We start from the raw sequence: 125,758 nt of genomic DNA, 5'->3' as shown, positions 1-125,758 counted from the left end.
CAACGAATATGCTCAGAGTGTCGTAGCACCGAATGAGTCTCAATACAAAATGTGTATGTGTCGTGATGACGACTAGGCGCCACACGAGGAACAAGATCCGATAACCTTTTCCTTGCACCCGGTAAATGTTACTCAGCTTTTAGTTTAAAAAAGGACTTTTTTTTTTGTAGACATGTCGCCATTGTTCGAGGGTTGTTTTTTTTTGCAATGGCTTTGTCGGTTCCTCTTCCAATTCTCAGAAAGTTCTATAATTTGATTATCACTTTGATATCTTTCGGCCGTCCGATCCATTATTCTAGCTCTGACCGAGAAGTCGATATTTGCTCTTCGGTTCGACCTAGTCGGCAATCGAAACGATGACCTTATGCACTTGAGGCCAGCACACTAACACGAGACCAACCGTTAGGGTATTTTGAATTGAATGTATTAACATCAGCTTTAGAAAATTATAGCTAAAAAATATGGATACATTTGTGTATTGGAAAATAACTAAAAGGAACATATTGTGAGCCTTTTGCTACTGGGTAGTGGATGATATACGTCAGTGGTTACTTACAATCCAAGATCAGTGGTACCGATACAGTGCCGGTTAAATCAAGGTGAAACAAATCGATTAGTTTGTGTTATGAGCTCTTTTATTGTATGTGTCTTTATCAGAAACGCAAGAATTAAAAAAAATAGGGAGGAAACAAAGAAGAACCCAAAAGGGGCAAAATGAATAAAAGTCAAATCCATTTAAAATAAATATTTTTCTCAACCAATAACAACCTAATATATGTGACATGATAAATAGCAGTCTCAAAATGTTTAAGAACAATGAGGGGACATTAGCTGTCGTGTAAACCGATTTGCAAATTCTTATATATGATTTTAAAACATACTAAAACGCAATTTAAATAAGAAAAAAAATAACAACTATGCATGGACTTCATATCAGCATTGCATGTGTATAAGCTTAGACGTCATCTAATCAAAACAATTAAGATGAATTCCGAAGACTGTCGACGGACATATATAACCCAATAGAACATTAATAAAATAGATATTGAGCACGTCCCATTGGATTTTTCTATATCTATTCGATTTCATTTTATAGATTAAAGAAATATGGATCGAATCTGTTATAACTCAACGGAATGGTTTACTCTTGTTTTACTTTCAATGTTCACGGAAATGCCTTTCCTTTAAATATATAAACACGTCTAGTACATGCGTAACTTGTCTCTACCTAAATGCACATACACATGCGATGTTTTCTCCACTTATTTTGACAAATTCGGACCAAATTCATTGCTATAACCGAAGTATTGTTTTAACAAATCCGTGTTTATCATTGAATACTTGCAAAACAAGAATCGTATTATATTGTGTGTCTAAACCTTAGCTAATACCCCTTTGAGTCATACACTTATAAATAATGGTTATAGATATACAGTTCTGGTAACTTGTTTACTTCATGCATCTAAATTCCATGCTTGGTTGGTAAACCGCCAACATATTTTGCATCAATAATAATTTCTCCTCGGTATGACACGTTTCATTTTTTATGTCTTTTCTTAAAATCCCTAAACTCTTTTTTCAATTCAATACGTTATGGATGTAAAACAACCTATTGAAAGTATGATATATACAAATCAATTTAAAAAAATGTCCAATTCATTTTCCATGATAGCTGCATGTTTTCTTTGTAAACAAATCATGTAAGGCATTACATAAATATAATTAAGAAAATTGAAAATATCAATGTTAAAACTCGCCTGTTATATAATTACTAAAGGTATGAGTGTATTCTACGCAGTCATAAAAGAAACATGAAATATTCCATATTGAAAAAGATGTTATCGTTATGGTATGCATTAGCTTTTGTTGTAAACTCATGCTTGGATGTCCCAATAGTGTAGCAGAATTATGGAAACACACATTTGTTTTGTGAATGTCTGAATCATATATTTGCAGATAAAAGGACTGTATATGTCTCTCGACGTAAGTACAAGAGTTTGTAAATTTCAAGTCTACAAAACTAAGATCAATCAAATGCATTAAAATCCACATTAGATAATTGAAACATTTTTCTTTATGGGCTAGCTGAAGCACACCTCCGGGTGTGGGATTTTCTCGCTGCATTGAAGACCCATTGGGGACCTTCGGTTGTTATCTGCTCTATGGTCGGGTTGTTGTCTCTTTGACACATTCCCCATTTCCATTCTCAATTTTATTAAAATGTATTTCTTTTTATACAATTTATAGAATTGGAAAAAAATATAGGAAAAAATAGTTATGACGCTTATCAGACAGATGCATACATTTTAAAGCACAAAAACAAATAAGGGGAAAAAACAAGAACATTTTGCATCTAACTTTTAAGATCATCTCTCGAGAGAAACACGTGCACTCATTAACAATAGAAAAAAATTAAGACAGTATATATCAAGAATTTGATGCTTTTATTCTTTTTAAAAAAAATATAGAGCTCAGACGTTTGTCTGTTTTAATATGACTTCCAAAAAAAGAACCGGATCAACTGCAAAATTTGAATATGCAGCAGCTACTGTTAAAGTTAAAATGTTCATATAAAATATCTAAATTTTGTTTGGACAATAGATATACCACAACTTGGTAATTTTGTGTCCTAAATTAAAAAAAACTTGAGGTAGAACTTTGAAATCTGATTGACAATCAAAATGTTTTAAATATAGGAATACCTTTTATTTATGTAAATGCATGATGATATTGCAAAAATCACCAAAAATTAAAAGAGGGATGTTGAGTGCTCATAAAGTCAGTCTGAACATAAATTTAAACAAAATGAACCTTTGTGAAGATTTTATACAGTAATGACGTGTCGTGCGCAGAGCAAGCGGACACGATCTAGTCACTGTGTATAGTATTGCTAATTATAAGAAATAATGTACAGTGATACAATATTGTAAAAGGAAAAGCTTCCAAGGGTAGTTCAAACGATACATAACCAAACTGATAACAATTAAAAATAATAATAAAAGAAGTTCCACCACAATGGGAAGTCATACGGTTTGATTTTCTCTCTAAGATAGGCTTCAGGACTTCTTAAGATTATTTAATTATTTCATTTAGTTCGCTGTGTGTGATTTCTCATCATAAACACAACATTTTTAAAATCATTAAAAAAGATATAACATCAAGAATATTGACATCATAAATGGATAGAAATATTATTGAGATCATCCTTCTATACCTTCTGGAATATCTGTTGGGTAAACATATGAAATAAAAGAGTTTACAACCATCAACAATGATCTTAAATCAACGAAAAACAAACCGTTTGCCAAATTCAATTATATTTATTTTTGTTGGTAGATAGATTGCTGGTTGCTTATGTCTAATGGAAAACATTTCAATCATGTTCGATAAATATTCAACTATACGTACAATATGTAGGTGCTGTAATGGGTGAGAAAGTGGTGATTCGGACTGCCACATGAAAATTAGTGTGTATTGAATAGGAACAAAAATTGAGCCTTTCAACTTGTAACACACAAACCCCTATTGAATGTGTACTTGCATGATTTTTCACTTGCTGGGAATTTTTAATAAGTAAAACAACTTTGACTTATCAATATGACCAAGTCGATTATATTATTGCCCTTAGATCCTGGAATTAAAGGTCCAAATCTTGCTAATACAATCCCTGTATTTTCATAACATTGGAGTTACGAACAACTGCTATACTGGTACATAACGAGTGTCTTGCTGTTGAAGTTTGACCAGGTGACCGTAACATGTATGTATGTCCTGCAAGGAACTGGCCAGGGAATTGTGTACTATAACTTGAGATATAATGATAGTCTAAGCGGATGGTTAAGGATATAACTTCTTGGTTCATTTCATTAGAGTGCAACCTGTAGATCCCAAGATTGACGGTTAGAATCCAGCTGGTGACATTCATGTATTTTCACAATACGAATGGTTTGTGTAACTTTCACCGTTCTCGAGTAAAGTCAATTTATAAATGAAAAAATTACCAAGTTTGCCATTTCTCCATTCTAAAGGAGTAGGTTCAGTAAGACCCCTTTTTGGCCCTAAAATATAGCAGTTTTACAAAATTGTGAAAATGTAATTGTTAAGCTATTTGTTGTAAAGTAGAATGATTCTGCTACATAAATATGGGCTGTTTTTTGACAATACAATGCACATTTATCCGGTACATGCTAAATTACTGAAATCTTCACAATTTTAGCTTTTTAGTTGAATTTTAGACGGTTTCCGTCTTAAATGAAACAGGCCGCATTCGTGTTCATTCATAATATTGAAATTGATGATAATACATAATATATATAAAGGTTGAGGATGAACACGGATGCGGCCACTTTCGTTTTTGACTAAAAACATCTGAAAAATGACAATTTTTGACATATTTGATAGATTTTTCACATTTTAGCTTGAATAGGGGCGTTTTTAATGACTTAAGCAGTTAAAATCTGTCACATAAACTAATTGAATCAATTGAAATACACACTTAAGTGTTTAAAAAGTGTCTAAAATATTTCGTTAGATGAACTTGATAATTGAGGCAAAAATCGGCCCTCACCGGACCTACTCCTTTACTTTGTATCAACCCAAGTTATGGAACGTATACACAATGCTTATACCAAAAACATACTGTGTCACAGTTCAAGTTAGAGTTTGGGTTGCGCCACTTCTACCTAGTCCGAGGTGACCCCAGGTTGTCTGGCAAAACAACCGTTGGACGTCCGAGTAATACCGGACTACTTCTACCGTTCTCGAGTTGTGTCCATTTATGAATGGAGTTTCCGAATTTGCTTTTTCCGCGCTCTTATTTTACTTCGACTCAACAGAATGTTATGAAACTTATACAGTATGATTATTAGCACCAATCACAGATCAAATAGAATTAATTAAGGTATTGTTGCTTTCAATGTTCTCGAATTGTGTCCTTGTTTTGACTTGACTGTGTTACAAACAGAGGCATCTGTGTCCAATGGAAACATTTTTTTCTTTTATTCAAGTTTACTATGCATACAATAATGGCAAATGAAATCTATTTAGAAACACCCAGCGTTCGATATCAAAATGCAATTAAGCAAGTATGATTTAATTATCAACAAAAGAATTACTTTTCGCTTGCTCACAAAACTAGTAGCATTGTGTTTGCACAGATGTAACATACTAAAATTTGAAAAACTATTTCAGTTAAAAATTAAAAATAAGTTGAAAAAGCTGTGCAAATTTATCAGGGTTATAACTTTTCAAGTGAGTCTTCCTGGTTAATCACCACTCTTCTTTACTATACTGTTTATATTTGATATTTTCATCTCATCTTGTCATGTGTGTTTGTGTTATGTTATATGACTTTTGATGGACTTCTTTGTACCATTGTATCTTTATGGTGTTTAAGAAATAAAGAATCTTGAATCTTGAATCTTGTGTTTGATACTATTTTTATTTATGCAGCTGCTAAATGATTTCATTAACGCAACAATTATCAAATCAGGCGCAAACAATTTATTTGGAATTACAGTTACATTTATCCTTTAAAAGAAAAACCATGAACATGTACTAAACTGTTCTATTTTATGCCATTTTAGTTTCACCCTGGCAGCCGCAATTGATGTTTGATACACGTAAAAGGAAACGAAGTCAGTATAGTTTATTTTTGGATTAAGCATATTTTAATTAACTTCAAAATATGTGGGGAAAACAATATTGTTTAAGGAATCAAAGTTTTAAAAAAAACATAACTTCTTTTCGACTTGCTCCTCTATTCGTATGATGCACACTTCATACATGGACTTTTGAATAAGAATACAAAAAAGAGCTATCATTATCATTCAATTTCATGTTCTGCTATATTTAATTGTAGATGAATTTATCTCAATTCAAAGTTTGTTGACTTTGTTGATCGCATCTATCCAATAGAAATTAAAATAAAGGATTTCACAGATACCACAGATACAGATAGTTCAACTTCTTATCTTCACTTATAAGTTCTAACTGTACGAGAGATTATTTCATTTTTCCCATGGTTAATTTTCTATCTTTATGTAGCACCATCCAATCATCACCAACGAAAAATCTCAGATCTCGTATTGGTGTCAAAACTAAATCTGAGACGATATATATATATCCTAAATCCTAATTACTACGATACTTTAGGGCATGTGTTTTGTGGGTGATATCTATAAGGAAGCTTTTGAATCGAAGGCTATTAATGTGTAAGATTGAATTCAATATTAGAAATGTTCAGTAATGCCACCATATTTTAGTTGTCGCCAAGGATAATCTATATCATAGATGTTTAAGAATAAGTTCAATTTGTATATACGAACAACACGGTAGATTCCAAATCCCCCCCCCCCCCCCCCCCCGGACACTTCAGCTCCAAGCCGCATGTTAAGATCTGTTAAGGTTGGGACTGTTGAGTAGAATTGTAACAATCCTAAGCGCCTGAGTTTACCTTTTGTTTTGTATGGTGTAAGTGTTCCTGAATGTTTATTATATTGTATATACTCTATACGGTGTCTTTTGTGCTGTTGTTTGCCAATTCGTCGTCTTTATTGTTTTCCCCACGTGTTGTTTTATCTTTACTTGATGCGTGATTTTTTTATTGTTCCTTGATACAATCTCTCCATTTCTTTCTTCTTTGGATAATTTCAATTTACTCTTCCAAATAATGATTAGCGGTTAAGGACAGGGTGCGAGTATTTTCATACAAATTGAAGCACAAGTCAAGAACTTCGTAATTGATCATGTTGCTGGTTTAAGATCTTTTAAGTGAATTTGTGAATAGTTTCACAGATTATATTGACTCTGTGGTTACCGTACATTGTTAGCGCTTTCGTCGCTGAAGTAAATGTGGCTATTATTGGAGAACTGCGGCCGTATTTTTACCGTATCAAAAGGTCTTAATTTACCACAGTTAATTGTTTCTGATATATTTTCAAACCAATATTGCAGGTATCATAGTGTAACACTGAGTATATATTTGGCTTACATATATATGTGTTATACATTATCAAAAAATAAACAAACAAATTTAAATGGAAATTTGATAATTGCACACAAGTCTTGAACATTTATTCAAAGGAAATGTGTAATGTAGTTCAAAGAGTTATTTGAAGTACTGCTGTGTCGAGTACTTTCAATAACACATTTTATTCAATAAACATTTCCTGTACCAATAAACAAAGTGGAATTGTTTGCTTTGGAAAACAATGATAATGACTTGTTCGATCCAAGCTTTTCAAATCAATTTAATTTGCAAAACGTTAAAACAACGGTGCGCTGTTTCTTTGAATCAAAAACAGCAATCATGCAATCTAGAATTAAACATTTATAAATATTTGCATTCTCTGTGTGAATTTACAATAAATGTGTAGTTGACAATGCATTTTTTGTTTCCATGACAACATTTAATCAATATCTTTGTAAGTAAGTTGTGTCCAAGTTTTAGCATTGATCGGGATTTGTGATATTAACAATTAAGGAGAATATTTGTATGCATGTTAATATGATTACTAGTATGTATATTGAGATATCTTCTAACATTCCCAAGTTATGCTAGTCCAATAATAGCATAATGAATATTTGATAGAACACTGATCGTTTATTCCACTGTTTCTTGTTGTCAGAGGGCGAGAAAGCGATAGTCGACAGTTAATTAAATAATTATTAATGCAGGTTTATTCAGAATGAAAGCATGTTGTATGTTTGCCTTGAATGCATTGATGAAACGACAATAATTTACTATTAATTATATCTTTTGTGCTCTCCAACATTTGGGTCAATACTATATAGCATTGACAGCTCGGCATCGTTTTAAACGTCTGTTAGTGTCGTCTGTGTGAGGAGATGTGAAACGGAATGTCGTACTACGGTTCATTGTAATGTGTAGATCTATTTATTTCTATATACTAAGTGTGTCCCTAAAAGGGAACCCATAGGAGGTATGCCTTGTTGGATTAAGGAAGGGATTATCAATGCTTTTGCCGTGGGTTTGCTGTCTGTCGAGAGAAGTGCGGAAAGCTGTAATGTTCTGTTGTGGTTCAGTAGAGGTGAGACTCGCACTATTTTTAATTGAATTTTAATTACATTAACGATTTCAACAATTTGAAATCAATATATATTTAATATAGAAAACATTTCATTATTCCCCAGAGAACAACGAATATGTTTTCGGGTTGACTTAAATAGCTCTACCATATGTATAATAAGGTTTTATACATGGTTTAACAACTGAATATATTTAAAATTTTGCAACCTAAACATTATATATGGAAGCGTTAATGACACATCATAATAGCAGAGACATATAATACAATATTATATGTCTCTGATAATAGCTAGTGTACATATTTATAAAAGTTAATAGAAAATGTGATCTGAAGTACATATTTTTTTCATAATTTGTGAATAAAAAATTGTTCTTGTTTTTTTGGCACGAAATTCTGTGTAAAACTGTATTTTGCATATTATTTTTTTTTAGTTTTGTTTGATGCTAAAAGGAAAATGTAGCATGTCTTTTCTTTTATAGAAATGTCTTAATCAATATACCTTTATCATGAAAACAACAGTAAAGAAGACATTTACTATTTTCAATTTTGTTTTTAATGGGAACAGTTTCATATGTATTTATGTTTTAAGTTCTTCAGTTGTGTTTGTTTCAGTAATCAGTTTTTGGTTCTTTGTTTATGTCGTATCATGACGCTGGATGTTCTTTCTTTGGTATGTAAATATTACCTTATTAATGGTATCAGCCATTTTATCCAGGAACAGAATGATCATGTAGACAATTTAAATACTGATATATACAGGTTCAAGGTATCAAATTTAGTATAACACACATAAAAACAAAATTATTAAATGATTTGATTCACTGGGTGGCACTTAGAACATTTACATGCTAAATTGAATACAAAATTTAACATCATTATAGAACAGCTTCAATAATTGCTATGTAATAATACTACCCTTTGTGAACGTCCAGCGAATTGATTATTTATTATCATGGCTATTGATCAGCGTCAACTAATTATCCCACAATCATCAGAGTGTGATTATTCTGAGAGTCATGGCAGGATTAACGTTAAATATTCACGAGAACAGTCTTGTACAACCATCAATGTGGATTAACAAGTAAATAATACCAGAGACTCCCCGATGATAACTATATTTCAGTTGCTAATTGACCTTTCTTTTTGCTTCTTAGTTCAATATGTATTTTTGTTTTAAATCAACATAGTTTTTGTTATTTACAATAAGCAGTAAAAAAACAAGATCACAAAACCAATACAGAAACAACCATACCCCCCCCCCCCCTCCATTATATTTCTTATTTGTCCACCCCGTTACTAAAAACTATACTGCTAATCGTTTGAGTTAAGACCTATTGCTACTGGTTTTTGTAGCTTTTTGTAATGCCGTATAACAACACCACTGTCCCAAGTTAGAGGAGGGTTGAGCGCTATCAAACATTGTCAATCCCGCTACCAGCTTTTTAAGCTATGTGCCTTATCAAGTCGGGAGCCAATTGTTCATATGGTGTTAATTGTTGGTTCCTGTCTATTATTTTTGTTTTTCGCGGTAAATTGTTGTGATATAAATTAGGATGTTTAATGAGAAAAGTAATCTCATTTTAATTGTTTCTCATTTTTTTCATGCCGATGCCTTTCATAGCCGACTCTACAGCATTGTCGAAGGCCGAACGTTTGTCTATTATTGCTTACATCCACATCCTTTGGTCTCTGGTAGATAGCTGTCTCAATAGCAATCATACCACATCCTTTGGTCTCTGGTAGATAGCTGTCTCAATGGCAATCATACAACATCCTTTGGTCTCTGGTAGATAGCTGTCTCAATGGCAATCATACCACATCCTTTGGTCTCTGGTAGATAGCTGTCTCAATGGCAATCATACCACATCCTTTGGTCTCTGGTAGATAGCTGTCTCAATGGCAGTCATACCACATCTCCTTATTTTCATATCATATAGTCCTATTTGAATGCTTGTCCATTAAGATTGTTGATTTCAGACAAATTTCTATTTTTTTTAACCGGAATCTTTCTTATTATAACTTTTAACATAACTACTTAGAAATAGAACATTTTATAGATATATCAGTTTATTAAAACAGGGACCATCTGCGTGCAATTAAATTTATCAATGAAATAGATAGAATCCGAATTGTATAAAGTACAAATCTGTTTGAAGCGACTGTAATATTTTCCTAAAAGACTAGGCTTATTTATCTTAAGATGTTTCCATATCGATTTTCTCTAATGACTTTGGCCAAAAACTAAGATCTTTAGAAATAGAAGAAAACTCATTATAACAACCTTCAGGCTATGGTGCAGGGACTTTGATTTGACAAATTAATGACACGCGACAACCAAGAGGATATTGGTATATAGAGATGGTTCTTCAGACGATCTATTGGGTTAATAGACAAACCAGTGGTTTGCCTCCTGTCATTATTTACAGGATAAAGACTCGATGTTTTCAAGGGAACCTTGCTAACAAAGGTTGCTGATGGTAAAATTGTTACTTGCAACATTTTGCAGTAAATCTCATGAAGTGGTTCATCGTTACGTGCACTTGTCACAGATGATCAGGGATATGCTTCGATTTTTGTTATTTAGGGTTGCATACAATTGAACTTTTCCCACTAGGACACCAGTAGGGTATGCCGCGTAGGTCACAAAGTCACATTTTAAAATAGCTGAGGTCACAAGGTCACGTTTTAAAATTGCTGAGGTCACAAGGTCAGCTTCAAGCTATCTTTGCAGTTTTAAACTGATCTGATTCTCAGTTTTGAACATTTGTAAAGGTCGCAAGTCATTTTAAGTCATTCTTCCATTAATGTAAGCGTTTGTAATTTGTATACTATATGACATTGATAGCTGTCAAAATCAAAGCAGAAAAAATAACCGTCATTTATAAACTTGAAGAAGATGCATGCAATACGTAATGTTGATTACTACACTGACATAATAAACGTGATTTTGTTATCTCTTCAGTAGCTACATAATGAGGAATAGCAGAATAAAGCGATCATCGCTTCAAACCGAGTTTTAAGTCTTATATACATAGGCACTTGTCTCAGAATGTTTTCCCTATATAGGATTTTTTTCTGAAACAAATTGCTGTGCCTATACACTCCATAAACGGCGCGATAAAAATATCAAAGATAATATGTTTTTACTTCGTTTTTGTTGAAGATTTTTATAGTAAAATTGGTACCAATTTCTGTACCTCGTATTCAATATGTAGTATTTTACCTTTTAAACTTTGTGTTGATGCTGCTGACTATGTGTTTTTCCCTTTATATGCTAACGACTTCTTATCCGGTAATCAGCAATTACGGGCAACATATAAACTTAAACCTTATATCTTAAACTATAAAATTGTTTTACTATATGTTATAACAAACTCATCATAGATATCAGGACTAAATTTTCTTTATACGTCAGACGCGCGTTTCGTCTCTAAAAGACTCATCAGTGATCGACGCTCAAATCCAAAAAAGTTAAAAAGGCCAAATAAAGTACAAAGTTGAAGAGCATTGAGGACCAAATTTCTAAAAGTTTTGCCAAAAACAGCTAAGGTAATCTATGCCTGAGGTAGAAAAGCCTTAGTATTTCAAAAATTCTAAATTTTGTAAACAGTTAATTTATAATTAAAACCATATCAATGATAATTCATGTCAGCAAAAAAGTGCTGACTACTGGGCTGGTGATACACTCGGGGAAATAAATATCCACCAGCAGTGGAATCGACCTAGTGGTTGTAAATAAACTATACATATGAATATTCGATGAAGCTTTGTTTGTTTCGTGTTCTTACGATAGAACTTTATAGTAATACTTACAGAGCGCAAAATTAACAACAACAACAAAATATATATCTTTTGAACAGACTACAAAACTAAAATGTCATCTTTTGATCTACCTGTTTGTCATGACATTCGCAGCTCTTTGAATCTATTATTAAATACCATTAAATGGTGTAACATTGCATGTAAAAAAGCTATTTGTATTTTAATACAACACTTGTTGTTTCGTGTTTAATTTTGTCATCGTCTAATTTATCATTGACAATATAACAAGATTAAATTAACCTATCCAATCGATAAAACCATAGCTGCTTCTATTTATTTTAGATTTCTCTTCAAAATTCGAGTACTTTAGAGCAAATTCATTTTCGTTTAATTGGGTCAAAATAATTTCATATTTCAATGTGTAAGCAGTCATAGTTTTCTCTTTGATCAAATACAATATTTATCTGGACGATCTCGAGTGTCAATCAATATGTTTCATCGATATGGTTGGCTTAAAAAAAATTTGTATCAGTAGTTAATGCATAGTTTGAAAAACAAATAGATAAATGTGTATGCGCTTGTTCAAAACAACTACAAGATACAGGTCCGTCGCTCCTAGGAAAGTCTTTCTCTCTCACTGTACCAAAATAGTCCCACTTAAAAAGCCGAAATCGATGTAAAAACTAACAACACAATGGCTAAGAGAAAACAGTTTAACAGAAAACTACGGTCAAAGATACACATAAGCAACACAAAACCCGAAAAAAACAGCGAGTCCTTCAAATCTGGTGTGCTCTGGAAGAATAAGCAGTTCCGATTACAATATCGTGAGCCGTTGTATTGACAATTTAAAGTACATTTTAGAGCGATCAGTCGCATTCGTTAAATAGAAGGGAAACCGACAGTATTGTGACTTCACTACCGCTGTCATCTATGACACAGTTACCCAATAACAGTCAAACTACTCAGAAGATGCATGTTACAGCTTCAAAGAGAGATCTTTGGTTCCTTATGTCTACTGTAAATGATAAACTCAAAAATATCATCATACGAAAAAATATTGTATAGTGGCGACCATGCTGATTTTGGATGAGCTAATACCACAGGTTGTATTTATCAAATATAAACAAGAGTGCTCACACTGAAATGTCTCACCTTCTTTACTTAAGATTGGTATTATGTTGATAGTCTTAAATATATAAATCTTTACTGCAACTATTACATAAACATAACATGTTCAAATAAAATGAGGTCAAGGTCATATAAACTAAACAAGAAATACATTTGCACCTTACAATTATTCAATACACTAATTATAGTTGACCTGTTACTAAGTTTCTAAGAAACAGATTTAACCAAGAAAACTAAACATTGACCAATGAACCATGGCAATGAGGTCAAGGTCAGATGAACCATGTCCGGCAGATATATACAGCTTACAATCCTTCCATACAACAAATATAGTCGACCTATTGCTTATAGTTTAAGAAAAATAGACCAAAACACTAACTTAACACTGAGCAATGAACTATGAAAATTAGATCAATGTCAAATAAAACCGGGAGACTGACATGTACATCATAAAACATTTCCATACACCAAATATAGTAGGCCTATTGCATAGAGTATTAGAAAAAAGATCAAAACTCAAAAACTTAACTTTGACCACTGTTCCATGAAATTGAGGTCAAGGTCAAATGACACCTGTCAGCTATACATGTACACTCAACAATCATTCCATACACCAAATACAGTAGGCCAATATCATTCAGTATAAGAAAAACAGACCAAAACACAAAAACTTAACTATAATCAATGAACCATGAAAATGAGGTCAAGGTCAGATGACACCTGCCAGTTGGACATGTACACCTTACAGTTCTCCCATATACTAAATAAAGGAGACATATTGCTTATACTAAAATGCAGTCAACTTTAGCATTTGATAGTTCATTGATAACATTCTGGCGTATCATAAACAAACAACTTGTTACGTCTCATTTCATTGGGCGAAAGATTTAAATACAACAACAATGTAGTCAGTGTGCACGTGAATTGACACAGGTGACCGACAATGGAATTTACTATGTTATTACGAACGTAAAAACAATGATTTGTATAGTTTACAAACCTTTGGTCAAAAGAATTAAATAAATGTTTTGTTAACTTCAAATAGTGGGGTCGAAATATTATACTGATATTTTGTTTTAAGTAATATTATAAGTTCTTAATGCATGCAGCAACTCAATTATCTTGTAACCGGCATGATAAGAAATATAAGGATAAAATAAAATACATGTGCCGCTTTTATACGACTTTTAATTTCTTTCATACTGACGATAGGTTATAATCCTAACAATGTCGTAGTCACTTACAAAAATATATAATAAGTATCTCATAATACTGATCCATTACAATAATTAATGAGGGGTTGCACTGACATTCCTCTTTTATTATTTTCATGCTATAAAACATACACACAGTACAAAAATGTAGCTATAAGCGTACCATAAACGGAGGAAATTGTCCCCCAAAGATAGAAACAAAATAACTTGTTTCGTATCATTTGTGCACCTGAATGAATTCAGTGACGACAGGTTGTTATAATAAATTGAAATATTACATCGGCCAAAATTATTTCTTTTGCATGTGTGGAACTAAATAATAAATTAATACTTGTTAGAAAGCGTAGTTTATAAGGAACAATTCTTGTTCGAATTCGGGGCCTTTTATAGCTGACTATGCGGTATGGGATTTGCTCATTATTGAAAGCCGTACGGTGACCTATAGTTGTTAATTTCTGTATCATTTTGGTCTCTTATGGAGAGTTGTCTTATTGGAAATCATACCACATCTTCTTTTTTTTAAATATTAATGTACTGTTTTCGATTTTAAATGGATGAACATTTATCTTTCAATTTTATACTGTAAGAATAGAGCTGCATAACATTGTTGAACTATCCGCTAAAGTATATATGTAGTATATGTATTCGTATTTAAAATGAAATACAAAACTGCCGAAACGTGTATGATAAACTGATAAACAAAATATCAAGAAATTAAGGATGACTAAATGCACGTGCAAGAAGAAACTCACCATTTTATCAATACATTTAATGAATAAACACTTTTTTATACATTTTTTTGTAAAAACTGATTGTTTCTATTAACATGTACATATTTACAATTATCGTTCGTTTTTCAACCGAGAATAGCAAAACATCACACAGTATTTCGTTGGAGTTTATAAACTACTTAATGGGCGTCAAGTTGGTTACCTATTCCCTATTCCCTATTCGTTACCTATTCCCTATTCCCTATTCGTTACCTATTCGTTACCTATTCCCTATTCCCTATTCGTTACCTATTCGTTACCTATTCCCTATTCCCTATTCGTTGCCTATTCGTTACCTATTCCCTATTCCCTATTCGTTGCCTATTCGTTACCTATTCCCTATTCCCTATCCGTAACCTATTCGTTACCTATTCCCTATTCCCTATTCGTTACCTATTCCCTATTCCCTATTCGTTACCTAATCGTTACCTTTTCGTTACTTATTTGATTTTTAATATCCTTCCCCCTTTTTAATTATGGCATGGAAAAGTTTAATATGGCTGCCATGGAAACGGCACAATAATTGTGAAAAAAATTCTGTTTTTGGTTTTTGGTGAACTGTTTGGATATGCGTCAACTCAGAATCATCATATTTTAAAACAATCTAGGTGCCCACTATATACAGGTGTTGGATGACTTTGGCGATCATTGGAACTACTATGTTGCCATGGAAACTACACCAAAATTCTCAAAATTCTCAAAATGCTCAAAACTTCATGAAACTTCACAGTAATGATGAGCAACAATGGTAGATGTGGCATTTGGAGTTGGAATTTCCAAAATAGGTCTTGTTACCATGGAAACAATGCAAAAAGGTCAAAAATTTCAAAAATAAGAATTTTGAGTAAACTGGATGAAACTTTACAGGAATGGTAACTGGCATAGGCAGAGTTAGATTTTAAAGTTGGAATTTTCAAAATGGCAGCCGTAACCATGGAAACAGCAAAAATATCAAACATTTCAAAATGTTCAAACTTAATGAAACTTTGCAAAAATGTTACTAGACATCTGTAGATGCTCTCTTTGACTTTGGAATTGCCAAAATGGCTGCCGCTCACCTGGTAATAGGGGAAGGGTGCCATCCGTTATTGCTAGCAATTACAAATCTAGTTGTAAATACTCTTACATATGGTAATAATTCTAAATTTGTTGAGGTAAAATGATCTTTTTATGACCTATGTATATGTGTTTGTGCTCAACCGATCCTTTTACTTCATGTTCGATACGCATTTGTTCCTTACTTGTTTTTTTTTTTTTATACGTTATACCTTTTAACTGCTTTATGTCCGTATGTTTGAAGATGGATCATGGTTCGACGGGATAAAATCATCGTGTTAGCGCTTGCATAAAAAGAAGATGTGGTATGATTACCAATGAGACAACACTCCACATTAGACCAAAATGACTTAGAAATTATCAACTATAGTTCACTGTACGACGTTCAATAATGAGCATAGCCCAAACCGTGTAGTCACCTATAAAAGGCCCAGGCATGACAACCTCATACAATTCAAACAACAAAATTGACCGCAGTATTTCATATACAAAAAAAAACGGAAATATGTAACACAAAAACAAACAATAACTACTTAATTTCAGGCTCTTGTCTAGGGACAGGCACATACTAACATAATGTGGTGGAGTTAAACATGTAAGCAGGGAGTACATCATTTCGGAGCATGCTATTACCTTGTTTAATTCGTTCGATCACTCACTTATAATTCGCTTACTAGTATAATACGAGTATCTTACGTTGCACCTTTTAAAACATCATTTTCAATTGTTTTGTTGTCTCTGGTGGAAGATTTGGGCTCTTAGAGGTGATATAACTCTATAAGTGCATTTGTATCCGTTCCAGCGCTCGGAAAATACCCTGTTACCTATTCGTAACTTATTCGCTTTTGAAAAGTTTGTTGTACGTTGCACCTTTTAGAAAATAATTTTCAATTAAGTTCATATCTCTAGTGGTAATAATGTGTTCTTATAGATGAAATACCCCTATTAGCACATATGTACTCGTTCTAGCGCTCGGATAATACCCTGTTACTTATTCGTTCCTTATTTGCTTTTAATGCATGAGGTATACGTTGCACCTTGAAATGTATCGTTTTTTAATTGTGTTCATGTCTCTGGTGGTAACAATGTGTTCTTAGAGATGAAATGACCCTATAAGAGTACATGAACCCGTTCCAGCGCTCGGTTAATACCCTGTTACCTATTCGTTACCTATTCGTTACCTATTCGTTCCCTATTCGTTACCTATTCGTTACCTATTCACTTATATTATGCTTGTTGTACGTTGCACCTTTTAGAAAAGGATTTTTAATTGTCTTCATATCTCTTGTGGTAACAATGTGTTCTTCGAGATGAAATTACCCTATTAGCGTGCATGTACCCGTTCCAACGCTCAGTAAATACCCTGTTACCTATTCGTTACCTATTCGTTACTTATTCGCTTTTAATACGTTTGTTGTACGTTGCACCTTTTAAAAAAGGCTTTTCAATTGTGCCCATGTATCTGGTGGTAACAATGTGTTCTTAGAGATGAAATGACCCTATTAGAGCACATTAACCCGTTCCAGCGCTCGGTTAATATTCTGTTACCTATTCGTTACATATTCGTTACCTATTCGCTACATATTCACTTACAATACGTTTGTTGTACGTTGCACCTTTAAGAAAAGGATTTTTAATTGTCTCCATGTCTCTTGTGGTAACAATGTGTTCTTAGAGATGAAATTACCCTATTAGCGCCCATGTACCCGTTCCAGCGCTCAGAAAATACCCTGTTACTTATTCGTTACCTATTCACTTATAATACGTTTGTTGTACGTTGCACCTTTAAGAAAAGGATTTTCAATTGTGTCCCTGTCTATGGTGGTAACATTGTGTTCTTAGAGATGACATGACCCTATTAGCGCGCATGTACCCGTTCAAACAACTCGGTTTATACCCTGTCACCTATTCGTTACTTATTCGCTTTGATGCGCGGGGTATACGGTGCACCTTCAAATACATCTTTTTATAATTGTGTTCATGTCTCTAATGATAACAATGTGTTCTTAGAGATGAAATGACCCTATCAGAGCGCATGAACCCGTTCCAGCGCTCGGTTAATACCTTGTTACTTATTCGTTACCTATTCACTTATAATACGTTTGCTGTCATTGCACCTTTTAGAAAAGGATTTTTAATTGTCTCCATGTCTCTTGTGGTAACAATGTGTTCTTAGAGATGAAATTACCCTATTAGCGTGCATGTACCCGTTCCAGCGCTCAGTAAATACCCTGTTACATATTCGTTACCTATTCGTTACCTATTCACTTACAATACGTTTGTTGTACGTTGCACCTTTTAGAAAAGGATTTTCAAATGTGTCCGGGTCTCTGGTGGAAAAAAATGTGTTCTTAGAGATGAAATGACCCTATTAGCGCGTATGTACCCGTTCAAGCGCTCGGTTTATACCCTGTTACCTATTCGTTACTTATTCGGTTTTAATACGTTTGTTGTACGTTGCATTTTTTTTAGAAAATAATTTTCAATTTAGTTCATATCTCTGGTGTAATCAATGTGTTCTAAGAGATGAAATTACTCTATTAGCGCGCATGCACCCGTTCCAGCGCTCGGATAATACCCTGTTACTTATTCGTTCCTTATTTGCTTTTTATGCACGAGGTATACGTTGTACCTTGAAATGTATCGTTTTTTAATTGTGTTCATGTCTCTGGTGGTAACAATGTGTTCTTAGAGATGAAATGACCCTATAAGAGTGCATAAACCCGTTCCAGCGCTCGGTTAATACCCTGTTACCTATTCGTTACCTATTCGTTACCTATTCGTTACCTATTCACTTATATTACGTTTGTTGTACGTTGCACCTTTTAGAAAAGGATTTTTAATTGCCTACATGTCTCTTGTGGTAACAATGTGTTCTTAGTGATGAAATTACTCTATTAGCGCGCATGTATTGTTCCAGCGCTCAGTAAATACCCTGTTACCTATTCGTTACCTATTCGTTACTTATTCGCTTTTAATACGTTTTTTGTACGTTGCACCTTTTAAAAAAGGATTTTCAATTGTGCCCATGTCTCTGGTGGTAACAATGTGTTCTTAGAGATGAAATGACCCTATTAGAGCACATGTACCCGTTCCAGCGCTTGGTAAATAACCTATTGCCCATTCGTTACTTATTCGCTTTTAATGCGCTGGGTATACGGTGCACCTTGAAATAAATCCTTTTTTAATTGTGTGCATGTCTCTGGTAGTAACAGTGTGTTCTTAGAGATGAAATGACCCTATAAGAGCACATGGACCCGTTCCAGCGCTCGGTTAATACCCTGTTACCTATTTGTTACCTATTCGTCACTTTTCACTTATAATTCGTTTGTTGTACGTTGCACCTTTTAGAAAAGGATTTTTAATTGTCTACATGTCTCTTGTGGTAACAATGTGTTCTTAGAGATGAAATTACCCTATAAGCGCCCATGTACCCGTTCCAGCGCTCAGTAAATACCCTGTTACCTATTCGTTACCTATTCACTTATAATACGTTTGTTGTACGTTGCACCTTTTAGAAAAGGATTTTCAATTGTGTCCGTGTCTCTGGTGGTAACAATGTGTTCTTAGAGATGACATGACCCTATTAGCGCGCATGTACCCGTTCAAGCGCTCGGTCAATACCCTGTTACCTATTCGTTACCTATTCGTTACCGATTCACTTATATTACGTTTGTTGTACGTTGCACCTTTTAGAAAAGGATTTTTAATTGTCTACATGTCTCTTGTGGTAACAATGTGTTCTTAGAGATGAAGTGACCCTATAAGAGTGCATGAACCCGTTCCAGCGCTCGGTTAATACCCTGTTACCTATTCGTTACCTATTCGTTACCTATTCACTTATATTACGTTTGTTGTACGTTGCACCTTTTAGAAAAAGATTTTTAATTGTCTACATGTCTCTTGTGGTAACAATATGTTCTTAGTGATGAAATTACCCTATTAGCGCGCATGTACCCGTTCCAGCGCTCAGTAAATACCCTGTTACCTATTCGTTACCTATTCGTTACTTATTCGCTTTTAATACGTTTGTTGTACGTTGCACCTTTTCAAACAAAGATTTTCAATTGTGCCCATGTCTCTGGTGGTAACAATGTGTTCTAAGAGATGAAATGACCCTATTAGAGCACATGTACCCGTTCCAGCGCTTGGTAAATAACATGTTACCCATTCGTTACTTATTCGCTTTTAATGCGCTGGGTATACGGTGCACCTTGAAATAAATCCTTTTTTAATTGTGTGCGTGTCTCTGGTGGTAACAGTGTGTTCTTAGAGATGAAATGACCCTAAATGAGCGCATGAACCCGTTCCAGCGCTCGGTTAATACCCTGTTACCTATTCGTTACCTATTCGTCACTTTTCACTTATAATTCGTTTGTTGTACGTTGCACCTTTTAGAAAAGGATTTTTAATTGTCTACATGTCTCTTGTGGTAACAATGTGTTCTTAGAGATGAAATTACCCTATTAGCGCCCATGTACCCGTTCCAGCGCTCAGTAAATACCCTGTTACCTATTCGTTACCTATTCATTTATAATACGTTTGTTGTACGTTGCACCTTTTAGAAAAGGTTTTTCAATTGTGTCCGTGTCTCTGGTGGTAACAATGTGTTCTTAGAGATGACATGACCCTATTAGCGCGCATGTACCCGTTCAAGCGCTCGGTCAATACCCTGTTACCTATTCGTTACCTATTCGTTACCTTTTCACTTATATTACGTTTGTTGTACGTTGCACCTTTTAGAAAAGGATTTTTAATTGTCTACATGTCTCTTGTGGTAACAATGTGTTCTTAGAGATGAAGTGACCCTATAAGAGTGCATGAACCCGTTCCAGCGCTCGGTTAATACCCTGTTACCTATTCGTTACCTATTCGTTACCTATTAACTTATATTACGTTTGTTGTACGTTGCACCTTTTAGAAAAAGATTTTTAATTGTCTACATGTCTCTTGTGGTAACAATATGTTCTTAGTGATGAAATTACCCTATTAGCGCGCATGTACCCGTTCCAGCGCTCAGTAAATACCCTGTTACCTATTCGTTACCTATTCGTTACTTATTCGCTTTTAATACGTTTGTTGTACGTTGCACCTTTTAAAAAAAGATTTTCAATTGTGCCCATGTCTCTGGTGGTAACAATGTGTTCTAAGAGATGAAATGACCCTATTAGAGCACATGTACCCATTCCAGCGCTTGGTAAATAACATGTTACCCATTCGTTACTTATTCGCTTTTAATGCGCTGGGTATACGGTGCACCTTGAAATAAATCCTTTTTTAATTGTGTGCGTGTCTCTGGTGGTAACAGTGTGTTCTTAGAGATGAAATGACCCTAAATGAGCGCATGAACCCGTTCCAGCGCTCGGTTAATACCCTGTTACCTATTTGTTACCTATTCGTTACCTATTCGTTACCTATTCGTCACTTTTCACTTATGATACGTTTGTTGTACGTTGCACCTTTTAGAAAATAATTTTTAATTGTCTACATGTCTCTTGTGGTAACAATGTGTTCTAAGAGATGAAATTACCCTATTAGCGCCCATGTACCCGTTCCAGCGCTCAGTAAATACCCTGTTACCTATTTGTTACCTATTCACTTATAATACGTTTGTTGTACGTTGCACCTTTTAGAAAAGGATTTTCAAGTGTGTCCGTGTCTCTGGTGGTAACAATGTGTTCTTAGAGATGACATGACCCTATTAGCGCGTATGTACCCGTTCCAGCGCTCAGTCAATACCCTGTTACCTATTCGTTACCTATTCACATATAATACGTTTGTTGTACGTTGCATCTTTTAGAAAGGGATTTTCAATTGTGCCCATGTCTCTGGTGGTAACAATGTGATCTTAGAGATTAAATGACCCTATCAGCGCGTATGTACCCGTTCCAGCGCTCGGTCAATACCCTGTTACCTATTCACTTATAATACGTTTGTTGTACATTGCACCTTTTAGAAAAGGATTTTCAATTAAGTCCATGTCTCAGGTGGTAACAATGTGTTCTTAGAGATGAAATAATCCTATTACCGCGTATGCACCTGTTCCAGCACTCGGTTAATACCCTGTTACCTATTCACTAATAATACGTTTGTTGTACGTTGCACCTTTTAGAAAAGGATTTTGAATTAAATTCATATCTCTGGTGGTAATACTGTGTTCTTTTAGATGGAATACCCCTATTAGCGCTAATGTACTCGTTCCAGCGCTCGGTTAATACCCTGTTACCTATTCGTTACTTAATCGCTTTTTAGAAGTTTGTTGTACGTTGCACCTTTGAGAAAAGGATTTTCAATTAAATTCATATCTCTGGTGGTAATAATGTCTTCTTATAGATGTAATACCCCTATTAGAGCGCATGTACCCATTCCAGCGCTCGGTTAATATCCTGTTACCTATTCGTAACCTATTCACTTATAGTACGTTTGTTGCATGTTGCACCTTTTAGAAAAGGATTTTTAACTAAATTCATATCTCTGGTGGTAATAATGTGTTCTTATAGATGAAATACCCCTATTCGCACGTATGTACCCGTTCCAGCGCACAGTTAATACCCTGCTTAAAGGTGCAACGTACAACAAACATATTAAAAGTGAATAGGTAACGAATAGGTAACAGGTTATTTACCGAGCGCTGGAACGGGTACATGCGCGCTTATATGGTCATTGCATCTCTAAGAACACATTGTTACAACATGAGACACGGACACAATTAAAAATCCTTTTCTAAAAGGTGCAACTAACAACAAACGTATTCAAGTGAATAAGTAACGAATAGGTAACGAATAGGTAACAGGGTATTAACCGAGCGCTTGAACGGGTACATACGCGCTAATAGGGTAATTTAATCTCTAAGAACACATTGTTACCACAAGAGACGTGAACTCAATTGAAAATCCTTTTCTAAAAGGTGCAATATACAACAAACGTATTATAAGTGAATAGGTAACGAATAGGTAACGAATAGGTAACGAATAGGTGACGAATAGGTAACGAATAAGTAACAGGGTCTTAACCGAATGTTGGAACGGGTTCATGCGCTCTAATAAGGTCATTTCATTTATAACAACACATTGTTACCACCAGAGACATGAACACATTTAAAAAACGATTTATTTCAAGGTGCAACATATACCTCGTGCATTAAAAGCAAATAAGGAACGAATAAGTAGCAGGGTATTAACTGAGCGCTGGAACGGGTACATACGCGCTAATAGGGGTATTTCATCTATAGGAACACATTATTACCACCAGAGATGTGAATTTATTTGAAAATCCTTTTCTAAAAGGTGCAACGTACAACAAACGTACTATAAGTGAATAGGTAACGAATAGGTAACGAATATGTACAGGGTATTAATCGAGCGCTGGAACGAGTACATGCGCTCTAACAGGGTCATTTCATCTCTAAGAAGACATTGTTACCACCAGAGACATGGACACAATTAAAAAACGATTTATTTCAAGATGCAACGTATAATACCTCGTACATTTAAAGCAAATAAGGAACGAATAAGTAACCGGGTATTATCCGAGCGCTGGAACGAGTACATATGCGCTTATAGGGGTATTTCATCTATAAGAACACATTGTTACCACCAGAGATATGAACTTAATTGAAAATTCTTTTCAAAAAGATGCAACGTACAACAAACGTATTTAAAGGGAATAATTAAAGAATATGTAACGAATAGGTAACAGGGTATTAACCGAGCGCTGGAACGGGTACATGCGCTCTAATAGGGTCATTTCATCTCTAAGAACACATTGTTACCACCAGAGACATGAACACAATTAAAAAAAGATTCATTTCAAGATGCAACGTATACATCGTACATTTAAAGCAAATATGGAACGAATAACTTACAGGGTATTATCCGAGCGTTGGAACGAGTACATATGCGCTAATTGGGGTATTTCATCTATAAGAACACATTATTGCCACCAGAGATATGAACTTAATTGATTTTTTTTGTCTAAAAGATGCAACGTACAACAAACGTATCAAAAGCGAATAGGTAACGAATAAGTAACGAATAGGTAACAGATTATTAACCGAGCGCTTGAATGGGTACATGCGCTCTAATAGGGTCATTTCATCTCTAAGAACACATTGTTACCACCAGAGACACGGACACAATTGAAAATCCTTTTCTAAAAGGTGCAACTTACAACAAACGTATTATATGTGAATAGGTAACGAACAGGTAACAGGATATTTACTGAGCGCTGGAACGGGTACATGCGCGCTAATAGGGTAATTTCATTTCTAAGAAAACATTGTTACCACAAGAGACATGGAGACAATTAAAACTCCTTTTCTAAAAGGTGCAACGTACAACAAACGTATTATAAGTGAATAGGTAACGAATAGGTAACGAATAGGTAACAGGGTATTAAGCGAGCGCTGGAACAGGTTCATGCGCTCAATAAGGTCATTTCATCTCTAAGAACACATTGTGACCACCAGAGACATGAACACAATTAAAAAATGATTTATTTTAAGGTGCAACGTATACCTCGTGCATTAAAAGCAAATAAGGAACGAATAAGAAGCAGGGTATTAACTGAGCGCTGGAACGGGTACATACGCGCTAATAGGGGTATTTCATCTATAGGAACACATTATTTCCACCAGAGATGTGAATTTAATTGAAAATCCTTTTCTAAAAGGTGCAACGTACAACAAACGTACTATAAGTGAATATGTAACGAATAGGTAACAGGGTATTAACCGAGCGCTGGAACGGGTTTATGCGCTCTAATGAGGTCATTTCATCTCTAAGAACACATTGTTACCACCAGAGATATGAACTTAATTGAAAATTCTTTTCTAAAAGATGCAACGTACAAAAAACGTATTAAAAGCGATTAAGTAACGAATAGGTAACAGGGTATTAACCGAGCGCTTGAACGGGTACATGCGCCCTTATAGGGTCATTTCATCTCTAAAAAAACACTTTGTTACCACCAGAGACACGGACACAATTGAAAATCCTTTTCTAAAAGGTGCAACGTACAACAAACATATTATAAGTGAATAGGTAACGAATAGGTAACGAATAGGTAACAGGGTATTTAACGAGTGCTGGAACGGGTACATGCGCGCTAATAGGATAATTTCATCTCTTAGAACACATTGTTACCACAAGAGACATGGAGACAATTAAAAATCCTTTTCTAAAAGGTGCAACGTACAACAACGTATTATAAGTGAATATGTAACGAATAGGTAACGAATAGGTAACAGGTTATTAACCGAGCGCTGGAACGGGTACATGCGCTCTAAAAGGGTCATTTTATCTTTTAGAACACATTGTACCACCAGAGATATGAACTTAATTGATTTTTTTTGTCTAAAAGATGCAACGTACAACAAACGTATCAAAAGCGAATAGGTAACGAATAAGTAACGAATAGGTAACAGATTATTAACCGAGCGCTTGAATGGGTACATGCGCTCTAATAGGGTCATTTCATCTCTAAGAACACATTGTTACCACCAGAGACACGGACACAATTGAAAATCCTTTTCTAAAAGGTGCAACTTACAACAAACGTATTATATGTGAATAGGTAACGAACAGGTAACAGGATATTTACTGAGCGCTGGAACGGGTACATGCGCGCTAATAGGGTAATTTCATTTCTAAGAACACATTGTTACCACAAGAGACATGGAGACAATTAAAACTCCTTTTCTAAAAGGTGCAACGTACAACAAACGTATTATAAGTGAATAGGTAACGAATAGGTAACGAATAGGTAACAGGGTATTAAGCGAGCGCTGGAACAGGTTCATGCGCTCAATAAGGTCATTTCATCTCTAAGAACACATTGTGACCACCAGAGACATGAACACAATTAAAAAATGATTTATTTTAAGGTGCAACGTATACCTCGTGCATTAAAAGCAAATAAGGAACGAATAAGAAGCAGGGTATTAACTGAGCGCTGGAACGGGTACATACGCGCTAATAGGGGTATTTCATCTATAGGAACACATTATTTCCACCAGAGATGTGAATTTAATTGAAAATCCTTTTCTAAAAGGTGCAACGTACAACAAACGTACTATAAGTGAATATGTAACGAATAGGTAACAGGGTATTAACCGAGCGCTGGAACGGGTTTATGCGCTCTAATGAGGTCATTTCATCTCTAAGAACACATTGTTACCACCAGAGATATGAACTTAATTGAAAATTCTTTTCTAAAAGATGCAACGTACAAAAAACGTATTAAAAGCGATTAAGTAACGAATAGGTAACAGGGTATTAACCGAGCGCTTGAACGGGTACATGCGCGCTAATAGGGTCATTTCATCTCTAAAAAACACTTTGTTACCACCAGAGACACGGACACAATTGAAAATCCTTTTCTAAAAGGTGCAACGTACAACAAACATATTATAAGTGAATAGGTAACGAATAGGTAACGAATAGGTAACAGGGTATTTAACGAGCGCTGGAACGGGTACATGCGCGCTAATAGGATAATTTCATCTCTTAGAACACATTGTTACCACAAGAGACATGGAGACAATTAAAAATCCTTTTCTAAAAGGTGCAACGTACAACAAACGTATTATAAGTGAATATGTAACGAATAGGTAACGAATAGGTAACAGGTTATTAACCGAGCGCTGGAACGGGTACATGCGCTCTAAAAGGGTCATTTTATCTTTTAGAACACATTGTACCACCAGAGACATGAACGCAATTAAAATACGATTTATTTCAAGGTGCAACGTATACCTAGTGCATTAAAAGCAAATAAGGAACGAATAAGTAACAGGGTATTATCCGAGCACTGGAACGAGTACAGTTGTATGCGCTAATAGGGGTATTACATCTATAAGAACACATTATTACCACGAGAGATATGAACTTAATTGAAAATTCTTTTCTAAAAGGTGCAACGTACAAAAAACTTTTTAAAAAGAATAAATTACGAATATTTAACAGGGTATTATCCGAGCGCTGGAACGTATACAAATGCAGTTATAGAGTTATTCACCTCTAAGAGCCCAAATCTTCCACCAGAGACAACAATATATTTGAAAATGATGTTTTAAAAGGTGCAACGTAAGATACTCGTATTATAAGCGAATTATAAGCGAGTGATGGAACGAATTAAACAAGGTATTAGCATGCTCCGAAACGATGTACACCCTGCTTACATGTTTAACTCCACCACAGTATGTTAGTATGTGCCTGTCCCTAGACAAGAGCCTGAAATTAAGTAGTTATCGTTTGTTTTTGTGTTACATATTTCCGTTTATTTTTTTGTATATGAAATACGGCCGTCAGTTTTGTTGTTTGAATTGTATGAGGTTTTCATGTCTGGGCCTTTTATAGGTGACTACACGGTTTGGGCTATGCTCATTGTTGAAGGCCGTACAGTGAAAATCACAAAAATACTGAACTCAGAGGAAAATCAATTTGGAAAGTCCATAATCACATGGCAAAATCAAAAAACAAAACGCATCAAAAACGAATGGACAAGAACTGTCATATTCCTGACTTGGTACAGGCATTTTCAAATGTAGAAAATGGTGGATTAAACCTGGTTCTATAGCGCTAACCCTCTCACTTTAATAACAGTCTCGTCAAATTCCGTTACATTTACATGATGCGTTAAATAAACAGTCACAATCAATAAAATAGTCAAAATATGGGAACATCAGTCATCATCGTATAACAATTTAACAGGACACAACAACATCTACTATCTACGAACACATGGATTGATTTGAACTATAGTTGATAATTTCTGTGTCATTTTGGTCTAATGTGGAGTGTTGTCTCATTGGCAATCATACCACATCTTCTTTTTATGCAAGCGCTAACACGGTGATTTCATCCCGTCGAACCAAGATCCCTCTTCAAACATACGGACATAAAGCAGTTAAAAGGTAAAACGTATAAAAAAACAAGTAAGGAACAAATGCGTATCGAACATGAAGTAAAAGGATCGGTTGAGCACAAACACATATAAATAGGTCATAAAAAGATCATTTTACCTCAACAAATTTAGAACTTTTACCATATGTAAGAGTATATTAACAACTAGATTTGTAATTGCTAGCAATAACAGATGGCACCCTTCCCCCTATAACCAGGTGAGCGGCAGCCATTTTGACAATTCCAAAGTCAAAGAGAGCATCTACAGATGTCTAGTAACAGTTTTGCAAAGTTTCATTAAGTTTGAACATTATTATTTATTTTTTTTATTTTTGCTGTTTCCATGGTTACGGCGGCCATTTTGAAAATTCTAACTTCAAAATCCAACTCTGCCTATGCCAGTTACCATTCCTGTAAAGTTTCATCCAGTTTACTCAAAATTCTTATTTTTGAAATTTTTGACCTTTTTGCATTGTTTCCATGGTAACAAGACCTATTTTGGAAATTCCAACTCCTAATACCACATCTACCAATGTTGCTCATCATTACTGTGAAGTTTCATGAAGTTTTGAGCATTTTGAGAATTTTGCAAATTTTGGTGTAGTTTCCATAGCAACATAGTAGTTCCAATGATCGCCAAAATCATCCAACACCTGTACATAGTAGGCTCCTTGTTTTAAAATATGATGATTCTGAGTTGAAGCATATCCAAACAGATCACCAAAAACCAAAAACTGATTTTTGTTCACAATTGTGCCGTTTCCATGGTAACGGCAGCCATATTAAACTATTACATGCCATAATTAAAAAGGGGGAAGGATATTAAAAATCAAATAAGTAACGAATAGGTAACGAATAGGGAATAAGGAATAGGTAACGAATAGGGAATAGGGAATAGGGAATAGGTAACGAATAGGCAACGAATAGGGAATAGGGAATAGGTAACGAATAGGGAATAGGGAATAGGTAACGAATAGGCAACGAATAGGGAATAGGGAATAGGTAACGAATAGGTAACGAATAGGGAATAGGGAATAGGTAACGAATAGGGAATAGGGAATAGGTAACCAACTTGACGCCCATAACTACTTATAATTCCCCTGTGCCATGGTTTGCCATCTCCGTTTTTTCTTAACAAAGCATGGTTGGTAACATGTGATGAATTTATTAACAATTTCGGGATTTTTTCTCTCAATAAAACGGAATCAGAAAAAAAATCACTATTCTAAGTCGAATACCTAAAACTCGGCAAATAATATGAAAAGTGTTTGTAGTAAAGTACGGTTTGGTTTTTCATCGAGTCCATTCAGTGAAAGAAAAGGCAGTCAGGACGAGTAACTTGGGGTGGGGAAGGGTGTAGTCAATGAAAAAAATAAGTGAGTGAATTAAGATTTTTTTTATCCTGCATTAAACTTTTGATGTCGTCCCTTGATCTAGAGGAGACATTTGAATGAAATATTTCAATGTGAAAACTGTTTAGATTTTTGTTATCAATTGCAGAAAATTATAAAACCAATGAATTTCACATGCACATTAATAAAAGCTAGAATTGTGATTGGATAATCAAGAACACAATCATGTACGGGAATACGACGATGGAAGCTTTAAACGACCTTGACCAGCTACGTGAATATTGATCAGTCCATTCAACGTTATAGTACGTGCGTTCTATTTTCGCAGGTGTGAGGTCGAAGGTTTGAATTGACCAATGGAAACGATCGTTCCTTAGAGAGTTAATCTAATAAAGTTTGTTTGACTGATTACGTCGCACTACCTTTCGCTAAGCTAAGCCGCATATGAGTATAAAGTATCTGAGATTTAGACTTGACCACCAAAACTTAACCTTGTTCACTGATCCATGATGTCGAGGTCAATTGAAAACTGTCTGACGGGCATGAAGACCTTGCAAAGTACGCACATATCAAATATAGTTATCCTACAAAACATTATAAAACAAATCTTTTTTCAATTCGTCAATGAACCATGAACATGTGACAGACGGAAACTTCGTAACACGAGGCATCTTCATACAAAGTATGAAGCATCCAGGTCTTCTATCTTTTTTAGAAATATAAAGCTTTTAAGAAGTTAGCTAACGCCACCGCCACCGCCGGATCACTATCCGCCTATGTCAAGCTTCCTGCGACTTTGTCGCATGCTCGACAAAAAGCAATTTTAGATGATTTATCGTGTGTTACAATCACATAGATAAATGCACAAAAAAAATTATTGTTGTGCAATACTCAACTGAACATGTGTAAGGCGACAGAAAGAGTGTATCTGTACTCCAAAAAGACATAGAATAACATCCGTTTTGAAAATTTATTTTAAAATGGACATATATACTTCTATGTCATTTGATCACTCGTGAAAAGTGGTCTCTTTAGCAATAATGCCACATGTTATTTGTATAGCTTAAAAGTAAGGCCACCGCATAAATACAGATCCTCTCCAAAACAATCCGCGGAACCTTTCATCAAAGATGTGTAAAGAGAAGAAAAAAAATACTACTGGCAATATTCAAAATCGACGAAAATTAAGAAAGAAAGTCTAAGGGCAACTGAATAATGTAAAAAGTTTGAAGCCTAATGCAGACATTTGTACTTTCTCCTAAGACTTTAAATATTTAATTTGGTCAAAGAGCGGTCTTAATAAAGTCTGTATACTGTTTTAATTTTGTCTATAAATAAATCCCTTGTTTGAACTTACTTTTTTTATTCTTTGAACCTCCTATTTTTTTTTTTTATTGTGAAGTAATAATTTTGTAAGCCTTGTTCAATATAGTTAACGTTTTTTATGATGGTTTTAATGATCTTGATAATTGTTTGCGGTAATCGATTGTTAGAAATAAAAGCAGACGTCATGTCAGATGCCATGTTTTATAACTCGTCTGCCATATTCATCATCGAACGTAGCTAGGAACACGAACATCCTCACTGGTACAACATAACTGAGGCGTGTATTACAAGCAAACTCCTTATTTAATTAACTCCGTTTTACAATTTGTATTTGAAGTGCCTCTCCATATAATAACTGGGTTTGAGATTATTGTCATTAAACAGTCATTTGTACAGCTTGGTAATATTTACACAGAATTGTAAGCTAGTAGTCTGTAGCACGTTAGAAGAGGATTAAGCTACAGATATGTTTGATTTATAATGTAAAATGATTAATTCTCTGTAGAGACTAACATCGCCTACTTCTGCAATTACTTTTCAATATTCAACGATAGTTTTATTTGTCTGTATCATTTTATTGAAAAATATCTAAAACAGCAAATTTACATGATACGTATACATGTGAGTTAATATAAAATATGGGCAAAAGATACCAGAGGGACAGTCAAACTCATAGATCGAAAATAAACTGACAACGTCATGGCTAGCAAAGAATAATAACAAACAGACAAATAATAGTACACAAGACACAACATAGAAAATTAAAGACTAGCGGCAACACGAACCCCACCAAAATTTCGGGGTGATCGCAGGTGCTCCGGAAGGGTAAGCAGATCATGCTCCACATTAATATATAAATAAATGTATGTAGTACGAACAATTGGAAAATATTCCCACAGTTGCATGCCATTTGTTCGCAGAGTAAATGCAAATATGGAAAAATCTAACAAAAAAATCTACAATCCTACAAAAAGGCTAATGTCCTATAGATCTATTTTGGATATCCTTTGAGACCCAACTGAAACGTTGCTTCTTGCATGTATCAAAACGCACACCTACGCTGTTAGGGTTTTTAAATATCATAAATGCAAAAGGCAAAGAATCTAAGAATAGGTATTTCAGATCACTGGAATACAGGTTCGAAAAAATCTCAAACACGAGTTTAACAGAAAAGACATAATAAGAAGTCATAAATTCATTTTACATTTCAGCAATTACTAAAATTGACAAGCATATATACCAATGAACACCTGTACACACAAGTTTTGGAATTATTACAATAGACGATCAAATGTCTTACAGCAACACAACAGTATCATATTCTATTTAATTAAAGAGCATCAGGAAACATATACACTTCTTTGAATACTAGCACACACATAGGTGGTTCAATAAATTTTATTTTCTAAATAGTTGACCTTCTCATGATGATCTCGACCAATTGAATAGAATAGAGAACATAAAAGGCACCGCAAATACTAAAGTTCAAAAGTATTTCAATAAAATAAGTGTATTATGCAGGCACATGCATATCTATATTTTCTAAATAGGAATTATTCCTAAAAGAGTTCTATATAAATCCATTTGGGAAAATAGGTTTCCCCCTAATTGTCGTCGAGTTTTTACTAAATCCGAAAAAGGCTGTTCAAACCACCGAACCCGCTATTTCTTTCTTATTTTTTATTTAATGTACTTTAAATACTTTATTGTTTTGTACATAAATCAGGCCGTTAGTTTATCTCGTTTGAATCTTCCTTCATTTGTCATTTTGTGCCTTTTACAACTAAGCCCTATGAGTTTTGCTCATTGTTAAAGGATATACGTTACCTGTAGACGTTAACTTCTATGTCATTTGGTTACTGGTGGAGAGTTGTCTCATTGGAAATCCTGCATCCTCTCTATTCTATTTGCGACAATAAATAAAAAGCTGCATCAAATGTTGTTCAAAGTAAGATTAGAAAGCTTAAGGGCATACGATACAGTTTTGATCCTGTATTTACAAGTTCGTGAACATTTACATATAGGCTATTTTTTACCTGATTAAATCAAATATGTAATAAAAAATATACCTTCATGTGCTACTTTTTGAGTAAAATGAGGTCCAAATTTTGTATATTTGCTCAAAATTCTGATTTGGGGCCGTTATTCCTTTTTCGAAAGAAAGACATAATGTTTTTGTGATAATAGATAAACACAAATTGTTTTTTGTTAAATAATCGATAATTTCTGTATTTTATAAGTATCCTTAAAAAAAATTATGCATTTTTTTATTCAGAAATAACTCATATTTATCAAATGTCCATGAATAGAGGAAAATACGTCATTTTTTGCTGCATGTTTATTAAAATTAAAAAAAATCCTCTATTTACAGTTTTATAAAATTTGGGTCACATCATCTCCCTGCAAAATGAAACAAATTGCTGTTTTGAAAAATTGGGGTCCATGAACTCGTTTTTAAATTAAATCAGTTTGAATGATAAAAATCAGTCGAAAAATGCATCTTTTCCCGATAAGTCACAGTTTGACGTCGCGAAAATAACATTTTACGTTAGCAACGTCATTACCTCCCCTGTAACTGTATCGTATGCCCTTAAAGTATATTGGCATATCCGTTAAATTATTTCTACAATTATGATATCATATCAGCAGATATACACAAAAAAACCATTGTGACTGGCGTTGTCAATGTGACCAGTCCGTCTGTTGCTTTGATTGTTTTTATACGCCCGTTTAAATTTTGACGGGGCGAATTATGGTATACAAATGTCCGGTGTCCGTCTGCCCGTCCGTCTGTCTGTCCGGCGTAAACATGTCGCATCGTAACTTGAGAACGACTTATCTAAATTACATGAAACTTTATAAAGTTGTTTCTTATGATGGTCAAATGATCTGTATACTCTTTGGTGAAAATAAGATTTAAACTTCTTGAGTTACGGCACTTTGTAACTAAAACAATGGTGTGTTTATTTTTCACATCACGGTCGCACCGTATCTCAAAAACGATTCTTGATTATTGCTTAAAACTTTACACATGTTCTTAGTTATATCAATCTCAATATCTGTATACTTTTTGGTGATGATTCAAAATTTCATTTTTGAGTTATTGAGTACTTTTTTAAAAAGGGGGAGGTTTTTTTACATGTCGCGCTGTATCTCAAAAACGATTTATGATTATTGCTTAAAACTTCACACACTTCTTTGTTATATTAATCTAAAGATCTGTATATTTTTTGGTGATGACTAAAAATTTAATTTTTGAGTTATTGGGTATTTTGTAAAAAAGGGGAGGGTTTTTTTTTTACATGTTGCACCGTTTCTCAAAAACAGTTTATGATTATTGCTTGAAACTGTACACACTTCTTTGTTATATTAATCTAAAGATCTGTATACTTTTTGTTTTGATTCAAACAAAATATTTTAGTGATATTTAGTTTTTTGTTAAAAATTAATTTAGAAGCGGCAGATTTTTTCCAAACGAACGTTTACAGGGAAGATAAATGACTCGCGATCTCGCCATGGCAACCATTTATATCAACATGTTTAAACTATATTTAATATAGAATTAACAAGAGTTTAGTAATGTAATTTAAATCCACAAAAGAAAATTATTTAAAAAAAAAAAAGAAATCGCTCGATCTTATGAGGCTATTTTGCATGACAAGTCATTTGGAATTTTAATGAAGGAACACAACTCTTGAGAAAGTTGACTCTTTAAGTTCAATTAAAAAATCCCCCATCCCCTATACAAAAATAGGTGCAAACAAGGATTACAATACAAAGTCTTGATGTAAACAAGCTATTAAACTAAAGTCAATATTTTTATTTCGGGTCAGTTGAAACCGACTTCCTGGTGTGGTATTTTCTCGCTAGGTATAACACCCATGGATGACCTTGGGCTGTTTTTGATCTCTGGTCGGGTTTTTTTTTGCTGTCTCAATAACACATTCCTCGTTTCGATTCTCAATTTTAAGTATTATGCATAAATAAAAGTATTTGTCCCAAATCTAATGACAATTGTTTCTGATAGACAATAAAATTGAGAATGAAAATAGGGAATGTATCAAAGAGACAACAACCAGACAAGTGATTATATATATACAAACCAGAGACTTTTTTGGGGGCGGCGCCAGGATCCTGTTATGGAGCTACATTTATGGATCCGCATCTACAAAGGGCATTAAAAAAAATTCCGCTTTCGCCACTTAGTTTGCTTATTTGTAGATCTATATATGATAGCCTGAAAAGTCCAACAAAATCGATAAAACAATCGGGCAGTGCAATCACACAGACAATCAGAATATGGAATTGATTGCCATGATCCCGTTTTAGTACAGGCATTCTCTTGATAAAATTGGATGGTTGAACAGGTTTTTCGGTACCAACTCGCAGATGCACAAACTAACCTGAAACTAAATAGGCTGTAAGCACGAAAGAACTTAATATAGTTTGTTTATTTTTACAGTGAAAAAATATAGAGTTAATCAAATTTATTCTGCTTATATATGAACACAATGAATATGGCAGCCATTGGATTTTGACTAAAATTGTCAAAATACAAATTGAAATAAGACATTCATGTTACAGGATCAATGCCGTTCAGTTGAGTACCGTTTACTAATCCTTAAATCAAAACTTCGTTTTTATTCATGTTTACTATAAATATATTCAAGCGACATTTACTTAAACAGATAACAATTAAAAGGCAAAATTCCTGCAAATGAAGTAAACATACTATGTAATTATAAATATTTCGCTAAATTTATTTCTCCAGTTCATAGACCATTGAAAAGATCACAAGACGTAAACTTCTAGCAAGCCATTTTTCAGATAGTGAAGACATGATGAACAGAACTAAATATTCACAACACTGAATCACAATTATGTATAATATAGTTGTACGTTGTTCTGATTTTTTTTTATTGAACTTCTGCAAAATGAAATATTATGGATGGTAGATGCTTTATTGGAAAAAAACTAAGAAGTTTTCCTGATAGTATCTCTCCTCTGCATCGGAATCAAAGCATTATCCGCTGTAAATTCTAGAAGAAGAAAAAAATATCAATTTATAACTGCAAAGCGCGAACCTGAGAGAAAGCACCATGCAATATGTAAGATCGGCGCGGACCTAGTTGAAAACACCCTTAATTGGGTTGCTAATTGAGACACTAATCTTTGAAGCGAGTATGTAACTAAATGAAAGCACAAATATCAATTTTAATGCAGACTTCTTGGACAACAACAGTATTTACAAAATTGACCAGAAAATAAATTAAAAATACAGAAAATCAAACAAATTTGAAAATTGATTATCGAACTGCAGTTTTGTAACAACACTTCCATGAATATGTAACATAGTAAATTGTCGCTTTTTACACTAAAATCGATTCCCCAGCAGTTAATAATTAATACCTTATTCGTGTTCAATGTAAAATCTAATATTGATTTACTTGGCGATGAATCATTCCTAACGGTGTTACCTCCTCTTGATTGGAATTCTTCAAGTCGGTGAAATCACATAATGCATCAACTGATGATCACTTCCTGTTATTGATTTCGTTAGATGTTATTAATTTAATCCATGTCGTTTCCCCGATGGATGATAATAGTAGTAAACTATTTACTTCGTATTTCAGGAGGAAGAAAATTCTATGGCACATGGATTTCTGACTACACAAGAAAAACGACCACTACACAGAAAAAAAGTAAAAACCACTCAAGATACCACAACAGACACATATGTCAAAGGTGATCAAGCAACGAATGAAGCAAGTAGTGAAAGTTCCCCCAGTAATGGTACAGGCTTTACCGGAGCACCTGATATGGGTATAAAAAACATAATGATGGAAAATTCACATTCTATACAAACTGTTGAAATAAAAAAGAGACCTGGTCAGTCTTTAGGGTTTTATATTAGGGAAGGAAATGGCACGGATAGGAATGGTGGTGTTTTTATTTCTCGTATTCAGACAGGAACAGTTGCAGATAGCAATGGATTATTACATATTGGCGATGAAATTCTGACAATAAACAAAAAGGATGTGTCAAATATGTCTCTTGACGATGTAGTTATTCTTATGTCAATTCCAAAGAAATTAACTTTAAAAATCAGAACTAGAAAGTGTCATAAGAAAAACAACTCTTGTCCTTCTCTAGCAGTCACAGAACAAGAAACAAAACCTATTGTAAATGTACTTCACAAAGTACGCTCATCATCTGAAACAGCGCTTGAAGAAACAGAACAAGCTGCAAATCTGGTGGACCCATTTACTCAAGAACACGAACATCAACAGTCCCGGAGACGACATGATAGGCCTACCTCATCACAATATGCCAGTATTTTTATTTCACCCCACAAAGCTGAGGCTAAATTACTTTCAGATGAAGCAGATAGTGAAAATTCTAGTGATGGATCCTTACCTAGAAGCATCGATTCTAACAGTAAACATTACTATGTAGGATACAGAGGATATGCATCTGATAGTGCATACGACCAAGCCAGTGCATATTACAGTCCAAACCTATCACCTAATCAACATGGGAGTGCCAGTGATCAGGAATATTTAAAATATATGTACTCAGACGGTGGTCTTCCTAGAAAATTAATTCCAAAGTCACCATCTAAATCTTTAAACAAAAGTGGATTAAATATAAATTCTGATTCTGAAATATATGTAGGAGGTCAGCTTCCTAACTATCATGAGGTTACTTCAAAAACATTAGAATCGGCAAGGAAATTTCAAGGGGGTTTGAAAGACATGATACACGTAAAAGGGAAATATGACAAATCACAACGCAGCAGGTCTCCAGAATATTATAACTCAGATTCAGAATTAGTTTTTACAACACCTCATAAAGGACAAACTGATATGAGAGGATTTGCTTCTGACTATGAAACTTATGCTGGCGGTGGTAGTGATGATGATCCGATTTATTGTGTTCCTAAATTACCATTTAGTCATAGTGGCAGTTCTGAATTAGAAGAATTACTGAGAAAATTTAACACTCTTTCGATGGAATTGCAGCAGGAAAAAAATAAACTGCAACGACAAGTGTCTGGCAAAGATGTAACAGGTAATGGTACTATATTGATTTTCCTTGACAAAGTATGAATCATCATACAGCTCCTGTAGTATAAAGTGAAAGGTTATTTTCAAATCAAATATTTCTTTACAACATTGATTTAATATGTGTTAGACAGACAATATCTAACATCACTACAGTATTCTATACAAATTGCATTTATTCAATCCAATAATTACATACATGTACATGACATAAATAGGCATGCTGCTAATGAAAGTAAACCAAATCTCTTAGTACCCAGTAGTTACAAAAAATGTATCTATAGAAGACATTTGAGCATCAGAACCTTACATATATATATGTCCCACACATGGACTTAAATGAAGTTTTAGGTTACCAGACGTACGTTTGTACAGTGATACTCATACTTCATGTACAAATGTATAATGAACATGATGAACACAAATGATGAACATGATGAATTGATTACTAATGTTTTGCATTGCATATAAATTAATTATGATAATTTTAAGCTTTTGACTGCAAATGCAAATGCTATTATAATATTAAGGCTAATATTGTAATTGCACAATGTACAAATACTTCCTTCAACTGGCATTTCAACAAAAAAAATATAAGGATTTTTGTGTTGAATGGAAACTGGAACAGCAGTCTTGTGTTAGCTTGCTAATCTTTTACACGACTAATGTACAAAAAAATGTACAGTATATAAACTTGGTAAAGCTACTTACAAAGTACATCATGTACTTTGTAAGTAGCTTCGTCAAGTTTATAAATTGTACATTTTTTTTGTACAGGTGCATGTAGTTCTAAAGATACATGTACATGTACAGTACGTAGGAAACAGATAAAAAAAAATGATGAAAAATTATGATTTCTTCATTTAGGGGTACATTTTTGTACAACAATGGAATGAATCCTGATAGGGCAAAACAAAAAAATATGTGTGTTTAGTGTACATGTATGTACTTGCTGAAAAAAATTTAGGGCAAGCTAGGTACATGTACTTGTATTTGTTGAACCTGATGTCTTAGTACATGTAACATAATTACTCTATAAAAAAGAAGTGGTATGATTGCCAATGAGACAACTATCCACAAAAGACCAAAATGACACAAACATTAACAACTATAGGTCATTGTACGGCCTTCAACAATGAGCAAAGCCCATACTGCATAGTCAGCAAAATGTATAAAAGGCCCCAATAAAACAATGTAAAACAATTAAAACGAGAAAACTAACGACCTTATTTATGTAAAAAAATGAACGAAAAACAAATATGTAACACATAAACACACGACAACCACTGAATTACAGGCTCCTGACTTGGGACAGGCACATACATAAATAATGTGGCGGGGTTAAACATGTTAGCGGGATACCAACCCTCCCCTAACCTGGGACAGTGGTATAACAGTGCAACATAAGAATGAACTATAAAAATCAGTTGAAAAAGTCTAGCTTTCTTTATTTGCTGTTAAAAGTACAGATGATATATCAGTCATGTTGACTCACACAATGTATAAATTGTACAATAGATATTATGTTGCTAATAATTTTTGCTATCTACTGCTACATAGATACAATGTATAAGAAGATGTGGTATGGGTGCCAATGAGACAACTCTCCATCCAAGTCACAATTTATAAAAGTAAACCATTATAGATCAAAGTACAGTCTTCAACATGCATGGAGCCGTGGCTTACACTGAAAAGCATGTGGCCCATTGGACATACATGTACATGTATAAACAACAGAACAAAATGAGGATCAAGTGCAGAAAAACTAAATTACATGTAAACCTACTTTACCCTAGAAATAGAATGTATCTGCTGGGTACTATAGTTTATGAAAATATGCAAAAAATGAATCAGTAAATCATCATTCATCATGTTCATACAAAACTCTTTTAAGGAGTCAGTTGACACTTTCCCCCTGATGATTGAGGAGTTTTATTAACCATGTTGCCTTGTTTATAGTAGGTCTAAGTGTGCTGATGTTGAACATACATGTACATGTACATGTATTTGCTATAAGTTATAACAGTTTCTACATGTATCTATTTATTGCTTTACTTTACTTAATCCACTTTGTCCCAAGGCACGACTACAGTTTCTTTCCATTTTGTCCTGTCCATGACTGTTCGTTTTGTTTCTTTCCAGGTCTCCCCAATTTTTCTCAGCTCAGTTGTTAGTCCCTTGTGCGTGGTGTTTTTTTGCCCCCCCCCCCCCCCCTTTTCAATGTCCTTGGGGGTTCCATTCTAGGGCTAAAGGCTTGCTTGGCAATGTTTGAGTCTTTTTTCTGAGGGTATCCCCGTTCCACTTCCTTGTTCTTATTATCTGAGTTGTAGGCTGTTGTTTGGTTCTTCTCCATAACTCATTGTTAGATTATAGATATTTTGTTTGGCCATCTGATGTTGAGGATATTTCTCAAACATTTGTCTGTTTATAATTAGTTTCTGCAAAAAATGTTGAAATGGATAAAAATGGTCTTTCAAAGCCAACAACTTCTTCATCATGTTTATAAAATTGAGAATGGAATTGGGGAATAGGTCAAAGAGACAACAACCCATCCATAGAACGAACAACAGCAGAAGGTCACCATTATGCATGGATTCAATTGAAGACATTTGCTAAGTGACTTATTTGTACATGTTGTAGATTATATTTTGCTAAATACCAATTTATCTCTTTCTATTTAAACTTCTGAAAAAATATGCAAAAATGGATACAAAAATATTTTTTTTATTTGTATTATATATATATCAGTGTATATACATGTATACAAACACACATGCTTAAATAAGTAAATGTTTTGATAAATTTGCACAACTTCTTTAACATGTCATCAAAAAATTTCTTCAAAGCATTGAAATCACAATTGTGAAGTTTAAGCAGGAAAATTAGCTGTTGCATGTAATTACGATGATTTACATAGATTACACAATGACCATGTCAATTTCTCAGTGAGGTCTTTTTTTACCGGAATTTACATTAATTCTTTATTTGAAAAGCACTTTACGCCCATATGGACCAATGGCTTAAAACATTATACATAATATACAGTTTACATAAAACAATGAAAATAAACAATGGACACACTTTGAACTATAATTTGTCTTTTTTTTTTAAATCAATATATATATATATATATGAGATTCAAATTATATCAAGGACTCCCTGCCCTCAGTCTTAGTGACTTTTTTAAAAAGGAGCCTAATTTGCAAGTGTCCTGTTTTGTTTCAGGATTGAGAATATGTTTTAATTTATCTATATCATTTAAGTTATTATATTTATTTTCATTTAAAAATTCTTTTCTTAATTGTTCATTTATTTTACATTTAAAAAAGAAATGAAACTCATCATCTAGTACATCACAATGTGTACATAGTCTTAAATCTCTGGGAATTTTCCTGTATCTTCCAGTTTCTATTAATAAGCAGTGGTCACTTATTCGAAATTTAGAAATTAGTTGTCTATATTCAAAGTTTTGAGAAAGTAGGTATGGTTCAAAGTTATAGCTTTTCTTTATTTTTTTAAAAAGTTGGAGTTTGCTATTCTCTTGTAAATTTAATATTTTATCATTATATAAATTTTCATAGGAGTTTTCTAGATTTTGTTTGTATATAAGCCTATTATTTTTATCCTTATTTTGGTTAACAATTTCTAAATCATTTTGACTTCTGACATGATTTACATAGGAGTACCAAGAATAAATACCTGCATTATGTAAAGTTTTTGCCAAATTTAGTGTCTCTTTTAGTAAGGGTCTAGTTTCTTCCCTAAATAGTCTATCATGAAAAAGAAGAGTTTGTCTTTTTATAAAGCAATCAATAGGGTAGCTGCCTAATTCAGATCGAGCAGCTATATTGCAAGAGCATTTTTTTACTCCTAAAGTTAACTTATTAAATTTATTTAGTACTTTATCAGGTGGACTTTTGTCAATGAAATTTAGAGTATCTACTTTTTTGTTATTTTTATCTCCTTTAATTGAAGCTTTATAAAAGGATGAGTATGCATCCATATACCATATTTCACTGTTATAAGTCAATATTGGTCTGACGAGAGAGTTAAATAAATGGTTTGACAAATTTACAGGAGTCTGATGATTTTTACCATGCAGACATGATGCTAGAGGACATTATATTACGATCTGTGTTTAATATTCAATGAAACTATGTACAGTTAATCATGTTAATAAAACATACATTTGAAAATGCCTGTACCAAGTCAGGAATATGACAGTTCTTGTCCATTCGTTTTTGATGCGTTTAGTTATTTGATTTTGCCATGTGATTAAGGACTTTCCGAATTGATTTTCCTCTAAGTTCAGTATTTTTGTGATTTTACTTTTTGAATATTTAGAAAATAATTATATATTACGACTTTTAAAAAACAAACAAGATATCAGAGACATGTTATTTCTTACAAGTCTCTGATGGATTATAAATTTTATTTTTTTGTTATTGTTACACTGAACTATATAAATATATGTACATTTAGTCTAGATCTAATGACAATGAAATATCTGAAAGTGGATTGGTTGTTATTCGATCACGATGTCACCATTAAAGATCGATGACAATAGAAACATATACATGTACTAATATTAATCATGTTAATACATCGAGAGTGTTTCACTACCGTTTAGTAGTCAGCCGGCAACCCGCTTTGTCTCCCACTGTCGGTACACCGGTTTGTGTCTGACATCAAATCACTACCTGTTAAATTATCACATTAAATTTTTTGGTTTCAACGATAACGTTTTGAACCTTTTCTAAACATATATGTGGTCTAACTATAGATTCTCCTCATTTTCTGCCTCGGATAAATTTCACAACGTAAAACAATATATCTCCTAGAGTTTCCTATAGATCAATATACTACGACACTAAGTCCTATACTTAATGGTTATTTCTTTATTGATACTATGACACATTTAATCTTCGATCTTTTCCTATAACGATGCCTAAAACATTAAGGAAACGGCGATGAACTGAAAGGTCACGTTTTTCTCGAAAGGTCATTTTAGAATGACTAACACCTGGGACCAATAGATCACGTATTAACCTAAGTTAAAATTTATTTGGTAATTGTAGAATTGCTTTAATGGCAGATAATACAACATGTACAACATATTGATAAACATTGCTTAGTTCTGCAAGTCTAACCAAATTTGCTTCTCATTTTTTTAATTATCAGTTTGAGGGTAGTTCGATACTGGTGCTATTGATATTAAATTTGACTCAAACTTAAATGTATTTTTGACGCTTTAGATATTAATCTCATTCAATGACACGCAAACCTCCACTAATTTGAGAAAATATCGATCACTTCTATAGAAGATGTCATTATTGAAATGCCTGGAATCTCCTTTAAGCCGTACAAGTGCTTTAGATCCATCATATCAACCGTCTCCCTGCATACTGCAAAGCTAGAAATAAGCTTACGGCATGATGGAAGCCGTTTTATTATAATTATATATACATTTTAAGCTTAATATTTTTGGGTTAAAAGAACAATAACACTTAAAGAAAACTGCATTTTCTATTTCTGTTGTTTCGGAACAAAATTTCTCTTGCATATTGTATTACATGTAATTATCTCTCATCAATACCCAATAAGTCTTGTACATTTCTGGTGCTAAACCACTTGTTGGACTACTGTAATATTATAGAAAACGTAACTGAAGATTCCAAAATGATCATTCAAAACTTTAAAGTCGAAGAGAAAATGACAATAAAAAGGCAAATAAACAGAGTCCTCAAAACACTATATACATGTATATATACCAAATAAAGCATAACCAACACGAACCCCACCAAATCCTAAGATTACTAATGTATACAAATTAAGAATTAATGACCCGAAGTTATATGGAAACCAATTACTCTTTTTTCCCACTATAACTAATTTAAGAGCAAGTATATCTATGATGCAGTCATTTGGACAATGTTGGATTAAAACTAGCATTGTGTTATCTTTTCCCGACAGCTAACATGCATATGGCATGTATGGCTAACATGCCAAACTATAAAAAGAGTTTAACCTGTTTTTCACACAGTAAAACACGCAAGAAGTTATAGCAGAAATGTTAACCTTGCACGTCGTTTTATGATACAAAACAGATTTATTGATGACGTGAAATCAATACATAAAAGCTCTGGATAGCTTTACAAGATTGTCTATAAAAACTGCTACAAACGAGTATGAGAATTGTCCGTTTAATGGCGGATATAGTCATCATCATCTATAATACCTGATCGTATAATCCGTCACATTTCCAGGATTCACATCTTCCGTCGTCTTGGCAGTAATGTTGTCGTAATTGATAAGAAAAGACTGGAATTTCTATACATACAGCCATTAAGATCAATAGCAGATACTCTCAACTTTAACACGAGTAAAGCCATTAAGAATCTCTTGTTTCAACAAAATAATTTTGTTAAAGTTTGCGGACATTTAAATTAACAATAAAGTAAATTGACTCTCTGAGTTTCAATTATTTGAAAATTAAACGAGTGCATGTATTACTCATGCACTTTAATATGGTCATAATATAATATGCTCTTCAACTACGGAACATAATATGCTCTTCAACTACGTACTTTAATTGGCCTTTTTAACTTTTTTGGATTCGAGCGTCACTGATGAGTCTTTTGTAGACGAAACGCGCGCCTGGCGTATATACTAAATTTAATCCTGGTATCTATGATGAGTTTATTTATATAGATATAGGAATATGTGCTGTGAATGCTAATGAGACAACTCTCCATCCAAATAATAATTTTAAAAAAAAAAGTAAACCATTATAGGTCAATGTACGGTCTTCAACACGGAGACTTGGCTCACAACGAACAACAAGCTATAAAGGGCCCAAAAAATACTAGTGTAAAACCATTCAAACGGGAAACCAACGGTCTAATCTATATAACAAAATACTTTATATCCATGTATATATATATATCACTACAATTATAAGGAGCGTGCTTCTTCAAAGTCTGAAAGGGGCCTCAGTGGCCAAGTAGTTCTACTACTATAATCACTAGCCATTCAACACAGGATGTGAGTTGGAACCACGCTCGTGTGGGTGCACTCGACTCTTAATCTTAATGACTAAGATTGTCAGTTTTCCTTTCGAATGTCGGTGTTTATCTCCGGGCACTCCGACTTCCTCCTCCAATAAAAACTGGCCGCCACGAAATAGCCTAAAGGGGGCGTTTAAAAGAGGCGTTAAAACACCAACAATCAATCAATCAAACTTTGAAGGATTAGCACCCCTTGTATTTCCAGCACCACTCTAACTTCTCTGCATTAATAACATATTTTGAGATAACACAGTTGTGTAAAGGTTTACAAAATCACACATTTCACTAATGCCAGGTCTCAAATTTAAAAAAAAAATGTGTTTGGTTCATAACATTTAGTCCATATTTATTGTGGAAAAATATTATTATATAAATACCACGTATTAGTGGAGCGGCGGAGTCGACAATTTTAGAAATTTAAATTACCTAAACACCTCATGGGATTTTAATAGCTCATTGGAAACCTGAAATCCTCTACTTTTTGAAAATATTTGTCGTCAATATCAAATATGGTACAATAATTTCGAAAATCAAGGTGAAAGGTCATCACTTAAAAAAATCCTACTTTCATCTAAAGAAACAATACCATTGATATTTTTCAAAATAAATAATCTATTCAATAAATTATACGAGTAGTATTATGTAGAAAAACGTTAGTTCATACAAAATCTTTTTCATATTTGCACATGACGTCAGAACAACGTTTTATTTAACTTTTTCTTTAAGGTAGTCCATGGTACATACAAATTGTAATGCCTAATGAAAAACAGGAACATATTAACATTGATAATTGACATCGAAGAATAGCGTTTCTTGAATACTTTAATAGTTAAAAAGTTTTCAAAGAGTATCTGAAATGCATAGCTAATAGATCAAACCAAATATGCAGCCATGACAAAATTCGTTTCAGTTTTCAAGGATTCGACGTGTCACTGAGTTTTCTTAAAATGAATTCAAACTATCTCAATACAAGATACCTTTTTATTTAATATAGTTATTGGAGTTTGATATATTACTCAATTAGTGCAAGCGTGTTGTAGAACAAATTCCTAAAATTGAGACATGACCGTTATGGTATCTATGTTGAGTTTATTTTCATACCAAATGAAACGTCGAAAACATTATAGCAAATTAAAATAAAGTTACCAAATATAACAATAACTATTTTCTTGGTATTTCATTACAACTACCTACATTTTGACAAAAAAACATAAATCAGTGCAAGGGAGACCATGCTCCTTGCAAACACGTGCTGCCTAGCATGTTTTCCCCCTTACATGAACTTATTGGATCTTGTAGATACATGTAGTCCGATGCCATTTGTCCCTCAAAGAAAACTGGCTCTAACTTGTCATGCGCAGTTTTTCCAACAAAGGCACATGGGGAGCCATTACTTCGGTTGGCTAGATTTGCCGACAACCAAACTTTGCTTTGCCACATTGTACGTAGTACGTGATGCTTATATACGAATTCACATACCGAAAGCTTTTTGTTTGAATTGTTTTACACTGTCTTATCGGGGCCTTTTATAGCTGACTGCGGTATGGCCATATGGGCTTTGCTCATTGTTGAAGGCCGTAAGGTGGCCTAAGGCTACAAGATTACCGAAAAGGCTTGGTTTTGTCCTAAAGAGGTTGGATACCGACTTTTAACCGATTCCAAAAAAATCGAAGATAATGCATTTGTCAACACAAACTTCCACTTTCCTTTTTTTTGGCATCTAGCGGGACCAGTTTTAACGAGATTGTTAAATTGTCCATGTGATTGAATAAAAAAAAAAAAAAATCAAACACACCTGAAAACCAAACGAACCCTAAAATGAAATTCACTTTCCCAGTTCAATTCAACAAAAACGAGTATACAACAATACCAAACAACATAAATTAATCACAAGAGTTTGGAAATTATAAAATGAACAAGAAATAAGCTTAAAAATGACTACAAATGACCTTCGCTAAATCGCTGAATGTGTGCTATAACTAGAAACCAAAACAATGTCGGTAAATCTGTGACAAATATTCGGACTTGAAATCTGGATAAAAAGCAGATATTTAGTCAAATATTTATATTATTAGGAATTAACTTCAAAAAGTAAATCGGGTCGATTGAAGTATTATACGGCGGCTTCATTGTTGTGCCTTTAAAATACACCTATACTGCACGTGCAAATAATGCTAGATGAAAAACGATGATATTTACAGTCTTATTTTCAACCATTTTCAGATGCATTAAGCATTAAATTTAGGGCTATTTGGAAATGCCCTTACATTGTATGAAGTTCACGAATAACTATATTTACCAATTTCATTCAAAAATTATTTTTTAGAACGGGTTTGTTGTGAAATTTGACTACCGAATCGGCAATGGGGTATTCGATGCAAGTTGGGTAACGTCATTAAAGGCTATTTTTAACGTCATTTGTACCACATTTGATATTGATGACAAATATTTTTCTAAAGCTGAATAATCGATAAACATTTTAGGACTTTAAAATTCCATGAGGTATTTAGGTAATTTAAAATCTAAGCGACTTTTTCAACATTCGCCGCTCCACTATATGTAACTATCAATAGATGCGTCATTCTATAGGCAACCAGGTTCACAGAGTTTGTCCAGACTAATGGTTTTTATAAAAGCATATACGGTTTAAGTTGCCTCGTTAGTTGAAAAGTGAATATTCGAATTGACATTCCCAAACTCTGTAATTAATTACCATGAGACTTTCTTATCGCATTTGCATTTATATTCTATATAGATATTGATATATATATACAATATTTACAAATCCCGAACAGCCGATACAATGGTATTGTTAAAAAGACGTGTTTTAACTACTATTGTGACATCCTTTTCTTTTTTTCCAATTACTTGTCTTGAAATTTTTTTCTTCACAATGCCTTAATGGCACGCAAAAAAAGTAAATTAATAATGCAACGAGAACAGGTAATCTAATAAAGTAGGATCTAGAAAAGTAACAAGAAAACGGTTATCGTCCCTTTAAATATATCTCCCTTCTCTATCTAAACCTGCCTCTAATTATCAATGCCCTATTATTTTAATTCTCATAATCCTGATTAGGGTTTCGGTCTAAACTTCTCAAATTATGGTTATTAATCTCAATGGTAGGCATTGTTCTATGTTTTATGGTCTCCTAAAAGGACCATACCAAACGAAAGGTCAGATTGTTCATATGATCCCTTCAAGTGTCATGTTCAATTAGCTAAATTTGTATATCTCCACTCGTTCACATTTCATTAAAAAATATCCAAATCCAATAGACACTGAAAATTTCATTGATCATGTTTTAACGTATGTAAGTAAATATACGGGACGGTAGAATCCTCTTGATCAAACAGTTTTTGTTAGATTTTTTTTTTTGCAGTAGTAATTTTTTTGCAATTCCCTCTGTAGTCTGTGAGCTACGCTTTAATAAAATTACACGTCGTATTATTTAAGAATTATCTTTACACAAGGTTTGGACATAATTTTCAAGAACTGCAATTTTCTTCTCAGGTTTGACAGCACCATCTCCACGGAACGTTGATTACTCATCAGACGAATATGCATACATAGGATCTTCAAGAATTTTAGGCGGGAAGCCATCATCCCCAATATCTATTCAAAAGGCAGCATCAACACAAACCCCGGGACAAATGAAAATGACCCGTAATAGAAGTGCAGATTCAGCTCAAAGGAGTAGAACATATCATTCCGATATGGGAAAAGAGCTTTCAACTTCATATCAAGAGTCAAAGTATGTCCCCCCTTCAATCCATACAATGTCTAGGGTAGGGATTCCTTCATCAGCATCTACCTCGTCTGCTTCTGATAGGACCAAGTTTATAGACACTGATGGTCAACATATATCTCGCTCAACGTCAAGGTTCAAAGATCTTCAACTTTCTAGGAAGCCATTACAAATCTCTTACAGTGAGTTCGAATTTTATCGTCCAGATTTAAGGAGGCGATTAGAATTGTCAAAGAAAACGGGTCAAGATGGTATTCTTAGTATTCATATTCTCTCAGGACAAGGGCTAAAATCAACAAAAATGACTCTTAGGGATTTATACTGTGTTGTATCTATTGATTCTGTGAATAAAGCACGAACAATGATCAGAACTGGTGCTGTAAATTTCGATTGGGATGAGGCTTTCGATGTCGAACTTGAAGATTCTAAAGAAGTGTCATTTCTAATTTACAATTGGGATCCTAATTTTAAACACAGACTTTGCTTTCATGGCACCGTTTTACTTCCATCAATTCTCGAAAATGGGAAGAAAAAATGTATAGCATTAAAAATGGAACCAAAGGGCCTGTTATATACCACCTTATTATATCATGAACCATCAGTTTCCTTGCAGCGACTACCGTCTATGCGGAAAAATGGTGTATTTGGGAAAGATTTAGAAACTGTGACCAAACAAGAGGGTCAGAATGTACCTATGGTAATTAGAAAGTGCATTGACGAAGTAGAGAAACGTGGACTTGATGTAGTGGGGATATACAGATTGTGTGCTTCAGCTAGAAGAAAAGCCCAATTAAGAGAAGTGTTTGAGAAGAATGCTCAAGCTGTTGATCTTTCTCCGGAAAATGTATCTGACATACATGTGGTTACAGGTAAGTTATGTAACTGTGAAATATTTATGTATTACAATTTAAAAGACAAAAACATCCGACACATGTCAACTTGTGTACATGTTCTGATGATTCAACCAGAAGAGGACCTCAAATGCAAGTTATCAACAATCAATCAAACAAAAGAAGAAGAATGCCTTATTTAGAAAATTCCGGATTCAATATCTAAATGTACATGTTAAATTCACCATTTACATGTTCAGTTCCTTATCTCTGTACTCTAACGTTCAGTCTTAATCAATTATCTTTTTTTTGTATTGAAAGCAGAAGTGCTCAAATTGGAAGACAAGACTCTCGATTTCTAAATAATTTTTTTCATCAAATATTTATAATGGTTTGTACTTATCTGACTATTTGTTTTACAGGTGTTTTGAAAGACTACCTCCGTGAATTGCCTGAACCACTTTTCACGAATGCTTTATATCAGATGTTACTTGATGCTCTCAGCGTCCGGTTGCCAAGCGACCCAGATGGAAGTGCCAAATTAATGCTTAGCATTTTAGAGTGCCTTCCAAAAGCCAACCAGGTATTGAGATGACGTTTCAAATTTGAACTTATAATTTATTTAACCATGTATGCCTGAAAGATGTTATCCTTCCAATTTTTGGTGGTGATGTTTTCTATTTCTTATGTTTACTGAATCAGGTACCTATGTCTACATAGAAGTTAAGAAGTAAATAAAGAAAATATCCTATCGAAAACGTTATTGTGGCATCATGCAAATAAACTCATCATAGATACCAGGACTAAATTTAGTATATACCCCAGACACGCGTTTTGTCTACAAAAGACTCATCAGTGACACTCGAATCCAAAAAAGTTAAAAAGTCCTTTTAACAATCATTTTAGCAAAGTTAGATAAATGACTTTTAAATAATCATGTGCAGAACGTAAGTTTTTATTTTAAAAGTCACTCAGCACTATTTCTTGCAAGTATATAATTATGTAAAATCAAGTTTTTGTTATTTTATGATTTTTATACGACCGCAAATTTTGAAAAAAATTTCGTCGTATATTGCTATCACGTTGGCGTCGTCGTCTGCGTCGTCGTCGTTGTCGTCGTCGTCGTCCGAATACTTTTAGTTTTCGCACTCTAACTTTAGTAAAAGTGAATAGAAATCTATGAAATTTTAACACAAGGTTCATGACCATAAAAGGAAGGTTGGTATTGATTTTGGGAGTTTTGGTCCCAACATTTTAGGAATTAGGGGCCAAAAAGGGCCCAAATAAGCATTTTCTTGGTTTTCGCACTATAACTTTAGTTTAAGTTAATAGAAATCTATGAAATTTTGACACAAGGTTGATGACCACAAAAGAAAGGTTGGGATTGATTTTGGGAGTTTTGGTTTTAACAATTTAGGAATTAGGGGCCAAAAAAGGGCCCAAATAAGCATTATTCTGGGTTTCCGCACAATAACTTTAGTTTAAGTAAATAGAAATCAATGAAATTTAAACATAATGTTAATGACCACAAAAGGAAGATTGGTATTGATTTTGGGAGTTTAGGTCCCAACAGTTTAGGAATTAGGGGCCAAAAAGGGACCCAAATAAGCATTTTTCTTGGTTTTTGCACCATAACGTTAGTATAAGTAAATAGAAATCTATGAAATTTAAACACAAGGTTGATGACCATAAAAGGAAAGTTGGTATTGATTTTGGGAGTTTTGGTCCCAACAGTTTAGGAAAAAGGGGCCCAAAGGGTCCAAAATTGGTCTACATTAAGGTCCAAAGGGTCCAAAATTAAACTTAGTTTGATTTTAACAAAAATTGAATCCTTGGGGTTCTTTGATATGCTGAATCTAAAAATGAACTTAGATTTTTTATTATTGGCCCAGTTTTCAAGTTGGCCCAAATCGGGGTCCAAAATTAAACTTTTTTGATTTCATCAAAAATTGAATAAATGGGGTTCTTTGATATGCCAAATCTAACTGTGTATGTAGATTCTTCATTTTTGGTCCCGTTTTCAAATTGGCCTACATTAAGGTCCAAAGAGTCCAAAATTAAACTAAGTTTGATTTTATCAAAAATTAAATTCTTGGGCCTCTTTGATATGCTGAATCTAAACATGTACTTAGATTTTTGATTATGGGCCCAGTTTTCAAGTTGGTCCAAATCAGGATCTAAAATTATTATATTAAGTATTGTGGAATAGCAAGTCTTTTCAATTGCACAGTATTGTGCAATGGCAAGAAATATCTAATTTCACAATATTGTGAAATAGCAAATTTTTTTTCAATTAGAGTTATCTTTCTTTGTCCAAAATAGTAAGCAAGAAATATCTTATTGCAAAATTTTTTTTTGATTGGAGTTATCTTTCTTTGTCCAGAATCAACTTAAATCTTTGTTATATACAATATACAATGTATATTCACTTTTTACTACCAACTGATAAATTTAAATAATCTTTACCATTAAGTGATAACAAGCAGTTTTTTTACATTTTATTTAGTTTATTTTATGATGTATTTAAATGAGTAGTTATTGTTGCAAACTCCATTAGAATATTTTAATTGAGATTAGTTTTGGAATAAGGGAAAGGGGGATGTGATTAAAAAATTGGGTTCAATTTTTCTCATTTGAAATTTCATAAATAAAAAGAAAATTTCTTCAAACATTATTTTGAGAGGATTAATATTGAACAGCATAGTGAATTGCTCTTAGAGAAAACAAAATTTTTAAGTTCATTAGAACACATTCATTCTGTGTCAGAAACCTATGCTGTGTCAACTATTTAATCACAATCCAAATTTAGAGCTGAATCCAGCTTGAATGTTGTGTCCATACTTGCCCCAACTGTTCAGGGTTCAACCTCTGCAGTCGTATAAAGCTACGCCCTGCGAAGCATCTGGTTTATTTTTAAAAGTGTATCTAAATCCTGTTTTAAAAATATCAATGACTTTCCTTAATTTCAAATGAGAGGTTTGTCTTTTTGATAATATTTTACTGAAAGTTCTTCAAAAAAGATATGTAACGCCTATTATAGATCCACAAAAATCTTTACAGCCTGCATATTATTGTATAATGGTCTAAATCAACTTGACAGTTATAAGATGCATTATAAATAGAACCTAACCTTTTTCTCTCATTGTGGGTGCACTTGAAGAAAAAATGGTTTAATTTATTATATTAATATACAGAAATAGCAAACAACAAAGATAAAAGATCAAGAAGAGAAAGCAGTTCGTAGTCTTGTTATTGCAATGCCTTATTGATTATATTTATTAATATTGAAAAGTTATTTTACAATCGGTGTTGATGCAAGTTACAAATCTCTTGTGATATATCTCACAATTTTATTTAATTGTACTTGTATCAAGAATAGAAATTTATTTGTTTGATGTTTTTTGTACTTGTAAAAGTAGAATAACAAAAATACCAAACTCCAAGGAAAGTTCAAAACGGAAAGCTCCTTAACAAATTTCAAAATCAAAAGCTACATCTTTGCCAGCATATAGCAAATAAATCAGTACCATCATTCAACGATTTCCAAATAGATTAGGCAGTATTTGTCTTCTGCTTGGGGATTCAATTCAAGCAGAAAACTTGAGAAAGTCGTACACCCCAACAAACTACTACAGGGTAATTTGGAGTAGTCTATATACATGACCAAATCCATCACCAACTTTGTTGAATTGAAAATATTACTGATAACACATCAAACGTACATGTGTATGGATAAAAACTGTTAAAGTCCGTTCTTTGTATTTTTGGGTGTGTTTCTGTTGTAGATCAGTGTTTTTGGTGTTCCATTCTTTTCCTCTTATAGTTGATATGTTTCCCTAAGTTTTAAAATTGTAGCCCTGATTTGTATTTGCTTAATTAGTTTATACTACTGTAGCCTTTGTTCATGTTTGCTTATATCATCTTGCATACTCTGAAATCTATACCAAGGGAAGTTAATCTTGCAGGATATTTGAGAATTACAGACAAGAACACTGAACAGCTGTCTTCAGTTTACAGAGTAATATTGAAGTTGAAATTTTCATTTTTTTGTGTCCTTTTATGTTTGTTTATTTTTGCATTTCAGGAGACGATGGCTGCGGTGCTTAATCATTTAAAGAAGGTTGCCAGTAATGCTGACAAAAATAAAATGAACATTGTCAATTTGGCAATATGTTTTGGACCGGTGCTTCTTTGTCCATCACCAGTGTCATCGGGTGGCACATCATTAGATTTCAAAAAACACATTGAGGTGCTTAAATACTTGCTAGAAATTTGGCCAGTAAACTATGGTAAGTTAATAATGTGAATATTGACTGAATAATGATCACTGTAAAAACAAATTGCAACAAAAAACAAGATCCTTTCAATATGCAAAAGGTAGCTTACATGGTGCGTAAGAAGTGAGATGTTTTAAATTAGTGCTAGAGTACATTTGTGTTTTTGTATTATTTAATTAAAACATTCACATTTTAAATATGAAGTTTACAAATTTTGTTATTACGGTGAAAACAAACCTGCAACCCACCTGACAACAAAGAAGAAAGTGGCTGTTCATTTTTTAAGACATTTGTTTTTGAGTAAGCTTCTCTTGAGTTTTAAAATATGAGTTACACACAAAAATCTCTATTATATCAATCAGGGTTGGCAAAAACCCGGGTTTTATGAGTATTGCCCAGCCCAGTGGGAAATACTGGGAAAACCCGGGTTTTACTGGGTTTTAGTGGGTAATACTGGGCAATACTGGGTAATATCAAATATTTGTCTGAATTTTATAGAGGATTCAGTGATAAACACAAATGTAATACATGTACATTTGTTTGTCTAGCATTGGTCTAGATTGGCAAACTGTAAATATAAAGCAGAACATTTTTTTTTCTCAAATAAATATAACTCCTAATTCATGTAATTTAAGAATTAACAATTACTTGTAAGAAAAATTACATTTAAATAATGTCACTAATTAATTAGTAATTATTCAGATTAGAACACAGATTTGTTTATGTAAGAATAATCAGCACTTATAGTTCTAAAAGTTTTTTTGGCATGACCCCTTAGGGTGTTTATTAAGCAACATGAATGTATAACAAATAAAATTAACAAGTCACTTAAACACTGCAATAAAATGCATGTTTCAAAGTTTGGATTATTAAAACAATGTTTTGTAATTAAAAAGGTATCTTTAAATGTACAAATCTTCTGTTCTGCCTAGATATAGAATTAATAGAGAAGAGAATGAAATTGATATTTCAATCTTCTAGAAATGACTGTCCATGGTTATCTGTGTAAAAAGTACATATTTAGCTGTTATACTATGAAACTGTACCAAGTCTTTACTATTTAGTGTTAAAATAAGCATAGAAAGTCATATTGCCCAGTATTGCCCACTATTACCAATTTCTGGGAGTATTGCCCGGGCGGGTAATACTTTGCCAACCCTGATATCAATATAATTTAATTTCGGATGTAACACGTCTTCTGATTGGCTTACGTCGTTTTGTTTATCATATCAAAGACATAATTTTGTCTTATTAATATGACGTTATCAACATTTTTTCATGATTTATGCCAGTTTGAAATGGAATTTAGAATTAAATTATAAGAATTAACTAATATTTTGTCAGTCTATTCGAAATAACATAAAAAATATGGTGCACACTGTTAAATAACTCGCTACGCATGTTATTCAGTGTGCACCACATTTTTGTCTCGCTTTTATACTTTAAAACAAATCAAATTGATTAGTTACATGTTTTCATGTAAAGGGCAATGTGATTTACAAATTAAAGGTACATTTGTAACTGTATACCGAGGTATTTAGATTTTGTTTGTCTACCTTATAATAAACATATACTGGTAATTGATACAGGGAGATGTGGTATGAGTGCCAATGAGACAACTCTCAAACTACACTGATTATGAGATAAGAATAACATTGTTTCAAGAAATGGAAATATGTTATACCTTTTAAATGGATAGACATAATAGAAGGGACATGGGCTATAAATTTTCTTGACACAAAATCCTAATACACACTAGACAAACCCAAATCAAAAGAACATAATTTGTTGGGTGCTGTTGCTTATCTAAAATTCACTGTGTGGCCTTAAGCACACATAAAATCTCACATCTCCCTACATACTAGTACATGCATTGAACTTATTTGTACTTTTAGATAACACATTGGTATTCTTTTTCAGAAATGGTAAAGGTATCTAGTCAGACATCAATCAAGAATCAGTGTTCATGATAATAGTTTTACCTAGGGCTTTTTACAATTATATATTTCATCTATCTTATTCATGTTGAGTAGATTTTAAGGACATTCCTATTTACTTTGTATTTATATGCTATTATAGGTTAACATTTGAAAGATCAAATATATTAGGGATATTATAAAAGTTATATATTATGTGACCCACTGTTATTTTATAATTGAATATTTTTGGGGCATTTTAAAATGATGAACTGCTTCAGAAAATTTAGGAATTCATGCACCATTAATGGCACCCATCGTGTTGCAAATTTAGAGTTGAAATATGGAGATATGTTACATTCTGTTGTAGTAAAAAAAAAATGAAACGACGACTAGATGATGGTTAACACTAATAAGGCATATCTATTGTCATTTTTAAACTAACTTGAAGCTAGCAGGCTATTGTTGATTAACATTTTGTTAAAAAAATATGTGATTGAAGCATAAACTCGAATTTATATCTTTTATATAAGCTTTGGATTTCAAATATTTTGGCCACAAGCATCACTGAAGAGACATGTATTGTCGAAATGCGCATCTGGTGCAAGAAAATTAGTACCGTTAATTTAATTTAATGTTCTAGGATACAGTTTAAGGATCATTAACAAAAGATCTTTTGTAATTTATCTTTGGTTTGCTAGGATAGTATTATTTCATTTTTAAATTTAAAAAATCAATTTGTTCTTACAAGTGTACTCTTAAAAGAGGCTTGATAAAGTAGTTTGGAAAAATACTTGGAAGGGTAACATACAAGTTCAGTCTCACCTTTTCTGGTTTTCAATCTTTAATTTTAGGTGCTACATTTGATTTTCATGATTAAAACTGATAAAATGTAAATACTAGTCTTGTCATTTATAGATGAACACATATTTCAAATTATCTTATTATAGTATGAATGCCTCAGAGACATATCACATGGTTTGTTTATTTAGTTTTGTTGTTAAATATTGTTGAAGGAAACATATCATTGTTATTTATTGATAATTTATCAAATAAGTCAAGGTTATATTTTATTTTTATTTCTAGTCAGCAATTCTCAGCATTCCTTTATTGATATTAATGTTTATTTATATAGATTTTATTTAATTTTACATTAGATTTGCTTTTTTGTTATTGAATGTCAGTGAATTTATGTCATTTTATTTGTTTACCGATATGTCGACATTATAAAAAGAAAGGTTGTAACAAAAATATTGTATGAATATGTATATTGAAAAAGAGATCTAAATATTTGTTTAATTTCAAAGTTTCTCCCACAAATAATGACCCTTGATTAGTTTTGGCACAATTTTGGGTCTTTTTTTATTATTTGCTTTTCACAATTTCACACTTTTTTCGTACAAATTGTGAGTAATAGTTTAACTGAAATGTGGATATGCTGCATTTTACTGATTTTGGCATCTTGTGAAGTTTTGAAATGTGAATATTATTATATACATAATTGCATATTTTCTTCAGTTTTGATTTTATTTTTACTGAAGATATATATTTATTGTTGGTTTAAGAGTACTTGCCATTTCAGTCCACACATACTCTACTCGAATTATTTTCAGCTAGAAATAAAATACAGGGAAGTGACATTTGAGCAGTCAAGTGATTTACTGAAGAAATATTATTGATTCAAGTGTTAAATAAAATGTTACTATTATCTGAATTTTCATATGGACATAAATAGTGATTAAAATGGTTATTTTAGCAAATTATGAAATGGCCTTAATCTCAAATATTGCAAAGATTTCAAACTTACAGTTTAGAAAATTGACAGAATAACAGTTCTTCCTATTCTCGAAAAAAAGGAGGGAAAATCATACAAATATTTTAAACAGTTCAGTAGCTACCCTTTTTTGAAATAATGAGTCATAATCCTAATGAAGAGTTGTTCAGGATAAATATTATTTGTAGTTTATTTTTCAAGCTTTGAGGTAAAAGTTTTTTTAAACTAACATAAACAGAATCATGTTTTGTTGATATACTTGAGATTACAATTTTGATGCCACTTCCATATAAAGTCGACTGTAAAATGTTTTTTCATTATCCCCTTTTATGGAAAAGTTTGTTGGGGTTACAGCTGAAACATGAAATAACAAGATATTATACATGTCATGTCGCGATAAGATTTCAAGCTAGCCTCAATTTTTGCTTGTGCAATTAATGGTTCGCAATGAGTTCACCAGCACACAGTTAAGTTGATTTTTTAAATTGTATCAGTTGGATAGGAAGAATGATATACTAGGGCCATTAAAAATGTTCAAGGCCAACTGTCCTTTACTGTTCCTGTCTGTCTGTCTATTTGTCTACATATCTTTTGAAACAAACAAAAACAAGATTCTTTTAGTATATTTTCGTCTAGTCATAAGTGATCTTTTTGTGAATTTTATCTTTAACCTTATGTAACTCTCTTATATGGTGATATTGTACAAAACAAATTTAATGTTATGTTTTGTATGAATGTAAGTTGAAAGTGTTCTACTTCAATGCTTATTAAATCGTTAAAGCTTAATTATGTATTATTTACAGAAATGTTATGAAAACATGTATTTATTGTATTTTTTTTGTATGACATAGGTTATTAAAAGAATCAGAAAACGAAAATTTTTTGATTATAATTTTTACATGAACTTCCAAGTTAGAATAATACAATTGTGTATCTTTTCAATCATCAAAGAAACCCACTTTTGAAAGATAAAATCGAGTATTAGTAAGTTTGTTTCTTGTTAGCAATTTAATAATTTTTGACCGACTGTAGATTCACATTCGAGCGAATATTAACCTTGCTGACTCATCTTATTATTCGCTCAGTTTGAAGTTCACAAGAGTCCCTCAAGTTTTGTTTTGCCATTAATTTCTATCATTTATGATGTCTGACTATCGGTAAACTACTGTTACCTTTATTATTACAAATCATTTGGAGTATATAATGTTGCGTGTAGTAAGAAAAAAAAAATATACTAGGTTTATGTCAAATGTGAAGTTAAACAGCATTGAAAATTTAAATTTAAAAAAAAAGTGTCGATATAGCCTACGTCTTCTATGCAAGTGGTGCAAAAATCTAACTGTTTGAATATTTACAGAAAGTGAACATTTCATTTAGTTCGTAAACACATAAAAAAATATATCAAATTAAAACGTTATAACTAAAATGCATCCGAAGGTTGTTCGAAGTTTTCATTCATCAGCAATGATCAAAGTCGAACAATTTAAAGCCAAGGATTTATAAGAACCCAACTGCTGACCGATACCACCGGGAATGTAATGTCTACAGCAGTGGCAGCGCATATTTGTTGCGTGGGTATCAAATTTCTTGAATTAAGGAGAAAGGTCAATATTCGATTTCGTGGTTTTGACAATCTCTGCATACATAACCTTAAGCACATTTGGTTAACGTGCACCCACGAAACCTGTGAAAATTGTTATCCAAGGAATAATTATGAATCCACTGTACTCATTATAACTTGTTACAACAAGAGTGCACACACTGAAATGTCTCGCCTTCTTTACTAATCATTGATATTATGTTGATAGTCCTAAGTATACATAAAGCTTTATTACAACTGTCACATAGACGTTACATTAACCAAAATAACTAAACAAAGACCAATGAACCATGCAAATGAGGTCAAAGTCAGATGAACCATGCCAGGCTGACATGTACAGCTAACAATGCGTCCATAAAACAAATATAGATGACCTAATACTTATAGTTAAAGAAAAGTAGACCAAAACACAAAAACTCAACTCTGAGCAATGAACCCTGAAAATGAGGTCAAGGTCAAATAAAACCTGTGCGACTAATATATAGATCATAAAACATTTCCATACACTTAATATAGATGACCTATGGCGTATAGTATCAGATAAAAAGACCAAAACTGAAAAACTTAACTTTGACCACTGAACCATGAAAATGAGGTCAAGGTCAGATGACATCTGTCTGCTAGACATGTTCACCTTACAATCATTCCATACAACACATATAGTAGACCTATTGCATAAAGTATGAGAAAAACAGACCAAAACACAAAAAACTTAACTATAACCACTGAACCATGAAAATGAGGTCAAGGTCAGATGACACCTGCCAGTTGGACCTGTACTTCTTACAGTCCTTCCATACACCGAATATACTAGCCCTATTGCTTATAGTATTTGAGATATGGACTTGACCACCAAAACTTAATGAGGTCGAGGTCAAGTGAAAACTGTCTGACGGGCATGAGGACTTGCAAGGTTCGCACATTCTAAATATAGTAATCCTATTACTTATAAGAGAGAACATTACAAAAAATCTTAACTTTTTTTCAAGTGGTCAGTGAACCATGAAAATGAGGTCAAGGACATTGGACATGTGACTGACGGAAACTTCGTAACATGAGGCATCTATATACAGAGTATGAAGCATTCAGGTCTTCCACCTTCTAAAACATAAAGCTTTTAAGAAGTGAGCTAACACCGCCGCCGCCGCCGGATCACTATCCCTATGTCGAGCTTTCTGCCACAAAAGTTGCAGGCTCGACAAAAAAACCCACGAAAGGCCTGTTTTAATCAAGGACTGATACATTGAATCTACAAGTTTCATATCTTTTCAACTTTGCAAAAGTCAACAACCATAAATCAACGCGGCCAAAACAATAGTTTAGGAAAAATGACAAGCCTAATATTGTTCTCGTGAGTTTGTTACGTTTGGGATGAATTGATCAAATTGACGTTCTCTATGTCATAGGAGGTAAATTAAAGCAACTTATTATTTTTATTCAAAGGTGTTGATCCGGATGTTAATTTTACACAACCACAGTTCGAATTCGAAGCAACATGACCATTATGCTCTCTTCCAGGGGTACAATAATAAAAAAAAAGTATGCAGGATGTTTGTACATTTACAAAATGCTATGGCGTTTTATTCGAGTGAAAATTAAAAAAAATAAAACAAATAGGTCATCATAAGTGTAATCCTATAACATATGACGCAATATCTTTGGAAATTCGTTACATGAAATTTTGTCTAGACTGTTATTGGTTTGTGTTATTGGTTTGATAAATTAAAGAGGTGTTTAGGGTGTTTTATGACGATGATAAGTATAAAAGTGGTTTACTGATGTCTCTTTCTGTTTGTTTGTAATAAATGAGTTAGATTTATTTGTAATCTTTTATTCATAATATATTGTTGAACACATTCAAAGATAACCACAAGCATATTTCGTCACTTTGTGCAAAATTCACATATTTGTCTGCATGTCTGCTAACAATTGTTCCATGTCACTAAAAGCGTCTTGCATCTCTGACGATAAATTAGATGATGGAACTGAAAAGTACATGTACCAAAGAATGCATTTATACTTGTTTAACCTAGAAAACTATCAAAAGCTACGAAATGACATAGAAAACTTTATTTTGAATGTCAACTACTATTATATATAAGAGTCAAAATCATAGTTTTTAATCATTAAATGGTATCCACGCTTATTTTTGTTTATATGAAAAGTAATATTTATAATTAATAATTTACTTTCACCTATATTCTATCCTTTTTTCCTTTTCTTTTGGACATTTATGCAAAAGTAAATCAAAAAAACTTTCCAATAGATTGAAAGAGCTTTTTAAATTTTAGTACACTACTTTCTCAGTTTAGGAGTGGGCTGTACCAAGTCAGGAATATGGCTATTGTTATACCATTTCCGTGTGTGTTACATTTTATCGTTGTGTTTCCGTTGTGTCGTTTGTTTTCTCTTATATTTGAAAGTGAATTCACATTACTACAAGACGTGTCACGGTACTTTTCTATCCCAAATTCATGTATCTGGTTTTGATGTTATATTTGTTATTCTCATCGGATTTTGTCGAATGCTTAGTTCGTTTATGTGTGTGTTACATTTTAATGTTGTGTCGTTGTTCTCCTCTTGTATTTAATGCGTTTCCCTCAGTTTTAATTTGTTACCCCGATTTTGTTTTTTGTCCATAGAATTACGAGTTTTGAACAGCGGTGTACTACTGTTGCCTTTATTGAAGGCTAAAAAAAACCTTGCCATAATCGTTGTGTTGTCTACCATTATAGGTTTTTGCTTATTGTTCAAGTATGTCAAGTTCAGCATTTGTTATCCAACGGCATTTGATAACTTACTTCACGATAGGGTATTGTTCATTGAAGACAATGACCGGTATTTGTTCAACTCTTTGTCCTGTTGTCTTCAACAGATAATTGTCTCGGCTTTAATATCACGATTTCTATAATACTATATAAGATAATTAAAATTTGTGTGGTTGTTGAAGTACTGAAATTCCTCATCACGTGTTACGTGTGTAGACTTACGTATATCAATTTCTGATGGTGCGAGAAGTACAATATCTGGATGTTCTACAGACTGGACAAAGCATCGATATTTTCCTACTATAAATTAGAATTTGTTAATTGTTAATCTTAATTACAAAATTATGTTGCGAAGAAAGAATTTCTAAAACACATATATTACAGAAGAGACTGCAAAGTTTTAAGAATGTAATGTTTTATGTTGAAGGGGGAACAACCGACACCGACGAAATAAGTTTGTTGTGTTCAATATTTGTCTAGTATGTATGCGATTCTGATTTCCTTTTTTGTCGATATCCTCTTTTAATTTGTATTATTGCACACAAATTATACATGTTGACCTGCTTCTATACATTTAAACTTAGTATCTGTGAATAATGATCAATGTAGTCAAATTAATCCAAGCTAGAATAACCTTTTTGACTTTGCCTATGTAAGTTTTAATTGCATTATCGTAATAAACTAGCGGCATTTTGATAAAGCATGGAAACGTCATTTACCTTATTATTTCTTTACTGAGCTTCCGTACTTTGGCTTAAGCTGCCGCAGGAAAATTTTGCGGAACAAGTTTTAAGACGTGAACAATTAAGGTTTCGTTTTTCAAAATGTTTTGCAAAAGTCTTATGGTTGATGTGTTTTCTCGGTTAAAATTTGTAACCCATGTTTGTTTTCTCTTGATCGATTTATGACTTGAAAGCATTGGTATACTTCTGTTGCCTTAATTTGTTTTAGGAGCAACAAAATGTGAAAAAATCCAACCTCATGTAACTACAATTGATAGTAATACATTCAAGATGTTTGCGCAAGAAATTTTAACTACTTTCTTGTATTGAAAAGTGAGAAACTTGATGTGATTGTTTATTGATAACACATACCATAAACACCTAACTAAACATACTTACCATTTGGTATTGTGACTCCTGTATATGTTGCAAGAGATTGTTGGTTTTCATCTAAAGTTTCCAAATAAGTTTCAAATTGCACATTTATCTGTCTTTCTGGATTTACATCTAGAATGTTAAATTGTTTGTTGTTTGTTTTTGTTGCTCGCACATTGTTGTCAAACATAATGGAGATTCATGCAACTGTTATTGAAATAAGAGGTTTAACTAGCGATAAACCAGGTCTTACCAACCTTTTTTTCTACAAAAGGAAATGTCTGTGCCAAGCCAGGAATACAACAGTAATTTTCCATGTCATTTGTTATGGGAATTTTCGTTTTGAATTTTTCCTTTAGAGTTCGTATTTTTGTTATTTTACTGTTGAATGGTTGTACGTTACTTGTTGCTTGCTATGTCACTACCTTGAAACTAACATTCTCTTTAATATTTTCATACTTTCTTTAATCCTGTTTCATTCAGAACATGAACAAGTGTGTGTAGGTTAAAAAATAATATTACCCCTGTTAAACCCTTAATGATGCAAGAAAATTAATCTAATAAGAGTGATAGAAACTAGACCGTCATAATTCAGCAGTGTTTTTACAAAAACACAAAATTTCACTGTAAAAGTAAATGTACCCTCGAAACACAGTTTTAATTTCTCTCTGCATCCTGGGTCTCCTTTTATAACTATGTCTGGAAAAATAACAGACTGTTTGACTGCACTTGGAGGTTGATGTTTCCATTTAAGAGATTTCAACTGGAAATCTGAAAAGTAAGGTAACACCACATAAGTTTCAAAGTTACCATCTTTTAAAGTTAACCCGAAACTAATTAATCCCTATTGCATAATATGCAAAATGATAAATGGTGCAAACAATGTACTTATAATAATGGAATCTTTGGAATACAATTTTGCAAATATTATATGAAATATGTAAGTTATTCTACAGTGTGTACGACTTAATATTGAAAAAGGCATGCATCTAACAAAAAGTACATCATATATTTTGTTAGATTTTTGCATCACTAACCTTTTCTGGCCTCTTTCTCTAGTTCAGTCTTCACTATTCTTTGGTGATTTTCATCTGATATCTATCAAAACATTATTTTATTGAAAGAAAGTTCAGACATATTCAAATTTATATTTCCGTTACCACCTTCATTCAAATACCTTTCAATCAAGTTTTCAAATCCTCTTTGTTCTGTAAATAGCAAATTTATTTGCTAGTGACAAAAACTGAAACTCTTTATCAATCATGAAATGATAATGAATGTTGATGAATACCAAATTGTACCTTATCGACTTTAAAGCCCGGTTTTTTTGTTATACATTTTTTTCTATAATCTTTATTAGTATCCATAAAAATTCACTTTACTCATACATATCAGGCTTTTGAGAAAGAGTGATGCCTTCTTAGATACATATACTCAAAACACACATCTACTAGATGATATTGATTTCAATTCACATAATATTAATAGATTTATCTAAAAAATATTTAATAGGGGCTTGAATTTATACTGGTTTTACCACGGTTGACACGTTATGCTAAATATTTTACCACGAGCGACAGCATGTTTGATGCATCATATCCTCAGAGACTTTCTATTTAATTTTAATCGGATTTTATAATGCTTTTATGACTATCCGAATTATTTCTTCGTATTAAAGAAGTAAGAACTAGTACAGAACGTTTTTAAATTGAATCTTCAGTAATCGCACCTATTTTAGTAAGCACAATTCTTGCTTGAAATAACTTTTTACTATGCTCGTGACCAAACTAAAGTTAATCAGTTGAAATTTGAATCGGTTGTAAAGATCTCAAGCATCTGGGATCAACTTTGCCTTATTCCTTTCATACTGTTTCATCATTTAAGGTGGTACCTAACACTTTAACTAAAATTAATTTGGCTCGTTTAATTTTCTTTAAATTTTGTCAAAGTATTTACTTTGACCATTTGACAAAAATACACTGGTTATATAGCAGTTTGACAAACACTTATTTTGATCATTGAGAAGCTTAATATTCCTTTATGAACACAACGTCATTAAAACGTTCTGCTGATTTTACAGAGTTATCTCCCTGTAGTGTTAGGTAAACATAACATAGTCTCACAATCAAAGTATTTCATTTATATTATTTAATAAAAAAAAAAAAATCCCCTTTACAAACATTTCTATACTTACAATCTTTTTCAGATCATCTTCATATATTAAGAGTAATTTTGTGTGTGTGTTATATCCCTGAAAGTATGATATACTGCAGTTATAAAACGATATATATACAATGTACTAGTTCAACTACGTGCTAGCCAGATCAATATTGATTTATTGTGGTATTATCATACTATCATCGTTATACAGCAAAACACATCTGTTGTCTCATTTTAATTAACTTTGAGACCTATAGATGAAACATATATAAATGTCATGCCAACTGAGTGATGATAAAAATAAGAAATAGTGTACGCGTACATGCAAATTAAGGATCTTTACGTTTCCGCTTAGGTTATGTAATAAATTGAATTCAAGGAGGGGTCGTTGACATCTAAATTCAGATTACTCAATTTATAAAAAAATATATCATTTACAATCTTTGGTTTGTGATTTCACTTCTAAAAAGTAAATCACAAAAAAAATGAATTTCGAGGAAAACTCAAAATGGAAAGTCACTAATCAAATGGCAAAATCATATGATAAAACACAATAAACGAATGGACAACAACTATCATATTGCTGACTTGGTACAAGCATTTTCAAATTAGAAAATGTTGGATTGAACCTGGTTTTATAGCGATAAACCTCTAACTTGTACGACAGTAGCATCAAATTCCATTATATTGACAATTATGAGTGAAAAAAAAGTCACAAATAGGGAACAACAACAACACGAAACCCATCAAGGTGGGGGGTGATTTTAGGTGGTCCGGAAGGCATGTAGCATCTACTGTAAAGTTCGTCCCTTCTTACAACTTTGCACATCTTGTTTTGACTTTCAAACAAAATTACCTGAATAATAAATTGTTCTGCATAATCAACCATGTCTAGTTCCGTAAAAAATGTTAATATTCTATCATCAGCACCGTGTAAACTTAATCCTTGGAAACATGTGCAACTTCCACCGTAATTTTCTAGTAAATGATATCTCCAGTACCGTGAACTAGCGGTAAAATCTTTAAATGTCTGTGGAACACCTAAAAAGGACAAAATATTCTTTCCGAATTATGAAAATTATAAAATGTTTAATAAAATTAACGGTACCAATTTGCTTGCACCAGATGCGCATTTCGACAATACATGTCTCTTCAGTGATGCTCGTGGCCAAAATATTTGAAATCCAAAGCTTATATAAAAGATGAAGAGCTATAATTCAAAAGGTCCAAAAAGTATAGCCAAATCCGTGAAAGGAATCAGAGCTTTGCATGAGGGAGATACTCGGGCTGTACCAAAATGAGAACTAAACAAGCTTAGATTATTTATCAGTAAAATACAAAATTAAAGAAAAGGGTTTTTCCTTTTATTTCTTTGGATGGTTCATATTTCCTTCAATCTAAATAGCATGTATTCAAAGTTTCATAAAGTTCAATGAAATATCGACTAAATGACTGATATCTTAAATCATTACTTGTTAGGTACCTAACTGATACTGCGAAATGCAAGTTCATGTAACAGTAAAATACAGAGAAAAAAATATTTAAAGGAATTGGTTTCCAGATGCCTTATCTTGTTTACGAAGAAACGGCTGTCCAAGGTTACTCTTCACTATTTAGTACATAATTATCAAAGGTACCAGGATTATAATTTAGTACGCCAGACGCATGTTTCGTCTACATAAAGTCTCATCATTCCATTGATGTTTAACAAAGTCATTAATGTTTATTAAAAGAAAGAAAAAGATAACAACAGACTAAATCTGAATGTTGACGACATGACGACACAACGAATTCGACGAAGACGACGAAATTTAAAATCGCTTGACCTAGCTTTCGCAACTTTGGTCGCTCTCATTAAACACGAGACAACAGTTTTAAGTTTAACTCTTTAACGTTGAAGCTAAACCAATAAACAGAAGTATGTGTAGTTTAACACAGCACGACAGTTGCCTCATGTGGAGCAGGATCTGTTTAACCTTCAAGAGCAGCTGAGATCAACCCAGTTTTTGGTGGGGGTTCGTATTCATTTGTTTTTAGTTATCTATGTTGTGTCATGTGTACTTTTACTTGTCTGATTATGTTTTCAATTTTAGCCATGGCATTTTCCGCTTATTTTCGATTTATGAGTTTGACTGTCTCTCTGGTGTCTTTCACCCCTCTTTTTTATATGCCACATTAAATAAATATACCACTGAACGCTCAACCATTCTTACGTAAAATTTCCAAAATAGTTTACTAGAAAAATGTCCTTGGATAAAAAAAAATGTACAATTTATTCTTTCATGATCTATATCAAATATAATTCAAATGAAAATGTTTAAAATTGGAGTTTTAACTGGTGAAATTTACCATTGTCTTTTGGATTTTTGCTCCCATTTCTTTTACATACAAAACAGCCTACAGTTGTCCATGGTCCTCTGAAATGATAATACGTTGCTGTCGGATAAAGAATTTACTTTAAGTGTTCATGAAATCAGAGAAATGGTAATCATATAGAAAAAAAAATTATCAATGAACTTTAGTCTGATAATGAATAAAACGAGTACAGTATTCTTTACAAATAAACGAGAATGAAAACATGTTATATTCTTGGAAATTTCCTTTTAATTCAGGTAGAAAATGTATATAGTTTCATGATTTTATTACTAATAAATAATACTCCAGTTTATATATGTTTGGATTTAAAAAAAATATTCGGTTTCCTCGTTCCTGATGAAAGTAAATCCAGAAAAGCGCTTCGGACTCATGAAATTTTTAACTTGGTATATTCTTAATTTTTTGAAAACCTCCAATCAAATTTGGTTGACTAAATGTTCTTGTCCTGGAGAAATATTTTAGAAATTTTCCACCGAAATGGTATCAAATACATTACTTACTGAACAGTTGGTCCTTTTTGAAGTTCAAATCTTTTAACCATTTGCTTACTATCCCTAATAAACAAGATCACAAAGTATGTAGTCATTTACAAAATATGATTTGTTATTTTGTGTATGTACAAAAGGAATTATAATTCTAAAATTTGCTAAATAAATACGTTTTTGTTTTCTTTTTAACAGTGAAGTTCTATACTAGTTGTTGGTTCAGTAAAATTCAAATATTTGTTTTTTTACTTTCTGACTCTATGAGGCTATAATATATGAAAATTTTGTTAATTATCATACTTCTATAAAAAGTTTGGAAGTAAAAGTTCTCAAAAAACATAATGTCAAATGTATCCCAATAGTTTTATTGTATAACAAATTTAAACTACATTTTGACTTTTTATCCTATTATTTTAGTTAAACTAAATAGGATTTATAGCAACAACCAAAAACAAAAATTTACGAACCATCCATATATGGTAATTCCCGTCAATGTATGTTCTGTTTGTAAGTCTAATACTGTCCACACGTATTCTGATGACTCTATCACCCAAAATGTCTGTAAATTGCCTGAAAAAAAATTAATGCTTGATATACTGTGAACGTCTTCATCTGGTGGCTAGTTAAAATAATGTGTATCAGTATTGTTTCAAGGGAAGCAAAATATACCAGAGATGGAAAATAAACAGAGAATACTATGGCTAAAAAAACAACAGCAGACAAATAAAAATTCAAAAACCAAAACATAGAAAACTAAACCCTGAGAAACGCGAACCCCATTTTAAACTGGGGATGATCTCAGGTTCTCCAGTAGGGTAAGCAGTTCCTACTCTACTTATGGCAGCCACCTGTGTTGCTCATATTATTACAAATCCTGCAAAAGTCGGGATGTCACATTCGGGGAAAAGGGGACATAATTTTAGTTACGAAATTAGGAACACATATATTGTCATCTTTGAAATTGATATTCAATAACTGACAACCAACTCATCATGGCGTCCGTACAACTTACTTAAGTATGATTCCAAATTCGTCATTATGATTTCTTGGTTTAATAGCTTCCTTGTAAGCAGCAACCCTCTATCAAGGAAATCATGATAGCAAATACAAGCCCTTGAACATCGTATTATTTTCCCACTTCAAAACAAAATGGGCCTTACTTTATTTTATCTAACAAACAAACAACATAATCTCACAATTTGATTATCACTATATGTAGAACTCTTTTTGTATACAATTACGCTTTGAAACACGTTGGAATAAAAAAAAATACTTCTGACAAACATTAAACTTAACAAAGCTGACTTATATTCATGTGCAAATTACCGTCAAAAATATTTGTATTTGGATGTTCAGCTGTACAACTGTTACAAAATGATGTTGAATTTTGTGTCCATTCTGTTCTAGAAGGGAGTAAAGGATAATCTGAAAAAAATAGATGTAAATGATTGAAATTGGCGTGATTTTAAATAAATATAAACGAAGCTGTTTTTCTTAAATTCTGGTGTGGATCTGATATCTTTAATCTGTTCAATTGTTTCAAATAAAAGTTCTATCTTTTCATCGACATTTACCATTTTTTTCACATTCTATAGAAGAACAAATGATATTGCTTAACAAATATATTTTTATAATTTACATTGACAGCTTCCAGCAAAGAGTTAACTCATGGTTAATAATAAAAAGATAATGAAAGTACATTTATTTTATTGTTTTACTATAGTCAGAAATAAAACTTTGAATTACCAGTTATATGCTTTGTTGGTGAATATAATATGCCTCCATTCCGAAATCGAGGGGTAAGAGATTGTCTTTTTGAACGATCTACAATATAAAAAAATATCACCTAACATGTGATATTCTCTAGGAAATTCAAGAGCAAAATATAAGAGCAAAATATAAGAGCAAAAAGTTATCGCTCCTGCAAACCCTATGAAATAACGCTCCTCAGTGTTTGGTACGTTCTCTGTGAGGAATGGTCTTAATAAATTATGATTTAAAGATTACATTATATAGTATGTCGGTCTTTATTTCAACATTCATGATGATTACTAACAAAGCATTTTTTTCTGAACTTATATGATAACTGTAGACTATAGAAATTGTATATATATATTTGGTTTGAAATATTTCTTTGGAATGAGTAGTATGCGTATTATCGTCCTTTTTTCTACTTGATTAAGCAGAATCTGATGACGATTAAAATTTTAATGCTAACGCTTTCACTGCATTCGGAGGTAAAAAGATTCTCCGAGTTTGTGTTTGTTGCCTTGGTTTGACTATTTTTAATCAGATTTCAAGATTTAAGCATTGGTAAACCTACTGCCGCCCTTAATTTTGACATCAACAATTAAAGTCATGTCACATGGTAAATTCAAACGGACCTTACATAATGAAAATACATCAAGAAAATTACACATATTCTTTAAAAGTGAATAAAACAGTATAATCACTATTTAACCTTGACAGATACAACATTAAAATAAAACGTTATATCTAATGTGTATATTTTAAAAAAAATCCTGGACAACAACCAGACTGGTTAGTTTGAAAACACAAATATAGGAAATATGTAGATTTCGGGACATTGTGTTATGCAGAAAACATTGAACATTGGTGGAAGGAAAAAGATTTAGATCTTATATATATACGTTATTTATTTATAAATGCGGGAAAGATGAATATTTTTTTTAATATAAGGGAAATAAGGTTCTGAAAAGTTTGTTCATGAAAACCTTTAGATGATAAACATATCACAAATGACAACAATCTATTTGCTTAAATAACCTGATATCGATTATCGCATTCAAATTTTCTAATTGAAAATGTAAAAACTTCCTGGATGAGAACTAATCTCACCAAACATTCTTAGGCACTGGAGTTTCAAATTATAAATGTTTATGCAATATAAAAACATGATATATACAAGTGTGTACGTATATAAATCTTACCTTTGAATAATTCTAGAAATTTTGTACTTAAACTCGGTGGCAAGGCTTCTGCAATTTTCAATGGCGTCTGAAAAGTACATTCCGCAACTTTCATGAAATATTGAAGTCGTATAGTATTTATATCTAAGTCTTTCTATTACAATTAGTCATGAAGCATTTGTTTGTAAAATACAAAATATAATCCGGTACGTTACAATTTAATCACTTTATTTCAGAAGAGAAACCATGAATACCAAGTCAGAAATATGACAGTTGTTGTCCTTTCGTTTGATTTTGTCATCTGAGTTAGGGACTTTTCGTTTTGAATTTTCCTCGGAGTTCAGTATTTTTGTAATTCTACCTTTTTTTTGTATCACCACATAAAAGATAATCAAAATAAGCTTATGAAACTTACTTCAGATTTTGGGTTTTGCAATAAAGGACTAGCACCATATTCTATCAGATTTTCTGCTGCGTCATATCTGAAATTTCAATAGTTAACTGAAAGACAACTTTTACATTCTACATTGATAGGCATAATTATTCTGCTTGTTGTGCCACTGGTCTAATAAATTACGGAATTTATTACAATGTTGGATATATACAGATTTGTCTTTTTTAATACAGAACAAATCACAACACTGATATAAATCTATAATTAATTGAATTAAATTATGGATTTAAAAAAAAATATAACAATAATATGTTACGTCAATGCCTTCAATTTCTTCAATCATGACCAACATTTTATAACAACTTCAAAGTTTTCAACATTGTTTCATTATATGTTTTCGTTCCTAATTGAAAGACGACGACACCTTGTCATTATATAGTATTGCTTTCAAAAAATCAATCTCTAAATGCATATAATAGTTGTTTGCCTATGGTTAAAAGCTGTCCTATATCATTTTTTTTTAAAGAATTTCAATTCCACAAAAAAATACATTGTAAACATTGTCAAAATGATTAATCCGTTGATCAACAACATATATAGATGAATTTGTTATTTTATGTTGTTGTTATTTCAGTTAAAGCCATCTTTATTTTGTGTGTAAGATCCTTTATTTTAATATCATTAATAAATATTGACGATGTGCTATCATCTATAAACCTGCCAACTGTATTGCACCACTTTGATTTTATCTAATAGTTATAAACCACAGTTTATTAATATTTATTGTTATTTGTAACTCAGAAAGTATATATCTGAGTTTGAATAAACCATTGGCTTATAATTTTGAACAAAAAAGATGGAATAAAGATGTTCGCTCTTCTTGTTTCTGAAGTTTTGCAAGATAATCGGAATATTCTGCATTTAAACAGAACCCAAATTATACACGTTCTATAATTATGTAGTTAAACTATACTGCTAAATTATTTTCTTAACAGCTAAGAAGTTCCTGTATAAAGTCAGCGACATATGAAAAAGAAACAAGTCGACAAGAAGTGGAGCACAGTTGGTAATCGTGAATTTCAATGAAATTTTAAATTGTCAATATGTATCAGCTGTTACAATATATATAGGATGATGTTCAGTATCTAGTGTAACTACCGTTTGCTAAAATCACTGATGGCAGTCGTCTTCTCATTCCTCGGATCAAACATTGAATTCGGCGTTGCCAGTTCTGATGCAAAGCTATAGTTGATTTAGCAATATTCTGAACATGAAGTACTCTCTCACTATCACAACGACTAATTATGTCCCAGATAGCCTCAATTGAGTTCAGATCTAGGATCATGGCAGGCCATGGAATGGTCTGAAGAAGCCGATAACTGCATTGGCACGGTGAGGTCTGTTATCCATAGATATTGGTTTTATCTGCTGTTGATAGTTGTCAAAATGAGGGACTACGGCTTTATGCAATATTTCTCTCAGCTGGTACATTTGACTCTTAAAGTTGTCTACTAACGTGGTGAAATTAAGGGCATACGATACAGTTACAGGGAAGGTAATGACGTTGCTAACGTAATTTGTTATTTTCGCGACGTCACACTGTGACATATCGGGAAAAGATGCATTTTTCGACTGATTTTTATCATTCAAACTGATTTAATTTGAGAACGAGTTCATGGACTCCTATTTTTCAAAACGGCAATTTGTTTCATTTTGCAGGGAGATTATGTGACCCAAATTTTATAAAACTGTAAATAGAGGATTTTTTTTAATTTTGATAAACATGCAGTAAAAAATGACGTTTTTTCCTCAATTCATGAACATTTGATAATTATGAGTTATTTCTGAAAAAAAAGTAGCACATGAAGGTATATTTTTTATTACATATTTAATTTAATCAGCTGAAAAATAGCCTATAAGCAAATTTTCATGAACTTGTAAATACAGGATCAAAACTGTATCGTATGCCCTTAAGCTTCAGTCGCATTAGACACGCCCTATAACATATTGCCGACCCTCCACCGACAGGAACTATCTGAAGTATGTTCTGTTCTTTTCTCCATATGCAGTATAATGTTGTTGATATACTAAAACTCGTCCATCACTCACATGCAACAGAAAACGTCCATAGTCAGATCAATGTATTTTTCGTCATGATTCCAAGTTCAAGCGTCGACGAGATTGGCATCATGCCAAACGAACAAACATGTGGCTGTTACAAAAGCAACGTTCTTTTAATTTGACGCTTAGGTCGAAATACAACTTTTCTCTGACGAGTTCTGTTCAACAATACACGGCGCGGCAACCACTGACGGGTTTCTTCTAATCAGTCTTCCTAAAGCAGCATTTCTCGATCCGATGTTTTTGGGGTCTCCCAGTCCTTAGCTTTTTCTTAACGGAATGTGTATGCTAATGCTTCCTTACATGACAAAGTGACAAAGACCAGCACGTCTCATCCCAATAATTTATCTTCTTTTCTCATTAAGAGTAAAGGTGGACCCAAGACTTCAATTTCGTTATTCAAATTGTAAATCTGTGTAAGTGCAAACGTGGTATATCAATTGTGAGTTGTCTCCTAGTTGTCAATACAATTATATAAGTCAATATTTTTACTATTTCCCTGGGAACTTTTGCTGGTCATATTTACAAGGTGGTGCGAAACTTTTTCAAATGTGTATTATACAATAATGAGCATTTAATTCAAAGATGTACATCTCATAGATTTTAAAATAAGCTATAATAATCATCATTTCAATAGCCTTTACCTAAAACATCTAGAGAGCCTTGGTTTAGTGGTTAGTGCATCGGACTACTAATACAAAGGTTCCTGGTTCGATTCCCGTTTGGGATGAAAATTTCAGGGACTGAATTTCCGGCTCTCCATTGACACCGTTTGTGAGTATGGTCTTGAGGAAACGATGATAGTCCGTCGAAAGGGGACAATAAATCATTATGGCTGACCCGTGTTAAGAGAGAGTCATATATCTTGCACGTTAAAGACACCCTTGTAGATTTCGAAAAAGAGTGGTGTAATGCCGCTTCAAGGCAGCACTTGCACCCGCAAAGTGGAAAGGGATTAAAATAAGTTGAAAAACTTGTTTCCCAATCCACTATAAATAAATATGATAAAACTAACCGCAAAAATCTAGTTGCTTCATGTAGAGGTCCAGTTTCTTTTATGTCGTTTATACAGTTGGCATTTACTCCATAATCTAATAATAAATGAACAACCTCTGTGTATCCTCTTAGCGCGGCTTCAATAATGGCTGATGTGTTAGAACTGAGTGACGAATCATGGTCCAATAAAACAGAAACCGCGTCTGCAATCAAGCAAAAAAAATAACTTGACTGAATTGCATGTTATGGTTGGGTTTATTTTTTCGTGGTCAATTTTTTTTTGGGGGGATTAAGAAAAACAGTTGCAAATCGTAATACTTTGAAATTATTTTTTCCAATACTTTAAAAAACACATTGATGTTTTGTTTAATACTTTTAAATACTTGAAAAATTGTTAAAACAAATATTAATTTATTCGGCAATTACTTACCCTTTTTACCGTACATAGCAGCTACGTCTAATGGTGTACTTTTGTTCTTATTTTTCAAAAATACGTTTGCTGAATACTGAATAAAAAATTCCAACATAAAAGTTAATTTAGCAAATTGAGATAACAATGTTAATATTCTATAAAAATTTATAAACACTGCCATGCATAGAAATAAACTCATCATAGAAACAAGGACTAAATTTTGTATATACGCCAGATGCGCGTTTCGTCTACAAAAGACTCAACACTTACAGAGACGCTCGATTCCAAAAAAGTTGAAAAGGTCAAATAAAGTACGAAGTTAAAGAGCATTGAGGACCAAAATTCCTAAACGTTTTGCCAAATCCAGCTAGGGTAATCTATGCCTGAGGTAGAAAAGACTTAGTATTTCAAAAATTCTAAATTTTGTAAACAGTTCATTTATAAATATAACCATATCAATGATAATTCATGTCAGCACAAAAAGTGCTGACAACTGGGCTGGAAATACCCTCGGGGAAATAAATCTCCACCAGCAGTGGCATCGACCAAGTGGTTGTAAATAAACTCATCATAGATACCAGGACTACATTTTGTATATACGCCAGACGCGCGTTTCGTCTACAAAAGACTCATCAGTGACGCTCGAATCCAAAAAAGTTAAAAGGACCAAAATTCCTAAAAGTTTGGCCAAATCCAACTAAGATAGAAAGTAAAATAATTTGAGGAAGCACATACAACATCATGGTCTGATCAAAATACATACTCCCATTATCAAAATACTGTACAGAAACCTAAGATAGATTAACCCGTCGCCGGGGTGAAGTCAGGTTTTATGGAAGAATTGCGGTTCCCGATTAAAGCAAGTGACATAATTCGTGTTGTTTGTTACAAGCTTAAGTTAATTTCAAATGATAACTCTGAATTTGTCATAAGAGAATTAGACTACTGCCGCTGCAAAAATCAATATAATTCGTTTTCATTAATATTTTGTTGTTATTCAAATATTATAGATACAAATGTAGATGTAAGAACATATCCCCCACAAAATGTGGTGGGGTAGAATATTTAAAATATTGGATTAATATAGAAAAATACTCTGTACAAAAAGTAAAAATGGATCAGAAATGGCATTTGTTAAAAGCAGCTTTTATTTAATTTATTTAATTAGTTAACAAAATCGTTTTGTAATATTTATATCTATTTCTTATTATATCCATATGACTTAATTGATTTATCAAGTATTACTTTATTTTTAAAATGTGTATCGAATACTGTAGTATATAATTTCACATGTTTCATCATCAAAAATAAAATAATAACAAAAAAATAATTGGTTTTCATGTATTTCATGTAAATGTCATTCTCTTGCAATGTTTTCTGTGATCAAGTCATGTCGTTGTCCATTGCACCTTAGATGATAGATTTATGAGTTTTGAACAGCGGTATACTACTGTTGCCTTTATATATCAATTTGTTTAAATAATAGTTTTTATCGCTATTTTGTGCACTTTTCCTTTGATCTTTTTTATGTGATTACTTTTCATATCATGCTACTCGCTTGAGATGGAAAGCTACTGGCTTGAGATGGAAAATTATCGCTAAAAACTAAGGAGGCACGTGGCCTTGCTTATGACAACGTCGTCATAGGTAAAATAGCGATCAACAGATTATCATTGGTCGACTCAACTCGATTACTTTTTCGCTTTCGTCGTACTGGCTTAAAAGATGAGACGATCAACGATAATCGATAAATATAATATCTTGAACATAGGTATAACCAATTAAGATGCATCTAGAAGCAATATCCGTCCTATTAATCTATCTCATTAGAATAATGACAAACAGTTACGAATACGTTTTGGAAGTATATCCCGTCACATTGTATATGTATAATAGTAAAATTACACAATACAAATTATATTGGATAATATACTTGGGAGAAAAAGAAAAAAAGAGGATATAACTTAAACAGTCAGCCAGATAAAATGCAAGAAACCATCCAGAACACCATTGTAGATGTTCTTTTATTTGTAACTTATAAACAGAAAAGCGCTTTGGACGAATGAAGTTTATTTCAGCCAAGGCACCGTGTATTGAAGACTGAACTTTGACCTATAATGGTTTACTTTTACAAAGTGTGACTTAGATGAGAGAGTTGTCTCATTAGCACTCATACCACATCTTTGTGTATCTATCATTTTAATTTTTCATCATTTTTAAGGTTATATATTTTTATCTATACTTCATTACGTGTTTCTTAGCAGTCATTTTCTAAACGTGATTTTTTAATTATGAATTCAGACTCATCTGATCGCAATGCACTAAATTTGATATTCCAATTATAACATTTTTTGTAAGTATTATGTATCGAAGACACTTTAAACATCCTGTAATTCTATCCTTGTATTATCTCTTCCTCATACTCCTATTTTAAGGTGTCACGTTAAAAGTACTGAATTTAGTAATAGGTTCGATATAAGCCTGATATATTTACTGAGTTGTTTGGTTTTTTACAACTGTGAGAAAAATGAAGCTTTTAAAAGAACATCTTTTTAATTATCAAATTCTTCAAAAAGGTGTCCATATTAAATTATTATCCGTTCCGATCTGGTTTTATAGCTAACTAAACCTCTCACTTGTATGATAGTCTCATAAAATTCAATTATAAAGACAACTTTGTATAAACAAAACAAACAGACATAATAGGTACAAATGTCAAAAAGAGGGGTACTGTAGTCAACATTATGCTATAATCACTATAAAAACAAACAAATATGGAAAAATTAAAGAAATACAAACAAGCATACAGACAATACACCACTAAACCATTGGTTGATATCTAGTAAGTTTCTTTTGGTTGTATTGGTTTATGTGCATTATGTGTTCTGGTCTATGCCTCCGTTCGTCCATTCGTCCGTCTGTCCCGCTTCAGGTTAAAGTTTTTAGTTGAGGTAGTTTTTGATGAAGTTGAAGTCCAATCAACTTGAAACTTAATACACTTTTTATGCCCAACCTAAGATAGTAGATAAATACTTGCCTTTAACAATTTCAGCATTATCATGACACGTCTTTCTTTTTCACTCTGGCAGGCCACGTGTAACGGGGTGTTCCCATCACTGTTCTGGTTGTTAACCTGATGGAAAAATTTAAGGCAGATGATTTCAAACATTAGGTCGAGTTTTTATAAAAAAATAGACAGTTTGTTTTCCTGTTTGAATTGTTCTACACGTGTCATTTTGGTGTTCTTTATATATAGCTTGATGTTCAGGTTGAGCAAAGGTTTCGTATTGAAGGCTGTACTCTGACTTATATATCTTTGCTTTTTACACCTTGTGACTTCAAAGCAGATTTAATTCATTGGCGCTATATAACCACATCTTTTTATTTTTATTATACAAACAAGCTTAAACTGAAAAACTTCATCTTTTGAATAATTAGTGATGTGAACACTTATTTTCCATTGAAAAAGATTGAATACCTGTGAATTATTCTTGAGCAATATTTCCACGAGGTCAGCCCTCCCAGCAAAAACAGCATAGTGTAAAGGTGTATTTCTAAAATAATAAATATCTAGAAACTGTATATTCATTATCACTTCCTTTTTATTAATTTCATGATTCAACTGGATTAATTGTAAAAATTGATTCACAATTGTATAGATCAATATAGAACGTGTACGTTACTCTAATGTTGTCATTACGCAGTATTTTTAACATTGCCATATAAGCGGGAGGTCTTGCTGGCCAAAATCAACACACAATTTTTCGTTAAATTGCCCTGTATCAAGTCAAGAATATGGCATTTGTTATCAAATTTTTTTTCTATGTATATGGCTTTTTTATTTTTTGTAGCAGTTCTGTGTTTCTGTCGTTCCGTTATTTTCCTCTTAAAGTTGATGTGCATCTCTCTGATTTGTTTTCGCTTAATTGAGTTACGACTACTGAACAGTGTTTATACTACAGTTGCCTTTGTTGATTGTCATATGCAACCTCTTAGTCAATATATCTAGAATATTTGTATGAAATTTTCTTTATAGATAACGTCAGTTTTTGTTTGATGTTGCCTGCTCTATGACAGATCTTTTTAGTTTTAATGATATGTGTCCGTCAATCCGATTTGTTTTCTATGTTAGTTATTTATCCCTGCATCAATTGTTTCGTCGCACATGTCTTCGTACACTTTATGTTGCTTTTGAGTTTAATTTCTCCTCTGGAATTAAATATATATATATTATTTCTTTCCATTGTAGATCATTGAGACCAATGCTGACTCTCTTAGAAAATACTTAGTGCTACGTCCTATAGAAGATGCATATTAAAGTATAACAATAAACATGGTAGTGTAACTTGTAGTTTCCTGAGAGAAAACAAACGTAGATTGTAATCAGGTAATTGACACGAAAGGAACAAAAGAAATGCATGCCATTAGACCAAAATAGTTGAACCACAAAACGTAAAGAAAGGAAAAATTAGGTTTCTTTTAAACAGAACATTCAACAATCATATAGTAGGAAGTATCAATTGCAAGAATTTACACACTTTATACATGCCATTGATAATATTTTCTACTATAGTATGCCCGTAAGCAAAATATCTTTGCGGAAGTGGGTCGAAATATTTGGGAGAAATATATACATGATGCAACGTTCAATAGATATACTGGAATCATCAGAACACAGCTTGTGTTGTTGTACCCTTTTCGGATAAAAATGTAATTTTTGGAACATTTAAGAGAGAAATATTAGATGAAAGTTAAACAATTCAACAAACATTCTAATAAAATGTGTTTTCTGAATCTAGTATTTCAATTAATATTTCGTTCAATGCCAAATGTTTGGAAAGACGGCTACATACACTGGTCTGCTTTCTCGCCCAATACTGACAATTCTGTTCAGAATTGACCAGGTTATAATCAGACAGCGAATTTACTACGTTCGAATAGATATTTTTATAATTTCATCTCTGGTCAAATCATAAACCATCCAAAGTCAGTGTTTATGTACTATCATGTTCGAAGCCGTAAAAAAGTATGGTGTGTTGCATATAAAACACCTTTGCATTATTTACCTGAAACAGTCAGAAACCTTTGGGAGCAAATAAGTAAAGAGAGGCTTACCCTTTTTGATCAGCAATATTTACATCAGCACAGTGAAAGATGAGAGTATCGGTGACATCTTTGTTTTCTGAAATTAATAACAAAAAAAGTAAATACAAGGATATCTTACAGAGTACTAGTTTTTTCATTGACTTGAAATACTATATATCGCTCTTAATGAAAATATTAACCATTTATTATTTCAGTTTCAATGTTATATCGATTAATTGCTGTTTGCTTTATATCTAGTTCAAAATAGTTCAGACATATTCAGGACGAGAACAATAAAGTAATAGATGATGTCCGAGATGGAGTTCAGGGAAACTTTGTCAGTGGAAAATGAGGGTGACCGGTTTGATTGGTAAAGGACAAATTAAGTCTAGCAACAGGCCACACACGAACCCTCAAAGATTTATTTCAAGTGTTCTTAACGTGCGCAAATTGTGGCACTCTGTCTGAAGGATGCAGCGGATTTTCGTCCTTTCTTTTTATGAAAATTGGGTTTTTTACTTGGTCTGTTGTCTGTCTAAGTGCAATTTAGGGAAAGATAATAGATGCCATAAATTCAGTCTATATACAAGGTGTAAGTCTATATACAATACAAGGTGTAAGTTTATATACAAGGTGTAAGTCTATATACAAGGTGTGAGTAGTTATTTATTGTGAAAAGAGTAGGCTATGAGTATTTTTTATTCGTAGGTGAAAATAGCTGGAGTTTCAAAATTTGTAATTTCAGCTTACAGTGAAAGCCAGTACAAAACAGTAAATATGTTAGAAATTGAAGCCAAATGTTTGTATGATAATCTTCCTCGTTGACTTGTTTATGTATCCATACCTATCTTAATTTGACATAAAGTTTGTGAAAATTCAGAGGCCTTTTTGAAAAATTCATATAAAAAGATCCTATGCATGTGTTTCGAAATTTGACGTTGAAAATAAAAATCATACAAACACTGGAGTTATTCATAAGTAAATAAAAAAAATATATATGCATACTATAGAACACTGGAGTTATTCATAAGTAAATAAAAAAATATATATGTATACTATAGAACACTGGAGTTATTCATAAGTAAATGAAATATATATTTATAGTACTATATATTCAATAACAACGTTCCAAAGTTGACTTCCTTCACATGAGTATAGGTTAAACAAAAGACCAACCCGTTTCCAGAAAATGAAATATAACTTTTTTCTATTGGTATCTCCACTTAAAAATGTGTCAAACTGATAAGATAATGTAAATAGTTGTAGTTTTAGTCACCTGCAGGAAAAGAAATCTCTTCTTTTTTTAATTTTGCTATTAGAACTGAAAAGCTGCGCTTGTTAGATAGAATAGGGAAAATGGCATGCAGTTTCTGATGTTTAGTCATAACACTTAAATATAGCTATAAATATTGGACATATAATTAGTATAAACGAACAGTCACGATTTGTTTGGAAAATAGTTACCATTCAGTATAGCAATAATAAGTGGTGTATATCCAGTTTCTTTTTCAGTACAGTTTATATTTATGTGATCCAACTGCATTCGAATTCTACCTCCGGGTGAGGATGGTGATTTTGGTAACTTTGGGTCCTCCCGTGAAATTCGTCGAATGTTGTAAGTTGGCGTTTCAGGCACAAGGAGTTTCTACAAATATGTACATACACATTTTCAGACATGAGATTTTAGTGCAATAGAAAATGGTTGTATCTATCACATATTGCTGAAATGTGTTTTAATATTTGCATTAAAAAAGGTAACCAAATCTATAATTAAACGTCGTGATTAATATACATTTTATTTATATCTAATTTTACTTGTACTACCTGGACGGTTGACACAGATATGTAAAATAATCACATACCTCAACATGCTGACAACATGTCATTTAACATAAATACGTCTTCACTTACCTGTAATTTCTGTTGGTCATTGTTATTTACAGCCTTGATCAATTCAGTTTCCTTCCCCATATTGTTTACAAATAATTATCAAATTAAATGCATTTCACCTTTTTCACCTGCGTTGAGCAATGCGGAAGTTTGGATCGAAGTGTGTATATATGAAATATATCAGTATCTTATGTATTGTCACATGGGGCCGGCGATCCAAACCATAAATCATGAAAGTGGAGTGAAACGAATCTATCATACGTGTGTAAAAAACAAGACATCTTAACTATGTAAATGTAATTTTTGTAGTATCTGCTCATAATTATGATCAATAATGTTATCCAAGGAAGTAATCTTTACATGCTTCGATATAAATGAGTGTTTTGTCTAAATTTATATCAAACAAATTTCTATATAATTTTTAAAATTGAAAACGTCTACAACATTTTTGGATAGACTTGCTGTATATCGATTAATGTATAAATCCCTTCTCTGTATCGTATCATGAGTAAACTTATCCTTTATCCTACATTCTGAATCAACAATGAATTCTTCTCAGTTTACTATTGTTACATTTTAAAAGCATTTTTTTATCTGCAGAGATACGATATGGGTATTTTGAGGGTCTATGACATTAATGTCGCCAAAACTTTCGCGATCCTAAACTCCGTCGACGAGGTCAAGATTGAGGTTTCAGTCTGCGGTTGAAGCTCGGGTTGAAGGTTTTTTGAACATCAGTACTTTTGTCAAATCTACATGAAATATCATAAAAGTTATACCGAAGCTTTTTATGTGACCGGAATAAAGGAAGTATTCAAAGCAAGATTTTGAAATTATTTGTATGGCCCCGCAACGAAGTTGTCGGTGCCATATAGTTTCAACCTTGTCCGTAATTCCGTAATTCCAAAATTAAGGGTTTACAACTTTGAAAATTGTTGAAAATTACAGTTATACTGACATTTTTCTATACATCTCCAGATTTTGAGCTGATTTTTTATATGTGAGACTATCATCATGTTGGTGTCCACATGTGCTATTGAAATTGCAGATTTTTCAACTTTTTGAGACGGGGCCATTCGTGTCGATTTGACACATCTGGTACTTTTTTTTATTTATTTACATTTGATCTTTAGATGTACAGTATAAAGTTAACGTTTTACAGACAGAGCATAATGAATTTTTTTTTTTTTTTTTTTTTTTAACTTTTCCGTATTTCACTGATAAAAGGACTTTGTTGTTTTAAAGTTGATAAGAAGATCTAAGGTACAAATCAATTACTTTCTCAAATTTTCATATTTTTTTTTATTTGAGACAACTTGAAGCTTTTTTATGATTAATAGATAATGTCTGAGGCAAAATTATTGTTTTCCATTTGTCAGTATTTTACTGACTTTCTGCGTTTAATAGACGACTAGGAATTAGTATCTATTTAAAAATTCGATGATAAATGTGTACACTTTCATACACTGTTCTAAAACTTGTATATAAGTTAATCTTCAAGATCATCTCAGAAAAAGCATCTACAGAAAAGTTGAATTTGTACTTAAATCATGTATTTGACTAGTAAATGGAATAGTTTTTTTTTGCAGTCGGGCAACATTGTACTTTAACACTGACAGCAGCAATCCCAAGCCAGACACTTGAATCTTTATAATACACCTGACTATCTATGAACATTTTTATGAAAATTTGCAAATAGGCTATTTTTTACAAGCTTAAATCAAATATGTAACAAAAAATATCATGTGCTACTTTTTGAGTAAAATGAGGTCGAAGTTTCAGATATTTGCACAAAATTCGGATTTGTGGACGTATTTTTCCTTCCAACAAAAATATGACTTTTTTGTTTTAAAAGATAAACACAATGGGCACCATCGCATTCATGCTCTTCAACTTTGTACTTGTTTGGCTTTATAAATATTTTGATATGAGCGTCACGGATGAGTTTTATGTAGACGAAACGCGCGTCTGGCGTACTAAATTATAATCCTGGTATCTTTGATAACTATTCACACACACACACACACACACACACACACACACACACTAAACAATACAGTTTATATGATTTAGAAAAAGAACATATTTATTCAGAATGGGAACTGAAAATGTGCCAAAGAAACAATCTAGCATGACCAAAGAGCAGAAAACAGACCAAGGTCACCAATAGTTTTTTGTTGCAGCGAGAAAATCCCATATCCCATCCCGAGTTGGGCTTCAGCTGGCCCCTCAACAAAAATATGTCACTCTTGTTCACAGAAAAAAGATATCACAGTAAACTCTGAAATATATGAATGAAAAAATATACATTTGTAGCTATTAAAGAAAGGCCAGATGTTCCTGACTTGGATATATTTCTTAATCTCAAATAAATCATGTACATATATATGTACTAATCAATAAACTGAAAGGACAAGAACCATATAATCAGTGATATTTGGCCTGAACGTGTTATTCCTGTTGGATTCCTATATTCGAATCTTAATGTTTTCCCCTTTATAACTAAATATTTTAAGGTATGAAGGTTAAAATATAAGAGACAAGTGCCTGTAATTGGGATTAGAATAAAAAATCAGTATTGAAAGTTATCTATATAAAATTTGTAGAATTATAGGTTGCAGTAAATTAAATTGGAACATACAATTTTTGTTATAATTGTTGTTTTCTTTGTCATCCCATTCATTTTGAATCATGATAGTACATGCTCATGAATATATAACTAGATTTGGTGTATAATGCCTTTAATAGCTTTACTTTCAAGTAGTAAGGATTCGAATTTTCAAAATTAGCTTGGAGCACTGAACAATATGTATACTGGTATGACTTCATCAGTCACAACGACGATGATTCAAGCTAAATTGGAATACATTGCTTTCTCATTTAAATGCTTATTTTTTATTTTTTTATATTCATGTGTCAGATATTTCTTTTTGAGAAAAAAAAACAAGACGAAAGCTGTGTTCTATTCGGCTCTCTTGAAGGCTATTGCTATCATAGATGGGCATGACCTCATCACAAATGTTCAACTGATGGGATTTTTTTTTTTTGGGGGGGGGGGGGTCAAACTTTGAAATTATGTTTTTAGTGGGGTCATAATGTGGTTTTAAAGAATAATGGAGGTCCTTTAAAAAAATATGCGAAAAAATTGATCTAACCCCTCAGCTGATAATTAATTACCATTCCCTTTGAGATAAAAAAAATGTCAAATTAAAAATAAATCCTTTAAAAAACGCCTCATTAAAACATGCCGAATTTGATTTAGTGTTTCGAGTTTTCTTACAGAAACAAATATCCAACTTGTCTCGCAAAGTCACGAAATTTTCATTTTCACATTGCGTTTACGAAACTGTTTCCGTTTCTATTCCGGTATCGACTTGAGGTTTCCTAAAATATTTACTGGTTTCCTGTCATTACTACGTAATGTATCTTCCTTTGTCAATTCATAAGGTTAACAGTAAATATAAAGAAAGAAAGGTGATTTTTAAAATTGTGAGTAAATCTGATATATTAAAACAATCTTTTGATATTTAATCTGTAGAATAATAAGCTACATTTCACAATTTATTTTTAGACTTTTCAATTATCTGAAGCGTCACACCGATTATTGTGTTATAATTACAATAAAGAAATTGAAAAAATAACCTACTAGTACTAGCAGCCGGTAAAATTTTACTAAGTCCAAATAAATTTTGAATTCACTCTTGAAAAGTTCAACTGAGTTGTCATAATTTTTTGCTTTGATGCCTTAGTTGCAGTAAGGTGATGTTGCTATTAGGCGTCAAAGCAAGAAAATAGAATAGCTTTTCAAGACTGATAATCAGTTAGACTACCTTAGTCATGTTAGTCCGAGATTACTCTGATTACTCTGTCTCGGCTGCTTTGCCAGGCAAGCTGGGGCCGTTGGACGTCAGAGCTTGTCCCATATCAAAAAGTGGATATTTGCCCACCTAAAATAGATGCGCTGCTTCGTCGCTTCTGGTGCCAACTGGCGGCCTTGGAATTATACAAATAGGGCATCAATCTGTTCATTTTGGTGGGTAAATATCCACTTGTTTATATGGGACAAGATCTGGTGTCCCGTGGCCCCAGCTTGTCTGGCAATATTTTTAACAATTTTCATAAATTTTGTAAATTTTTATTTATTTATGATATTCACATAGACCAAGGTTAGCGATATTTTCAATCTTTAAGTTACTTCATATTCTCAGACAAACAGAAATGAAAAATGCACTATTTCGAAATCAGGATGATGGTATCTTAAAAATAGCCTGGTAAGGTGGCTTATTTCTTTCTGACTATGTTTTGATTTCTGTTCAAATTGCGTGATTCTTACAGGCCAAGTTCACTTGAAACTCTTCAATCAACTTCAGAGTTAATAGATTATCATGTGAACGCACTAGAATTGATATTTGGAACAACTCTAAGTTACTCTAGGGTAAGACCCTGACCAAGCATGAAAAATAAAATATTCTCATTGGTTTGACGTCATTCAAGAGTTTCTTGAGTTAACCCTGGTTCCGTGAGGGTTGGAACCAGAGTATGAGGAGTTAACTTGAGTGGTTCAAGTAAAATCGTATTGTAGAAACCCGAGTGAGTAAAGTTAACTCGAGAGTTTCAAGTGAAGTCGGCCACAATGACTGTCAGATACATTTACAAGTAAGTCTGCCATATTGATTTTTTTGCTGAATTTAATACCTCTGAATGAAAGCTTAAGGTCAAGTTACAGTAAATGGGCTATGTCACAGATTGGAGTAAAATTTTGCATACAACTCTGGCTCAATGAACTCCAACTAAAAATCGAAAAAATAATGCATTTATCTCATTTATCATTTAAAATATTACTGATTGAATTATTACAAAATTGGTGAGCATTTGTATAGAAAGCACATAAAATCGGCATAAAACCTTCTAAAATTTTACTTAAAATCGCCAAATCTCTAATTCTACTCCATAGATTTTTCTTAAAAAACTAAATGTAGTTGATACATAAATTACCGTTATAATGATGTAAAATAAAGATAGGGTCACCGACTTCGTTTTTTTGGTTCACATCATTCAATGTCCTGTTCTTTGTGTAAAAATCCTATAAAACGTCGAACTTATCGTAATGTCGCTGTGTTGCAGGCCGTAAAACGTTGATTTTTGACGTTTTTCACTACCAACATGGTGAAAACATGATTATTAGACAACAAACGAAGTCCGTGACCTATCTTTATTTTGCATCATTATAACGGAATTTTATGTGTCAACAACATACAGTTTTTAAAGAAAAATCTATGGAGTAGAATAAAAGATTAGACGATTTTAAGACAAATTTTGTATGTTTTTTCATCGATTGTATGTGCTTTCTATACAAATATTCACCCATATTAAAAGAAATCAATCTGCAATATTTCAGATAATAAAAGAGATAAATGCATTATTTTTTCGATTGTCAGTTGTAGTTCACCGAGCCAAGATTGTATGCAAAATTTGAGCAAAATCTGTGACATAGCCATTTACTGTTCCTTGACCTTAATATGTAAAAGAAATAAATAAAAAAATAATACCCTGTTTAAAATAACATAAATTAGTGATGTTCAAACTTTCGATTACAAAATGTACATTGACAATAACTTGTTCACCTGATGATCAACTATACGGACTCTATAGAGAATGCAAAACATTGTTGAAATAATGTTATTTTTCTGTTTCAGTGAATAATCCAATATGGGTGTCATTTAAGGAGAAGAAAAAATTCCACTGAACAGGTATGTACCATGAAAGTTAAATAGGTTTAGATAATTGCTTTAACTGGTACAGTAGCCTATAGATAAGGATTTTATTTCTAAATGGATAATTTATACTATGTACATGTAAGTGCTAAAAAGGGGGCAAGGGATGATTTCTCAAAAAGCTTCTATTTTCTATGTTTAAACCAAGAAATGAAAAGAGTCAATATCAATACATGTAACTATGTACATGTCATATTTTCATGTTTTTGTTATTTTCAGAATTCAGTGTTGATGATAGTAATTTAATAGAACTTTTCTGTTTTATATGATTTTAATTGCACATTCTGGATGAAACATGTATATCAGTAATACTAAAAATATATATTATAGCAATGATAAATTCATTTTGCACAACTAATATATTTATTCGTCTTACTTTAAATACAGTTACCTAAAGTGGTATGGATCCAGCACTTCTGAAAGAGAGAGCTGCTTTCATAAACAGGGCAAAGGCACAGCCAGCTGTAGAAAAAAGAAAGCATGCAGACACTTCTTCTCATTCTTCCAAAAAACACAAGTCATCTTCATCATCAAAACAGAAAATAAGCAATGGAGCATCTGCAGCTCCCAAAACACCATTTGACTATAAAACGAGTCATGGTAGTTCACAATATAAATTTGGAATACTTGCTAAGATTGTGAAATACATGAAGATAAGACATCAAGAAGGACAATCACATGGTTTAACATTGGACGATATATTGGACGAGACAAATCAGTTAGATGTACCAACAAAACATAGACATTGGTTGTTAACTGAAGCTTTAAAAAACAATCCCAAAATCAAAACGCTCAATTTCGGTAATGACCAAAAATTCTTGTTCAATCCATCTTACGATATAAGAGACAAAAAAGGCTTACTTAACTTGTTAAAGAAGCATGACCTCCATGGACTGGGAGGAATTCTTCAGGAAGATATAGAAGAAGCTTTACCTAGGGCTGAGAAGTGCATGAAAAACCTTGGAGACAATATTGTGTATGTACAACGTCCACATGACAAAAAGAAAGTTTTATTTTATAATGATAAATACTGTCGTTACAGCGTGGATGAAGAATTTCAGAAACTATGGAGAGGTGTGTCTGTTGAAGGTATGGATGAGAGGAAGATTGAAGAATATTTAGACAAACAGGGAATCTCCTCTATGCAAGATGTTAATATCAAGAAAGTAGTAAATATGCAGAAACGAAGAAAGGGAAAGAAAAATAACAAATTTAAGAAATTAAACGAGCATTTAGATGGTGTTCTACAAGACTACTCAGATAAACAATAATACAAAGATAAATACATTGTAGTGCGTCCAGTTAACTTTCAGCCTTAATGAATCAATAGTATTTAAGAACTAAGCGTAGGAATTCTCTGTGTGCAACATTCATGTCTTTTCTCATAGGGAAAAAAAAAAAATTGTCATCAGGCATGTTGTCATGTACATATTAAAATTGCATGGATAGATTAATTATGAATTTGATCTTAAACTGGTTTTGGGTCAATCAAGTTAGTATGGCATAACAATCATCAAAGATTTGGATTTTCATGACATGTTTTACATAGTTATTTTCAAAATTTACAATTAATTTCTTATGCACAAACAGTATGATCAAAGCAATATATGAATTATACAATATATTTATTGTACACACTCCAACATTACATACATGTAATGTACATGTTTGTTAAATATGTAGCTTGCTGTCCAATGTTTGGGTAAATACTAAATACATGTGTTATTGTGTATGGGTATAGTTGAGGGTGACCTATTGTATAAACGTAGCACTATTGTGAGCCAGGATATATGTACATTTAGATCGATGTTTGTATATATATGTATTACAATCACTTGGTTTAAATGTAATTCATTTATCTGTCATTGTCAACTATTAAACATTGAAAATATTGGATCTTTTTCAGCCATACACCATGATTTTTTAATGACCACACTATAACTAGTGGAGGGGGCATTATGTTTTACAATTGTGTTATACATGTACATGTTGTTTGTATGGGTGTACATGTACGTCCAATAGTTGGTTTCTGTTCTCTAACAAAGTTTGCCTCAATTAAATGCCATGAAGCTTATACAAAATCATTATTACCACAAAACACAAATCAATTTTGAATTTTGGTGGTGTCACTTCAGCAGTTATAGAGTTAAGCCCCTTTACAAATGGAAAAAAATGCTGAATTTTTCGTTTCCATTCTCTTACTTAAGTTAGCCGCAACCAAATGTTATGAAACTTTATATACACCATACATATTAACACAAAACTAAATTCAAGTACAAATTTGGGTTGTGACTTTTTAACTGTATATTACATGCAAGAGGGGGCATCATATGTGTCCCATGGAAACATTCCCCATTTATTTAAAAAATAGTTCCATAATCCATATATAATAACTATAACCAGAGTTTGACATACATAAAAGGCCATTCTCAGGCAAGTGAAAGCTGCATTGTTCAGTGGTCAAGTAAAATTTGATCTGGTCAGTTTAAGGAGCCACTAGTACTAGTAGATTAATGATATTTCATATACAGGTGTAATAGCATTGGCACTTCACTTCTGATGTCCATGAATGTTATTTGGCTCTGGCAGTGACAGACTGTCCCCTCATAAATTGTCTATAAATGGTTGAAACTTTTGCTTAATATTTTACATGTTTGTGATTAGGTTAATTTTAATGAGAACCACTAATGATAAGTCAATGATAATATATACATGTATTTGGTATGCAGTTATATTAGCGTTTGAATATTTTATGTCACTGAAGATTATTTACCTCATTCCTTCAGTCATTGTTTATTGATTTTGAAAATTTACATAGATCGTATCAGTTAACAGTTTGGTCAGTTTAAGAACCACAAATGAAGAGTCAATGATACATGTGTTTGGTATGAGGCTGTATTAGCAATTTCTAAGTCTCATTTCCACAGAGATTATTTGGCCCAGTACCTTCAGTCATGGTTTATAAGCTTAAAATGTTTCTCAATTTTTACATGTTAAAAATTATGTCTAGGTCAGTTTTAGTGGAACCACTTATAATAAGTTAGTGGTATTGGGTATGCAGATATAAAAGCATTGACAGTTCTCGTTTCCCTAAAGATTATTTGACCTTAATCCTTCAGTCATAGTAAATTGACCTTGAAAGTTTTGCACAGTTTGAATAGATATAAGAAGATGTGGTATTAGTGCCAATGGAGACAACTCTCCACCTAAGTTAGTCACAATTTGTAAAAGTAAACCATTATAGGTCAAAGTTCGATCTTCAACGTAGAGCCTTGATTCACGCCGACCAGCAAGCTTAATTAAAGAGCCCAACAAATAACTAGTTCAAACCCATTTAAACAGAAAAACAAAATGTCTAATCTACATTGAAAAAAAACCGAAAAACATGTATGAAACATGTATGAACCACACCAACAAACAACAACCACTGAACATCAGGTTGCTGACTAATATATGTTAAAACATCTTAATATATCATTTTAAATTATACTATAAAGTTGCATACAGTTGAGACATATATGGATTTCTGTGTCGGCAGTTTTTTACTGTTTGTTCAGATGTTTTGTAGAACTACAATTTGCAACAACCTTAGGTGTTTCACTATCAAACACGTTTCAACCTGCCATAATCTTTAATTCTAAAATCTACTTCCTAATAGGAAATGTCACTCGTAAGTCGAAAATAAACAACGCCATTGCTAAAAAAGACAAAAATACCAACAGACAAGCAATAGTATACTTAACACAACATAAAAAAGTAAAGACTGAGCCACACGAACTCCACCACAAACTAGGGGTGATCTTACAAAGTATTTAAATCGTGGCAGCTTTAGTGTTGTAGTTCATTGACATGCAGCACGAAGCCCTTGAATGAACTATACACATTTTGGCAATGTAAGTGGTCAATAACTTCACAATGAACTTCATTCAACTTTTGAAGTGTGACAAGCTGCTTTACAAGTCTTTCAACCTAAAAAGTAGAAAGATATAGTTATATATGGGCTAATGATGTTTTTCTTGTATAACCAGTGATTTCAACGAATAAACACCGTGAACGTTTGATTAATATCTTTATTAAAAAGACTCAATATAGACATCAGTTTATGCGCCCGAAAACAAATTGAACTCTACCACATTCTTTTAAATGTGTCTTTCCCAAGTAAGGTGCCTTCAATTCAGTGATTTGCGTTTATAAAATTGGAGTATATCATATATGTCTTTAAGTAAAGTTTGACGTTTCGTTCAATACCTTGTTCTTTAATGTTAGTGTTGTTTTACATTTTGTCCTTTTGATGCTTTTTACAGCTGTCTTTGTCGAATTGGTTTTTCTAATTGTTTAGGGCCGTAGGATGACCAATAGTTGTTAACTTACATGTCATTTGAACTCTGGTTGAAGGTTATCTCATTAGCAATCATAACCCTGACTTCTTTGTATTTTCATATCAAAACTTTGTATATGCCAGACGCGCGTTTCGTCTACAAGACTAACCAGTGACACTTGAATAAAAAGGGTCAAATAAAGTTCGAACTTGAAGAGCACCTTGAAGGACAGGTACCGTTGCAAAATCATAAAATTTAGTTTGAAAAAATACGTGTTTGCATTTGTGTCGCAGTAAGCTACATTTAGTATTTAGCATTTAAAAACCTTGATAGTATTTCTGTTCCTGTATGCTTCATTTAGTATTTAGAACCTTGATATCATTTGTATTGCATGAATATCAACATCACTAGTTCTGTTGCATATAATTCATCATTTCTTTCTAGCACCAATGTCATTTCAAAACATAAACATTTCATTTTGCTAGATATAAAATGTGCAAATCTTGGAACAGCTCTAGTTTCAGTCCAGAAATATATATGCCCTTGAATTTTTACTAGATAACATTTTTGTTCGCTTTGGGGATTCCGTATATCGTCAGATTATCGGAATTCCAATGGGGACTAACTGTGGACCACTTATTGCGGACCTCTTTTTGTATTGGTATGAGTTACAATTTATGACAAAAATAAGCAAAGACCCATCAAAACAACTTCTGATAAACAAATTTAATAATACTTTTAGATATTTGGATGATATTTTGGCTCTCAGTAATGACGACTTCAGTATGTATATTAATGAAATTTATCCTGCTGACTGACTTACTTTAAATAAAGCTAATACTAACAATGACCACTGCCCTTTCATCGATCTTGATATCTATTTCACTAACGGAAAGCTGAATACTAAAATTTATGATAAAAGGGATGATTTTTCATTTCCTATCGTTAATTATCCGTTTTTAGATGGTGACGTTCCCTTGTCACCATCTTACGTTGTTTATATATCTCAACTTGTACGATTCGCTCGTGTATGTAACAATGTTTTAGATTTTAACGAGAGAAATTTATGTATTACTGAAAAATTATTACACCAGGGTTTTCGATATCACAAACTAGTCAAAACATTTACTAAATTTTATCATCGTTATAAAGACATCATTCGTAAATATAGGTCAACATGCAGACTTCTTATACGTTCATGTATTTCACATCCAATTTTTTATGGAAATATTCTTTATAAAGCACAAAGGTGTCAGTATTCACCTCAGAAACTTACAAAACCTTTGAATAGACTTATTAAGAAGGGATATAATTACGATACTGTTGTCAAGTCATTAAAGATTGCATATTTTGGCATTAATATTGAGTCACTGATAAGGTGTTTGCGTCGGAACTAAACACATATATTCTAAAAACAGTTGTTGGCATGACACGGGTTATGTTCTTCTCATATATGTTATGATGGTATGATACTAAACCCCTAACGGGAAGGATTGTGCCTGATGTTCATATGATGAAATCATAATCTTTCAGTCAGTTTAATTGAAGTCTGGAGTTGGCATGTCAGTTAACTGCCAGTAGTCTGATGTTATTTATGTATTATTGTCATTTTGTTTATTTTCTTTGGTTACATCTTCTGACATCAGACTCGGACTTCTCTTGAACTGAATTTTAATGTGCGTATTGTTATGCGTTTACTTTTCTACATTGGTTAGAGGTATAGGGGAGGGTTGAGATCTCACAAACATGTTGAACCCCGCCGCATTTTTGCGCCTGTCCCAAGTCAGGAGCCTCTGGCCTTTGTTAGTCTTGTATTATTTTAATTTTAGTTTCTTGTGTACAATTTGGAAATTAGTATGGCGTTCATTATCAATGAACTAGTATATATTTGTTTAGGGGCCAGCTGAAGGACGCCTCCGGGTGCGGGAATTTCTCGCTACATTGAAGATCTGTTGGTGACCTTCTGCTGTTGTGTTTTTATTTGGTCGGGTTGTTGTCTCTTTGACACATTCCCCATTTCCATTCTCAATTCAGCTTAATGTCGGACATGGCATGAAAATTTGCAACATTGTGAAGGTGATATAGTACAACATATGGTTTATTGTTAATTTTTGCATTACCGTGGTTTTGGAATATGGAAACAATTGCATTGTCATTACTGTTGTATACACTATTTTATATAATTTGTAGTATGGAAACAATCACTTTGTCATTCCTGTTGTATACACTACTTTATACTTTTTATTACGGAAACAATTGCTGTCATAGGTGAATCTAGGCCTAAGGGGGTTCTACCCTTTTGTAGTCAACAATTGGTTTATTATATAGGGAATTACTGAGGCATGACTTGAGCCCCCTCCCCCCCCCCCCCTTTACAAAGTCCTGGATCCGCCAGTGGCTGTTTCATTGTCATTACGGTTGTATATGCTTTAAACTTTGTGGTATAGAAACTTTTACTTTGTCATAACTAAAATTAAATTACTGTGGTGTCTAGACTACTGTTGCAATAAATATTTGTTTATCGAACTGCAATGTCAATCATTATACCCCCAACAGATTAAGTACAATCAGAGACACATGCCTTAAAAAGTAAAATCACAAAAATACTGAACTCAGAGAAAAGTCAATTTGGGAAGTCCATAATCACATGGCAAAATCAAATAACAAAACACATCAAAAACGAATGGACAAGAACTGTCATATTCCTGACTTGGTACAAGGTAGTTGGCTGTGACACAACGAGATGGGCGTATATTGGGATCAATATTAGTATTTCTCTTATGGTTGGGGCCTGTTATCTATTTCTCGCATGAATAGATAATTCTCGTATCACATTGTCCGGAGTGTGATACGAAAAAGTGATACGAAAAATGCGTTAATTTGATTGGCCAACGAAACCTCCTGAAACGATATTGCGGCATTTTCATTGGCTATTCTTTAGGTCATTGTTGACAGTTAAAGGTCACAATGATGTACATTTCCTCCATTGCAACGGAGATAAGCGATTTCTTCAATAATATAGAAAATACGCACACTTTTCACCTTATTATATATTCTTATTCAAATATTATTACATTCTGAAGCGTACAAAATGTTTAAAAAAGTCTTATGTTGAAGATTGACGACGACCAGGACATATGACGTCACAATGCAGTTATGTTCAAGCGACTGGGTCGACGTTTCGCGGATTTTTTTTATTAAGCACAAAAAGCATGTTTACCATAAGAGAAATAGGTTTCATAACGAGTGAGAATTAGATATCGCTTGATATCAACTCGAGTTATTTAATTTCAATATAATAATAAACGAGCCTGTGGCGAGTTTGTTATTACTATTTAAATTAAATAAAGAGAGAGTTACTTTAACATTAGTTCTTTCAAAATGGCAAACAAAATATGTCAATTTAAACTAATGAAGTAAAATGAATATCCTTTGCAATGGATTATGATGCGCTCATATGAAATAGATAAGTACCTTTTGTTACTCGCTACTCACTTTTTATAACTCGATACTCACTTTTTATAACTCGATACTCGCTTTTTGTTACTCGCTACTCACTTTTTTATAACTCGATACTCGCTTTTTGTTACTCGCTACTCACTTTTTATAACTCGCTACTCACTTTTTGTTACTCGCTACTGACTTTTTATAACTCGCTACTCACTTTTTATAACTCGATACTCGCCTTTTGTAACTCGCTACTCACTTTTTGTTACTCGCTACTCACTTTTTGTTACTCACTACTCACTTTTTATAACTCGATACTCGCCTTTTGTAACTCGCTACTCACTTTTTATAACTCGATACTTGATACTTGACAAAAAGAAATCCTCGGTACAGGCATTTTCAAATGTAGAAAATGGTGGATAAAACCTGGTTTTATAGCGCTAACCCTCTCACTTTGATGACAGTCTCGTCAAAGATCGTCAAATTGCGTTATTTTTACAATAATGCATTAACTAAACAGACACAATAAATAAAATAGTCAAAATTTGGGTACAGCAGTCATCATCGTGTAACAATTTTAAAAGGAACAATTTAACAGAACACAAAAATATTCATCTACAAACACATTCATTGATTCGCGTGTCTGACGTCAGAAAATTTTATAGACTACGTCGTCACATATATTTGTCGTTCAATGTAAATTCAAACAATTTTAAAATTTCACATAGGCAATATTAGCATACAGGATTAAAACATCAAAAGTATGTAAGAATAAATTCCAGAATTAGACCGAGATTTAAAATAGTCCTAACGTTATATAGAATTTATAAGAATCCACAAATAGTTAATTCCACTACGCGATTGAATTATTTTGATGTTTGTGGTTCAACGTATTTTGTAATTCATAATAGAAATATATCATAATGACATAAAATAGAACAATATAATACTGACGGAATCTTTTAAAGTACAGAGTCATGTTATAAAAATACAAAAAGTCGTATATACAAAACACACCAGCAAAAAAATGAAAGACATTTGACAATACAAACACATTTAAGCTGGTTCTCGGCTGACTACAATACTTTGTTCATTAAGAGGGAGAGGAACGGTCATCAATGTTTTTGTATTTGGTCGGGTTGTCGTCTCTTTGACACATTCCATATTTCCATTCTCAATTTTATTTTTTACAGAGTTTGTCTTTAGTGCCGTGTGGGGGCAGTAGAGTTCCTCCCCGTGCTTCAGGTTTATGCTCTTATAATATACCAGATTATGGAGTGTGTGTTCGAGCGAGAACTGCTCTAGGTCATTACTTTAGGAATATTTAGAATATTTCATGAGAATAGAATATCCTTATTAAATATAAAAGGAAACTATAGATTGTATTAGACTGTCATACAAGTGAGGTATTAAGTTAGCTATTTTTTGTTATTTTACTTTCTATTTGCTTGGCAAAACATTCCCAGTTGAACACCAAATGTTCCATATATCTGTAATAACACTATTACATGATAACCAATATGCAAGTAAGCATGCATGGCCAACGAAGTAAAGCAAAATAACTTAAAAACTCAATTGAAGCTAGATTCAGAATGAAATTTTACCGTACCACCAAATGAAATGATACTGAAGAGTAGATAAGAAAGGGGTGCTAACACAGAGGCGGATCCAGGATTTTGGAAAGGGGGCGAAGGTTTTAAAGTTCATAAAATGATAGTATGGATCCAAAGCTATGTACTGATATATTTGATGTGGGACTTCGTTGTCAGTTAGAAATAGACATGGTTAGTGTCTCACCAAGCTAGAGACAGTGAAGCGAATACAAGCGGATTCCAGTTTAACAAACACATTGACGGGATGTATAAGTACCGAGCCACGCCAAATGGATATCACATAAAACAATCCAACAGTAAAAGTAATATTAATATTAGAACATAGACCAAGGAAAGAACAATAAAACACGTTGTTAAGATGATAAACAACATCAGTACGCAGAATCTTTACATCAAGACCATCCGATGTATTATTTGTGTTGTTGATACGGAATATTTATCAACAAGGTCTTAGTACCTTCCCATGAACTTTTTTTTTAAAGGACGAGATTTACAAGAGATTTTCATACGCCACATTTGTAAATTTTTGCAGTTTTGGAACTGGAGAAAGACGGAGTGCCCAAGGAGAACAGCCTTCCAGGGGCGTAGCTAGGTATTCAGCCAACTGTAGGCACCAATCGGCAGGGGGGGGGTCTGGGAGCCGCTCAAGGTCCCCACTAGGTCCAGGGCAGAGCCCTGGTAGGGGGTTCAGGGGGGCCTTCGCCCCCCGACGGAAAACGGTTTTAAGCATTTTAGCTGTATAATTTTATGTTCAAAAATATTAAATTTACTAGTTATTTATTCATGATAATTATTATATACATGATGAAAAGTTCGAATAATTATGAGTAATCTGACTAGTGAATTAGGTAAAGCAGAACAATCGGAAATATGGATAAAAAAACTCACATTATGCACTGCCCAGCGTAGATCCATTTAATGAAGCAATACACTCCGTTTGGTATTTTCATATCTATTCCGTTCTGATTGATGTATACATATAACTTAATTAATAGTAAATATTGTGACGATCCTTCATTAAAGAAAATAGGAATCCACGTAAACACTAATATTTCTATATAATAAAACGATCCGTTTGGCTGGAAAAAAATCATTAATCTTTTTTTAATTCTTATAAACCTACACCCTAGCCACACAAACACATACACACAGTTCTGTTCTGTTCATACCATCGTAACAAAATTCAAGAAATGCATATTTCTTTACTAGTATCCTCTACTGTAAAATCCCTACCTGGTTAGGAATTTGGACAATATTTTTTTACAATAAATACATACAACAGGGAGCTAGGTCCTGTAAAAGGTGTCGTCCAGAACGAAGGTCTTGAAATTTGAAAATGCATGTGCATTTGAAAATGAAGGATTATTGGAAAAGAGCAGAAATTCTGCCAACTACGAACTACCCAAAGAGTGGCATTCTCTCTACAACTAGGCATCGGATTTAATGTCCCCATTTTTGACCTAACGTGACTGCGTATGTATACATCCTCCACAGCCAAACGGACAACCAACATTGGCAAGTCGGGTGAAGGCAAAATGGAAAGCTAGTTGAAAACTAACAACTAATTAAAGTAAAACACTCATGTGTCTAAGTTGAGTTTGATTCAAGTTTTTGTTGATAGAAGTGAAATGATCTGAACCAACTAATAGATATAGGAAGATGTGGTGTGAGTGTCAATGAGACAACTCTCCATCCAAATAACAATTTAAAAATTAAACCATTATAGGTTAAAGTACGGCCTTCAACACGGAGCCTTGGCTCAAACCGAACAACAAGCTATAAAGGGCCCCAAAATTACTAGTGTAAAACCATTCAAACGGGAAAACCAACGGTATAAGTTCTAGTTTATAGATTCTATATAAGGTAAAATCATAATAACATTCATTTCTATCCAACATTCCATTCACTAAAAACGAGAGACTAGTGTGCACTTGACATTCGATAATCAAAGAGTTTTGACAACTTAACTGGCGTTCATCTACAGATAACGTTGTTTATCATTTTTTATTTTTTGGATAAAAAAATATTTGTGAAAAATTATGTGTAGGCATGTGCCTAAAGTGCCTAACGGCAGCTACGCCCCTGCCTTCCTTCGACAGGAAAACGGACAATCAAGAACATTAAGAGTGGAGTCGAACGCACCTGTAACGTGCGGGGTTTGGCTAAAAAATATGTTGACTCGCAACTGACATGTAAACTATACAGTTTAAAAACAAAAATAAAATGTGTTATACTAAAATTTGTTAAGTATGTATTTTATTGATATATACTTATTGAAAAGTGAAATAAAAGTTAAACAATCCGCCGACATACCGGATACCTCATAGTCAAACCAAGGAGGTTATATATTAATAACCTCCTTGGTCAAACCAATCAAGTTCGACCCAATCAATACACGGGGAGACAACTTACAAAATAAACGAAGAAACATGGCAAATTTGGATGACGACGAAATAGACAAACTTAAATTGCCCGCAGCTGTGAAACTTGCCAAGCAAAGACAAATAGATATAACTGGTTTAAGAGATCTGGAAGAAATAAAATGCGAGCTGAAGAAATACTTGCTGACAGATCGGAGAAACCGAGAAAATGTAAATTATTTCCTTCTTGGTCTACTTTCGTTTTGTCATTCACAATAAAGAAAATCCCCAATAAACAAACAAACTACTGTGGATTTTTTTTTATTCACACGATATTAATAGTAGGGAAAGGATGATCTAAACAGAGACATATACATTAGTAAATAAAATCTAAAAGATAAATAATAAGTATACATGGTGTAGCGGATTAGGCCATGGAAAATTAACTGTTGGTTTCCCCTAACATGGGAAAATTTTAAAGACCCGGCAGGTAGAACTATAACTTTGCATATCATATTTCCTACACTTAAAGTTGTCTCTGCAAAAATATATATTTTTTTTTTTTTTTTTAACAGAAAAATTTAATGACCCGTCGGTAAAATAATGACCCGGTCGGGTTAGGGGAAACCATCAATTATTTTTCCATGGCCTTAATAGCCTGCTTTAAATTTTCATTAAACAAATTAAATTTGTCAAAGTCAGAAAATTGCTCCAATAGACTCATTGTATAAATAACATGAAATTAAAAAAAACTTGCCTACCTACCTATCCTTACTTTTTTTTAGATGTAAATGGAACCACACATACTAATTTAATTGGCTTAAGCAAACGATTGGTTGATTGATTGTTGGTTGCTTAAAGTCCAGTGGCAAATATTTCATGCATGTTCAGGACGACCTAAGCAAATGAAAAGCCTTATATCAGAATATTGATATTTACAGGTGATACAAGAATTAATGGTAGCAGCAGAAGAAGATTCTAAAGTGAGACATGAACTCATGGAAATATATGAGAAAACTATTAAAAGTTTAGACTTCTATTCTCATGAAGATCCACTAATCAGAAGTGTTAGCAAAGGATATAAAAACATTAATGTTTTAAAAATGCTGTTAAAACAGAAGGGAAAACTGGATGGCAAAATATCAAGATGTCCAGTATTAGTTTTAGGTATACTTATTAATATTATTTGTAGTTTGTTGGCTTTAGCATGGATAAATTGTCTAAAATTATGAAGTACAAATTTAAATGATTTGAACTTTTTAATGTTTTTGATTAAAATCCCTTGGATTAATAGAAAGGGTATGTTAGATGTTTAAATTAAAGATAAAACAATACACAACTGTCAACATACATTTACATGTACAGTGTAACCTGCCTAATCAGACACCTGAGTATTCCAACATCCTGCTTTAACAGACACATTTCATGGTCCCAAAATGAGCCTATCCTTGCAGAAAAAAACTGAGTATTCCAACATCCTGTTTAATCCAACATTTTTTCAGGCCCCCAGGCCCCAGTGGGTCATGCAGATAAGGCAGGTTACACTGTATTTTAATGATAAATGTGTTATTAAAAAAATGTCCCCTTGCATTTATGATGACCAGCTGATGCTTATATGTACATTATACCTTGAAGGATTTTTTTCTTTGCAAGACGTTTTTAGCAATCTATTTAAAACAAAAGAATTGATGCTAATATATTTAAACATATATCAACATTCTAGACTAACATATCATAGAAATCCATTTCAGCATATGTTTTTCAGATTTTTTTGCAGAAAATTACGACAACATAGGTATTGCAAAATTAAACCTTGCACTTAAAATTTTGACATAGTGATTGTATGGATCATTTCCTGAAATTGCAATAATATAAAATTGAGAATGGAAACTGGAATGTTTGTTTTTTCCATCATTAATAACTGCAATATATCTGCAATAATTACCACAGAATTTTACATTAAATTTTTCCATTTTGAACCTTTTGTAGGAGATACAGGAGCTGGGAAGAGTTCTTTTATTAATTTATTATTAGGCCAGGAGGTATTCCCATGCTCTTTATTGAGTAACACCAGTGTTATATGTGAGATCTCATACTCTGAGATGCCCTATGCTACACTTTATCCACACGAGGACGAAGGGGATACAGTCCAACCAGAAAGTATCAGTTCTGAGAGTGAGAGGATGGAAGATTTTGATTTTACAAAACTTTCACAACTAGTACAACAAAGAGATGAAGAGAAGAAAAGATCATCATATCAGAAAGCTGAGATTGGGTTTCCATTGCCTATTTTGAAGGTAATGGCATGTTGTCAATTTGAAAATTAATGGGAGGTTTTATTATGCAAAAAATAAAATATGTTGAATACTTTCTACTACAGCATGTGTGTTATTTACCAATGTTGTGTTTATCTTCTATTATTATCAGTTGTGAAAGATGTGTAGTAGAAAAGTTTGAAATTTGGGATCAAATATGGTATTTACTGCACATACCCATTAATTGTGTTCCAATCATTAGGGCCCCGCCGACTAAGGCGGGTCGCCCTATAGTGATCAGTCTGTCCGTCCGTCCGTCCGTCCGTCCGTCTGTCCGTCTGTCCGTCCGTCTGTCCGTCCGTCCGTAACACTTTCTTGTCCGCTCCATATCTTGAGAACCGTTATGATTTCAAAGTTTATACTTGACATCCATTTTAACCAACACCAGAGGGTGTGTCATGATGTATGTACAACTTCCTAGGTCAAAGGTCAAGGTCAAAAACTTTGGTTTCAGTTGACAACCCTGTGTTCTTTGGTGAAGATCGTGTCCGCTCCATATCTAGATAACCGTTATGATTTTATACTTAATACTTAACATGATTATTAACCAACACCCAAGGGTGTGTCATGATGTATGTAGAACTTCCTAGGTCAAAGGTCAAGGTCAAAAACTTTGGTTTCAGTTGACAACCCCGTGTCCTGTGATGAAGATCGTGTCCGCTCCATATCTAGATAACCGTTATGATTTCTAAGTTTATACTTGTCATCTATTTTAACCACCACCAGAGGGCGTGTCGTGATGTATGTATAACTTCCTAGGTCAAAGGTCAACGTCAAAAAAACTTTGGTTTCAGTTGACAACCCCGTGTTCTGTTGTGAAGATTGTGTCTGCTCTATATCTTGAGAACCTTTATGATTTCAAATATTATACTTGACATCCATTTTAACCAACACCAGAGGGTGTGTCATGATGTATGTACCACTTCATAGGTCAAAGGTCTGTCGGTCTGTCCATCGCTAACAAATTTGATCCACACTATATTTTGAGAGGACAGCTGTTATTATTTCATACTTTATACCTGACAAACATTTTCAACTTAACATATATATTAACCAACACCAGAGAATGTGTCATAATGTATGCATCCTAGGTCAAAGGTCAGTCCGTCGGTCTGTCCATCCGTTCGTTGTTCTTAACAAATTGTGTCCGCTCTACCTCTCGAGAACCGTTATTATTTCATACTTTATACTTGGTGGGTGTTAATATATTGAAGGCATAATTCTAAAAATATGTGACAAATATCAATTGGGCAGCACCTTTAAACATATTGTTCAAACATCAATCCATATATCCAGAAGTCACCTTAGAGTAGTCAACAAGGAGTTCACATCATGCAGTCATATCACTATTATACTATGAAAGTAAGTTGAGAATATTTATCAGTTTTAACTTAAAATCTTAGAATAAAATCGCACATGAGACTATGTAATAACTTCAAATAATGCTTCATATCAGATTATCCATACAACTTATTTACCACACTTTATTGACAGCGGGGCCCACAGAGATGGCTCCCATCTCAATGATATCTAGTTTATTTTAATAGTCAATTATTTTTTACCTAAAAGTTTAAGTATAATACTGAAAATTGAAAGTTAAGAGATTACAAGATTAAAAACACAGCACTTGATGCATTATTAAGAATATTTTCTGATCTGTATATGTTAAATTTCTTGAAATCTTCAGAAAAGTTCTTATTAATTAAAGATATGTCAACAGATATTGTAAGAAAAGTTCTTTTAAAGTGGTACCCAACACTTTCGCCAAACTTAATTTGGCTCGTTTCATTTTCATGAAATTTTGACAAAGTGTTTACTTTGACTCTTTGACAAAAATATAAAATTTTCTAAAAATTTGAACCAACCATTTTATCAGTAAAATTACACTGGTTATATAGCAGTTTGACAAACTCTAATTTTAATAATTGAGAAGCTTAATATTCCCTTTAAAAGAACAAACATTTAGCTGATTTTACAGAGTTATCTCCTTGTAGTGTTAGGTACCACATTAAGTAAAGATATGTTGACAGCTACAAGATTCAATCTATGGTTAAGATTTTCATGTGAATCCAACTTTCCTGAAGCTGTAATCAGTGTGAAATTGTAAAATATGAAAATACAAAGATTAAATTAGCAGTTATAATTGACAACAGGGGAGATAACTGTATAATAAATCAGATTTTATTTTCAGACTGGTTTGATCATTGTGGATAGTCCAGGAGTCGGAGATACCCCAGAAATGACAAAGTTGGTTCTAGACTATATAATGGAAGCTTCAGCTTTTGTTTTTATCATTAACACAATTGATGGAGTACAGATCACAAGAGTGAGTGTCCTTAACTGAAATTATCATAGATGTTAAAAAAAAATATAATTCTTATTTTGTTTGAAATATGTTCAACTTTCTGTCACATCTGTGAAAAAATGAAATGTACAACTTGTTGTAGAAAGTCTGTACCAAGTCTGTTATTAACTGGGTGCTAGGACAATCTAATTAATTCTAAATCTCTACCTTGCACATTTTTTTATGCTTGGTTGCTGTGTGGGAGCACAAATCATGAGAACAATGAGTGTAGATTTAAATTTAATTAGATTGATGCTAGGACAACTGCTTCAAACCTAACTATTCTTTCATAACATACTTGCTAAGGAAAACACATTGGTCTAGTTGATATAACCAAATAGCAGTAACATATATATGGCAATGTAAGAAAATGGGAAGAAAAATAGGATTGAAGAAATTTAAAACTGCTTTTTAAATTTCAGTTGGAAATGTTACTAGCAGAAATTGCTGACAGAGTCATGACAGAAAACAAGTATTATAAACAGGACTGTACTTTGTTTGTATGTAATAAGTGGGACCAGGTAGGTCAAGATAGAACTTTAAACTTTCAAAAATCTTCAAAGATTAAGAACTTATTATGTGAACAGCAATACCTGTCATACTTTCCGATGTGTTTATTGGTGCTAACCTTGACAGTTGACCTACAAATCCATTTCCAGTTTATGATCATCTATACATTTACTTACGGATGAAGTCAAGTATCTTTAACAGTCATAGCATGTTTGTGAAAAATAATAACCTCACAGAACTTTTGTATCAAGATCTGCTTAAAAAGTAAAGAGTTTGTGAACATAACTCTCATTCTATTTACTTGTTTAATCAATAAAATGTTGTTCATTACCATACATTCTTTTTCATATTTAATTTTTCTAAAAATTACATTTTTTTGCTTGTCTTTATGAGGGAAAAGATTATGGTAACAAAAATGTCTGATAACTTAATTTCCTCTGTAAAGGGAACTGAAAAATGATATAGAATGAATTAAGATTAAATTTAACTGTGTACATTGAATGGAATTAAGTTTAGAAGGAGCAAATTATCTCTTCAGTTGATTTTATATTTATTAGGTTCCTATTGATGAAAGAACATCTGTTCACGAAGATGCATTAAAGAAATTAAATAAAGTTTGGATTGGATTTCAGTCATCACATTTGTACACATTATCAACGAAGGAAGCTCTCTGGATCCAGAAGGATGGACTAATTGTTGGAAGATTTGAAAAAATACTGCAGGGAATCATAAATCTTCTACCTCCAAGCAGGGAACAGCTACTGACAACATCTACAGGGTAAGCACTCAGTCAATAGTAAGTATATCAACAGGCTATTATGCATTTAGACATTTATAGGTAAATTAAAATGTAAATTTCCTTGATAATGTTATCACTGGGTCATTAGAACATATGATACATTACCAACATCAACGGGGATGGTACAATCATTAACTAAAGGAGTAGGTCCAGTAAGACCCCTTTTTGGCCCCAAAATATAGCAGTTTTAAAAAATTGTTAAAATGTAAACTTTTTAGTTATCTATTGGACAGTAGAATGCTTCTGCTACATAAATATGGGCTGTTTTGACAATGCAATGTACATATATCGGGTACTAGCACCATACAATCATGCTAAATTACTGAAATCTTCAAAATTCTAGCATTTTAGTTAAATTTTAGATGGTTTTCGTGTAAAACGAAAGTGGCCGCATTCGTGTTCATCCTTAATATTGAAATGTAGGTTGTATTTTATTATAATACATAACATATATAATATAAAATTTGAGGATATACACGAATGCGGCCACTTTTATTTTTGACAAAAACCAAATGAAAAGCGACATTTTTCGGCATATTTGAAAGATTTTTCATATTTGAGGTTGAATCGGATCGCTTTTAATGACTAAATCAGCTTAAAACTTTCACATATACTGATTGATTCAAATGAAATAGACACTTAAGTGTATAAAAAGTGGTCAAAACCTTTCGTCAAATGAACCTGAAATTTGAGGCCAAAATCGGTCCTTACCGGACCTACTCCTTTATCAAGTATTTGTTTTGGAACAGTCATTAATTTTCATAAAATTTTGACATATTTACTTTGACCTATTGACAAAATTATATACATTTTCAAGAGATTTGAGCACACAATGTACAGGAACTATTTTCATAAAATTTTGACATATTTACTTTCAACTATTGATAAAATTATATAAATGTTCAAGAGATTTGAGTGCACAATGTACAGGGAACAATTTTCATTTATAGATGAAAAGCAGTTTGAAAATTTAGGTTTTAATCATTTAGAGGCTTGACTTCACATTAATACGATGTAGTACATGTATGTGAATAAAACGTTCAGCTGCTTCCTAAAGCGTGAACTAAATAACAATTTAGGTAAAGGGAAAGTCAAACATTTTTTTCTGAGAAAACATTCTGTAAGTACTCACGGTACGTTATAAATTCTTTTACATATTTGATTTTTTCAGCAAATTGTTTGATTTCCTGAACAACTGCATGACTTGTATTGAGAACAATATTCAGAAAAGTACAATCAGTGTAGAGGAAGCTGAGAGACAACAATCGGAGGTTAATACTAGGATGAAGGCATTAAAGGCAGAGGTCAACGAATTCTTCGATCATCAAAAATCTGGTCTGAAATCAAATCTAAGTAAGATAGCAGAGTCTTTATCAAAATATTTAAGAACTGAGGATGTCAAGAAGGACTTAGGTAGTTTTAAGGCTACCGATCCTGAATTTTATCAAAAGAATTTCCAGGATGTTTCAGTTATTATAAGGTCAAGAGTGTATGATGGGATATCAAAACATATGAAAACTTGGGAAGAGGAACAAAAACAACTTGAAGATATAGGCAAACAATTATTAAAAAAGTTTAATGAAAAATTTCCAGATTTTGAGGCTCAGTTATTTCGAGTTGAAAAATTATTCCGGAACACTTGGCGAGGTGATGCAGGTGAGGCTGAATCACCAATGGATGAAAAAATTCCTCTCGTACCAGACATTATAACAGATCGTTACACCAACCTCAATCTGGGATTGAAAGTTATTTTGAGTGTTGCATTAACTCCAGTGTTTCTGATTGGTGCTATTGTTAGACTTCCATATTGGGGTTTAAGACATCTTGGTAATGTGATAAAAAATGAAATGTTGCACAGGAGCTTTGAAAAAGGTAATGACAAAGACAAAGTCATTAAAGAATATACACAAAATGTGATCAATAAAATGACGGAGAAGATGGTGATTGATGCCTGTTTTGGGTCACAGTTATCCATCTTGTACCATTATATTGACCACCAGAAACAGAAAGTGATTGAACAGATTGATAGGAAACTTGCCATGCTGAATGAAAGTGCCTTTGATCATTCTGAACCGTTCAATGCTACGTGGCATGCATCAATGGCAACAGTTGAAGTGTTACTCAAGAATGTAGAATATTTCAATATGATGTTTCTTCCCCAAAATCTACATTTCGAGTCATTAGACAGATTTGAAGTGACGGAGGTCCTTTCAGAAGGGGTCCTAACAAAAATAGTTTTAGCAAGAGATACAAAGAAGAATAATGAGCTGATTGCCATAAGGCAAACCCAAATGTCCATTAATATTGATACGATTAAACAGTACCAGAAAGAAGAGAGATACTACAGGTAAGAACAGGGGCCGATCAAGCCATTTTAAAAAGGGGGGTTCCCAACCTAGGACAAAAGGGGGGGGGGGTTGTTCCAACTATATATCCCCATTCAAATGCATTGATCGTCAAAAAAAAGGGGGGGAGGGTTCCAACCCCTGGAACCCTCCCCTTGGATCTGCCACTGTAAGAATAATAATAACATTTATTCAAAGGTAAAGGCAATATTTACAAATACATAACACAACCTTAAAATATAGCAAAAGGTATCTCTAATGCCTTAACCCAAGGATGACCCACCAAAGCAAACAAGCTTATTTCCAATAGGGTCCTTATATAGTCTTGAAAATAAAATAAATAATTTATCATTCAAATTAACAGCAATAAACAGTATCCACAAATCACAGTATAAAAAGCAATAAAGAGGGTGGTAAAGGGTTATTTTCGTGCAATATGTTTTGCCATTTTTATTTCATGTGAAGCCATGAAAAAAGTTCAATATTTACCTTGTTTTGTAAATTCAGTAAAAAGATCAACATGCAAGACATTTTTAATTGTTCATTCATCGTGAAATTGAAATTTTACTTCCAGTTCTACTTTGCAGATACTCCCCTGAAGGCCCTTCAATAAAATATAAAGTCTGTATCTGACATTGACCCGAATTTACTCATAAGGTGGTTTTTTCTTCACACTTAAATTATTTTTTTGAATACCTTTTACATAATCTTGCAAACCATTCCAGGTTTTGATAAGAAGGTTATCATGCTGCAGTTTCTTGAAAAGTTTCAGTTCACAACAGATTGTTTTTATATAAAAATTATGAGATGTGGTATATATGCCAACAAGTTAACTATTCGCAAATGTTCAACAGACTAAGATTAAAGCAATTATAAGACAATGTACTGCCTTCAATAATGAGAAAAACTTGTAGCTTGAAAGTCAGCAATGTGTTGTATAAATATTTATTAAAATTATTCTGTATGAAAAAATTGTTGTGGACCTTACTCAGTCAAATCTATTAGAATTTTAAAGATTTTCAGATAATTGTCACTAATTTTATCATTTTTATTATCAAGTTCCTGACTTTGGACAGGTGCAAACAAATGCAGCAGATTTACACGTTTTAATAGGTTCCAACCTTCACCCTTACCTGAAACAACAGTGTAGCATCATAACATAGAAAGACATACCATAGAAAGACAATTGAAATGGCTTAACTCAATCAAAAGAGATTATCTTTAAGATGGTATGGGAGTCTAAAATAAAAATGATAGAATTTGTTCATACTTTGCCAAAATGTTGTATCTATTGATACATGTTAAAAAATATTATAAAAATGATAGGTCACCGTGCATTTTTTCAAGCTACGGGTCGTGACAAAATGACACATTTTGTATGGATTATACAGGAAAAAACACCATTTTGTGAATAGAAACTAAACGAAATGATAGAATTGTAAAATAAATTAGGAAAATATAGCTTTCAAACAATGCTTTGAGAATATCAAAAGAAAAGATAGGGTCACCGTACGTTTTTCCCGGCTAAAATACAAAGTAGGAAAATTCCATGAACAATCCAACAGAAAATGCACTGTTTTAGAGTTACCTCCCCTTAAAATGACAATTTCAAAATTTAAAAAAACAACCAAAAATAATCTACACTTGTACATATATTTATATTTATAAGTTATATTCTTATAAATTGGATCTTTTAAATGTAAAAAGACATGAAATATCTGCATTCTTGCATTAAATTTTGCTAATTTGATAGAAAATATGGACCTTAGATTCTCTGTGTTTAACAATCCAAGATGGCGAAAGACACCCATACCACCTTAATAGAGTGTAGTGATTCTGAAAAGTACAAAGAATTAATCTTGGCACAATTATTGCAACCACAGATACTGAGACCAAATCAACAAACACAAGAGAAGCAGGTTTACATGGATGTTTTATTGGAAAGTCTTATTTTCCATTTCAAAATTAAGTGAACTCAATGACCTTTATAAAATCACTTATTGTAAATTCCCTGATTATAGTATAGCATCACATCTAAGAAACCTGATATATTTTTTTATTACAGGAAGACTAATACCAGTAAGCATGATAAGCGTCAAATCATTATTGTGGATACATTTGTTAAGTATAACATGCATGTCTGGCAATGCTTCCCACGTCCTAGACAAAGTCTAAGACAGTTTATCAAAGAGAGACAGTACAAGGAGTATGATGACACTAAATTGAAGTTTTACTACAAAACCCTGAGTCAAGTCACAAAGGGATTAAAATATTTACACGAGAGAGGCCTGGTGCATATTGATTTATGTCAGGATACAATTATGGTATGTATACTGTGAATTCCTTATTATTCGTTGGATACCAATTTTCGTTGGTACAGGTAAACCACAAATTTAAATATTTAAAGAAAAAAAAATTTCCATAGGCTTTCTAGGTGTAATACCACCATTGATTTTCCCCTATTAGTCTTTGTTAAATTTGCACTTTTCAAAAAATTGTGCAGAATTTATCTTTGTTTCAAATAAAGAAATATTTGGCATGAGTAAAGATTTATCCTGTGCAGTTCTATAGAAAAAGTTTCACATAACATTTCATTGCATATAAGAAAATAACCATCATTGGAAGTTAACCAATCAAATTTCTCCCCTAATTCTAACTGTGTACAAGGTTTAGTCACCATGTAACCTCAAGATTACAAAATTTTCTATAGAAATCACAAATAAAAAATAATGGTGTTTTGAAATACCCAAGACATATGTTTATGACACAGAAATAGTTTTACTGCAATAAAATGTAGGATTAATTACCTACAACGGTCAAATTCAAGGGAATATTTTTTTAGACCTACTTTCGTATGCAACCGGATGTGACGTACCATGATTTGGTGGTATTACACCTCTATGCAAAGATTGACAAATACAAATCCATGCAATTGAATATCCATAAAAATGTAAGTTTCCTCAATCAACAAAAATTGATCCACAGTATGTATTATGAGAAAAACAAAATAAATAAAATAGTATTCATCAGAAGTTCAAAACTGAAACAATTAGTCGAAGGAAAGCAAGAAAGAAAACAATTATGGAATATGTTGTATGAGTGAGAAGGAAACATTGATGTGTTATTTTGTATTATTTCTGAACTTCAGAAACTTTTCAATAAACAACCTTTGAGTTAGATGCATTTCCGTCATAAACTTTGGTTTGAGTGAACATCATTTGTGAATTTAGGGGTATCATCAATTCGGTTTCCATGTTGAACGAGTTGTTAGAAAAAATAAATATAAAATTATTCAGCAAATTAAATTCTTATAAATGACAATCAGTACTGCCACCATTAAGGCTTTTTAGCAAGGCAATAATTGGTTTGTGTCTTGAGTATTAAGTAGGCAGGAAAGAGACAAATTTTTTTTTCGGTGATTCATTTATTACTGCTGGTGTATACAATAAAGTGAAAAAAGTTTGATGTGAATGTAATTTTTTAATTTTCAGATTGACAAGGACTGTAAAGTTGTTCTGGTGAACATAACCTGTCCCACATTGTTAGACAAATCCTGGTTCAGTCCAGACATAACCAGTGTGGCAGACTATGTCCACTTCTCTGCTGATATCATGACACACACAGACATGACCGTCTATGAGAAGAAACATGATATATACAGTCTTGGTATTCTGATGTGGGAACTATGGAGTCAAGAGAATGCATTTAGTAGACAGATCCAGCAGCATAGCATTACAAATCTTAGGCATTTCTCAGAATATCTGAAAAGTGTTGATATACAGAGTTGTCTCCCCACAGTGTCCAAAGATGAGAGTATCACATCATTGGTTAAGACATGGTGTGATGTTATGTCACATTGTCTTGAACTTAAAGATGAATTAACTGCTGTTAAGTGGTTAGATAGCTTTGCTTATGAACTTGAATGTTCAGATTTTTCTAAATCTTACACAGGAATAGACAATTTAGAGATTTCTCCACAGATTTATAGCAGAACTTTCCATGCAGCTATGTGATTTTAAGTTTTGACCTGGTTTTTTTTCTTTAAAATACACCATACCATTTTTTATACGAATTTCCAGATAAGCTATGAATTAACCCATAATTTACTATGCAATGAACAAAAATTATAAACACCATTTTAAAAGTACAATGGTATGGATTCATATTGTTGGTTAATATAGATACATTTTGTACCGACCGTGCAAGGGCTGTATAGCCAGTCAAGGTCTTTAAAAACTTCCATTTGTATACATTTTGTATTAACAAATAACTTTTTTCATATTAATCTTTCTAATGTTCTAAACACTGCAATGCAAAGAATTAGTTATACATCTTGGTATTCCTACCATCATGATGATTAGTCAAAGAATATTGACATTTTATCTCCCTTTGTTTTACTTTTAAATTGTTCTCCCTAGGGCCTTATGGTGCTATGTTGCTATTGGAAAATAGTAATTTGGATGTAACATGTCTTCTGATTGGCTCATTGTTTATCAGCTCATAGTCATAATTTTGTCATGTGATGTAATCAACATTTACTCATAAAAATGGAATTTAGAATTAAGTTATATGGAATGACTGTATTCTTTTTTCTGTCTATTCAAAACAATCTTAAAAGTGTGGTATTCACAATAACCTTCTACACAAATTGTTCAGTGTGCACCATGTTTTTCATGTTTTTTCTTCATAAACGTAAAAAAATATAAGTCATTCCTTGAAGAATTTTTTATTAATGTGGTGCATAATTATTTCAGGGATTCTTATTTTAAATCCAATGATGGTATTTGAAAATACTGTTGGGGAAACTAAGGTATTTAAGACTAAACATATTTAGTGTTATACAAAAAATAATTGAATACAATATTGAAACAAGAGCCCTTCATAGTATTGACACATGGACTGCTTTTCTGATTCCTTTACAGAACAGAATATTGTAAATTCAGAAACTATTGCTTGTGTTCATTTTATTTGATTTTTGAAGAATGGACAAAAATGTGAGATTAATTATTTCCATTTCATAAAACATCTGAATACAGTTACATGTATGACAAATCTAAATGTAAATTTTTATTATTGTGATACTTACCTAGTCGCCTTATTTGCATTCATATAAACTTTGCAACAATTTCTGAGTTTATAGAAGTTATATAATGTTAAAATGGTCCTTCTAGTGCTTTCATTTCACATCACTTTTAATGTTCTGCAGTATATTTTTAAAACTATATGAGATTAATCAATATTTTTGCTAGGGGCTGTTTAAACTTGCAGGTAGGTGAGTTTTTTTTGGTCTGTGTTGAAGGCCTCTCTGTGTTTTGAGATGAAGAACAGCAATAACAGTGCTGTTCTCTTGCTTTATGTGCCATTTTTTGTTGTGCATTTACCGGTTTTGTGTCATTATTTATAACCCATTTCCTTTGTTTTTTTGTTTTATTACGAACTAGTGCTTATAAGGTTTTAGGTTTGCTAATATGTGTTCTTAATCTCCTATTATATACAGTATATGTTAATATACATGTAGACAGTATATTTTTTACAATCAGTTTTTAATTGTTAATGATTTAGGTAAATTTCCATTGATGACTTTTTCATATGGTGTATCTTAGTATCTTTATACTTAAGGAGTTTTTGTTGTAAAACTGCCATGGTGCCACAATTTTAGCATTATATACAGTATTCATGTTTAATTAATTCAGTAATATTTGAAAATTTAAATATCTCCCAGTAACATATTACATTTACCTGGTAGTGGAAAACAGTAGTCAGTTAATTATTAAGAAATTGATTTGGTTTATTTATTGAAATGCATTACAGGGGACATAGAAATGTTGTCCTACAGTCTTGTAAGCACAAAAATACTGAACTTGGAGGAAAATCAATTTGGAAAGTCCATAATCACATGGCAAAATGAAATAACAAAATGCATCAAAAACGAATGGACAAGAACTGTTATATTCCTGACTTGGTACAGGCATTTTCAAATGCTGAAAATGGTGGATTAAACCTGGTTCTATAGCGCTAACCCTCTCACTTTAATGACAGGCTCATCAAATTCCGCTATATTTACATTGATGCGTTAAATATACAGACACAATAAATAAAATAGTCAAAATATGGGTACATCAGTCATCATAGTATAACAATTTTAAAAGGAACAATTTAACAGAACACAAAAACATCTACTATCCTAAGGGTCTCAGAAATATCAATTAATTGCATCATTAGTGCTCTTACTTGTATAATTCTTGCCAGATTTGATCATACGTATATCAAAGGTTTAAATCATCAATGTCTTGGACAAATACAAAATCAGAGCCAATCAACAATTTATAAAAGATTCATGCTACTTGAAAATATTAATCATATCATTCATATGGAAAGTTGCATTTTAAGTGCTTTCAAAAATACATTTCTTTAAAATGGAAATAAAAAACTCTACAATTTTTTTAGTTATTGCCCCTGGATAGATAAAATATGTTCTTTTATTTAAACATGAATTGTGAATTTAATTTGCCAAATAGTGTTTACATATATCTGGGCTAAAAAGGATAGGATCCTTCCATATGAGCCCCACAACGATCTTACAGGTATATCCTTGTTATGATCATGACTAAATCCTTAATCAGTAAAATTGGGCAAATGATACTAATAGGTTGAGTGCTTTTCCTGCCCTTGTTTCGGTTTGTATATAATTTATGTATGTTTTATTAATATATGTATATTTTTGCCTTATGTCGATTTTTGTTTTGACTGTTGTAAGGGTTGATGCCTAATTGACATATAACTCATGTTTCCATTTATTAGCTCTACTGGTTCAAAAGTCCATTTGAGCTACTGCAATTACTTGATGTCCATTGTGATCCAATTTGTTTTTTGACAACACTATTTTGGAAACTATAAAAGATTTGAGGAAAGTTTAAGGATGTACTTAGGTGAGGTTTTGGAATTTGTGTCAAATGTTCATACTCCTTGATCTTTTTCCATACAACATAATGTTAAATATTTTGCCCCACAACACCCAATAAATTTTTCATATAAGACTTAATAGCTCATGAAAGGTCATTTACCAAAAATTTAGAAGATTCTTAATTTTCTTTCTTTTGTTTTGAGACCCAAATAATACCAATGCAAATACAAGGTAAAAGTCTGAGTCAGCATTTTCCCACCATATTTTTAATCTCAAATATCCTCAAAAGGAGGTCCATGACCTATAATTTTTTTTAGCTTATCTTTATCCTTAATTCATGCTCAACCAGCTTATAGTATCAAATTTATTTTCATAATTTCTTAATTTTAACCTAACCTCACCTAAGTACATCCTTAACAGCAAAACTTTTTATCCATAGAAGATCTACAATATAAAAAAGGAGCTCTTTTTGAACCCTTGGATGACTTCTAAATGTACTTAATACCCTTTAATGACGATGATAAGTCATCATTACCTCTTTACACTGACAGCAGTAATTGCAGGCAAGACATAGGGATATTACACCACCCCTTAATATTTTTCTTTACATACCATGTACTGTACATTCCAAAATGTTGTCTTTTGTCATTTGTGATGATTTTAATGTGAAGTTATTAATTTGTTATAAATTTATTTGTATTTTTTTTCTTCATTTTATATATATATATTTTTAATAAAGTTTACACAATAGTTGTTACTTGCAATGCATAAAGCTAATGGTACCTGCAAATCATTGTGTAAATTCGAATTAGATAAAAGTGCTCTACACATTTCTCCATGTAAGTGTTTAGATCTGTAGATTTATACTTCATTTTTGATCTGTGTAGGACTTTTAAATTGATTAACTGATATCATCAAATTTATTTCCTAATGACTCCAAATAAAGGCAGCAGGGGTATACAGCTGTTCAAAAATCATACATGGAGTGATAGAAACAAATCGGGTTTACAAACTGAGGTAAACTCATCTACAGAATGAAAACTACAAAAGAGAAAAAAACCTGAACAACAGCAATACTGAAGTGAAACACAAATAAACACCAATGAAACATACAATAGACTACCTGGTTTGACAGGTAACCCAATCTCCTGCTTAATGACAATTATAAAAATATCTCTAAATTAACATCATTTCATGACAGGAATACAGCACAACTATATACAAGAACACTCAGGACAGAGAAAATCAAAACTATCCAAATGGTATGATGCTGTATTTTTCTGGTTATCCATTAGATCATTGGTCTATTAATTTCTGTGCAGTAACTTTTTATATGATGATAGATGTTTAACTTAAAGGGAAATGGCTATAAAGGATCATATGCATTTATACAAAACATGTTGAGTATGTATAGTTTTGGCCAGCTTAAATAGGTTTCTATTGATAAGAGTTTTTAGTACCAAGTCAATAGATTTTGTTTCCTTCTTATTGTTTTTGAACTCAATTGGAGAAAAAACAAATGAAAATGGCACTTTTGCATGGTGCATTGTTTTGCCTTGTTAATCTCTGTAACCTTCCCAGCATTTCTGGTTTTGTTTGGCTAACTGGTGTTTAAGTCTCCCTGTCATATAGAACGAATAATTTGTGATATTATTATCAATGATACCCTCAACCAGAGACCAAATGATATAGAAGGTATTGCAGATTCATTTATTTACGTGGGTACTAGTTTTCGTGGATTGCGGAAAACTAGCCTTTTGTGGATATTTGATTTCATGGTTTTGCCTAAGTCTGTAAACACCATGATTGAAATAGTTATCAAAGGTACCAGAATTATAATTTAGTACGCTAGACAGGCGTTTCGTCTACATAAAGACTCATTGGTGACGATCAGATCAAAATAGTTATTAAGCCATACCATGTTTGTGGCATTTTGGTCTCATTGGCAATCATACCACATCTTTTTTATAAGTACAAAGTATTCGCGGGATAAGAAAATCATTAGTATTTTTTCCAAAAACTCCAAGTTTTGTAACAGAAAATTTATGAAAATGACCATATTATTGATATTCATGTCAACATCGAAGTGCTGACTACTGGGCTGGTGATACCCTCGGGGATGAAATTGGTAGTTATCAAAAGTATCAGGATTATAATTTAGTTCGCCAGACGAGCTTTTCGTCTACATTAGACTCATAAGTGACGCTCATATCAAAATAGTTATAAAGCAAAACACGTACAAGGTTGAAGAGCATTGTGGATCCAAAATTCCAAAAAAATGTGCAAAATACGGGTAAGATAATCTAAGGATGAAAAATTGTAATTAGTTGAACATTAAAATAGGTGTTTCACCTATACCCACGAAAACCAATCGTAATTAGTTGAACATTAAAATAGGTGTTGCACCTATACCCACGAGAACCACGAAAAATTGGTCTCCAACAAATGAAAATGAATCCACAGTTAGCAACTAAACATCCCTGTACGATCTTCACTAATGAGAAAACCCTAAACTGCATAGCAAGCAACAAAAAGTATGCTTTATATGACCCGGGGATGTAAAACTATGAAACATTTAAGAAGAAAACATACGGACTGAATTATATACTCGGATATAGAGAAAAAAATCGTTTATTGTAGTCATCAACTAACGCCAATCATTAGTTAACAATATCCTGTCTTGGAATGGACAAACATCATTTGTGACACATATTGTGAGCCCTCAACCGACCCTGTTGTAAAACAAAATGTAAAAATAGTTGCAAATGGCTTGACACATCAAATCGGTAATCAGCACAAAACAAGAATAAACCAAAGCCAAATGGACACAACTTATGATTTAAGAGTAAACTGCGATTACTGAAACCAAATTTTCAACTTATAGTAAATATATTTTTCACACTTGAATAACATTTATTGACTCTGTACTTTAAAAGATCCCGTCAGTATGATATATTTCTATTATGAATTACAATATACGTTGAACCACAAACGTCAAAATCATTCAATAACGTAGTGGAATTAACTATTTGTGGATTCTTATTAATTCTATACATAACTTTTGGACTAGTTTAAATCTCGGTCTATTTCTGAAATTTATTCTTACATACTCTTTTTTTTAACCCTGTATATGTAAATTTTAAAATTGTTTGTATGCACATTGAACGACAAATTTATGTGACGTATAAAATTTTCTGACGTCAGACACTCAAATCAATGAATGTGTTCGTAGATAGTAGATGTGTTTGTGTTCTGTTAAATTGTTCCTTTTGAAATTGTTATACGATGATGACTGATGGACCCATATTTTTTTTTTATTGTGTCTGTTTATCTATCGCATCAATGTAAATATAACAGAATTTGGCGAGATTGTCATGAAAGTGAGAGGGTTAGCGCTATAGAACCAGGTTTAATACACCATTTTCTACATTAGAAAATGCCTGTACCAAGTCAGGAATATGACAGTTCCTGTCCATTCGTTTTTGATGAGTTTTGTTATTTGGTTTTGCCATGTGATAATGGACTTTCCGAACTGATTTCAACGGTATCGTATTTCAATGTTTTTATCGATGACTCATCATGAATTGATTATTTGAACTACAACTCCAACTTGAATTGTCTGATTGGTGTGATTTAAAGCATTATGATATTTCGGTATTGAAGTTAAAAATTCGTTTCTCCGTCTTTTTTTGGAAATCATCTATTATTTCATGTTGTAATTCTTAACTAATTTCCTATCAGTAAAGATACATATTGTTCTTCGTTTATACAAAAAGTCAGTGTAGACACTTATTCCTTCGACCACAGAATCAAAATGAAGGGATTAATGGATATGGGTCTATAAAAAGTGATGATACATATGTGAACAGACTATCGTTTAATGTAACCTCTATATAAGAAATAAATGTTTGAGACATATTGAGACAATCAAACGTTCCAAAAAATCCACCGAATCAGGGCACTCACTTTAGAACAAATGCCCACTTAGTTCAATAAATACTCAGAATTTCGATAAGAGAAGGTGATTTGGTCAAATTGTGAATTTCATTCCTGGCGGCAATAAAAGTTAACGCATAATCCGAAATAAGTGGGTTTTTTTCAGATTTCAAATCTCTTAAATATTGATATATATAAAAGATGATTCCGTCAAATTAAGAAGAACATCAAGGTGACGGGCTCTAGTTAAGATATAAATACACTTCGAGTTTAATGTTAATTTTTTTTTGCTTTTAAGCACACATAGCGGTCCTGGAAAAATCCACGCCAGATACAAAAAAACGATACTACTTTTTTCAATCCTTTTTTTTTTGGTATTGGCAGGTATTTTTAAGGACTTCCCCGTTAAACAAATTGACCTGACGCATTGACGTGCAAATGGTTCTCATTATCTTCCAGTATTACAAAGATGTAAATCTTTGGTTGGTAGGTAATAAGTAAATATATTCTGCGGTATCCTTGACTTACGCATGAACTATATATTTTTCTATCTTTATTAAGTCTAAATTGTTTTACTATTGTCATAAACGAAATACAGTTCGTGACACGACACAATGTGAAAGTTGCAGCAAAATAACAACCTTAAAAAAGCTATACTAATAGAAACCACACAATCTACTCAAACCGAGTTTAGCAAAAACTTGCCCAAAACTTAGAATAAAAAAGAACTTATGAATTCGACGATGTGTAACAAACACCCTGTTATTGTATGACAATTACAGAATAAACACTCTGTTATTACAAGACAAAATCATGCTTGCAGGCAGTAACCGCACAGAGAATGAATGACACTTTGTGCAACACGATTTTTCACAAAAACCAAAAAATACCATTTAAGAAAAAATCAGTATATATTATATAGTGCATTATCCTTAATGCTTTCTAAAACTGTTAGTAGATACCATAAAAACATTCAAAAGGTTCCCGGTTTGTGTTAAAGGGCAAGGATCATTGTTTATTTGAAATAGAGATAAACAATACAAAATATGTGCCTTGTCTTTAGGTTTTTGTTTTGTATGTTTGTGTAGGAATTAATGTAATACATTATCGGTAATCTCAAACAATAGACTGAACTAATTTTAAGTGAACTCAAACTAAGCATTTGAGCAGATGTGAATTTGATGCAATTGATATGTCTAAGATACAATTGGAATAAATCAGCGTGCAAAGTTTTATTCAAGTTCAAACGTTTCAGATTGGATTTGATTAGGTTAAATAGTACTTTCAGTTTAAAACCTAACTAAAGTTTTATATTTCATTTTTTATTAAATCTGTCTTGAAAACATATCTAAATTGTAAGTAATTTATTATGATTTCAGAAGCAACATTTCGTCGAAGCAGTTTTGTTTCTATCCAAACACGTGAATATGATTGAATTTATCATTCCTTAGAACAAGGCGGTTGGCAGCAGCTTTATACGTTGGCTGAGCGTCATTCCAGATGACCCCTGACGCCACATACGGGTAACAGTGATCTTTAACTTCTACTGGGAAGGTATCATACGCTGTATGAGTATCTATTCTGTGGTAAACGGTTCCGCAGTGTGGTCGACAATGCCCTTTGCTTGATGTATGATCGTGAACCGCGTTTACAACAGAATGAGCTTTAGTATTATCTAAATGGTGTCTACTTTTATCAACACTTGCTATAAGAATATTTCGGCCATGGTTCCTAAATTTACCATATCCACTGCATACTTTATTCCAATGTTTGTCATCTCCAAAAACGTCTTTGTAAGCAATAACCAGCCAGTCCCTCCAATAATATTTTTTGGAAAGAGAAATGTACATGTTATTAGCCCAGTCATGATTGTTCATTTTATCCCCTGGATGGTCAAGTGCATATCTGTCTATTTCAGCGTTTGACTGGTCGTGATATTTAGAAGCTATAGTTCTATCGGCATGACTCATTGCAGATCGAACCTGGTCAATCCGAGTTTTCCATTGTTTTGCGTGATAATCTACGTTAGTCGATAAACCTTTTAGTTGAAGGTATGCAAGTTCAAGTTCGGCAGACTTCAACAACAAATTGAGTATTCCTGAACTGAATTCCGAGCATTTTTGGCGATCATAATGTGTATAAGTCATGCAAGGTACTAACAAGCCATCACCAAAGACATGTCCTACGTTCATTACTCCATCATAAAGTTTGATGCCACTATTTTGAAAGTCACTGTCATAGTTGCTTATGAATAGCTTTTTCTCTCCATCAAGCGCATTGGTTGGTGCCTGGTACATTTCTGTATATTTACGATAAACTGCATTAATTTTTTGTTCAATGCCGGAAAACTGAACTTTAACGCTGCTCCATTGTATAAGCTGTTTTACATCAGAAAACTTTCGGTCTAATTGATCGAATCGCGTGTCGACATCTTTATGTAGTTTACGAATAGCCAGTAGTTCTGCTGATGGTCCTTTGGGAATAAAACTAAAAACAAATGATAAAAACGGAGCAACCGCTCCTAGGAAAGGTGCTACTTTGTCTGCTATCTTCACTAAACCAGTCGCAAATGCAGTAGAATTTGAAATGACTGATGCAATGTCCTTGGCTGCATTAAGGCCACTGCTGATGTGGTCAGTAGTTGTCGATCTCCTTTGTTTGACATTTCCAGCTAGTAAACCAGTGATGCACAAGGCAAGAATCAACAGGAGTTTCATCTGTGAATTATAAATTTAATTGATTGATTGATTGATTGACTGATTGATTGACGGAACCGCAAATCACACAAACAGTGTATACCACGACGAGAGTTCGCTGGTAATATTCAAGTTTACTCTTCGAATATAAAGACACTACATGTAAAGCTCACATGAATATGTATACTCAATATTAACAATGTCAACTCTTGAACCAAGTTCCCGGAAATCAAAAACTACCGTACCACTTACGATGCTATTTCACAGACTTAAATTTAGACATATATTGTTTTTATAGTACAATTTAACCATTGCATTGTTTGGGTTTTAGATTTGTTATCTTAATTTGTTTGATGGGGATGGAAATTGGTATGGCTTAAATATTCAAACGTATTTCGTTTCAAATTTGAAGTTCAAGTGCGGCTAACAGGTACGTTACAAGAAAGAAGGATCCAAATAAAGATAACAGTAAGATTAACTATAATAGGACACATGATTTTACATGAACAATTATAACGGAAGGGTTTTGAGGTAAACAAGGACTGCGATGAGGACACCGAAAAGATCATACAAATCAATGTCACCATAACCGAACAATTAAAAATGGAAACAGATTAACTTGTACAAGTAAAATTATAAACATATGTTTTTGTATACCTGTCATTTATACAATAGTTAATCATTTGCAGATACATAAAAAGTAAAATTATAAAAATACTGAACTCCGAGGAAAATTCAAAAAGGAAATTTCCTCATCATATGGCAAAATCGAAAGCTCAAACAAATCAAAGGAATATATAACAACTGTTATATTACTGACTTAGTACCAGCATTTTTCTTATGAAAATAATGGGGGCTTGAACATGGTTTTATAGCTAGCTAAACCTCTCGCTTGTATGAAAGTTGCGCCATTATATTGAGAGCGATGCGTGAACTAAACAGACAGACATGTAAACAGCATTCAACATTGTGTTATAATCTTAATCACTAAAAAAAACAAATATGTAACGAAGAAGCACAAAATGGCATATAGACTAAACATATAAGCAAAAATTAAAGACAAAAATACACACATTTACCATTTTACAATAACACTTAGACGTACAGAGCCACGTCAAATATATAACGCTAAATCATAAAAAGGCGTATAGACAAATCACAAAGCAAACAATGAAAGACAAGCAACAAGCAAGTTTTACAAAAGCACAATAACGGGATGTATAAAGTTAACACAGAGCTACGCTTTATGCATCGAAGTGACACAAAAAGGCAAGCAGACGACAGAGCACACCATCAAAAACGACAGACAAGGATACGAGAATATCACAAACAGTAATGACAGCACGTACAAGTACTTCAAGCAGCTCAATCACAACAAAAACAAACAAATATTTAACAAAGAAGCACAAAAAGGAATATATTAAACCAAACAACCTCGCCCATCGCTTTCCAATTTTTTAATTAATTCCCTTTATATATTCTAATACAGTTTGTTATTTGTTTATTTTGTTTATCATGTACTTGTTTGAGTTGCCCCGCAGATGTATTCTTCATTGCACTAAGGGTATCATTTTGGTTAAGACTAGTTCCAAAAGGGGTGAAATTGTAAGATAGAAGATTGATTGGGTAAAGAGTTTTCTAGGTATTTGTTATTCTAAAAAATTTTCAAAACATTGAATAAAGAAAGTCAATACCTACCTTCAACTTGTTTAATGACACTTCAGTTGTTCCTTTGATGACTTATATCATGTAGTGGGCTAGAATGTAGGTCGAATTCGTTCAAGAGAAAATCGGTGGAATTTCCATATGGCTTTTGTTTTATCAAAGAAATACCAAAAGTTCAGGGTCACTGTTCAAAGTCATGAAGTTCTTATACAACATAATATTTATCATACAGCTACAACAATAAATAAATTGAAAGTTTCTACAACACTTCATTTCATTATTTTGTTCTTCAATTCATTTCAATTTTGTTGTAATGTATGTGTATTTTATCTCATTTCTAAACCTCAAATTACCGTAATCACAAAGAACTCTTACGTCTGTAGTTGTGTCCTTTTTACCGATCTGATAAGTGATGCCATTAGCAACTGATTTTTTCCCCAAATGTTCTTATTGTAAGACCCAGGTAAAGCGGGTATTGAGGGGTCAACAACATGTTAATTCCAGCAACATTCTTCATGTGCCTTTCCCGTGGATCCTGCCTCTAGTGGTTGCCGTTGGTTGCTGACAGTTATAATTATTTTTTTTCTTGTTTGTTTAGTATACAAACAGTTATCAAAGGTGCCAGGATTATAATTTAGTACGCCAGACGCGCTTTTCGTCTACATAAGACTCATCAGTGACTCAGACGCTCATATCAAAATAATTATAAAGCCAAACAAGTACAAAGTTGAAGAACATTGAGGATCCAAAATTCCAAAAAGTTGTGCCAAATACGGCTAAGGTAATCAATGCCTGGAATAAGAAAATCCTTAGTTTTTCGAAAAAATCGGTTTGTAAACAGGAAATTTATAAAAAATATTTACATTATTGATATTCATGTCAACACCGAAGTGTTGACTACTGGGCTGGTGATACCCCCCCCCCCCCCTCTCCCCTCGAGGACGAAACGTCCAGCAGCAGTGGCATCGACCTAATTTTTATGGTTTATGGTTAACGTTAACATTCCATGAATATGTTCATTTTTTCAGACACTATAAACAATTTTTCAAAATATATTCGGTCAGTAGAAAAAACTAAAATCACAAAAATACTGAACTCAGAGGAAAATCAAATCGGAAAGTCCATAATCATATGGCAAAATCAAATGACAAAACACATCAAAAACGAACGGACAAGATCTAGAACTTTCATATTCCTGACTTTTTACAGATATTGAATGACTGAAAGATGTACATGTCCGTTTGGCAGGGTTTGTCTGACCTTTGTACATATATACATGATCATGGTCAACGATAATTTTCAATTTCATGATGTTAGATTATAAGATAATAATTAGAAGTTCAACTATCATCAGTGCATTGAATCATTATAATATGTACATGATTATTCATCTTGTAAAATCCAAATTTGAAAAAATAGTCTATCCGATACTGTGTAAAAATGGATATCTAGTTAGGGATTTTTTTATGATGATGTAGACGTATGTTACTATATGTTGTGTGTATATACATAGATTCATCGTAGCATGTGAGACATACGCTTGCTGTTTTAAATATACCAAAGTCTGATGTAAGAACTCAGAGTGAGAGGGTTGAAGTTGTTACAGTTAATGAATCAAATACTAGGAATAACACCAGAACAGCCTTCACCACGGCAATATGGTGATAGTTATATCGCTATGCATAACATGGCAATATTGGGGTAAATGGAATGTTACTTAATAAAATTATAAAGAATGAACAAGATATAGATATAAGAAGATGAAGTATGAGTGCCAAAGAGAAATATACCCATACAAGTTACGACCATTATAGGTCAAAGAACGGCCTCCAACAAGAGTTATTGGCTCACAACGAACAATAAAGGGTTTATTATTAGCTAGTTGTGAGTGATGTTGTTTGTTGGTCAGACTTGGTAAGTTCCCTTTAAAGAAGAAATTTAGTCTCCCTTTTTTTAAAGAGATAAAACTGCATGATGCTAACAAAAATTAAGGTTTATGTACCCATTTTTGTACGAATTTTTCAAACTTCAATTTTATCAAAACAACAGATATAATGCATAATAGAAAAAGGCCATTTAGTACATATTCCAAGGGGAAACTTTATGCAAAGCATTATTTTTTACTGTTTCTTTGCATTTGATGGAAAAAGAGGACTTTGTGGCAAATAAATCAAGATTTTTATAGAAAATCCACAGCCTTTAATAGAGATTTTTGTTATAAAATTTGAAACATAAATTCCTCACCTGATTTTCTATGATGTGTTTATTTTTTACAAAAAGTTCTAAGCAACCTGTAAATTCCAAAACACCTCGTGCTGAGTCTCTAAAGTCGAGTGCACCCTAAAAGGTGTACTTGATTTTGGCCATATTTATAAATGTTTTAACCAATAACTACATTTATAAACTTGTTTTAAGGAAATCAATGCTAGCACTGCATACAATAATCATATATCTATCAGTCATCAAATTAAAAATATGAGAGTACAGGGATGAAGGCTGTGGATTTTCTATAAAAATCTTGATTTATTTGCCACAAAGTCCTCTTTTTCTATTAAATGCAATGGAACAGTAAAAAATAATGCTTTGCATCAAGTTTCACTTGGAATATGTACAAAATGGCCTATCTATATTATTTTTTATATCTGTAGTTTTGATACAATTGAAGTTTGAAATTCTCATACAAAAATGGCTACAGAAGGGTACATAAACCTTAATAGCTAATGATGAACATATTATCTCATTCACAAAATCTTTAATTTTATTCAATGTGATGGTTAAGCTAAAGCAAGTTGGTAAACAGCTAATAACTAATTTACTTTGATGTGTGATAAATGTATTTAAATCATTTGTTTCAGATACATTTATGTGTATCAAAAGTCATACACATTGTTTGTTTTTGTTGTCTTTTGAAATTGTTAAAACCAGTTATCTGCTAAGATTCTTTTTGTTTTCTTAATTGATATTAGTTTCAGGGAAGAAAACAGTTATGATGATTATGAACTCTCAATTTTTAATTATTATTTCAAGAATTTGGTATTAGGTGATCATGTCACAACCTTTTCTTTACCTAGGAGTGAATTAGAGCTTGTTCTTTTCAATAGAAAAATATCTATTAATGACCTCTAAATATATCTTGGATTATTAGTATCATTAGCTTTCTGTCATAATGACATATT

At 32.7% G+C, this 125,758-nt stretch overlaps 5 protein-coding genes across 9 annotated transcripts; 3 read left to right on the top strand and 2 right to left on the bottom strand.

Moving 5' to 3' along the window:
* Positions 1–7,545: 7,545 nt before the first annotated feature.
* LOC134715926 (rho GTPase-activating protein 100F-like) lies at positions 7,546–58,403 on the top strand. Its single transcript, XM_063578493.1, has 6 exons — positions 7,546–8,051; positions 36,199–37,636; positions 48,210–49,313; positions 49,697–49,857; positions 53,359–53,563; positions 55,472–58,403. Exons 1-6 carry the CDS (start codon positions 7,977–7,979, stop codon positions 55,519–55,521), a joined length of 3,033 nt encoding a protein of 1,010 aa, XP_063434563.1. The 5' UTR covers positions 7,546–7,976; the 3' UTR covers positions 55,522–58,403.
* Positions 58,404–60,662: 2,259 nt separating this feature from the next.
* On the bottom strand, positions 60,663–81,804 carry LOC134715891 (uncharacterized). 3 transcript variants are annotated; one of them, XM_063578436.1, is made up of 21 exons: positions 81,577–81,804; positions 81,130–81,310; positions 79,696–79,762; positions 78,059–78,134; positions 77,618–77,713; positions 74,599–74,674; positions 74,188–74,371; positions 71,073–71,139; positions 70,679–70,745; positions 69,474–69,551; positions 69,054–69,152; positions 68,195–68,297; positions 67,743–67,796; positions 67,216–67,283; positions 65,723–65,907; positions 64,901–64,957; positions 63,744–63,804; positions 63,349–63,477; positions 62,731–62,838; positions 61,832–61,909; positions 60,663–60,826 (listed from the first exon to the last, which is right to left on the bottom strand). In XM_063578436.1, the coding sequence occupies exons 1-21, from the start codon at positions 81,634–81,636 to the stop codon at positions 60,741–60,743; spliced, it is 1,980 nt and encodes a 659-aa protein (XP_063434506.1). In that variant the 5' UTR covers positions 81,637–81,804; the 3' UTR covers positions 60,663–60,740. The 3 variants fall into 3 exon arrangements, with proteins under 3 accessions (XP_063434506.1, XP_063434515.1, XP_063434525.1); XM_063578445.1 differs by having other exon boundaries at positions 61,832–61,906; XM_063578455.1 differs by lacking the exons at positions 81,130–81,310; positions 81,577–81,804 and adding an exon at positions 79,866–79,951 and having other exon boundaries at positions 79,696–79,763.
* LOC134715907 (transcription initiation factor IIE subunit beta-like) lies at positions 80,239–89,220 on the top strand. Of its 3 annotated transcripts, none has more exons than XM_063578481.1 (3): positions 80,239–80,257; positions 87,252–87,305; positions 87,717–89,220. In XM_063578481.1, the coding sequence occupies exon 3, from the start codon at positions 87,731–87,733 to the stop codon at positions 88,598–88,600; it is 870 nt and encodes a 289-aa protein (XP_063434551.1). In that variant the 5' UTR covers positions 80,239–80,257; positions 87,252–87,305; positions 87,717–87,730; the 3' UTR covers positions 88,601–89,220. The 3 variants fall into 3 exon arrangements, with proteins under 3 accessions (XP_063434551.1, XP_063434536.1, XP_063434542.1); XM_063578466.1 differs by lacking the exon at positions 80,239–80,257 and adding an exon at positions 84,940–85,044; XM_063578472.1 differs by lacking the exon at positions 80,239–80,257 and adding an exon at positions 84,976–85,029.
* Positions 89,221–99,109: 9,889 nt separating this feature from the next.
* On the top strand, positions 99,110–111,568 carry LOC134715884 (uncharacterized). Its single transcript, XM_063578423.1, has 9 exons — positions 99,110–99,299; positions 100,010–100,235; positions 101,058–101,365; positions 103,575–103,709; positions 104,150–104,248; positions 104,795–105,015; positions 106,208–107,383; positions 109,447–109,705; positions 110,873–111,568. Exons 1-9 carry the CDS (start codon positions 99,138–99,140, stop codon positions 111,392–111,394), a joined length of 3,108 nt encoding a protein of 1,035 aa, XP_063434493.1. The 5' UTR covers positions 99,110–99,137; the 3' UTR covers positions 111,395–111,568.
* Positions 111,569–119,570: 8,002 nt separating this feature from the next.
* LOC134715878 (uncharacterized) lies at positions 119,571–122,775 on the bottom strand. The gene is made up of 2 exons (XM_063578409.1): positions 122,616–122,775; positions 119,571–120,938 (listed from the first exon to the last, which is right to left on the bottom strand). Exon 2 carries the CDS (start codon positions 120,936–120,938, stop codon positions 119,631–119,633), a length of 1,308 nt encoding a protein of 435 aa, XP_063434479.1. The 5' UTR covers positions 122,616–122,775; the 3' UTR covers positions 119,571–119,630.
* Between the last annotated feature and the right edge of the window lie 2,983 nt (positions 122,776–125,758).

The sequence above is a fragment of the Mytilus trossulus genome, chromosome 1, assembly GCF_036588685.1.
Source record: "Mytilus trossulus isolate FHL-02 chromosome 1, PNRI_Mtr1.1.1.hap1, whole genome shotgun sequence".
In the NCBI taxonomy this organism is placed as follows: Eukaryota; Metazoa; Mollusca; class Bivalvia; order Mytilida; family Mytilidae; genus Mytilus; species Mytilus trossulus.
This window is presented reverse-complemented; position numbering and strand designations above follow the sequence as displayed.

Excerpts from the sequence above, each read along its gene's own strand:
- LOC134715907 (XM_063578481.1), top strand. The coding sequence starts at position 87,731 with ATGGATCCAGCACTTCTGAAAGAGAGAGCTGCTTTCATAAACAGGGCA.
- LOC134715878 (XM_063578409.1), bottom strand. The coding sequence starts at position 120,938 with ATGAAACTCCTGTTGATTCTTGCCTTGTGCATCACTGGTTTACTAGCT.
- LOC134715926 (XM_063578493.1), top strand. The coding sequence starts at position 7,977 with ATGCTTTTGCCGTGGGTTTGCTGTCTGTCGAGAGAAGTGCGGAAAGCT. Across the intron at positions 8,052-36,198 it reads TCTGTTGTGGTTCAGTAGAG|GAGGAAGAAAATTCTATGGC; the intron begins GTGAGACTCGCA and ends TTCGTATTTCAG. Across the intron at positions 53,564-55,471 it reads AATTTGGCCAGTAAACTATG|AAATGGTAAAGGTATCTAGT; the intron begins GTAAGTTAATAA and ends ATTCTTTTTCAG.
- LOC134715891 (XM_063578436.1), bottom strand. The coding sequence starts at position 81,636 with ATGGGGAAGGAAACTGAATTGATCAAGGCTGTAAATAACAATGACCAA. Across the intron at positions 77,714-78,058 it reads TGCTCAAGAATAATTCACAG|GTTAACAACCAGAACAGTGA; the intron begins GTATTCAATCTT and ends TTTTTCCATCAG. Across the intron at positions 65,908-67,215 it reads CAAAAATCCAAAAGACAATG|GTGTTCCACAGACATTTAAA; the intron begins GTAAATTTCACC and ends TGTCCTTTTTAG.
- LOC134715884 (XM_063578423.1), top strand. The coding sequence starts at position 99,138 with ATGGCAAATTTGGATGACGACGAAATAGACAAACTTAAATTGCCCGCA. Across the intron at positions 100,236-101,057 it reads ATGTCCAGTATTAGTTTTAG|GAGATACAGGAGCTGGGAAG; the intron begins GTATACTTATTA and ends AACCTTTTGTAG. Across the intron at positions 101,366-103,574 it reads TTCCATTGCCTATTTTGAAG|ACTGGTTTGATCATTGTGGA; the intron begins GTAATGGCATGT and ends TTTTATTTTCAG.